This window comes from Pelophylax lessonae, assembly GCF_965119305.1.
Source record: "Pelophylax lessonae genome assembly, chromosome: 1".
In the NCBI taxonomy this organism is placed as follows: domain Eukaryota; kingdom Metazoa; phylum Chordata; class Amphibia; order Anura; family Ranidae; genus Pelophylax; species Pelophylax lessonae.
In genome coordinates, this window is record NC_138768.1 from 553291842 (window position 1) to 553436020 (window position 144179).

Below are 144179 nucleotides of genomic sequence, written 5' to 3' on the forward strand. Positions count from 1 at the left end.
CATGCAATGTCTGACGTCGACACAGTGTGAACTGGTAGTTAAAGTATCTGCATTCTGGATGAAGTAGTAAAGCAGACACCATTGGACAGCAGCATTGTCAGTCTGGAGTAGGATAGTGTTGGGCTAGCAGATTTAGATGGATTTGACTAACAAATTAAAGCTAAACTCCAACTAACACTTTTTAAGCAGTTACAGCAACAATTTTTTTCCCTTTTGGGTTTTACATAAATAAAAGCTGACCATTGTAGACACCCCTGTCAGTATTAGTCAATTGTCTCAACTGTCTAACTGCTACTTTGTCTGGACAGACTGGTTTGTTAAAGTAAGATCAACAATACCAGACTAACTGGCTGGATCAACAGGTAAAAAAAATAAAGGAAAAAAAAGCCTAAAAAAAAAAAAGAAAACAAATGCATTCACTGCATCTAAGATTTGATAAATTGCAATTTATTAAAATGTTTGCAGTTATTGCAGCTTTAAGCAAACAAGGGTATTATGGCTCCATCTAGTGGGCCTACAAGGTATAGCATGTATAAGCCTTCTATGACTTACACAGACAGGAGAGATATTGGATTACCAAAAGCAAATGGGCTGTGAACTTTGCAAGGTAATCTTCCTTTAGTTTGGAGAATGTCGTGACAATTCACTTTGCAAAGAATACCCAATCACATGCAAGGAAAATAAATAAAAGCAGTATTTTTTTTTTTGCATGTGATTGAAAGTTTCACCTCATTCTAAGCTAAGGAAAATGTCCTTGCAAAATGGCCATTTTGCCTATTTGCCTTTAACCACTTTACCTCCGGAGGATTTTCCTGCTTTACGTCCAGGCCACTTTTTGCAACTTGGCACTGCGCGACTTTAACTGACAATTGCGCGGTCATGCAACCCTGTACCCAAACGAAATTTACGTCCTTTTTTTCCCACAAACAGAGCTTCCTTTTGTTGGTATTTGATCACCTCTGTGCTTTTCATTTTTTGCGATATTAATAAAAAAAGAGCGAAAATTTTGCAAAAAATTGATATTTTCTACTTTGACAGTTAAAAAACATCCAATATATTAAATTTTTGTCATATATTTAGGCCAAAATGTATTTAGCTACATGTCTTTGACAAAAAAATTCTCAATGAGCGTATTTTTAACCGCTTTAAGATTTTACCCCATTCCTGACCAGGCCATATTTTGCGATTCGGCACTGCGTAACGGACAATTGCGTCGTGCGACGCTGTACCCAAATTAAATTTATGTCCTTTTTTTCCTCACAAATAGAGCTTTCTTTTGGTGGTATTTGATCACCTGTGCGATTTTTAATTTTTGAAAAAAAGAGCAACAATTTTGAAAAAAAAAAACAATATTTTTTACATTCTGATATATAACATTCCCAAAAAAAATTTAAAAATCCAAATTTTTTAACATTTTAGACCAATTTGTTTTCTGCTACATATTTTTGGTAAAAAAAATCACAATAAGCGTATTTTGATTGGTTTGCGCAAAAGTTATCGCGTTTACTAACTACGGGAAAGATTTGTAATTTTTATTGTTTATTTTTTTTTTACTAGTAATGGCGGCGATCTGCGATTTTTTTTGCGGGACTGCGACATTGTGGCGGACAGATCGGACCCCTAACTAACATTTTTGACACTTTTGGGGGTACCAGTGACATTACTACAGTAATCAGTGCTAAAAATATGCACTGTTACTGTAATAATGACACTGGCAGGGAAGGGGTTAACTTTATTGGTGATCAAGGGGTTAAATGTATGCCTCATGCTTACTGACGTGTGTGGGGGGAGGGGGTTGTGTGACACAGACACAGATCGCAGGTTCAGCTATGCTGAATCCTGTAATCTGTCACTGTCTGTCACAGAGGAGATCCGCCCGCTTTGTCTACACAAGTGGGCGGATTTCCTCACTCGATCCCCGACGATCGGGGAAGAGTGGCGGTGATCACCGTCTCTCCTCCCCTGGCCCGGCTCCCGTTGTGTCTGAATACAGCGGGCACGCCCCGCCAAGAGGGGGCTGGATCCAGCAATGTAGGTCTACGTCCCTGGACGATAACGAGCCACTTTGCCGCTGTACCAGCTCAGTGAGCGGTCGGCAAGTGGTTAATAAATCAACATAATAAGTCCATTCTGGTTGTACTGTATTTTGTGGATGGTTTCCCAGTAATGGGGGTGTTGTAGGTTAGGATTCCCCATGCATTACAAAATGCGGTGTGCATGGCTTTTTGTGCATAAACACCAGCACTTGCGATTACAAGCGCACGCATATACATGGTTGCCAACTGTCCTGATTTGGACAGTCACAAATTTTCAAAAGCTTTCCCAAACCAAGCTTGTCCAAATCTGTGTCCCAGAAACCACGGCTGATCATGGACAGTGACACCCCTGCGGGTGCCCACAGATAACAGTGTTCATCACATCAGGGCACACATACCAGGGGCAGGGATCCCTCCTCCTCCTCCTCACCCAGCAGCTAATCAGGTAGTGCTCAGGGAATCACACATTTCTTAGTGCTACACCCACTTGCTGCTCTTGGACTCAGCAGGAAGAGGAATTTAAATCATGTGACAGCACTGAAAACTGCAAAATAAAGGATTTTTTCAATTTTGACACATAACGGTGAACTCAGCTCACATTAAGGATTGCAGGGGTGAATTTATGGTTTTAGGCTGTACTTCCGCTTTAAGGGTCGAGGTGTGCATGCTTGAGTGGAGCAGGAATGAATTGCAGATTGAATTGAGTCTCGGGATTCTCATTTATAACCTGGGATGTTCATAGAAGCACACTTAAGATGGACGCATATGATGGGACAGAACTGGAAGATAGGGAGTAAAACTCAAGACAATATCCATTCCAAAACCAAGATTTTGGTACACATATTGCGGCGCAAAAAGTCTCTGATCCACCACAGATAGCTGAAAAAAAAACCAGAGATCAAAAGCTAGATGGCCAGCTTCTTGCACTAGGGTCCTGCTTTCAGTGAACCCCCAGAGATCACGCCCATATTAGGGGAATTCCCTGTCCCTAATCACACTTGTATAAAGTACTCAAAACCCATACTTGAGTAAAAGTACAAGTGCTCCATCAAAAAGTGACTTGAGTAGAAGTACTAAAGTATTCAACATTTTTTGTACTTAAGTATTGCAAGTAGTTTTTTTTTTTATTTTGCTACTCAAGTACTGAAAGTAAAAGTACCAGTAGTTTTTTAAAAAAAATGTGCTGCTCAAGCACTGAAAGTAAAAGTACAAGTACTGTGTTATGTAGTTATTAAAGAAAGAAGTCAAAAGTTTGAACATCATATTGTTTTTTTTTATTATTTCAAATGATTAACCTAAAGGACAATCACAATTCCTTTGGCTGTAACTTTTTGTAAACAAAAACAGATAAAGTATGTCCCTCCCTTCCCCCTTTAAAGCATCCCTCCTTCTCTTCCCTGCATGTTTTTTTTCTCCACAGCTTATTGGTGTGCAAAATCATGTATAAACCAATGTGATATACAACAATATATTCCAATAATGAAATAAAGGAAGAGTGTATGAAATCAAAGTCAATAAAAAGTCCATATATATAACGCCATAATGCCATAATACCATATATATGTGACAAAACAAGATGAATATATTTTCAAAGGTGCAGGAATCAAACAGCTGCTATTCCATATAATAGGTGCAGACTCCCACCACCTTGTGGGTTTCCCCCTTACCCGGCGGATGAAGGTAAGTGCAAAATAATATCCAAATAGACTCTTCCAGTGAAACAAAACTGCAAAACCTGTGCTCTCAACTTCCAGTGATAAAAGCAAAATCAGCCTCTTACCAGCAAAAAAGGTCTATGTACGCTTGTGACTCTCCTTGGTTGGGGGAGGTTCTCTTTCCCCTTAACAGCAGATATGTAGACCATTTTATTTATACATACAGTAGCATTTATTTTCGTATGCGCTGATTTACACATGACATTATACACATTGTTTTGAACTTCATGAAACCTGACATCTACTGTTCTGGCAGTGGTCATTTTTATAATAGTAACGAGTAACTATGCAGCACAAAAAAAAAATATCGGAGTAGAAGTATTGAAATCATCGAAAAAATGTAGTGAAGTAAAAGTGGAAGTAGGAGAAAAAAATTATACTCTAGGAAAGTACAGATACCGCCTTTCGGTACTTAAGTACAGTAGTGAAGTAGTTCTACTTAGTTACTATACATCTCTGCCCCTAATTAAAGTACATGCTCTGCATACAGTGGTTTCTGGAAGCACAGAAAAAAGGTGTCCCTTAACCGGTTCCCGACCGCCCGCCGCAGTTATACTGCGGCAGGGTGGCTCTCCTGCGCAAACTGACGTAGGTATACGTTGGTCGCTTGCCTACAGCTAAGGGACCCTGATGCACGGGGCAGGGGGTTCCGATTGCCGCCTGATACCCATGATCGCTCCCCGCTGAGAGAGAAGAACGGGCAGCTGTTGTAAACACAGCTGACTGTTCTTCTCCCTGGAATGATCACAGAGCACCTGTGATCCTTCTATATAGGATCACAGGTCTCTATGGTCATTCCACAAGCCCCACCCCATACAGTTAGAAACACGCCCCTAGGGACACATTTAACCCCTTGATCACCCACAGTGTTAACCCCTTCTCTGCCAGTGTCATTATTACAGTAACAGTGCATATTTTTTAGCATTGATTACTGTAGTTGTGTTACTGGTTCCCCCCCCCCCCCAAAGTGTCAAAAATGTCAGCTAGGGGTCCGATCTGTCTGCCACAATGACGCAGTCCCGCAATAAATCGCAGATCGCCGCCATTACTAGTAAAAAAAAGAAAAAAAAAACAATAAAAATGACATAAACCTTTCCCATAGTTAGTAGATGTGATAACTTTTGCGCAAACCAATCAATATACACTTATTGCGATTTTTTTTTTTTTACCAAAAATATGTAGCAGAAAACAAATTGGCCTAAAATGTTAAATCATTTTTTTTTTGGTAATGTTATATAGCAGAATGTGAAAATATTTTTTTTTTTCAGAATTGTTGCTCTTTTTTTGTTTACAGCGCAAAAACTTAAAATCACACAGATGATCAAATACCACCAAAAGAAAGCTCTATTTGTGGGGAAAAAAGGACATCAATTTTATTTAGGTACATCGTCGCATGACCGCCCAATTTTCCGTTAAAGTAACGCAGTGCCAAATCGCAAAATACGGCCTGGTCATTAAGGGGGCAAATCCTTCCGGTCCAGAAGTGGTTAATATAAAGGATATAAACATTTCTCTTACGTCCTCTGACAGTCGCTGCCCACTCATACAGTCTTCACCAATGGGTATTGACCTCTTATCCATAGGAGCAAGCTAGGCATAAGACTTGTTAAAAACAAAGTAATCTACATAGACACACCTAAGTGGTTAATGTAAAGGATATAAACATTTTGTTGTAAGGAATAAGTGGCTCCAACCAAAGGCCTGCCAAACATATCCCCACCGTCATAATTATAACAACTTCACAACCATTTTCCCCTATTTGGTTCAATTTACAAAGCTAACACAGCAGTATAAGGACATTTCTTTTTAAAATGTGACAGTTATTTTCAGTTTAGTCCAATGAGATGTAAAAATTAGTCACATGGCTAACAATAGATTGGCTTGGGTTTGTGTAAAGCTTTGTAAATGAGCCTATTGAAAAATATAAAAAACTAGCGCAAATTCTATTTAGACTCAATTCAAGCTCAAATAATTTATATATATATATAAATAAATATAAAAATAAAAAAATATAATTATATTTATTTATTTTTCAACATATATTTTTTTTTTGCTTTGTATATTTTAATGGTGGATTTGTTTCAAGTTTCATTGCACAAATAGCACGGGGTTATAATGACACTAACAGTTTTTTATAATCATTGAACATACTGTATTTGTATGAAATTACTTCATAGAAGCTTACAGGATAGTCACTTTCCATTTTGTCACACCACTGCCATCTAGTGGTTAGTTCATTTAATCAAGCACATTTTCCAGGATTTTTTAGTTACATCTTTGCTACATTTTGCACAACATAATTCAAACAACACAATCACTTTGTTACATTTTTTTCATTATATATGTAATTGATAGTTTATCAGCCTATTAATTTATATATTTTTAATACTCATTTTTGCACAGAAATATATGGTTTTTACACATATATATAATTTCCAGAGAGCAGGATTACTTTTATAAATTTGTTGATCTTATACAGTTTTACCTAACTAGGTTAATCAGTTGGGAATTGCAGTCTCTAGGTTTTTTATTTATACTGGCACCTTAAAAATTAATATAGTCTGATTAAATTAGTCCATCAAGAAAATGATAATAAATATAAATTATTTGAGCTTGAATTGGGTCTAAATAGAATTTGCGCTAGTTTTTTTTTTTTTATATTTTTCCGTCTTTATGTAGTTTATCTACAGGTAACCAGCAGCATCTTTTATAGACCCCACCCATATATCAATTGATCTTATATGTGTATAGTCCTTAATTTTATCCAAGGTTACATCCAAGGCGCTTGATCACATATTTTTTTATTCAGATGAATCTGATCAAAAGGATATTTTTTTTGGTGAAGTATTCTGAGAAACTCGGAGCCCAGTATCTCTGCCTTGCAGCACTGGGGTCCTTAGTCCTTATCTACTTGGAGTTTGCATGTTCTCCCGGTGCCTGTGTGGGTTTCCTCCGGGTACTCTGATTTCCTCCGACACTCCAAAGTCATGCTGTTAGGTTAATTGGCTCAACTGAGTGCACCCAAGATGGCTGGGCTTTGAGTCCACGGGAAAAAAGCACGATAAAAATACAAATTAAATCAGATTCTATTATTTGGATGAAGCAGAACATCATTAGTATGTGTAAAGCTAAAACTTTATTTTTTTTTTTTTTTTAGAGTGAACAAGTATCCCTTGTCAGGTTTTTAATTGTTGTCTGTGTCCTGCAGGGGAGATTTGCCTTCTGTATTTGTCTGGGTGTCCAGTGTCTCCATTACAGAAAGTTGGTGGGAATTCAGGAATTTTTCAGTTATCATAGAAACAGGTGGTCTTCCAATGGGATCATTTGTTCCACTATTTAAGAAGGGACTTCCCTTTGTTTACATGCAAACGTAGAGAAGGCAGAAAATTGTCAAAGTGGAACCTTTTAGTGACTAACTAAAATTCTGAAAAATACAAGTTTTCGAGTGCTCTAAAGCTTCTTTTTTAGGTATGTGTACAAGACCCCTTCCAATGGGAATTTTAGGGCATAAATCAAAGTCAGTTTAAAAAAAGTACACATTTTATTGCATATAACTTACACAAAGAGAACAATAGTAAACAAATAAAAACAATGCGGTTGTATATGAATAGTTGTAGTTGCCTAAGTGAGCTGTGAGTACCAGAGATAGACACCCAACGCGTTTTGAAAAGTCAACGTTTTTTTCTTCTTCAGGGGTACAAGGCTACATAGTGCATTAATTCAGTTAAAGCCGTACAACAATAGAAAATAATTGCATGGATAAAATTATATATAACTGGTTGTTTGACCGCAGCTTGCAGCTCAGAAGGCCACCCCAGAGGGAACCCAGGCAAGCTCTACACTGGGAAGGACCTTCATTTTCCAACACTTAGATTTATACTGCACTCTGATAGTGCTCCTCCCGGTATGGCTGCTCTGCGACTTTCTGGCTATGCCACGTCTCCTGTTCATCTCTATGTGTCACCTATACGAAATGAGGTGTACTCCTCTCACTGATGAGGGTCACTAAAGATCCATTTGTGTAATTGGGTCTCTTCTAAAGCACCCATTGTGATTCGGGGGAGTTCAGGGAACACGGGTTCCCTCTGGGGTGGCTATTGTTATCTTTGTGTAATTTATATACAATAAAATGTTTACTTTTTTTAAACTGACTTTGATCTATGCCCTAAAAAATTCCATTAGAGGGGGTCTTGTACACATATTTTAGACTCTAAGGATGTGGGCATCACTTCCACAATTCAGCAGTTGTCTATAACTTCTTCAGGTATTATCACAGATGAACTCAATGAAATTGTATATACTGCATATCTGTATATGTTGCTTTTTTCACCCTTGTTCATGCAGGCAGCGGGGGCAGTAAAAGCGGGTGGTTGCGACACATTTTTCTGCCCTGCAAAACACCAAACTTCAGCTGCTCAGGGCTGTATCTGTGTCTCAGCCATGATGGTTTGCTTCACTGCAAAAGTTAAACAGCAAGTGAATGGGGCCAAGCCACAACCGCTTGATATACATGCAGTGTATCAGGATTTGAGGGTTAAAGCAGCAGGTGAGGAAGTGATATATTGCCTCCTCACTGCCTGCCAAACATTCTCTGAAAAGCGATCCACTGGGGATTTATTTTCAGAAGGGCGGCAGTATAGCCACACATGTGAACAGTCCCTAAGGCTAGGTTCACATCTGTGAAGGTCGTTCCACTGCGAGACCTGCACAAATACCAGCAACCGCAACCACCCACACAGAGAAATGTGGGACCCGCGGGCAGGTGCTCATAATCCTAATGGAACGCTGTGATGCGATTTAAAAAAAGTGCAGGGACTTCTATCCTGTGTGTCGCGGGGCATGGCAGCCCATTCAAATGAATGGGCTCTCATGCCTGTGTAAACCATGGCCACATAGGTGTGAACCTAGCCTAAGGTATGACTGCCTGTGTTGTATATCCAAATGTTTCACCTGGATGTTTAGTGTAGCTGTCAGTACCAGGTGATCTTTTTTTAGCCGTCTTATTTAAGAAATTTCTACAGTCATAGAGGGGAATTTACTAAGACTGGAGCAGCTGTGCATGGCAACCAATCAGCTTTTAGATTTTGTTTTCAAAGCTTAACTGAACAAGCTCAAGAAAAAGCTGATTGGTTACTATGTACAGCTATGGATGATATGACGTCACCACAGCTCTCTACATTTCCAAGGACCATTCGCCACTGGAGAATATTGGGAGAAGACCCCAGTGTATTATGACGAGACCAGTCAGAAGGTAATGGAAAAAGATAAGCGTATAATTTATTACAATATTTTTCATTACTTATTTTTATTAATTATATTCTTCTCATGGAGCCCCGGTTTTAGGCTGGGTTCACATATATGCCAATTGGATGTGTTTTATGCCACATCAAATTTGCATGATACGTGAATGTGACTAGCTCTCAATAGAGCCAGTTCACAGGTCTGGGGCGGGCACGGTTTGGAAAAGGGTCCTGTGCATTTTGTGTCCGGTTCAGGTTGAATTCAGGCTGGGTTCACTTTGGTGCAAATTGGATGCGGATTTTCCCCGCATCCAATTTGCATGTCAGGAGCCTGTGACCGCCTCTCAATGAAGCTGGTTTACACAGCTCCGGGATGGCTGCGGAGCGGTTTGCAGGAAATCCGTGTGCATCTTCTGGTCTGTTTTAGGTCCGAATTCAGCCAAGAATTCTGGCCCTGAAATGGTGAACGGGACGCAACGGACCTCCTGCTACGAGCCGCTCTGCAATACAGTGTAATACCAGAATAAGGGAAAAATCCAGCCCTGAATTGCTCCTGAACCAGTGAACAGAAATGCACTGGACTTTGGACTGCAACCCACAGCTGGACACTTTTACCTTGATGTAAAAATGATTACCATTCGGTGAGAGGACAGGCATAAAAAGTGTTTGTAATCTGAACCCATCTCTTTTCTTCATTCTGCCAACATTAAGGCTCCTTTCACACTATTGGACTATTCAGATCCGCCTGTCAGTTTTTCAGGTGGATCTGAACGGATGCCCCATGCATCTCTATGGGGCATCGGATGTCAACGGAGACATGTCCACTGACATCCGATTTATCAAATCCAGACGGATGGAAACCCTATTTTCCATCCGTCCAGCGGATCAGATGGGATCGGATGAGAACGGACAGACGGTCCGTTCTCAACTGATTCCCCCATAGAGAACAGCGGGGGACCTGACAGCTCTGTCTCCGCACACAGCGCAGAGACAGAGCTGCCATCCGCCTGCTCAGTGGGGGATCGGCGGATCGATCCCCTGCTGAGAAAAAACGGAGTCCGCTGACAGACTGCCATGTGTGAAAGGGGCCTAAAACCTCCACTTCTACTTCCCCCTCACTATAACAAATCCTAGAAGAACCAGGTGCAATGAGCTGCTCCACCCAGTACGCTTCAGTGTTGCCTGAGCCCACGGTGCCAAATAAGGTGGCGATATGTCGCGCATGTGTGAAATTCAGCCGCTGCCCTGTCAGAATACCGCTACCCATCAGAAAATGTAACGGAAGTGACGTTCTTAACAAAAATTGCTTACTGCACATGCGCCATGCATTCCAACATGGCCACTATGCCTTCCAATAGGTTTCCTAATGTGACAGAACATGAGGTCTTGAATTTTACATTTATTTTAGCAGTAAACTCCCCTTATAGACTCAAATAGACTATTTCACCATGACCCAGTGAAATAGTCTATTTCACTATATAATCAGTTTGTCGCTAAGCAGTGCAGGGTGTACCAAGATGGCCGTCCCCACCTTCTACCTGCAGGTTTCTCACTATATATACTATATTACAATAATAATAGAAATGTAATACTGTTATTCAGTCTATAAGGTGAGTTTACTGCTAAAATTGAAGACTTGCATGGGTGTAAGAAGATGTCTGCCTCTGCTTTGTGTTCTGTCACATTAGAAAACCTATTGGAACGCATAGTGGCCATGTTGGAACGCATGGCACATGCACAGTAAAATGTTCTAGTCCTTGCCTCACCTCCGGTTGCAGAATCTGACATGTAGCGGTATTCTGATAGAACACGCTGTTCAATCAGATTCTGCAACCGGAAGTGATGTATGGACTAGAACTTACTGCGCATGCCCTAATGCGTTCAAACACGGCCGCTATGCATTCCAATAGGTTTCCTAATGTGACAGAACACAAAGCAGAGGCGGACATCTCCTGACACCCACGCAAGTCTTGAATTTTACTTTTATTTTAGCAGTAAACTCTCCTTATATAATGAATCGCAGTATTACATTTCTATTAATATTCTAAAATATTAAATATAGCGAGAAACCTGCAGGTAGAAGGTGGAAACGGCCATCTTGGTACACCCCGCACTGCTCAGCGACAAACTATATAGTGATTATATTGTGATTATATAGTGAAATAGACTATTTCACTCGGTCATGGTGAAATAGTCTATTTCAGTATATTAGGTGAGTTTACTGCTAAAATCATTGTGAAATTCGAGAGTTCCTTGGGTGTAACAACATGTCTGCTGCTTCGTGTTCTGTCACATTAGGAAACCTATTGGACTGCATAGCGGCCATGTTGGAATGTATGGCGCATGCGCAGTACGTTTTTCTCGTCCGAACGTCACTTGCAGAATCTGATAGGTATCGGTATTCTGAGAGAACAGCGCCCCATTCCTTCCTATATGATCTATTGCGCGTGCGTGCTTGCGTAACTGTACCGCCGCCATGTTGCTTTCATCACTACGCCAGTGTACGTAGGAGGACTGCGGCGCGTAGTAAAGTACGGAGCTTCCGGTTTTGTTCCTTCCTTCCGGTGTGGACGCCATCAGAGCTGAGAGGTATGAGAATGGAAGAGGCAACTGTAATCTGCTTTGTATCTTGTCCATCCGCAGTGTGGTCGGCTTAAATCACATCGGGTGGTGGAGGAGGGGACCTGGGCTGCCGGGATGTGTGATTATGAGTGCAGTGTGTTTATTACAGCTTAGGAATAATGGGGCAAATGTGTAGCAGAGCGGACAAGGCTGGGATGGTGGTGGCGGTGACAGTGAGCGGCTCCTGCAGGCATGGCCGGACACCAGGGTGCTCTCCTGAACATGCTGCCTGCCAGGCTAGGCCCGTGGCTTCACTAGTAGAATGGAGGGCAAACCTTCTCAATGCATTTCTCTGAGACCAAGAGAGCAGCATGTCAGGGGAGCGGTTTGTGTTATCCCAAATGGAGACGTATCCATTCTGAGTACAGGCTTCATTAGAGGAGCACAGCTGCGAATGTATTCTGTGATAGTGTGTCCACATGTACTTAAGTGGAGCTCCACCCAAATAGGGAAATTCTGCTTTAGGCACTCCTCTCCCCCAAATATGCCACATTTGGCATGTTGTTTTTTATTTTTTTTGGTGGGGGACAGGTATCTAGGCAGCAGGAATGGATGTTTTCCTCTCCCTCTTCCTCCTTGCAATCTTCAGGGACATGTTGGGTCCTAGAAGATTGGCCGACCAATGGAGAAGCACTGCGCTGCTCGTGCATGTGCACCCGGTCACATCCCCATGCCCATACTTGCAATGTCGGCACCGATGAGGGCGAGCGAAGTGTGGCTTCCAGCTAGGGTTTCCACCTCCATCCCTTTAAACCAGGACACATATTTTAAAGCGGTTGTATCCTCATAAAAACCAAACCCTGCAGGACAAAGGCATAACGTGCTAGTATGCATCTCCTACTTGGTCATTATGAAATACTTACCTTAGAACGAGGCCCTGAGGCAGCCAACCTCTTCTGGGTTCGGTGCTGTGAGTGGCCGGAGCCGCAATGACGTCACTCCCGCGCATGCGGGCGGGAGTTCAATTTCCGGCAAAGAGCCATGAAGGTCCGGTGGACCTTCAGAGCGCATGCGCTGCTGGTTTCAGCGGCTGCATGCAGGGCGAAGAACTCCTAAACCGTGCCGGTTTAGGAGATATTATTTTACCTACAGGTAAGACTTATCATAGGCTTACCTGTAGGTAAAGTTAAAAAGTGGAGTATACTACCATTTAATTACACAGGTTCTGGCTGATTAAGGTGGTAATTAACCTCACTCGGTGCCTTAAGTGCATTATATCAGCCTCCGAACCTGTGTAATTAAAGGGATGAGGTGGCAACCCTACTTCCAGCAGCCACATCGCTGGACTGTGGGACAGGTGAGTGTCTATCAAGTCAGCAGCTACACTTTTTGTAGCTGCTGACTTTTAATAAACACAAAAATAAGTGAAGCTTTTAAAGTGAGTTCCGGCCATCCTTTTTTTTTTTTTTTTTTTTCCCGGTCTTTATGCATCTTTCAGTACTTACACTGGACTCCAGTTTCAGCACATGGCCATCCTTAGTGTGGGCATCTGAAGCCTGCTTGGACTTTCTTCCGGGCTTAGATGCAGCTGACTACCCATCATGCACCTCCTGATCTCACGCATGTGCAGTGGGAACGAATCGTGGCCCGCTGTGTCTACCAGGTTGCCAAATCAAAAATGGCGCATAGCATCTCGTCATTTGCGGTTGTGAAATAACGCAATGCTAGCAGTGGGGGGGGTTCCCCGTTCACTCCTAGGATTAATGACACTGCAATCACAGGAGTCCATGGACAAGCAGAAATTGTGTACCTTACCACGACGAGGTTGGATGGCAGTGCAACCTCCCGACTCCAGAAAATGGTGAATAAAAGGATCCAAACACGAATGGGGGTGCAGTCATAAATAATTACAGGCAATGTTGTAATTCAGGCTGGAACTCCACAAAGTGGTTGTAAAGCCTTTTTTTTTATTTTTTTTTAACAAGCATGTTATATTTACCTGCTATGAAATGGTTTTGCAAAGAGCAGCCCCGATCCTCTTTCTGGAGTCCCCAGTTGGTGCTCCCATAGCAAACCACTTGCTAAGGGGGATACGTTTTACATGAATATAGGCTGATTATTGTAAGCTCCCCTGTTGGTTGTAAAGTACTAGTATTGTGCATGCTCAATAAAGTGGAAAAAAAACCCCACAAAAGTAAATCGTGCAACATGCTGGCACGTCACAACAATTCTGACCACTGGTGCACAGGAAACAACTGGGGGCTTGTGTTAGTAGGCCCCAAGGGTCCTTTCACACAGGCTATGTCCAGTCTGTTCAGCAGGGGATTTGTGAACAGGTTTCTGCTGAAATTAAGCAGAATAAGATGGGTGTCGCGGTGGAACAAGGTGAATTTCGATCAGTGTTCTGCTGTTGGGGGGAAAATGTTTTTCATCAGAGGCTGCAGCCACTCATCAGTGTACTCCGACAGTAGCAGAGGCAGCTGTCAGAATACAATGTCCTAACAGGGAGAAATTCCTCCATCCACATGAACCAGATAGATGAAGATTGTGTGTTTTTTTTTTTTTTTTTCTTGCTGAAAACAGAAAAAACGATGTGGTCAGCTTAACCTGTTTGTGCCGAGCACACGCAAATAAGCAGCCTCTCGGCGGCCAGGCCTTGGTGTCGAGGGGCCGCATATTTGCGTACAATTGAAATTGTGCACTCCTGCCACAATGTCCGGCAGCTAACAAAAATCTCCCAATCGCTGCTTGCGATCAGTTTTCCAATCGTGACAGCCAATCATGGCGGTCACATGGCCAAAAGCCTCCCTAAAGGGTTGGGGGAGCCAACGCCAAGCCTTTAGTAACAAATTGGTAATCACTGGACTTTATATGTGAGTGTTGGTGTCGTCAGTTTTTGACTTGTAGTGAAAGTCAGGGATTCTGTGTTTTTATATTGCTATATGTGAAAACTGAACAATGTTTCTTTATCTGCAGAATGGCTATCAGGTACCCAATGGCTGTAGGCCTTAATAAAGGCCATCCAGTGACCAAGAATGTATCCAAGCCCAGACACTCTCGCAGGAGAGGGGTGAGTATATAAATTGCAGTCTCTTGTTTTGAGTTTGGTTCCACTTTGCTTGGACAGTGGTAAAAGTTCCATGATTGTGCAAAACAAGCATTTTCACATGTTGGTGTAAGATGTACAACGATATCCTGCACATGCAGCCCAGGGAGGGATACAGCTTAGTTGGGCAGAAGTGTATCATTGTCTTCATTGCTGAAGCTGAATAGTGTTGTGGTAGAGGCCTATATAAGGTGATTGGTGGCTGTCATCTATGGGCTGACTTCAGGTGTAGATGCTTGGTGAGCAAATGTATTAGTCTGAACATGCAAATGATGAAATTGGCACAAAATGGGGGGGGGATTACCATGCCCATATAACCTATATTTTTTCCATTCAGTACATAATCGCTGGACTATTTAAAACCTAGCACTGCTAGCAAAGGTTTTGGTTGATATTTCGAATGATGTGCATTATAATATCTGTTGTACGATTGTGCTTTCCCATGGACATGTTAGACTACAGAAGAATCCAGGCACATAGTTGAAGCTTGAGTAAAACCCTGACCATCAGATGTGCTTTCCCCCTCCCCCAGTTTGATTTGGAACCAGAAAAGTTGGTCCAGCTGCACTCAAATGCTGGCGTGCTTTAGTAGGTTTCTTTTCCTCCAAACTGCTTCCTCTATGGTATATCTGCCAGTTTACATTACCTGTGAAATGTAGACTTGCATTAAAGCTATGTGTGTAGTGTTTTGTTTTTGAAGCCTAATTCTACCTTTTAGACCATGTTTCACAGTGCACCCATATTTAGAGGATTTTTACCCTAGAAAGAAAGTCACTACCCAAGACTTAATTATCCAGGGATTCATCGCTGTCACCTGGATCGGCTCTCCACCGATCCTCTGGTCCCCAGTGTTGCCATGTTTACTGTGGGAAGCTGGGTGCCAGCGATGTACTGCACATGTGTGAGCCGGGCTGCGCTTTGTGAATGGTCCCGCAGCCTTCTGAGACCTGTGACGTCTTTCCAAAAGGCTGTGAACAGAGAGGAGCGGGTACCTAATTAAAACTTAATACGTGATCCCAAAAACAATTTTAATATGCCAAATGTGATAGAGGAAGTGGGGGAACATAAGGCAGAGCTTTCCCTTTAGGGTGAAGTTCCACTTTAGGGTCTTGCATAAAGCACGGTCAGCATGTAAAGTTGACATCCCCAAATTTTATACTTTATTTTTACTCCTTCCAAAAAGAGTTACAAGTCACTGTGCCAGAATCCTTTATTTGGTGGAAAAAAACATATGATGTCCACTGAGTATCCAATGCCAAATATAGTCCAGGCAGATTGTGATTGACTAGAATCTATATCTGGAGAACATATTTGCTCAATAATATTGCTTATGATACCTGGCTGGTTTGGATGAGTGCACTGGCCTAATTGTGGAGTTGCATTTAAATGCATGTTCAGCCCGAAGCTCCTCTCTAAACTTCAGTCAGCTGTGGATCCCTTAATAAAATTGTCCTTTCAATTGTCAAACTTTCTGACAAATCCTGTGCTTTTTCCTATTGCCAATGGGTAACCACCTTACATTAGCAGTTTTGTAAATGCTGATTTTGATATTTGCTTTCAGGAAAATTATTATTCTGTCTATAATTTCTGCAATCATTTGTCTTCCAGCGCCTGACAAAGCACACCAAGTTTGTCCGTGACATGATCCGTGAAGTATGTGGCTTCGCCCCATATGAAAGACGTGCCATGGAGTTGCTCAAAGTGTCAAAGGACAAAAGAGCTCTTAAATTCATCAAAAAAAGGGTAAGAGTGATGTTAACCTGCACATTTCACACATCTAATGTTTTAAATGGTGAAGTAATCCCTGTATTGAAGAATAATACAGTTGTGAGAAGATTTGGATGGAAACTATTGTATGCTAGGAATGCATGCTTTTATCCAGAAGAGTAGAGAAAATCAGTTTTACTAAAATGCAACATCTTCCTTGAAATTATATGTAGCCCAGGAGATAGGATAGGGGCTTCATGCAGCTCGCACTGCATTACATTCTTTCCCGGCCCTGCTGAATCCTGGGAACTCAACAGGGCTCCGGAAGGGTTGTCATACACATTGCTTCTGGGTCAGGGACAAGTCTCTGCTCTCCTCCCCTCTACCCTGCGGCACCTGCTATGCCGGTCCGGGGCAATCTGAGCCTGGGATTCATAGCAGGGGGGGCACTTTTATGCAACGCAGCGGAAGGCATGTGGACTATTCCCAGTAGGACACAGGCCAAAGGCAGCATCACAGCCTGTCCATCACCTGGCCTCGGATGTGCGTGTAAAGCCTAGTACACACTGTCAGGTTTTTTTGAGTTGAACAAAAAAAATGAACAGCTCAGGTTGGAGCTGCTGTACTAACAATCTGATGTTAGTACATCGAACCGCCACTCCATAGAGGAGACTGGAGGGTTCCTATAAAGCAGCTGTCCTGATTACGATATCCTAAGCCTAGCTTTGGAGGCTGTACCTGGATTCTGCTGGATTGGACACACAAGCCTAGCCTGGAATGTAATCTTTGGGCACTGGCTTTGCATTGTGGTGCTTTCTAGACCTGAATCTACTGATCTAATTGCCACAGTCACTATTTGGGTCTAGAGCTGTGACACAGTCCCAGGTTTCACCCTGTCTCTGAAGAATCGCTTACTAAAGCGGTTTGTGCTTGAAGCATTGGAAATGACCTTAATGGCTGCACTGTTTGGCACCATTGCAAGTTTCCTTTTCACTGGGGTGTAATGTTTAACATTAAGGCCCCTTTCACACTTGTCATGCAACTTTGGAAATCAGAGTTTCAGGACATGTCGTTCCACATGTTTTCCAATGGTACACATTCTTGTATGCAAAACTTAAAAATAGTTCATGCACTACTTTGGTCTGACTTTCTTGCAACTTGAGGGCCATAGACTTCAATGTAAACCCCTCAGAAGTTGCATGAAAGTCATACCTGAATGTTATACAATGCAACAGTTGTCCATTAAAACCGGTCAAAGCCAAAGTCGTATCCAAGATGCACTCCAAAGTCTGCAACTTTGGAGTCGTACAAGTGTGAAAAGGGCCTAAGGGTTAACACTTCTCCACTGCTGGATGGGGTGTTGCACATGTGCTTTTTTCTCCCAGTCAGTGATAGCCACCATACTGCTGCAGCACTGGTAGAGGGAGTGCCTGTAAATTGGGACCCTGTACTCCCATTGTTTGAGTCTTCCTCAGCTCCAAGTGGGGCTGAGTTCTCAGCCCTGTCCTCTGGGACCTTTTTGTGACCCCCATTACTTTTTGACCACAAGGGCTTAACTCTTTACACACGATTGCAGTGATTGTCAATGTGCTCCAGCACATTACTTGATTGAAAAGGAGACCGGTCCCACTCCTTCATTGTACTGCTTATAATAAACTAAGGCACAATTGGTTGAGGAGAGGTTGACTGGAGCTAGCTTACAAATTTGTTTCATTGCCCTATCTTCCTGTAGGTGACAGTATAACCTGACTGTATCTGAATTCCTAGGTCCCTCAGTGGACTCTAAGAAAATAATTTTACAGAATGTACAAAAGTCCTATTTTCTCTTTTTTTTTTTTTTTTGTCTTGTCTGAGATTGCAGCTTTTTAAAAATGCCATTCATTGAAAATCTGATTATTAGTCTTTACAGCTTCGTACATTTTTTTTTTTTTTTTTTTTTCAGATTGGAACTCACATCCGGGCCAAGAGAAAGAGAGAAGAACTCAGCAATGTGTTGGCTGCCATGAGAAAGGCTGCAGCCAAGAAAGATTAAACTGTAAAGCGAAATCAGTAATTAAACATTTAAAAAAAAAATCTATCCCTATTTGGGTTGTGTTTTCATAATTAAAGACCATTTTGAAAAGTTTTATCGCAGCGGAGTGAACTTGTACAATTACCCTTAAATTTAATGTGCATGTTTAGGCTTACCAATAATACAAATGGCCAATTAACAATTCCCCGTTGATTTGCAATGGCACCCCAAACGCTGTGTGATGTTGCTGTGATTTCCTCCTGCTGAATCGCAGTAACATTGCGCAAACAGAATCGTGGGACGCATGACGCCCAAAAAAGGTACAAGAGCTTCTTTTGTGCGAGGAAATCGCGGCAACATCACACAGCGTTTGGGGTGCCATTGCAAATCATGGGCAGCTGTCCCAGGGGCTCATTGTAACCGTACCAGGAGAGGAAGAGGTCTCATGACTACCAACCTGTTTATGGTTCCAAATTCAAACGGATGTCTAACCTATTATGGACCTCAAGGGTCTCAAAGTTCCTGAAGGTGCAGAAATTCAGTGGATTTCAACAGGGTGGTGATTGCTTTGCTTTATCAGGGGGATTTCTTGGCATCAGTGCATGGATATTCCTTTGACTACTTACACATTCCAATTTTACATCTTCAAAGGTTTCTGGGGTTTGCTATGGAAGATCTGGTCTTGGGGCTTCATGGTCCACCCTCTCCATTGTGTACGTTCCAGGGGTGGAAAATTGGCAGGCAAACTTTCTCAGACATCAGCAGCTGAATCCAGTAGAATGAGATCTACACCCATGAGTTTAAGGTGGAGGGAATGCAGATTTTACAACAAACGGGCTGCTAAATATTTACACCGATTAGCCGCAACCACTTGATTAGCTCCTCCTTTTGCTGCCAAAACAGCCTGGAGGCATGGACTCTACTAGACAAAGCATCACATTTTCTGCTGACTTGCCACTTTCCATATTGCATCCTGCTGCCAATCTCTTCCTCAGGTAATTGACACACATGCACCTGGTGGTCATTAACATGATGTAAAAAAATAAATGTGGTCCAGTTCTGAAGCTCATGTGCCCATTGTAAGCACTTTGGGCTGTGAACATGGGTCAGCATGGGCATCCTAACTGGTCTGCGGCTACTCAGCTCCTTATACAACAAACTGCGATGCACTGTTTTGCCACCTTTCTATCAGAACCAGCATTAACTTTTTCAGCAGTCTACATGGCCAGCCTTTGCTCCCCACGTGCATCAATGAGCCTTGGCCATTCATGACCCTGTAACTGGTTTTCCTTCCTGAATGACTTTTCTTCCTGACCACTGCAGACTCGGACCATCCGACAAGTACTAGTTTTGGAGTTGCTCTGACCCAGTCATCTAGTCCTTACAAATTTTGTCCTTACCAAAGTTGCATAAATCCTCACGCTTGCCTATTCTGCTTTTAAAACCTCAACTTCAGGGACAACATGTTCACTTGCTGCCTAATATATCCCTTACGCCAGGGCTATCCAAACTATGGCCCTCCAGCTGTTGCAGAACTACACCTCCCAACTCTGACATTCACAGACATGACTAGGCATGATGAGAATTGTACTTCCTGAACAACTGGAGGTTCATAGTTTGGAGACCCCTGCTTTACACTTTCAGGTGCCATTGTCACAAGATAAGAAATGTTATTCACTTTACATGTGACCGGTCATGTTATGGCTGATTGGTGTATATAACTGATCCAGGTTGGTCCATGACAATATGCCAGAATTCTGGGTTCTAGTCCAGCTCTCAACTGCAGAATTTATGTAGGGAAATTGGATGATTGCACTCCAGTAAAAATCAATTTCTTTTAATGTAGAAAATCAATAAACTACATACAATGCAGCAGGAGAGGTGAGCACACTAGGGTTTCACACTGTCAATCGCTTTTACTCATAGCGTATCCACTACAGCATTCCATATGCTATTTAAACTACATCACCACAAAGGTGTTCAATCATTTCAGCTGGAAGTAAATTGTGGATACTAGGTCTCAAACCAAAATACACTCTATACATATAAAAACATCAAATTATCACGCAATAATGTATCTACTGGATTATCTTCACTATAAATTAAACCTAAAAAGAAACTTCAGGTGCATCTCAAAAAAATCAGAATGTCCTCAAAAAGGTAATTCATTTGAGTAATTCAATTTAAAAAGTAAAACGCATATATGTTATATAGATGTTACACACAGTGATATATTTCCAGCATTTCTTTCTTTTAATTTTGATGATTATGGCTTACAGCTAGTGAAAACCCAAAATTCAGTATCTCAGAGAATTAGAATATTACGTAAGACCAATAAAAAAAAGTATTTTGAATACAGAAATATTGGCTTACTGAAGTATATCCATGTATAGTATAGTATGCACTCAATACTTGGTTGGAGGTCCTTTTGCATGAATTACTGCATCAATGCGGCGTGGCATGGAGGTGATCAACCTGTGGAAATGCTGAGGTGTTATGGAAGCCCAGGTTGCTTTGATAGTAGCCTTCAGCTTGTCTGCATTGTTGGGTCTGGTGTCTCCTTCCTCTTGACAAAACCCCACAGATTCTCTGGAGTTTAGGTCAGGCGAGTTTGCTGGCCAATCAAGCAAAGTGATATCGTGATCATTAAACCAGGTATTGGTGCTTTTGGCAGTGTGGGCAGTTGCCAAGTCCTGCTGGAAAATGAAATCAGCATCTCCATAAAGCTGGTCAGCAGAGGGAAGCATGAAGTGCTCTAGAATTTCCTGGTAGAGGGCTGCACTGACTTTGGACTTGATAAAACACAGTGGACCAACACCAGCAGAGGACATGACTCTCCAAATCATCACTGACTGTGTAAACTTCACACTGGACCTCATGCAACTTGGATTCTGTGCCACTCCACTCTTCCTCTAGTCTAGACTCTGGGAACTTGAATTTCAAATGAAATGCAAAATTTACTTTCATTCAAAAAGAGGACTTTGGACCATTGAGCAACAGTCCAGTCCTTTTTCTCCTAAGCCCAGGTAAGATGCTTTTGACGTTATCTCTCGTTCAGGAGCGGTTTGACACAAGGAATGCAACAGTTGTAGCCCATGTTCTGGATGGGTGTGGTGGCTCTTGAAGCACTGACACCAGCCATAGTCTACTGCTTATGAATCCCTCAAATTCTTGAATGGGTTTTGCTTCACAATTCTCTTAAGGCTGCAGTTATTGTGCATTAGGTGTCCATTAAGGTGCTTGTGCTACTTTTTCCATCCACTCAATTTTCCATTACTATGCTTGGATACAGCACTCTGTGAACAGCCAGCTTCTTTAGGAATGACCTTTTGTGACTTACCCTCATTGTAAAGGGTGTAAATGACGGTCTTCTGGACAACTGTCAAGTCAGCAGTCTTCCCAAAGATTGTGCAACTTACTGAACCAGACTTAGGGTCCATTCCACTGACGGACTCTGTTCTGCTCAGCGGGGGATCAATCCGCCGATCCCCGCTGAGCAGGCAGATGACAGCTCCGTCTCCGCTCTGTGTCCTCTATGGGGGAATCGGATGAAAACGGACTGCCTGTCTGTTCTCATCCAATCCGATCCACCAGACGGATGGAAAATAGGGTTTCCATCTGTCCGGATTTGACGGACAGGATCGGATCGGATGGCAGCGGGTGTCAGCGGGGATACATGGAGCATCCGATCAGGTCCGCCTGAAAAACTGACAGACGGATCTGATCAGACCGTATGTGTGAAAGGGGCCTAAGAGACAATTTAACCACTTCAGCCCGGAAGATTTGGCTGCTCAAAGACCAGGCCCTATTTTTGCGATTCGGCACTGCGTGACTTTAACGGACAATTGCGTGGTCGTGCGCCACTGTACCCAAATGAAATTGACAACTTTTTTTTTTCACAAACAGAGCTTTCTTTTGGTGGTATTTGATCACCTGTGCAATTTTTATTTTTTGCGCTATAAACAAAAAAAGAGCGACAATTTTGGAAAAATATTTTTCACATTTTTTTTATATGAAATACTAAAAAAAATGTAAAAATCAAAATGTTTTAACATTTTAGGCCAATTTGTTTTCTGCTACATACTTTTGGTAAAAAAAAAAATCGCAATAAGTGTATTTTGATTGGTTTGTGCAAAAGTTATTGCATTTACTAACTACGGGAAAGATTTATGTCATTTTTATTGTTTTTTTTTTAACTAGTAATGGCGGCGATCTGCGTTTATTTTTTTTGCGGGACTGCGACATTGCGGCGAACAGATCGGACCCCTGACTGACATTTTTGACACTTTTGGGGGTAGCAGTGACATTACTACAGTAATCAGTGCTATAAATATGCACTGTTACTGTAATAATGACACTGGCAGGGAAGGGGTTAACTTTATTGGTGATTAAGGGGTTAAGTGTGTCCCTAGGGGTGTGATTCTAACTGTTAGGGGGCGTGGCTAGTGAAGTAACCACAGAGACATGCGATCCTATCTAGCAGGATCACACAGCCTCTGTGCCTACGTCAGTGAGAATGACAGACGGCTGTGTTTACATCAGCCGTCCGTCCTCCTCCCTCTGCTGTGGGAGATTGCGAGTGTCCGGCAGCCATCGGAGCCGCCGGTCACACGCGCTGGCTAGGCAGGGAACGATCGGGGGCGGGAGCGCGCCTCCGGCAGCGCACGCTTGCCCCCTACAGGCTGGCTCTTTGGCAAGCGACGTAGTACTACGTCACTTTGCCTGTAATCAGCTGCATGCCACAGTAAATATACAGGAGGTGGTTGGCCTCCTGTTAAAGACTCAGGAAACCTTTACAGGTGTTTTGAGTTAATTAGAGTGTGACACCGTGAGTCTACAATATTGAACTTTTTCACAATATTCACATTTTCTGAGGTACTGAATTTTGGGGTTTTACTAGCTGTAAGCCAGAAGCATCAAAATTGAAAGAAATGCTTGAAATGGAACACACTGTGTGTAATGAACCAATATAATATGAGTTCCACTTTTTGAATTGAATTACTGAAATAAATAACTTTTTGATGATATTCTAAATATTTGAGACGCACTTTTATATTAGCTGTTGCAAAAAAAAAAAAGGAGACAGTTCATTCAAAAAAGTGAGTTACTTCGCACTCAAAATTGTGACATTTGGGCATCTATTTGAATATCCAAAATACCCATATTTGCAGAGCAGCCAAAAATTATCACCCCTTCAAATTGGGGCTTTAACCTTTTCTATTCCCCAAATCACCACAACTGCGGTATCTCCAGCGTGATACTCATTGAAATGCTTGGCTATATTTGTAGCATTGTCCTTTTTAATAGCATATACCAATGATATCATATGATCGTACGAACCATCTCCAAGTCCCCTTGTTCTTCTCCTCACACATTTAATAGAGTAAATCTTACAAGTGATGAAATAAATGCGTATTGCAATTAATAAATTACATCATTTTAAACCTTCTGTCACGAACAGTAGATCTAAAAACCTTGGTCCTAAATATATGTACAACATGGGCACTTTCCAAAATGCCACATTTATAATTCCCTTTAACCACTCTACTACTAGAGAAATTTTGACATTTTTCACAAACATGCTAAAATCAGCATTTTTTTTATGATAAAAAAATAACTTATACTTCACTACCAAATATTACATATTTTTCCAATCTCTAAACAAGGTATTGGTGGCCTTCAGAAGCCCAGACTAGGATGGCACTGGCAGAGGCTACAGGCTGTTCTTTGAGTTTTCAATTTGCTTTTGGGATGACTTTGTACTAGTGGAAACCTTTGCTTTCTTGGAGTTTTGGGGTGTTTGCATATCACATCAATAAAAGCTGAGAGGGGCTTTTGCAGTTCGGGAATAGCAGAAGACAAGACCTCCTCAGATGTGGGTTCTTTTGTGAAGGACTTTAGAGACTCAGCAACAGATAAGCGTTCAGTCACTGAGTCTAAGGCCCGTACACACGATAAAAAAATTTGGAAGTAAAATTTCGATCTGCCGATTTTCAGATCGTTAGTATGGTGCTTTCGACAGCCAATTACAAATTTTTGTACGACAAAAACTGGATGTGCAGGCTATAAAATTTTTATCGTACGTGAACCCAATGTCTGATTTTTGTTTAATTAGTACAGTTTTTGCCCGAAAAAATTATAAGAGCAAGACTAGGCATGCTCGGAAACGAAAGACACATACAAAGCAATCCAACACATGACATCACTTCTGAAGTTGAATCCTGTCGTACGAGAATTTTCGTATGTTGAGTAACCTCTTCACTTTCCATATGAAACTAGCATGCAACAAAAGGACGAAAACGTGTCAGTTAATTTGATCGTGTGTACGAGACTTTAAAGACTTAATGCTACAGGCAGATCAGATAGAGATTCTGCAGGAAAAGGCGTGGTAGCCTGCTTATGGCCTCTGCAGTAAAAGTCACCAATCATTAGTACTATTTGGCCCATAAAGTACTGCATGACTGCAGTGAAATCCTTATTGGATTAAGCATGCCTGATGAATTTGAGGAAGACAGACTCCAGCAAAAGGGCAACATTCTAGGCTGTTAGTGCTAGGCATCTGGGGGCACACTGAATGCAGCACCAGAACACTTAGTGGAATGTGAGTTGGAGGCACCTGGTACAGTGGGACTGCTCCCTATTCGTCTACAATCAGACATGCTGAATCACAATTCGGAAGGCAACATAACTCATGAGTACAAGGCTAAGACCAAGTCATTGGAAGCATGCAGCAGGGATGAACAGAGTCCATAGGCATGCGCACGGGGTGTGCCTGGGCACATCCTAATCACCATGTGTATGTTAGTGTAGGGCCAGCTGTCTCCCGAGATCTCCATCTTTGGCACTGAGGGTAGTGAGATACTTGGTGGCAGGGCTGCCCCTAGAAATCCTGGGGCCCCATACAGCCTACCTGACAGGGCCCCCCCCCCTTCCACCGAAAATATCAAAATTATATTATCACCCCCTCCCCCAATCCCTCTTCCTAGCAGAAATCCCTCCCAATCACCCCTCACAGCGCAACCCCCCAAATCTCTCCGCAAATTCACAACCCCATCCTCATACAGAGTGCAGGGGTCAGGAATACGTTCAGGAGAATGCTAGATACAGAATGCAGGGTTCTGGAGTGCATTATGCACAGGGTTCAGGAGAGTGCTAGATAGGGAGTAGTGCCTTACTAAGCTGACCAAGATTTCCCATAGATGCAAATGTTAGACAGGGAGCAGTGCCATACCAAATTGACCAAGATTCTCCATTGAGTCCAATGTTAAAAAACGGGAGTAGTGCTATACCAAGGTGACCAAAAGTTCCCATTGAGGCCAATGTTAAAAATCGGGAGCAGTGCCATACCAAGCTGTACATAGTAACGAATGTACGTAAATGCCTCTGTACTGCACCTCTTCCCAGATGCTACAACCTCTGCAACACACACACCTTTCCTCTGCCCTCATCTTCCCCGAAGATCCCTCATCTTCCACATGATTACCTTTCCAAAATACCTTTCTGTTGCTGGTTGCCATATCTTCCTTCTCCTTCTTCCCTATGCACGTGTTGCTTGACACAGGAGGCGGGTCTGAGTAGCAGTCCCGCCCATTACCTACATCACAGCATGAATTTGACAGGTGCAGTCTCTCATTGTGGCTGCATAGTGCACACCCAGCTGGTTTGTTAGCCAATCCCTGGCTGTTCTAAATGTTCCCGCTGCTGCAGGTCCTTCTGAGCTAGAAGGTAACATTTATCACCAGAATTATGCCGGACAAAGCCTCTGTACAGCGGGACAGTCCTGCCCAGGTTGGGAGGTATGCTGTCATCCTACCGATCTTCCTGCTGTCCAGGCCCCCCTATGTGCCGGGGCCCCATACAGGAGTACTGGCTGTACCCCCCATGATGGCGGCCCTGCTTGGTGGAGAAGCGGCTGTGCTGTTGGCTCCAGCAGATAGTGAGGCTTGCCAGAGCCGCTCAGTGTGTGTGACGCTGTCAGGTAATGTTAATGCTTGCAGGGAGAAAGACAAGCTGTCAAAACTCAGCGGTGATGTTGGGGGTGGGCGGGACCGAACAGCTATCAAACAGCCAATGGGATGGGGTCTGGGCGGCCGCTTTGTTTATGTGGCTCTGCCCCTTTCTTAAGCAGCCCAATCATTGGCTGGTGTTTGACAGCTGCTTGATCCCGCCCACCCCCGACATCACCACTGAGTTTTGACAGCTGGTCTTTCTCCCTGCAAGCAGTAACATTACATGACAGCGTCACAAACTGAGCGGCTCTGGCAAGCCTCACTATCTGCTGAATGTGAACCTCCCCTTCTCCCCTGTTAGTGTCCATAAGTGGTTCCCAGTAGTGCCACCTATCAGTGCCCACCAGTGCTGCCTCATCAGTGCCGCCTCATCAGTGCCCAGTAGTGTCACCTATCAGTGCCCACCAGTGCCACCTAACAGTGCCTATCAGTGCTACCTATCAGTGTCCACCAGTGCCTATCAGTGCCCAGTAGTGCTGCCTATCAGTGCCCACCAATGCCGCCTATCAGTAGCCATCAGTGCTGCCTATTAGTGCCCAGAAGGGCTGCCAATCAGTGCCACCTATCAGTACACATCAGTGCTGCCAATAAGTGCCTCCTCTTAGCGCTGCCAATCAGTGTCCATCAGTGCAGCCTCATCAGTGTCAATCAGTGCTGCCTATCAGTCCCCATCAGTGCCTCACATGTAATACACATCAAAAGGAAAATAAGGCATACATCTTTTTCAAAACTTAGCAGGGATGGTGGAACCCCCCTACAGATATTTGCCATACAATTTAACTTAAGTGCAAAAACTTTTTAGTTGGAAGGTTTACACCAGTAGAGCACTTTATAATTTTTATTTTTTAGATTGTTACACTTCATTTTATATGTTTTAGTTACTATTCTAATGTAAATTATTGCACTTGAAGTTAATTTTCCACCACCCATGCTAAGTCCATGTCTTTATGGACCTTGGTTTGTGCACTGGTGGGCAGTCATGTTGGATCAGGAAGGGGCCATCCCCAAACTCCTCCCACAAAGTTGGGAGCATGAAATTGTCCAAAATGTCTTGGTATGCTGACACCCTAAGAGTCTAAGGGGCCAAACCCAACCCCTGAAAAACACCCCACACTATAATCCCCCCCTCCACCAAATGATTTGGACCAGTGCACAAAGCAAGGTCCATAGAGACATGGATGATGAGCGAGTTTAAGGTGGAAGAACTTGACTGGCGTGCACAGAGTCCTGACCTCAACCCAATAGAACACCTTTGGGATGAATTAGAACAAAGACTACGAGCCAGGCCTTCTCTCCACCATCAGTGCCTGACCCCACTAATTCACTTCTGGAAGAATGGTCAAACATTCCCATAGACACACTCCTAAACCTTGTGGACAGCCTTCGCAGAAGAGTTGATGCTGGCATAGCTGCAAAGGGTGGGCCAACTCAATATTAAACCCTATGGACTAAGACTGGGATGCCATTAAAGTTTGTGTGTGTGTAAAGGCAGGTGTCCCAATACTTTTGACAAGTGTGTATGTATATATACTGTAGTGTGTGTATATATATCGCACACACACACACACGCATGTGTTTGAGCTTTGGGGTGCACACCCTAATGCAATAGGCTGCGCACGCCTATGACAGAGTCCTGCACGTCTCTTGCAATCAAAAGTAGGAAGGTGTTTCCCCAATGCTCAGAATCATACAGAGCGCGCACACAACACTCGATCCAGTGGATAATGTCTGTGCTCAATCCCTCAAAATGAACTGCCTTTTCTACAGTGAGACTGGCAGAAAACAGGAAATTTTACACATTCAATGTAATGAGGTAGCTCCTGGTGTTCAACCGGCACATCCTACTAAAAATGGTTCTTCAGAAATAGGGTCAGTGCTGAGGCATGGCATGGCTCTGGACCTAGACAGCACTCTGTGGTTAATTTACCAGTACACGTCTGTAAGGCACCACATTGCAGAGCTCAGTGCCCAAAGGTCACATTCCAGGCTAGCCTCACAACCAATGTTAATTTTGATAAATTTCGATTTAGTTATAGTCTTTGCCATTTTAGTTTTAGTCATATGTTAATCTTTTGACTAAAATGCTATTTTAGGCATCTGAATAGTTTTAGTCAAAATTTTAGTCAACTTAAATCTCATACATTTTAGTCAACTACAAATGGAATAGATTTAGGTGAATTGTAATGCATGATTTAAACATTTCTCTAGAAATTCCAAGCTAATTATATACTCCTGGTAAAAAACTAATATGTTATTATTTATGGTATTAAGGTTTAAACACGCACTACAGACACAGATTTAGCCATTGTGATATATAACATCTTTATAAATAAAACCAAGTTTCATAAACAAACAGAAATATTGCTTTTTGACAAACAGAAGTAGTAAAAACCTTAAACTCTATTGGCTGTAATGTCATCGCACATATTACCTGAATATATTACCAGCTTTAAATATTAAGAAAAAATTTTAGTCTTATGACCAAAATGCCATTTTAGTTTTAGTCATATTTTAGTCATCTGAATTGTTTTAGTCAACTAAAATAGTGTTAAAATGGTTGTAAAATCAGGATGATAAAACACTGCTATCCCCTCTGTTTAATCAAGGTGTATAGCACTATGTGTCCGTTTTCTTAAATTCTAATTGCCTTATTTTACAGAAATGACTTGCTGTCAGTGACATTCCTCTGCTCGATCTTCCCTGTTGTCCTCTCTGGAAAGCAGAGGGGAGGGGCTGAGATAACCCTCGGACATCAGCTGGCCAGCAGAGGAAGGTCATATGACCGCTGTGAGATAAGACATTTACGATTAGAGTTTTAAAAAAAAAAAAAACAGACATCTAGTAGTTTAGATCCTGATAAAACACAGGGGATGCAATGAACACTGCTCACAACAATCTGGCTGCTTACTGTAATTAAACATTCTAATGTTTTTGTAAATCAGGCCCAAGTGTAATGACCCACAGCATCTAACCATGGTTCTGATATGAGTAACTAATTAGTTGTATATTTTTTACGCTTACCAGCGCATTTTTACATTTGTCTTAATAACTAATTAAGATTGTATGTTCAATTTTGAACTTCATTGCATTCCGATTGCCTTTATTTTAGTGTTCTGGTCTTTTTACATAGCTGTTGTCTCAACTATAGTTGAGACAGGTGACTGATCCTCTGCTGTTGTGATATTACCCCAAGTCACATGACTTCACTGTCCAGACCCAAGAGGTTGATTTACTAAAACTGGAGTGTGCAAAATCTGGTGCAGACGCGGATTGGCTACCATGCACAGCTGCACCAGATTTTTCACTCTTCAGTTTTAGTAAATCAACCCCATGGTGTCCAACCTGTGTCTCTTTGGCACTTTTTGTGAGGCCCTAGGGGCCCCTGCAGATACTAATCTGTTTCCCTATTGGCTTGTTATATAAATGATTTCTAGCAATCTGATGTAATGTGTCTTGAAGCATGTTCCCAGTCTCCAACAACTTCTATACCATTGTTCACAGTCTCTGACAGCCTCCTGCAGCATACCCCCAGTCTTGACCATCATTTGCATCATGTTCACAATTTCTGAACATCTCCTTTTTCATGTCTGCAGTCTCTTAATATCTTTTGCACCATGTCTGCAGTCTTTGGTCATCTCTTATATCACGTCTGCAGTCTGAGCATCTGCTGTACCAGGTCTACAGTCTCAGATCATCTCTTGTATCATGTCTGCAGTCTTTTTTTTTTTTCAAAACATTTTTATTAAAGGGTTTTGTATTTTTTACATAGATACAAACAACCAAACAAACAAAACATTTGGCATTTTAAAAGGGCACAAGCTGTGTCTGAAGATCTCCTGTGCCAGTTCCGCAGTTTGTGGCCATCTCCTGTATTATACCAGTATTTGACCATCTCATGTATCATGTCTTTAGTCTCCATCCATCTCCTCTAATTATGTGCAATGTCTCTCAACATCATCTTCTGTATCATATCTACAGTCTTTGTCCATCTCTTGTATCATGTCCGCAGACTCTGACCATCCCTTGTATCATGCCCATAGTCATTGACTATATCCTGTCTGCTGTCTCTGACACAGAATATTCACAGAATTTTATGTGAAGCCCTTTGGTGACGTTGAGGGCCTAACTTGAGGCTTCCCAGTTCAAGAAAGCTGACCACCACTGGTCTAGATCATTGCTTTAGGAGTCACTTTCATATACATACAGTATACAGGAATTTATCTACTGTGCTGATCATGGTTAGGGAATTCTCCCAGGGTCCATTAGCAATGGTAACAAAGAATCACTGGTTGTGTATAATACCAAAATTCCTCATCAGTTGGCAGTGCAGGTAAAGCCTGTGACTGCAACTATTGGCCTCAAGTCAAACACAATCCAGGGAAAGAGGGGGGGGGGGGGTGTCTCAACTTCCAGTAAACTAAACATTGTGGTGGTTAAATACTTTTTATCCAATTAACAGGTATTGCAGAAGAAATATTTAAACTTTAAACTAAAGGATTACCACAGTCTGAAACATGGCTAAACAAACATTTATTAAGATGCTGGTTCATAAATAGCACAATCTTGGTCCTGCTTTTACAAATTTACCACACAGTGATAGAGAGAGCGAGAGAGAAAACAGAAATCATCATTATTTCAGTACAAAGTTGTAGTTAAAATGTTTTAATAATTACTAAATTAATACCATATGTACTAAGGCAAAGAGTAAATTAAGCCATAATAAATGTGGGCTGCGCAGCAGCAAAATCGAGCACGTTATTCCAGTGGTTTACACCGAAATTAATAATTCTGGATAGGGATGGCATCAGGGAGCTGGAAACACAATGTCATAGATCTCTTTATAGTGCTCAACAAAATGCACTTCTAGTCCTTCAGTGATGAACTCGGCCAGGTCATAGTAATCTTTCTTATTTTCTGATGGTAGGATCATACAGGTGACACCTGCTCTTTTAGCCTGAAAAGAGATATATTTTGTTATAAACATTCTCTTCATTAAGGTAAAAACCATTAAAGACTGAAATCATAACCCATAACTCATTTCCCCTAGCCCTTCCCAATGAATTATGACATACTTAATGCCTGGAGAGCAATTATTCTCTCTGATTGGACCCAGCGCATGCACACGAAACGGAGAACAGTCTACGGGGAGTGGATGGAAAGTACTGGATTTGCTTTGTCACCTTTACAATCCTTAGCTTTTGTTGCCTTCTTTCTTTTTGTGCATGTAGTATTGGAATGTGGTGCCTTAGGATGCTATGCTGGATCTCTGTGATAAGTACTAGATATCGCCATTTAAAAAGGCTGACACTGCTGGGCAGCCAATTCATCTATATGTTTGCACCTGAATTCTGGCAATTTACTTTTTTGTTTGTTATGGTGCCCAAGGTCTGTGGTGAAGCCATTTATGAGATTTAATTGCCACTGCCAGATTTTTACATTACAAAGAATAACAGCAGAGGTAGAGAATTTTTTGCAATGGTTGGTAGACTCAGACCTGTGGTAGGAGATCATATAGAAGAAACCATCATGAATAATTCAGCCTACCAGCACATAGCCACAACTTAACCACTTTAAGACCAGGCCCATTTTTGACACTTTTTTTTTTACACGTTAAAAATCAGTATTTTATGCAAGAAAACTACTTAGAACCCCCAAACATTATATATATATATTTTTTAGCAAAGACTCTGGAGAATAAAATAGCAGTCATTGCAATATTTTTTGTCACGCTGTATTTGCGCAGCAGTCTTTCAAACGCCATTTTTTTGGAAAAATTAAGAAAAATCAAATTTTACTGCATTTAAAAAAAACTAAACAGTAAAGTTAGCCCATTTTGTTCTACATTGTGAAAGATGATGTCACGTCGAGTAAATAGATACCCAACATGTTACAGTTTAAAATTGCGCACACCCGCGGAATGGCGACAAATCTACGGTCAATAAAAAATCTCCATAGGCGACGCTTGAAATTTTTTTAACGGTTACCAGTTTAGAGTTAGAGTGTAGCTCTTTTTTTAAATTATTGCTCATGCTCTGGCGATCGAGGAGATACCTGACATGTGTGGTTTGAACACCGATTTCATTTGCGGCGTGACTTCCAAATACGTTTTCTTTCGTGCGCGAGCCAACGGCGACAGGGGCGGCTACATTTTTTTTCCCTATTTATTTTAGTTTTTTTTTTTTAATTTTAACACAGGTTTTTAAAAAAAAAAAAATCTGATCACTTTTATTGCTGTCACAAGCAATGTAAACATCCCTTGTGACAGCAATATGCAGTGACAGGTACTCTTTGTGGAGGGACTCTAGACCCCTCCACTACACTTCCATGTATTCAAAACGCCAAAAACTGCATTTTTGAATACATTCACTTTTTGAAATTGCGGCCTTTAGCAGCCAAGTAACCCGGACGTGATGTCATGGACGCCGCCTCCGGGTTACGTCATCTGAGACCCGATCGAAGCCGCTTCCGGCTTTGATCGGAACTCCATCCAGCCGGCGGTAAAAAACAGTACCGGGATGATGCCTCTAGCTAGAGGCATCTCCCCGGTATAACCACGCAAAGCCAGCCGACGTAGGTCTACGTCGCTGGTCGTAAAGTGGTTAAAGTGATTCTGAAGGTAAGATAAAAAAAAAACCAACATGTTATACTTACCTGCGCTGTGCAATGGCTTTGCATAGAGCAGCACTGATCCTCTTTTTTTGGGTCCCCCCCCCCCTGGCTCCACCCCCTACTGAGTGCCCCCAAAAGCAAGCCTGTTGCTCTGGGGGCACTTGAGCAGGCTTACTCCGGAGCCACGCTCTGGGAGTCCATTCACAACGGAGCGCAGCTCGGCTCCGCCACCCGCTCTCTCCTCATTGACAGCATTGTGTGAGCCAATGAGGACAATGAGGAGAGAGAACCAGCAGAGCCACTGCTCTCATGCACATCGCTGAACCAAAATGGGGCTCCGATAAGTATAAGGGGGGGGGGGGGGGGGGGAGCTGAACTCAGGTGGCTTTTTACCCTATTGCATGGAATGCATATAGTGGTTCTAAAGGCAGGAGGTTTTTTTTTATCTTAATGCAAAACTTTTTGTGTGCAGCAGCCCCCCTGATACTTACCTGAGCCCCACCCAGATCCAGTGATGTTGCAGGAGAGTTTTGGTTGTCCGGGACTCTCCCTCCTCATTGGCTGAGACAGCAGCAGGCGCCATTTACTCCCGCTGCTGTCAAAGTCAGTGAGCCAATGAGGAGAGTGAAGGGGGGGAGCTTGGCTTGGGTGCCCCCATAGAAAGTTACGTGCTCTGGGGGCACTTGGGAGGAGGGAGGGGCCAGAAGTGCCGGCAAGGGACCCGAAAAGGGGAGGATCTGGGCTGCTCTGTGCAAAAACCAACTGCACAGAGCAGGCAAGTATAACATGTTTGTTATTTTTAAACAAAAAAAAAAACAAGACTAATATTTTCAAGGGGATACCTGAGCCTTTAGAACCACTTTAAATACCAGCTTTAGGTAGAAAAACACTTTAAAACCAATATACAGCTTAATACAATATAAAAAGAACAAGTGTGTGTGTGTGTGTGTTTGACGTTTAACTATATATGGAACAAAGTCCTCATCTTTGACCTGGGTACTGTTGCTTGGCTGTTCTAACACTGCTGCATTCCCACTGTAAAATATATTTTCCTAGACACATAAAGGTTCACAAGACATTAGCTGATCTTCAGAATGGTTTCTACTGTCACAGTAATACAAGCAGAGAGTAAGCACGGAAATTTGAAGACTTGAGCTTCAAAGTACTTTATCTCATACTCACGGCTATAGTTTTTTCTTTGATACCGCCTACAGGTAGGATTTTTCCCGTCAAAGACACCTCTCCAGTCATTGCCACATTTTGGCGAGCAGAACGTCCCAAAGCTAAGGAAAGCAGAGCAGTAACAATAGTGCAGCCTGCACTAGGGCCATCCTTTGGTGTAGCACCCTAAGAAGAGAAATACTGTATATCACTTGTTGTAAATGCAGAAAAAACCCCCCAAAAAAAAAAAAACACAACAAACTTGTTTGTAGGGTTCATACTGTTAGGCTCCGTTCACATGTAGGCGTTTTGGGGCGTTTTTGGGGAGTTTTCCTGCTCTAGGATCAGCTCTCAAAACGCCCAACAAGACAAATCCTATTCATTTCAATGGCCCCTGTTCACATCTGAGCGTTTTTACGCTGTATACAAAACGCCCAACGCTCAAAAAAGTACACAAGCTTCTTTTTGGGCAGATTACAGGCGTTTTCCATTGATCTCTATTCAATCTAAAAACGCCTGCACAAAAATCGCGGTAAAAATCGCCCCAAAATCGCGGTAAAAAAAGCGCGAAAACGCTACGCTCAGGTGTGAATGTAGCCTTAAGAGTAAAATTATTTTGTGTAATATAGTAAAAAAAATCTTGGGTCTATCCAATTTCATAATGGTCACACTAATGTTATTTCTGGCATTCAAAAGGTCTCCATTTCTAAAGCAATTAAAAGCGATATAAAAGTAATCTAAAGTGAAATAATATATATATATATATATACATATACACATACACACACAATATATATATATATATATATATATATATATATATATATATATATATATATATACACACACACACACATATATACATGCATACAGTATCTCACAAAAGTGAGTACACCCCTCACATTTTTGTAAATATTATATTATATCTTTTCATGTGACAACACTGAAGAAAGGACACTTTGCTACAATGTAAAGTAGTGAGTGTACAGCTTGTATAACAGTGTACATTTGCTGTCCCCTCAAAATAACTCAACACACAGCTATTAATGTCTAAACCGCTGGCAACAAAAGTGAGTACACCCCTAAGTCAAAATGTCCAAATTGGGACCAATTAGCCATTTTCTCTCCCTGGTGTTATGTGACTCGTTAGTGTTACAAGGTCACTTTTGTGAGATACTGTATATACACTATATGTTATATACATGCAAAGTGCTGTGCTAATCAACTAAATCGAATATACCATATGTGTAAAACAAAATAGTCTCACTCAGTGCCGTATGCCAACACCACAAAACTGTGCATGAGATATACATGACAAAAATGCAATAAATTCATATATCTAAATGAGGATTTTAAACAGTTCATAAAAAATCCAGAACAAGTGCAAAAGTCCAGAAGAAAAATCTATGATAAAAATGGTGAAATTTATAAGCGTCCCTATAGTGAATTTAAAAAGAAAAAAAGGGGGATTTGTAGATGCATGCAGAAGGGAAAACCAGCTTCCCAAGACATCTCCATGGATCAACACCAATACATATGAATAATAATAATACAGTGCAAGCGCATTATTCATATAAAAGCGAAAAATCAAATTCCTATGTGACATATCAAATAAATGGATAAAAGAAGTAAATGCACTCAGTGATACAGCATCTTGTGGAACAAAGTGACTCCAAATGGCATGCAGAAGTGTATAATGGAAATCAGCCCATCCACCAAGGCAAACTGCCTCTCACCTCCAATATTCGACCCTCATAAGGATTACACAGCCAAACAATGCCAAGGAATCAAAAAGCATACTCCAGATAGGGAATCCTGAATGGAAAAGGGATCCTCGTATGGCTCCATAAATATAGAATATATACAAGTGCCACCAAAAAAGCTACGTTTGAATATTTTCCAAGTGAGGCTTTTGGAGAACTGAGAGCACCAAGTTCAAATCCCATGGTGGTATAGATCGTACCGGTGGAGTCATAATAAAAGTACGTACCAATGAATGCATGGCTAAGGGTCGCTGAACGAAGATTGCCAAGGCAGACACCTGGCCCTTGATGGTACCCAAGGCCAATTTCTTCTCAACATCTCATTGAAGGAAGGTCAAAATCTGAGCCACCGAAAAAGAACAAGGGTGAACTTTGATCGACTCACACCATGAAATGTACGCTTTCCACGTAGGATGGTAAATCTTCTAAGGAGGTAGACTTCTTAGTCTTCAGCACTGTCGGAATCACCAACCCAGGCAAACCTCTATCCTTCAGCACCTGGCTTTCAACAGCCAGGCTGTCAAAGCCAGTGACTGTAAAGAAGGATGGAAGATCGGCCCTTGGGACAGCAGGTCCTCCCTGAGAGGCATTCTCCAAGGAATGTCGGTGACCAAGCGCACCAGATCAGTGTACCAAGACCGGCGAGGCCAGTCTGGGGCCACCAGTATGACCAGAATCCCTTCAGCCTCGATCCTGCGCAGGAGCCGCAGAAAAAATCTTGAGGGGGGGAGGAGGAGGCGTAGATCAGACGATACTGGCCCTTTGGGCCACCAGAATGTCTGTGGCGGTCGCTAGAGGATCCCTTGACCTTGCTACAAGGCTCGGTACCTTTCTGTTGAACCGAGACGCCAACAGATCCACCTTGGGGGTGCCCCACCGCAGACATATCAGATGAAACACATCCGGATGAAGGGACCACTCCTCTTGGCCCACGCCTGCTGACTGAGATAGTCCCAATTTTCCACTCCTGGAATGTGTACAGTGGAGAGGGAACTAAGTGTACTGCCCACTGGAGAATGCTGGCTACTTCCAGAGCCGCCAACACACTTTTTGTTCTGCCCTGGTGATTGACATAAGCCACCGCCGTGGCAATGTTCGACTGGATCCATACCGGGAGCCCCCGGAACCGATCTGTCCAGTGAATCAGGCAAAGCCTGCTCGCCTGAAGTTTTTAGACATTGATCGGCAGTCTGGATTCCTGCAGCGTCCAAAAATCCTGAGCAGAGCTCAGTCCTAGGGCACCTCCCCACCGGGACAGACTGGCATTTGTTGTGACCACTGTCCAATACAACGGGAGAAAAGATTTGCCTGAGAGCGAAGCCACCAGACCAGGGAACCCCTGGTTTCCCGGCTCAGCCGAATCTGATTGTCCAGAGACTCTGACACTTGTACCATTTCTTCAGGATCTCCCTTTGGAGGGACCTCGTATGGAACTGTGCAAACGGAACTGCCTCAAAAGGTAGAAACCAACAGTCCCAGCATCCGCATTCAAGTCTGGAGGGAGGACCACCTGCTGGACAGCAATAAATGAATCGCAGCATGCAACTTCTGGAGTTTGTCCAGAGAAAGGAACATTCTGGCTAGAGCTGAATCCAGAGTCAGACCCAGATAATCCAATTTTCTAGGGGGAAGCAGGGCAGACTTCTGGTAGTTTAGAAGCCAACCAAACTCCTTCAGGGTCTGTATATTGATCTCAACGTTGTCCATAAAGGCAGAAGAGGACTCAGCTCACAAGAGGAACCTTTCCAGAGTGAAAGAATGAAACTATCTTGTAACTAGACCGAATAACTTCATGGACCCATTTGTCGTTTACCAAGGCGGTCCTTGAGCCTGGAAAACAACAAAGATGTCCCCCCAAGCATGGGTGAGGGCACACGTTCATGCTGAAAGAGCCATGTCTGTGGGTCTAGAGCAGTGTTTCTCAACTCCGGTCCTCAAGGCACACTAACAAGCCAGGTTTGCAAGAAAACTGAAATACATCACAGGTGATATAATTTGCTGCTCAGTGATTGCAGTATTCTAGTCTGCATCTCCCCAAGGTAATACATAAAATCTGGCCTGTTAGTGTGCCCTGAGGACCGGAGTTAAGAAACACTGGACTAGAGAATCCCGCTCTCAGCTTTCCAGACCAGGGCCACTTGGAACCTCCCGAGGAGGGCTTGAAAGGTTTTTAACACTTGTCAGTGGACCCTGAGGGACAAAAAAAACCAAAAAAAAAAACTGTGTGCCAAGAAAGAAGTGCCGCGTCTGTGACGAGGTTCTTCCCCCTCCCAGACTGTGGAAGCCAAACAGGCGATGGCCTTAAAGGGCAAATTAGCCAGAGCTTTTTTTTTTTTTTTTTTAAAAGTCTGGTCCACAGACCAACACTTGAGCCACAAAACACGCCTAAGCACCACTGCTGAAACAGATAGCTTAGAAATCAAGGGAGCTGGGTCCAGAGAGGCATCGCAGACAAATTGCAGCCCCTGGACCAACTGGTCCGCCAACTCGACAAAGGCAGGAGGAATCTGTCCAACCCCAGATCATGGCGCAAAAGTTCAGCCCACTCAGTTAGTGTTTCCAATACCAGGGCAATGGGCAGGATCGGCCTCAGCGCATAACCAGCAATAGGGAACATATTGCGGGCCACAGACTCCACCTTCCCGTCAGCCAGATCCCTAAAGGCCAGGGATTCCTCTACCGGAATCATGGTTGCCTTGTTCAGCCTGGAGACAGGAGGGTCCACCCTTGGTGGCACATTCCACTTCTTGAGGAGTGACTCTTCAAAGGTGTACCTCACCGCAAAGCGTTTAGGACCCACAAAGGGACATTTTGGCCGATCCCAATCTTTTTAGACAAAGTTGTCAAAATAGGAGGGATAAAGGAACACCTTTGCCATGCGACACAGCTTGTGGGTGCCAAAAGGGACAGCCACCTCCATCTTCAAAGTCTCCTGCATGGATGTAATCAGTGCATCAACCAGCGCTTTCTCATGCACAGCCACAGCTGTGGAGGAATCATCCTCACTACCTGAGAGATCAGGAAGCGTAGCTACAAACTCCGCAGGGTGGGCCACATCCGTGGCAGCAGAGCCAGATTCAGGATCTGATGAGAAAGATGAGGGCGCTTTCTGCTAGCCCGCCCAGAGATAGCCAATAGCCACGTGTGGCGTCCAGGGGAAAAGGAAACTCAGGAGTCAACACCAGGGGAAAAAGAGGAGCCCCCACAGCCCCCTATCACCGCACAGAGGTTCCAATGTCATGGCCGATGCCGTCAATGCACGCCGGACTACACAAACATGGCTGCTGGTTTGGAGAAAAACACAGGCCCCAAGGCTATGGCACCGACCATGGAAAAATAGTTGCTAAACGCTGCACCCACCAAGCTCCCAGGAGGGAACCCTGGAGCCCAGGCCACATACACAGCACAAGAGGGGACCTGGGCACAGGACTACAAAAAACTGTCAGTGCCCACCCCAGCAGGGAAGTCTGTCCCCCACCGGTACAGTGCTTCACACCAGTCCCATCTACTGGCCAACCCACTGCTCTACCTCAGAGGAGGGAGGGCTACAAAGATGGCATAGATGGAAGGGGGGCCTAGGGTGAAGGAGAGGAACCCACAGAGGTAGGGCTGTCCCAGGGGGGTGCCTGCATTTAACCCACACTGCATTTAGAGGGGGGGGGGGGGGACATCTTACTCACCATTCCATGGAACCAGGCAGGCACCATTTACAGACAGAACCCTTCACCATCGAAATGGGGGGCTGTCAGTCAGGAGGAACACTGAGACTCGGGCCAAGACCCGATCGTATGTAACCTCACACACAAGGCGTTTAACTCGCAGGCCAGCCCCCATCCAGTGGGGCTTTGTCAGGACCGATCCAGCGCGGAGCTCTCGTCTGTGCGTGCTCGATGGCCAGACTTGGGTGACCACTGGATCTAGCTATTCAGCCCATCACCTGGTCTGGCAGTTGATTGTAGATCTCAGAGGAAAAAAAATTGGAGAAAAAAAAAAGCCATTTAACCACTTCTGGACCAGAAGGATTTGCCCCCTAATGTCCAGGCCATTTTTTGCGATTCGGCACTGCGCTACTTTAACGGAAAAATGCGTGGTCCTGCGACACTATACTAAAAAAAAAAAAAAAATTGATGTCCTTTTTTTTCACAAAAATAGAGCTTTCTTTTGGTGGTATTTGATCATCTGTGCAATATTTTTTTTTTTTTTGCACTATACACAAAAAAAGAGCGACAATTCAGAAAAAAAATAAAATAAAAAACAATATTTTTCACATTCTGCTATCTAACATTCCCAAAAAAAAAAAATCAAATTTTTTTATTCTTTTAGGCCAATTTGTATTCTGCTACATATTTTTGGTAAAAAAAAAAGAAATTGATTGATTGGTTTGTGCAAAAGTTATTGCGTCTACAAACTAGGGATTTTTATTGATTTTTTTTTTTTTTACTAGTAATGGTGGCGATCTGCGATTTTTAGCGGGACAGACATTGCGGCGGACAGATCGGACCCCTATTTTTGACACTTTTGGGGGGACCAGTGACATTACTACAGTATTCAGTGCTATAAATATGCACTGTTACTGTAATAATGACATTGGCAGGGAAGGGGTTAACACAGTGGTGATCAAAGGGCTAAGTGTGAGCCTAGGGGAGTGTTTTCCAACTGTGGGGGGGATGGGCTTGTGAAATGATCACAGAGACCTGTGTTCCTATATATATATATATATATATATATATATATATATATATATATATATATATATATATATATATATATATATATATATATGTGTTTACAACAGCTGATCGTCCTTTCTTAGCTGGGAGCTATTGCGGGTGCCCGGCGGCAATTGCGCCTCTGGCCCTGTGGAATGGCATCCCCGCTGCCTAATGGGGGCGAGAGCCGCGCCCCCCCCCAGCACCACGCGTGCGACTGATGTAGGGCTACGTCGGTTCCTGCAGGAGACCCAGCCTGCCACAGTAAATGTGTGGCAGGCAGTCAGGAAGCTGTTAAAGGAAAAAATTTGCCAGGACCAAAGAACCTGGCTGGGAGGTAGGTCCTTACTCCTGACTAGGCAGGAAAAAAAAAAAAAAAAAAAAAAAAAAAAAACTGAAGGCCTATAGCAGAGGGGGGGGAGGGAGTAAACCATCTAGGACTATCCGTAGGGGTAGCCAAGTCTTTTTTCTGCCTAGTGTCCTACTCCTGAAGGGGGGGGATATAATGCTATGATTCTGAATATTGAGCGCTGTGTCCATCAATGAACGAAAGAAAAAAAACTTCTTTAAAGTAAGAGCTGTTAAAATTGGAAAAGGCTACCTCAGGAACAAGCTCTAGACGTATCTATTGTTTAAAAAAAATAGTAGGATGTATTGCTAAATGAGCTGCATAGAACACTGGATATTAACCTTCATAGGTGTTAACCATAATTTTTTGATTGCTTTAGGGGAACTGGTTGTGCCGCAGGGCTCTATTGATAATTGTTACTAGCTTTTTTTTTTTTTTGTTGCTGCAACATCAAAATATGGTTTATTAATGATAATTTTCACAGCTAATACTCGCACTTTTAAAAGTAAATCTTACCTCTGGGACATGCAAATGAATGTGTGAGGTAACCAAAATGTTATTATCAGGTTGTTTCTTCATCAGGAAGGCACGGGCAAATGTATATGCAATCTTGGCACTTTCCTTCATAACATCCCCAAGCTGTCCTGTTACTTCAAGGGAACCATCTTTATTTTCTTTGTCCAATGGACGTCGAAGAGAAGTCTCGATAAACAGGGTAGAACCACCTGAAATTAACAAATGACGAACAGTGTTATCTTAAAAATTGTATAAACCAAGCCCACGCTTAATATATGGCTTTAGATTATAATAGAAAATTTACGAAGATCGGGTTAATTCAGACCAAGCAGCCTTTTTTTTTCTGAAAAAGGAGCTTTATATTTCGTTTTCTATACCCCAAAAAAACAAAAAAAAAACAAACAGTAACTGGTCTTAGGTTGCATGCAAGTAGAATAAACTTGCAGGGCATACTGCAGGAAAGCTCTCATATCTGTAATGAGACCTTCATATTTCAACATTTTCTTTCTTCCTAAATGTTTTTTTTTTTTCTTTAATTGAAGAGATATGTGACTGCTGTGGCTAAAAAGCATATAATCCAAAATTAGATGAAACTTTTTTTTCTGCTGGTCTAATTAGGTAGTTTTCTTTAGGTCAATGAGAGCTGCCCAAGTTTTCTGTTGGTAGTGTATAAGACAAATCAATCAGTTTTCATTATTTTACGTTTTGGTACTATTCAAGTAATTCCATTAAAGATAATTTTTTTGGCAAATACATTACTAGCAGCACATCTTGGTTAACATGACCTCTTATAGTTCTATGTGCACACTGTAATTAATATACAGGTCCCTCTCAAAAAATTAGCATATTGTGATAAAGTTCATTATTTTCTGTAATGTACTGATAAACATTAGACTTTCATATATTTAAGATTCATTACACACAACTGAAGTAGTGCAAGCCTTTTATTGTTTTAATATTGATGATTTTGGCATACAGCTCATGAAAACTCAAAATTCCTATCACAAAAAATTTGCATATCATGAAAAGGTTCTCTAAACGAGCTATTAACCTAATCATCTGAATCAACTAATTAACTCTAAACACCTGCAAAAGATTCCTGAGGCTTTTAAAAACTCCCAGCCTGGTTCATTACTCAAAACCGCAATCATGGGTAAGACTGCCAACCTGACTGCTGTCCAGAAGGCCATCATTGACACCCTCAAGCAAGAGGGTAAGACACAGAAAGAAATTTCTGAACGAATAGGCTGTTCCCAGAGTGGTGTATCAAGGCACCTCAGTGGGAAGGAAAAAGCGTGGCAGAAAACACTGCACAACGAGAAGAGGTGACCGGACCCTGAGGAAGATTGTGGAGAAGGGCTGATTCCAGACCTTGGAGGACCTGCGGAAGCAGTGGACTGAGTCTGGAGGAAGACTGGGGAGAGGGAAATGCCAAAATGCCTGAAGTCCAGTGTCAAGTACCCACAGTCAGTGATGGTCTGGGGTGCCATGTCAGCTGCTGGTGTTGGTCCACTGTGTTTTATCAAGGGCAGGGTCAATGCAGCTAGCTATCAGGAGATTTTGGAGCACTTCATGCTTCCATCTGCTGAAAAGCTTTATGGAGATGAAGATTTCATTTTTCAGCACAACCTGGCACCTGCTCACAGTGCCAAAACCACTGGTAAATGGTTTACTGACCATGGTATTACTGTGCTCAATTGGCCTGCCAACTCTCCTGACCTGAACCCCATAGAGAATCTGTGGGATGTTGTGAAGAGAAAGTTGAGAGACGCAAGACCCAACACCCTGGATGAGCTCAAGGCCGCTATCGAAGCATCCTGGGCCTCCATAACACCTCAGCAGTGCCACAGGCTGATTGCCTCCATGCCACGCCGCATTGAAGCAGTCATTTCTGCAAAAGGATTCCCAACCAAGTATTGAGTGCATAACTGAACAATTATTTGAAGGTTGACTTTTTTGTAGTAAAAACACTTTTCTTTTATTGGTCGGATGAAATATGCTACTTTTTTTAGATAGGAATTTTGGGTTTTCATGAGCTGTATGCCAAAATCATCAATATTAAAACAATAAAAGGCTTGCACTACTTCAGTTGTGTGTAATGAATCTAAAATATATGAAAGTCTAATGTTTATCAGTACATAATGAACTTTATCACAATATGCTAATTTTTTTGAGAGGGACCTGTATGTGGTCTTTGAGGTGTCCACCATTAAAGTACATTCCCATGGGGGGAGTTTGGTAAATATGTATCCACCAACCTCCTCGCTTTGCTTGAATGGACATAGTGAGCGACACAGTGTTTACTCTGATTCGGTTTTCTGCATGAATAGAAGAAGTCTTCTATTCATTCATATGCATTGCAGCTGAGGCTACAGAGAAAGGGACTTCAATATCTTTATCTGTCTCAAAAACAAGAAACAACAAAAAGGACTTCCAGGGTTTGTTTAGACCTCGGATATCCCACCAAAAAAAAAAAAAAAAAAAATGAAGAAAAAAAAACAAAAAACATAGTAAGGTCTCGTTAACACAGGGTATACTACAGTGTATACCCCTGTGAGGCTGTGTTTACCTGCATGGTGATGCACAGGTGTTCAAGGCATCTCCATGCAGGCAGTCCTATTGAGGTCAGTTGGGATGTAGCAACTGCACAAACACATCCATTGCTCCCAATTGGACATCCGTCTAGGTCCGGGTGCATGTCACTGAGCTCACACTGTTTGCATTCGTGGTCGGGCACCCACACCAACACCAATGTCAGATTGGAATCAGCAGCTGTGCCCATGCAGCTGCTGAATCCCAATTGACATGATTAGGACTGCTTGCATGGAGATGCACAGAACATCTGGCTGGGTAAACACGGCACTCCACGGGCATACGCTTTAGTGTGCCCTAATAATGATTTTAGCCTCCGTTCACATTGGGCCGATTAGACATGCAATTTAACATGTCAAATTGGACCTATTGCCGGCAACGGCACTGTCTGAATCGGTGCGACGCTGCACCGATTCCCAAAAGTAGTTTCTGCACTACTTTGGGGATGATTTCAATAGACATCTGTGCAGGAACCCGCACAGATGTCTGTCAAATCACCCCCAAACTCACATAATTTCAAACCCGCCCTCAGGGTAAACCTAGGCGTTAGTGTATTTTTAGTGAAAATTGTGAGTTTATAAACATTTGCACAACTATTGCAAGGCCTAAATAATCAGTAGCACCTTTTTTTTTTTTTTTTCTCTACAGGTCATGTGCTTTTAGAATATGTATGATTTGGGGATCTTTTACAAATTCTAAAAGCTGCAAGTGAAAAATTATAACCTCCAGATTTTTAGAGTACATTTTTTGGCTTTTATTTCCAGTTTAGAGCACCTTCAGTTCTCACCATTTCACAAAATGGCACAATTTAAAATTTACAATTGTTTGTTATTTAATAACTCAATACAGGATAAGCTTTGATATTTAGTAGGCGTTTAGCAGGAATTTTGTAACTTTGCTGTGTTTGTATCTGCTAATAATGATTTTAGTGTATTTATAGCGAAAATATTGTTTGGATAAACATTTGTGCAAACAGCGCGAGACCTTAAAAATCAGTAGCATCTTCCTTTTATTCTACAGGTCATGTGCTTTAAGAAAATTAATAGTTTAGGGGGCACAGTATTTTACAAAATTTGAAGCTGTGAGTAAAAAAAAAAAGCAATGAAAAAATTGCAAAAATGGTCATGCCACCTGGGTATAAAAGTGGAGCGCAGGGGCTGGCAGCAAAAGGGTTAACCAGCTACCTTTTTCCCTCCTTCCTGGCAAACTACATTTTTACCAGATAGGTTTGCTAACTAGTGGTTGTTGATTTGGCGGTCATTAGCATTTGAAATAAACTTCAATTAATGTCAGATTCTTGCTTGTAATAAATATGTAGTCACACAAATGAACTGTGCAAACCATAGAGGTTTATGGATACAGGACAGAGAGGGCACAGTGAGCCAACTATGTTCCATTTGCTGGGTCTCATTGACTTTTGGTTAGCACTAAGGCAGTGTACCCCAGCATCCATGTACAAATGTTCTCTACGTTATCTCAATCCCAAAAGGACAGTGCTACACAGAGGCAGAAAGGTTTGAGCAGGTAAAACAATGGGTGTCAAAGTAACTGCTTGTGAAAATGAAGGCACTTGAAGTTTCACCACCCAAGGTTACAAAAACCTGAAAGGAACAACTAACACCACAAGAAGTACTGCAATGGCTTTTTGCTTCTCACCCATAGCAGTCCATGCTAGGCCCATCACAACCCCAGGTGGAGTGACCTCATACATTCTGTCTACAGTGAAGATCGGCTTTCCAACAAAATCCTGAAGGTTGGATGGTGTTACATCTACAGACTGAGCCTCCCCATTTACAATCTTATAGGCAACCTTCCGAAGGACCTAAGTAAGTAAAAAAGAGCCAATTATAAGAATGCTCATCTCCACTGTTCCTCTTTCACGTTAGCTCTACTTAAACCAACATAGCTTATATTAAAAAATTCAGTTAAAATTTCACCCACCTTTTCTACTTGTTTCTGTAAATTCCGTACTCCGCTCTCCCTGCAATACTGTCGGATCAATACAGTAAGTGCGTCAGATGTGATCTGAGTTTTCCCTTGATCCAGCCCACACATATTTAGTGCCTGTGGCACCAGATACCTCTGAAAATAAAACAGCAGTTCCTGGTTATGCAAATGGGACTTGATAATATACCCAGGATCTATGAACTAATAAATAATATCTAGAGTCAGATTAAAAATAAATGTATATATATATATATATATATATATATATATATATATATATATATATATATATATATATATATATATATATATAAAAAAAAAAAGTACAGACCAAAAGTTTGGACACACCCTCATTCTTAAAGCGGTTGTAAACCCTATTAAAAAAAAAAAAAAAAAAAAACCTGCAAGACAAAGGCATAATGAGCTAGTATGCATCGCATACTAGCCCATTATGTTTAACTTACCTTAAAACGAAGCCCCGACACGGACCCCCGGACATCGATGCGGGCGCTGCCATGATCCCTCGTCGTCTCTTCCGGGTTCGGCGGCTCCGGCGCGCTGATTGGCCGAAAGAGACGGCTCCAGCGCGCTGATTGGCCGGAGCCGCGATGACGTCACTCCCGAGCATGCGCGCGGGAGTGATTTTTCCGGCAAGCTCCCGGCAAGTTAATTGAAGGTCCCCCCGGACCTTCAGAGCGCATGCGCCGCTCGCGCGAGCGGCTGCATGCACTGTAAATATCTCCTAAACCGTGCCGGTTTAGGAGATATTATTTGTACCTACAGGTAAGCCTTATTATAGGCTTACCTGTAGGTAAAAGTGTCAAAAAGCGGGATACAACCGCTTTAAGAGTTTTCTTTATTTTCATGACTATGAAAATTGTAGAGTCACACTTCAAGAGGTAGTCACCTGAAATGGTTTTCTCTTCACAGGTGTGCCCTGTCAGGTTTAATAAGTGTGATTTCTTGCCTTATAAATAGGGTTGGGACCATCAGTTGTGTTGTGCAGAAGTCAGGTGGATACACAGCTGATAGTCCTACTGAATAAACTGTTCGAATTTGTATTATGGCAAGAAAAAAGCAGCTAAGTACAGGAAAACGAGTGGCCATCATTACTTTACGAAATGAAGGTCAGTCAGTCCGAAAAATTGGGGAAACTTTGAAAGTGTCCCCAAGTGCAGTCACAAAAACCCTCAAGCGCTACAAAGAAACTGGTTCACATGCGGACCGCCCCAGGAAAGGAAGACCAAGAGTCACCTCTGCTGCGGAGGATAAGTTCATCCGAGTCACCAGCCTCAGAAATCGCAGGTTAACAGCAGCTCAGATTAGAGACCAGGTCAATGGCACACGGAGTTCTAGCAGCAGACATATCTCTAGAACAACTGTTAAGAGGAGACTGTGTGAATCAGGCCTTCATGGTAGAATATATGCTAGGAAACCACTGCTAAAGAAAGGCAACAAGCAGAAGAGACTTGTTTGGGCTAAAGAACACAAGGAATGGACATTAGACCAGTGGAAATCTGTGCTTTGGTCTGATGAGTCCAAATTTGAGATCTTTGGTTCCAACCACCGTGTCTTTGTGCGACGCAGAAAAGGTGAACGGATGGACTCTACATGCCTGGTTCCCACCGTGAAGCATGGAGGAGGAGGAGGTGTGATGGTGTGGGGGTGCTTTGCTGTTGACACTGTTGGGGATTTATTCAAAATTTAAGGCATACTGAACCAGCATGGCTACCACAGCATCTTGCAGCGGCATGCTATTCCATCTGGTTTGCGTTTAGTTGGGCCATCATTTATTTTTCAACAGGACAATGACCCCAAACACACCTCCAGGCTGTGTAAGGGCTATTTGACCAAGGAGAGTGATGGGGTGCTGCGCCAGATGACCTGGCCTCCACAGTCACCGGACCTGAACCCAATCCAGATGGTTTGGGGTGAGCTGGACCGCAGAGTGAAGGCAAAAAGGACCAACAAGTGCTAAGCATCTCTGGGAACTCCTTCAAGACTGTTGGAAGACCATTTCAGGTGACTACACTATATATATATATAAATAAACGCACACACACCCACCACTGATGTTGGCCTTGGAGCAGTCTTGTCAAGGGTTCTTGTTAACTTGTTCTGGGTCCTGGAGCCCAGAGGAGGCTTTATGCAGCTTTGTGTGAAACAAAGCCTCCATTTCTATGTCCCTATGTCCACATCTTACCTGGCAGACAAAACTCATTCCTCTGAGATGTCAACAGATTTTTGTATATGAGAGCCGACTAAGGCCCCTTTCACACGGGCTTTACGATCAGGTCCGCCTGTCAGTTTTTTTCAGGCGGACCTGAACGGATGCTCCATGCAGCCCTATGGAGCAGCAGATAACACCCGCTGCTATCCGATCCAATCCTGTCCGTGAAATCCAGATGGACGGAAACCCTATTTTCCATCCATCTGGAGGATTGGATCAGATGAAAACGGACAGGCAGGCTGTTTTCACTCGATCTCCCATAGAGGAGAGCGGGGCTCTGACAGCTCTGTCTCTGCAAAGTAAGCGGAGGTGGATCGGTCATTCGCCTGCTCAGCGGGGATTGGCAGATTGATCCCCGCTGAGCAAAATGGAGTCCGTCGGGCGCACCGCTCGTGTGAAAGGACACTAATGCTGGTAGCTCAGACAGGCAGATTCCTCTCGCTTTTTTGCTTTGGATTTGCTGTAGCAGTTCTGCATTTAAGCTGTGTATTTGTTGTGTGTACACAGGCGCGCACCCACAGTACCTCAAAAAAGTGAGCACACCCCTCACATTTTTGTAAATATTTTATTATATCTTTTCATGTGACAATACTGAAGAAATGACACTTTGCTACAATGTAAAGTAGTGAGTGTACAGCTTGTATAACAGTGTAAATTTGCTGTCCCCTCAAAATAACTCAACACAGCCATTAACATTTAAACTGCTGGCAACAAAAGTGAGTTCACCCCTTAGTAAAAATGTCAAACCATTATGCCATTAAACCAATGCCACCATTATTTTCCAGCACTGCCTTACCCTCTCTTAGGTATGGAGTTCACTAGAGCTTCACAGGTTATCACAGGAGTCCTCTTCCACTCCTCCATGATGACATCACGGAGCTGGTGGATGTTAGAGACCTTGCGCTCCTCCACCTTCCGTTTGAGGATGCCCCACGGATGCTCATTATGGTTTAGGTCTGGAGACATGCTTGGCCAGTCCCATCACCTTTACCTTTTCCCTCAATAAGCTGTAGCTCTCCAGTGCCGGCACCACTTATGCAGCCCCAGACCATGACACTCCCACCACTAAGCTTGACTGTAGGCAAGACACACTTGTCTTTGTACTCCTCACCTGGTTGCCGCCACACACGCTTGAATCCATCTGAACCAAATAGGTTTATCTTGGTCTCATCAGACCACAGGACATGGTTCCAGTAATCCCTGTCCTTAGTCTGCTTGTCTTCAGCAAACTGTTTGCAGGCTTTCTTGTGAATCATCTTCAGAAGAGGCTTCCTTCTGGGATGACAGCCATGCAGACCAGTTTGATGCAATGTGCGGCGTATGGTCTGAGCACTGACAGGCTGACCCCCCACCGCTTCAACCTCTGCAGCAATGCTGGCAGCACTCATACGTCTATTTCCTAAAGACAACCTCTGGATATGAAGCTGAGCATGTGCACTGAACTTCTTTGGTCAGCCATGGCAAGGCCTGTTCTGAGTGGAACCTGTCCTGGTAAATCGTTGTATGGTCTTGGCCACTGTGCAGAGTTCTTTCCCATGAGGTGCCATGTTGAACTTCCAGTGACCAGTATGAGAAAGTAAGAGTGATAACACCAAATTTAACACTCCTGAGACCTTGTAACACTAACGAGTCACATGACACCAGGGAGGGAAAATGGCTAATTGGGCCCAATTTGGATATTTTCATTTAGGGGTATACTCACTTTTGTTTCCAGTGGTTTAGACATTAATGGCTGTATGTCGAGTTATTTTTTGGGGGGGGGGGCAGCAAATTTACACTGGTATACAAACTGTACACTCACTACTCTACAATGTAGCAAAGTGGAATTTCTTCACTGTTGTCACATGAAAAGATCTAAAAAAATATTTACAAAAATGTGAGGGGTGTACTCACTTTTGTGAAATATTATACATATTAAATACAGGGGTTAACTTACCTCCGCTATGGCCAATTTTTCCTGGGCAACATATCCAGATATATTGATCATCTCCATACGATCTCTCAGAGGCTCTGGAATAGTTTCTGTAACATTGGCTGTGCAGATGAAAAGGACCTGGGAAACATTCATATAGAACTCATTATTATGAGAGCATAACTTACTGCTTCCAATTCAAGTAAGACAAAAGGTCATCAACACCCTAAATATGGGAGATCTTATATAAAACAAGATGAAGCTAGAGTGTTAACTTTCAACAAATAAATTATATGGAAATTTGCATTTTGTAAATATTCTTAGAATTTTATTTATTAACCTAGCACATAACAAATGTAAGCTATATATTTATGTGCTTTCTTAAAAACTGTAGTCAAGTTACCTTAGACAAGTCAACAGGAACATCCAAGTAATGATCCAGAAAGTTTGCATTCTGCTCTGGATCCAAAAGTTCAAGGAGGGCAGAGGACGGATCACCTTGGTACCCACGGCCAAGTTTATCCACCTATGGAAGAAATAAAACATACAATTTTCTCTCAAGAGCTAAAAGTAAGACTTTCACAGGATGAAACACCTGAAGTCTCACCAAATGCTCTCCCCTTAGTTAAAAAAAGAAAGTGTTTAAAAGCATTATAAAAAAAATGGGTCATAGAAAGCGCTGTCTATAATGTTCTATCTATATATTACCAGCCAAAAATGTCATGTTTTCCTGGTCCTCTCTAAACATACCTGAGATAAACAAGAGGACCTTCATGAAGAGAGAACCTATAAGCCCTTTCTTCCATGAAGGAACTGACAGGAAAGCAAACCTATTTTGTAAGTAAGGTGATGACACTATCCGATCACAGCCCCATATCTGTGGAGTTGTGGCATGGCGTTTGGCCTCTCCACCCCAAGATTTGCCAAGAGTTCTACTACAGCCAGCTTTAAATTTGTTCTGAACAATTCCCTCATCTCTTGCCCTAATCTCCAGAAACATGTCGCATCTGAAATTGAAAACTATTTTTTATCAAATGCTGGCTCTTTGTCCAACCAAAGAATAAAGCTACACTTCTACGCGCACCACAACAAACCAAGACCTGGCCTTGCGGAGCAGCTTAAATACCTCCTAGTACACACCAAAATCTCTTACCTCACCTCCCCTAACCAGGCTCGCCCACTAACCCTAAAGACATAGCCAACCGATTCAGTCAGTTTTATGCCAACCTATACAACTTAACCGATACAGGTGAATCCCCCTCCCCACGCCTTCTGATATAATAGTTCCTAGAGCATCTACATCTACCATTACTATCCCCAGAACAATTGCATACCATTTCTAGTCCCTTCTCACTACCTGAGCTGGAAAGAGCTATTGCCTCCCTCCGACTACATAAAGCTCTGGGGCCTGACGGATTCAGTAATGAATACTATAAGTAATTCTCCAAGCTACTAGCCCCTAATCTTTGTCAATCCTTTAATCGTACACTCTCCACAGGTTCCATCCCCCCAGAAGTCCTTGAAGCAAACATCACCACGATCCTTAAACCTGGCAAACCAGCCGATGACCCAGCTAGCTACAGGTCCATCTCACTACTAAATACTGATACAAAAACTTTATGCCAAACTGCTAGCTACACGCATTTCCACTATTATCACACACCTAATACATCCAGATCAAGTGGGATTGGTAGCTGGCAGACAGGCATCCGATGATACATCGACCTATTACAATGGGTCGAACACCACCGAACGCCTTCCCTGATCATCTTCTTAGATGCAGAGAAGGCGTTTGACAGAGTGGACTGAAACTTCCTAAAAGTGGTTCTAATGAAATTTGGCTTTTCTGGACAATATTTAAAGCAATAATGGCACTATACTCCTCCCCCAGTACTAAAGTCAAAACTTCAGACACACTGTCAGACCCCTCTTGTATAACCTATGGAACACGTCAGGGCTGCCCCCTATCACCGCTAATCTTCACCCTTGTCATGGAGTCACTAGCACATTCCATTCGTACTAACCCAGCTATCTCTGGGCTGGACGCATAGCATTCACTAAATTGTACCTCTTACCCCATATAATACATGCATTTCAAACTCTGCCTGTTCCTTTCCTGCAATCGCACCTAAAATTACAAGCTATTTTGATTTCCTTCATATGGAATGGGAAGCACTAGAATTAGAAGGTCTACTCTATGCTCACCAACATCTGCATGTGGAATGGGAGCACCTAATATCTCAGCATACTTCAAAGCAATTATCTTAGACCAAGTACTGGTGGAAACCGGACCTACAACATTCCTGGCTACAAATTGAAACAACGGCAAATGGCAACTCACCCCAAACTGCTTTTTAGTGCATTACTCCTACAACACCATAAACAGAGATGCTATCTCAGCACTGTCAACGCTACTATCAGAATATGGCGTTCAATCTCCCAACAGAATGGAGGCATTCCTCATTGACTACTACAATATATACATTTAAACGTTACACAAGCGATTATACTTGATATCCCAATATTAAACTGGCTACATGCCCGTCTTAATACACTTGGAGATATTTATCACGAAACCTCGCTCCTCTCTTTCCAACATTTTTCAAATATCTCAGAATCCGCTCAGCTCTTTCACGTGTCTCATATTCAGAGAATCTCTTCTTTTGGCACCTCCTAAAATTTACACCACTGAGAAACCCCATCAGAATGGCGTCTCTCACATCTATAAACTTCTCACTAACCCTACATGTGAGACCAAGACCTCTACTATGCTGCACTAGGAGGACCTCTTACAGTGTAGATACACACCACAACAATGGATCAGTGCCCTCCAAAGACCACTGATAGTCTCCCGATGTAGAACACATTGTAAACCACACAACAAATCCTACATAATTGGTATCTCTCACCTTCCAAGTTAGCAAGGATTTATCTCTCCACATCGAATGCCTGCTGGAGGACCTGTGGACACTCTGGGTCACCCATAGACATATGGTTGACTTGTCCCAAACTGAAGCCTTTTTGGGTTCACCTCAAAAGATTTCTTTTGACCTCTATCTCCCTTTCCCCCCTAATGGTCCTCTTGGGTTTAGACTTTGACTCTTTGCCACCAAATGCCCATACTATCTTAGCCCATGTCCTATCGCCACTCATCGCTACTTAATCATTGCCTAATTGAATTCATGTATGCCAGGGCCCACTTGCAAGTTCCTGCATTCCTTAAAAAGGTGGAACCCCTGGCTGGTACATCCATAATGTTTGCTCTTGTCCTGATTTACTAATTGTACAACTTAAATCACAAATTCTCAATACCCAAAAGGACCACCTGCCTTATCCATTATTGTTCATATTATTCATATGCTATGTTACTCACTCACCTGCTGCTTAGTATAAGTTACTGCATAATTTCTTATTATACCGACCTGTACTGTATCTGTTACCAAATTGCCTGTATCCCTTGAAAGGAATATTGCTGTACTGTAAAAATGTTCTTTTGTTTTTCAATAAACATTCAAGTTAAAAAAATGAATAAATAGTCCGTGACACATAGTTTATATGAGACCAAGAGTGGCAAGGATTCTGTGGGAAGTCTCTGTGCTGGGGGAGTCCATGGTAGAGATGTAAGTTCCAGGAAAATAAGTTTGTTTTAGAGGAAAGTCCATGATTTATTTGAGTCATCATGAAACCAATCCAGAATGCAGATTAGGGAGGGCGCATTTAAATATAGCAACATATGAGGAAGTGTCACACCCCTCCTACACTTCGGTAACGACAAAGTAGTTGATGTAATCCAAGATTTTGTATGTTGCCATATGAAGTTATGAATAATGGTGTTGATACTACAGAGGAAGCCAGGTCGAGGAGGGACCAGGGAAGCAATTTTAATCTGTGCCCAACAGGCAATAACCCCAGAGGTGTACGATGTTCCTTAAAACAGATGTAAATGTAAATGTGTTTGTCAAGTCAGTGTTTTGCCGTAATCTACAAGTATGCACAGCATACTTGCAGATGGTGGCACACACCTACCTTTCTTCTGTGCGGCCTTCTTTTGACGATGGGTCCAAGAGTCACAAATACATACCAACAAAGTTTACACCCACATTACAAATCAGGCATATGACAGAAAGATTACATCACGTGTAGCTGAACAGGAATTTGTGCTTGTGTTTACAATTAAATTATTTTTTATGCAGCTTACCTCATCAATAAGAATAAGAGGATTTTCAGTCTTTGTCTTTTTCAGGCACTGTATGATTTTCCCTGGCATAGCCCCAACATAAGTTCTCCTGTGAGAGGGCATAAAAGTATGTTAATTTAATCTCCTAAGTCCTTGCACAAAAAATGGCAAGTTTTCCTTAAAGGATAAGTTCACGTTAAAAAAAAAAAAAAAAAAAAAAAAAAAAATTTATATATATATTATATATATATATATATATATATATATATATATATATATATATATATATATATATATATATATATATATATATATATATATTTACGTGCACATATATATTTTTTGCACGTAAAAACATGTGCATTTGATATCTTTTTTTGTAGGAGCCTGAAAAGCATTGTACCAGCAATTAGCAGATCATGGGTGACATGAAAGACTCCTACAGACTTTCAGTGTAAGCGGTCTTCCAATACCTCGTACAGGCAGGCAGTTTCACACAGAGGAAGAATCAAACTACCAGAAAGCTCAAAAGCACCGTGGTAGTTTGAGAACTACAAGCTGACATCCCCAAAGGCTGTCGATACCTGTAGTTCATTCATTCACTCTGTGAATGAATGACGTGGCTGTGTAGGCAGAGCCCTGCACCGCCACCCTTTTTTTAAAAAGTGACAGCTGGTACAGGAAACTTCTATCCGTACTACTTTCACACGGAGAGAGGGGATTGGCACGCGGCTGCAGCAGTGGGAACATGTTACATGTTCCGCCCTAAAAACAAGTGGAACATATAACATGTTCTAAGTTGAACTTTTAAACAGTTATGAGTTATTTGTATACATTTTAACTTAATTTAGAGTTAATAACAATATGGAAAAAGAGCTGGTGTCTACTGAAAAATCATGCACAGACCAGCCTTCCATAGGCAAGCCACTTTACATTTCTTTAACCTATCTGCTACCCAAGTGGCTGATAAATGTTGTGGCATCATTTGGATTTGTTAAACAAAGTGGTGCAAATAGAAAAAAAAATTGTGTCAAGTGAGGACCCAGATTTCAGCTTACTTGTGTCAGATTAGTGTAAAATGATTAGATGGATTGGGCTTATGCATTTTGCATAATGCTATGGGCCCTATGTGCATAGAAAACACAATTGAATACCAAGTTATGAGGGAGTATATATACACACACAGTGGGTACGGAAAGTATTCAGACCCCCTTTGCTAAAATCATTTAAGTTCATTCTTCTTCCTCATGAATGTACACATAGCACCCCATACTGACAGAAAAACACAGAATTGTTGACATTGTTGCAGATTTATTAAAAAAGAAAAACTGAAATATCACATGGTCCTAAGTATTCAGACCCTTTGTTCAGTATTTAGTAGAAGCCCCCTTTTGATCTAATACAGCCAGGAGTCTTTTTGGGAAAGATGCAACAAGTCTTTCACACCTGGATTTGGGGATCCTCTGCCATTCCTCCTTGCAGATCCTCTCCAGTTCTGTCAGGTTGGATGGTAAACGTTGGTGGACAGCCATTTTTAGGTCTCTCCAGAGATGCTCAATTGGGTTTAAGTCAGGGCTCTGGCTGGGCCATTCAAGAACAGTCACGGAGTTGTTGTGAAGCCACTCCTTCGTTATTTTAGCTGTGTGCTTAGGGTCATTGTCTTGTTGGAAGGTAAACCTTCGCCCCAGTCTGAGGTCCAGAGCACTCTGGAGAAGGTTTTTGTCCAGGATATCCCTGTACTTGGCCGCATTCATCTTTCCCTCGATTGCAACCAGTCGTCCTGTCCCTGCAGCTGAAAAACACCCCCTCAGCATGATGCTGCCACCACCATGCTTCACTGTTGGGACTGTATTGGACAGGTGATGAGCAGTGCCTGGTTTTCTCCACACATACCGCTTAGAATAAGGCCAAAAAGTTCTATTTTGGTCTCATCAGACCAGATAATCTTATTTCTCACCATCTTGGAGTCCTTCAGGTATTTTTTTAGCAAACTCCATGCGGGCTTTCATGTGTCTTACACTGAGGAGAGGCTTCAGTCGGGCCACTCTGCCATAAAGCCCCGACTGGTGGAGGGCTGCAGTGATGGTTGACTTTCTACAACATTCTCCCATCTCCTGACTGCATCTCTGGAGCTCAGCCACAGTGATCTTTGGGTTCTTCTTTACCTCTCTCACCAAGGCTCTTGTCCCCCGATAGCTCAGTTTGGCCGGACGGCCAGCTCTAAGAAGGGTTCTGGTCGTCCCAAACGTCTTCCATTTGAGGATTATGGAGGCCACTGTGCTCTTAGGAACCTTAAGTGCAGCAGAAATCTTTTTGTAACCTTGGCCAGATCTGTGCCTTGCCACAATTCTGTCTCTGAGCTCTTCAGGCAGTTCCTTTGACCTCATGATTCTCATTTGCTCTGACATGCATTGTGATCTGGAAGGTCTTATATAGACAGGTGTGTGGCTTTCCTAATCAAGTCCAATCAGTATAATCAAACACAGCTGGACTCAAATGAAGGTGTAGAACCATCTCAAGGATGATCAGAAGAAATGGAAAGCACCTGAGTTAAATATATAAGTCTGAATACTTAGGACCATGTGATATTTCAGTTTTTCTTTTTTAATAAATCTGCAACAATGTCAACAATTCTGTGTTTTTCTGTCAGTATGGGGTGCTATGTGTACATTCATGAGGAAGAAGAATGAACTTAAATTATTTTAGCAAATGGCTGCAATATAACAAAGAGTGAAAAATTTAAGGGGGTCTGAATACTTTCCGTACCCACTGTATACACACACACACACACTGTATATACATACACACACACACACACTGGATAAAATAAGTAGTAAACACATCACCATTTTTCTAGGTAAATATATTTCTAAAGGTGCTATTGACATTAAATGTTCACCACTAGTTAATAACAACCCATGCAATCCCTACATACAAAGAAGCCAAAACAAATACATTTAGAAATTAAGTTATATGTAATAAAATGGAACGACACAGGATAAAAGTATTGAACACATGAAGAAAGGGAGGCACGAGAGAAGGCATGGAAAGCCAAGACAGCAGCTGAAATCTATCAGTAATTAAAAAGCAATCCTGTCCCTTGTCAGTGCAAATTAATATCAGCTGGTTCAGTCTTAACTGACGGGCTATAAAAAGATGTCACATAAGAAACATCTCCTGATGGGTGAAAGCAAAGAGCTCTCTCAAGACCATCACAACCTTTATGTTGCAAAACATACTGATGGCATTGGTTACAGAAGGATTTCTAAACTTCTGAATGTTCCTATGAGCACTGTTGGGACCATAATCAAGAAATGGAAAGAACATCATTTCACCATAAACCAGCCACAACCAGGTGCTCCTCGCAAGATTTCTGACAGAGGAGTGAACATTATCAGAAGAGTTGTCCAAGAGCCAAGGACCACTTATAGAGAGCTTCAGAAAGACCTGGAATTAACAGGTACAATTGTTTCAAAGAAAACAATAAGTAATGCACTCAACCGCCATAGCCTATATGCATGCTCACCATGCAAGACTTCATTGCTGAATAAAAAGCACGTTGAAGCTTGTTTAAAGTTTTCTGCACAACATTTAGACAAGCCTGTGAAATACTGGAAGATTATTTTCTGGTCAGATGAGACCAAAATTGAACTATTTAGATGCCATAATACACACCATGCTTGGAGGTCAAATGGCACTGTACATCACCCCAAAAACACCATACCAACAGTGAAGTTTGGAGGTGGGATCATCATTGTGTGGGGCTGTTTTTCAGCATATGGTACTGGCAAACTTCATATCATTGAAGTAAGGATGAATGGAAAAATGTACCAAGAAATTCTTGATAAAAATCTGCTGCCATCTACCAGGATGATGAAGATGAAACGAGGGTGGACATTTCAGCAAGACAATGATCCCAAACACAAAGCCAAGGAAACTCTCAATTGGTTTCAAAGAAAGAAAATAAAGCTGCTAGAATAGCCCAGCCAATCACCTGACTTGAATCCAATAGAAAATCTATGGAAAGTACTAAAGATCAGAGTTCATAGAAGAAGACCACGGAACCTTCAGGATTTGAAGACTTTGAGTGGAAGAAAAGTGGGCCAAAATCACACCCGAGTAATGCATGTAACTAGTTTCTCCATACAGGAGGCATCTTGGAGCAGTCATTACCAATAAAAGGATTTTGTACGAAGTATTAAATACATTTCAGTTCGCGTGTTCAATACTACTTCCCTGTATCATTCCATTTTATTACACATAACTTCATTTCTGAACAGATTTGTTTTGGTTTCTTTGTATGTATGGATTGCATGGGTTGTTACCGACATGTGGACAGCAAAGCCACAACAGTTATCTGGCTTTTGTCAACTGCAGTAACTTAGGTAGCTTACTTCCCTGAGACTAGCCTAGGAATGGAAGATAAATGTGAATCAGAACACATAAGCTCACCGCTCTGGACTATTCTTCTATTAATATTCTCCAATTCATCTCATGTTGCATCCAGCACAAACTGCTCCTTGTGCTACCCATTCCAATCCCATTTCTACTGTATGGAGTGCAAGAAGCTAATACAAAGTCAAGTTCAGGTCCTTGCATGAACTGGATAATAAATATATAATTGCATAATTTGGTGTTTTTTTTTTATTTTTTTCTGCCTGGAGTACAAAAATAAAATCCACCCTTGCGCACTGGCCCCCCGCACTGCATGGGGTTAATTGCTTGTTTAGTCTAGGGAAAGATGATTAAGGCATAAATGCTTACCTTACTCCTTTTGCTCCAGCAGGCTCCCTTCAGTGCTGCAAATGATCCCCTGGAGCTGATCTGTAAGCTGCGACTGACTCAGATCACGCTTCAGTCTCCTCAGCATAAACATACAGGGTTAAAGTCCAAGATGGCCCAAAAACCTGGAGCTTTGGAAGCAGGAGGAGAGCACCAGAGCTGTCTGGAGCAGGTTGTATGGTAAGGGATGTCTTCAGCTTTCCCTTACCACAGAATGAGCATTCAACCCTTGCAGTGGGGGGGGGGGGGGGGGGGAGGGCCCACTACAAGGGAGGATTTTTTCATTTTCCTGGAGGATTTTAATGTTTGCTACAGTTGCACCAGCTGCATAAATGAGTTCTTTTACACTGTAGTAGAACTATTTTTCATAGGATATAGCATTATTCCTTAAGACATACAAGAATCTCTTACCTATGACCCTTAATCTCAGCTACGTCAGTCATTCCTCCAACACTGAAGCGAAAGTACTCCCTGTTCAATGCACGTGCAATGGAACGAGCAATGCTAGTTTTACCCACACCAGGTGGCCCATAAAAACAAAGAATCTTCCCTTGGGTACTTCCACGTAATTGACTTACAGCTATAAACTCCTGTAAAAATATAAAAACATAGAATGGTGATCACATCGTAGCTACATATTAAAATTATTGATTGTGTTCCAACTGACCATTGACTTAAAGCAGACCTAATGGGACTAGTCCCCCTTGATGCTGCTGAACTAAAAAAATTGTAGTTCGATGCCTCCAAAGCTTACTTCTGTGCTAAAAGGGCTTCTGAATGGCCACTGCCTCTTTACTACTTACAAAGATTCCTGCCCAGAAGCAGGAAAGGGATTTTTTTTTTTTGGGGAAAAGGGGGTAGGGGTGAGCCATCGGCCAACTGGCACTTCCACCAGCTGATTATAGGGCCGAACAAAGTCTGGATGGGCTTTGTTCGGCTCTGTGGTATAGTAACCTGGTAGCAATGGTGTCAAATTACTTCTGGTTTACCCAGATGTAAAAGGTGCCCTTTTTAAAAATGAAAAGCATTTGATTACACTTGCTTCACGATCTTAGTGTGATCAAATGCTTTTAAGGGCAGAGGAGGGAAACGGACCCCAGATCTCTCCATAAAGAGTACGTGTCACATGTCAATTGCTGTCACAAGGGATGTTTACATTCCTTCTGACAGCAGTAAATTGCTAGAAAAAGAAAAAAAAGTAAAACAGCAGTGTAAAAAAAAAAAAAAAAATTATATATATATTATATATAGTGCCCCCGTCCCCACACGCAAAGCGAAAGTCCCACACAGGTGAGGTATCACCGTGAACATCAGATCATGGGCCAGTAATTCTAACAACAGGTCTCCTGTGTAAATCTAAAGTGGTAACCTGTAAAGGCTTTTAAACCGTTGCCTATGGATAGTAAAACTTACATTGTTTGTCAACATTGCACGGCTGTGCGCAAATTTAAGGCATGATATGTTTGGTATCTATTTGCTCGGTATAACATCTTTTATATTTTACCAAAAACCGGTATATTATGTTTTTTTGCAATAAAATTGGAAAAAATAAATTGCTGTGCAAATACGGTTTCAAAACCCACCAATTTATCCTCTAGAGCAGGGGTGTCAAACTCAATTTCATTGCGGGCCGCATCAGCATTATTGCTGCCTTCAAAGGGCTGGTTATATCTGTAGGATTAGATGTCCAGAGCACCCCACACCCCCTTACACCCTACATGAGATGTAAAGAGCCCCCCCACCATCAGAAGTCAGGAATCACCCACCCTTCCTTACATCACAATGCACCCCCTTACCTAGTGCTGCTGCCAGGAAGAAGATGCGGGTGGATCTGGGAAGAAGTACAGGGTCTGGAGAACCAGAGGAGGGCTGGAGTCCGCTTCCAGAGTCTGCTGAATGCTGAGACCCGGGGAAGAAAAATACAAGATGGTGTTGCGACTGCACAGAGAGGTGCAGGATCTGTAGGAGGAGTTCTGCCCCCCTCTCTGCTGCGGACTGCTGAAAAGGGAGGGGGTGGGCAAAGACGAGCCTCTCTGCAGCTGCACAGGGGAGTGCAGGATCTGGCAAAGGAGTTCAGTCCTCTCTGCTGCCAACTACAGAGACAAGGTGGGGGCAGAGACAAGGGGGGTGCCGCAGCTTCAGGAGAGGTGTGAAGGCCACATGAAATTGCCTGGGGGGCTGCATTTGGCCCGCGGGCCTTGTGTTTGACACCTGTGCTCTAGAGCCTCTGCTTTAAAAATATATATTATTTGGGGGTTCTAAGAAATCTTCTAGCAAAAAATACTGATTGTTACATGTAAACAAAAAGTGCCAAGAAAAGGCCTGGGGGCCAAGGGGTTTAAGTGAAATTAAAAGGGGCTTAGTTACAATGATAGAAACATTTTTGTTCCTTGAATTTTGCCAAACCTACTTTTCATTTTGTTAATACCTGCCTACATTATACCCTATCATAAAAAGGAATAAAATATGGGGAGAAGCTGTAGCAGAATAAAGATTTTTACTTCCAATGATCTATAGTCTGCACACATCTAAGATCACTTTGACAGGAAAGCTAATCGCCAGCTGAAAATTTTGATATCAGGAACATGGCTGTACGTCCTGAAGGCTGGAAGTGGTTAAACATAAAGCTTTATCCCTAGCATACTCACTAAAATTCTCTTTTTGACATCTTCCATTCCATAGTGATCTTCCTCCAAAACTCCCTCTGCTCTTCGCAAATCCAAGTTCTCCGGACTGTACTTTCCCCAAGGAATGGAAGTTAGCCAGTCAAGGTAGTTTCTTGTGACACTGAATTTGTGAATGAATATTAGATGAAGCATTAGGTCACCAAATTAATGTAAACACAGATAATTGCTAAAGCAAATAGAGAAAGAAAAGTGGACCAAAACATTAACAATAATTTTTAAGTTAGGTGACCAGTTTCAGCACCCACCCATGATCCAATACAGCAACAGACCACTTGTAAAAAGGGGGTAACAAAATTGTAGTGACGTTTTCATTTTAGAGTTATTTACTTTTAGTCTACCCTGAAGTAGAAGACTGTATCGGTTTCTTACTTGAATTCAGAGGAATGGTTGTCAAGTAGTCCCAATTTGCTAAGCTCTTCATCAATGACCTCCATGACATGTTTAGGAACTGTAAGGTCTTTTAAACGCTCTCTAAACTTCTCCTCGATAGCATCTTTGTCTTCTTTTTCCAGGCCAAGCTCTTTCTTGATAATCTTTAGCTGTTCTTGTAGGAGATACTTTCTGTGTGTTTGTTTGATCTTTTCTTCAACCTGCAAGACACCAGAAACAGCAAGCTTGTCACCTGACTGGACTAAAATTTCTTCTAAACCAAGAAGAGTAAAGCCTGGTACACACTAGAAGGTTTTTTCTTTTTGTTTAAACCCAGTGGGCTGAAACAAAAAAAAAACAAAACTAAAAAACTGAAGAGCTCAGGAGGAGCAGCTGTACTAAAAATCGGATGTTAGTACAGCAATCTCTCCTTCTGAGCTATTGTGTTCTGACAGGGGGCCATCCCCTCTGCAAGAATATAAAGCGGTCAGCACTCTCAGCCACTGACTGAGATTGCTGATCGGATACCGATCGGCAGGCCTTTTTCAACTATGCCCCTTCGACAGAAGCTCCTGCTGGACCGGCTGCCGTACACATGGGCCGAATGTTGGCTGGTTTCTTTTGAACCGGTCGATGCTGCCCGATGTTCGGCCCATGTATACAGGGCTTAAGTTATGTTCCCTGTGCTGATTGCCATGTTTGTAATTTAGGCTAGACACAGGCTTTAAAAAACAAAAACAGACACAAGTTACAAGGCCAAGCTTGGTGTTTATAGGAGAATTCAAGCTTACTTTTAGCTGCCTTATGTCTGGAACCACCAAATGTTTTTATACATATCCTAGTTTTTTCATAAGCTCACAGTATAATGCATAAATTATATCATTCTACAATGTGAGTAGCTTATTAAAATTACAAAATATTTGGTATTGCTTGTAATGTGGTATTGCACTGTAATATAAACGGGTTACTTGTTGTACCACTATGTGGTATTGCACTGTAATATAAACGGGTTACTTGTTGGACCCATTTAGGCCATCAGCAAGGCTATACTTTCTAACCCATATGTTTCTACTACTAAATTTATCCTACACAAAAGTTAGTGTCACCTGCTTTAACATTTTTTGGTGATATGCTTTTTTTGTAATTTTTATGTATGTCTATGTGTTTATGAAAAAAAAATCTAAAATAAAATCTGTAAAAAACAAAAAAACAAGCTAAAGAATCTAAGCAATATACAGCTTTTGAAGTGACATTTGCTGGCTATCACAAAAATATCAGGATTATTATACAATTTAAGAGCCCGTTCACACTGGGGCAACCTGTCAGGCGACCTGGTCGCCTGACAGATCGCCGTAGGTCGCCTTCCATAGAGAAGCTGTGGACCCGTTCTAATAGGAGCGACATAAGTCGCTCCGACTTAGATATAGGGTCCGGAGCTTCTTTGGGGCGACCCGGAGTGACCTGCATAGACTTCAATGATATGAAGTCCGTGCCGGCCGCTCCGAGGTCGCGGTGCGAGCAGCGCACTGCGACTTCACAGGTCGCCCCGGGAAGTAGCGTCGCCCCAGTGTGAACGGGGTCTAAATGTTAAGATAGGCAATGTATGGGAGAAAAAAAATAAATAGAAAACAAGTGTTCCTTTTATTTTATTACTTTTTTTTTTTTTTTATTACCTCTCGGCCCAGACGCTGTTGTAGCTTGCTTAGTTCAAATTCTTTCTTTAACAATGAAAGAGATTTGTACAGGCGTTTTGGGATCTGTAGAAGAAAAAAGTCCACAAACTTTAAGGATTACTTATATAATAAAAATACCCAAACAAGTGTCATGCAAGGATTAAACAACAGTCTTAATTTCTGTTTACCTATACAAAAATGCTTTTTAAGTTATTTCTGCATGTATATAATAAAGGTTTCATCATCTCTACTTACATTTGTCTCTTCTAACACATCCTGCAATTCATGGGAATCGGCCCCAGTCAGTGCTGCACCCATGTCACTTAAGTAAATAGGATTGTCCACCACTCTCTGTCCAGCTTGCATCATCTGCATTACAGATTCCCTTAGATGGATAACAGGATAGAAACAGCTCATTACAAGAATGCATATCATACCATATCATGTGGTTTAGCTGTAGTAGGATTGTGCTCCAAACATGAACTTGAACTGTGTGATTGAAAGCAAAGATCACAGACTGACCTCAGGAATTGAAGCTTGCAACAACTGTGAGCATCTCTCATGAGTGTCACAGTCTGTATTGTAAAAGTAAAGCAAAATAACAGCAATTGTAAATGAAAATCCAAAAACCACCAACCTTGATATATTGAATTCACAACAATTACTAAAAAAAAAATACACTGTTTTTAAAAGCCTGTAAGACAAAGGCATAATGAGCTAGTATGCATCTCATACTAGCTCATTATGTAATACTTACCTTAGAACGAAGCCCTTCCATCGGCGCCCGCACACCGCTGAGACGGCTGACATGTTCACCCGTTTTCCTTCTGGGATTGTGTCCTCCAGCCGTCTTATTGGCCAGAACCGCAATGACGTCACTACCGTGCATATGGGTGGGAGCCGCCATTCATGGCACAGGGCTCTGAAGGAACGGCATGGGTGGCTGTTCCTTCAGAGCGCATGCCCCAGTGATGTCACTGGCTGCATGTAAAGTAAATATCTCCTAAACGGTGCAGATTTAGGAGATATTTACAGTATTTATAGGTAAGCCTTATCATAGGCTTACCTATTGGTAAAAGTTACAGAGGGAAGTTTACTTCCTCTTTGAAGTAATAATTGTCATAAATAGTGTCTGGGAAGGTTTACTGCAATCATTTATTAAATTTTTTTTAATTTGACTTTATTTATGCCCCATTGGAAGATTTTCCCCTATTACTTTACTGTTTGGAACTCAAATTTTGGATTTACCCTCACTTCAGTCCTGAGGACCTTGGTCATGAGGACAGTTCTAGAGTGAATCTCACTAATGGAGATAGCTATATATATTTGACAGTAGTTCGAACCCCTCACTAATCTATCCAAATCTTAAAAAAAACAAAAAAAAAAAAAAAAAAAAGTTTTTCTTTTAGTTATACTTTAATGGTGCCCACATACATAAGAAAATGTATGTCTGCAGAAAAAAAAATTAGTACTGTATATCTAAAAGGGAGTAATCCCAGGCTACTACATACAATGTCTGCACAGTACTCCCACTTCCTCTGCCATAGCACAAATTTGCACAAATACTTGACAAAAACAAAAATGTTCTTGCAATATTCTAAGAAAGATTATTCAGCATGGTCTGCGTTTAGAGTCTGTAGACTCCTTTAAGAAGAAATATCACAATTTTTTTTTCATTATTTATCTCCTGATATGAAAATACACTAAGTACTTTGTCCCATCTTCTTAGGTGCATCGCATACTAGCTCATTATGAAATACTTACCTTAGAATGAAGCCCCGACACGGTCGCCCGGACAACGCTGAGGCAGCTGACATCTTTGCTCGGTGTCTCTTCTGGGTTCGGCAGCTCCAGCGCTGTGAGGGGGGACCTTCAGAGCGCATGCGCCGCTGGTGTCAGCGGCTGCATGCAGGGTGAATATATCCTAAACCGTGCAGGTTTAGGAGATATTAATTTTACCTACAGGTAAGCCTTATTATAGGCTTACCTGTAGGTAAAAGTTAAAAAGCGGAGTATACTACCGTTTTAAAGACTAAGCTTTTCTCTGACAATTGCTGCTTACAAGTTAAAATCAGTATTTTTTGCTAGAAAACTACTTAGAACTCCCAAACATTATATATATATATATATATATATATATATATATATATATATTTAGCAGAGACCCTAGAGAATAAAATGGCGATCGTTGCAATCTTTTATGTCACACTGTATTTGCGTAGAAGTTCTTCAAACTCAGTTTTTTGGGGGAAAAAATACACTTTAATGAATTTTAAAAAAATTAAACAGTAAAGTTTGCCCAATGTTTTTGTATTATGTAAAAGAAGATGTTACACCGTGAATCGTGATCTTTATTCTAAGCAAACAAATTGTGATTCTCATTTTAGCCAGAATCGTGTAGCGCAAGTAATCGTTATAGTGACAATGGCCAAATAGGAGATATGCCCATCACTTTCTGTCGCCTCTGACAGTTTCATATTAAATAAGGTAACCGTTATACACAGCATATTGTCCTATTCATACCTGTATAGTGGATTCAAAGCAATAATATCACGGATAGTTTTCACGATTTCAGCAGTGAGAGCCTAATAAGGACAAAAGGGCATTAAATACATGAAATTAATTTTTGTTCTGTAAATCAAAGATAACTTTCACTTAAAACTAAAAAAACTTCCAAATCTCTATGAAAAGTCTATGAAATAATAATTTATATATTCACTGTCTGGCCTGTGCAGGATTGTATAGTACTTACCAATGCCTGTATTTTCCCAGACTGAAAATCATGTGCACCCCTGGGGCCAAGAACAGCTCTAGCCATACTGAATAATGGCCAATTTTCCCAGTCCCCCATCTTCCAGTTAGCATATGTTCCAAACAAATGCAATTATTCTCTACGTCTGGAACCTTACCAGCCATGTGTGCCAGATTCTCTAGGCCGATATGAGTGGTACAGGTTGAGAACGCTGTGCTTTTAGTGTGCAGTAAATAGGTTAATTGGTAAAGAACAGAGGTATTCTATGGTGAGGACTGAGAAAAATTAAGATTTGTGTAGAAAAAAGTGCATTTATCCCTTAACCTTGGGTTTAAAGTGTCTGTCAATTTACAGTTTCTCAGCTACTGTATTGTATGAGGAAGATCTGCCCAAGAGCCAACACAAGATACCTACAAGCGATAGTGATATTAGCCAACAAAGCTTTACCTGTGCCCCTCTAGGATTTTGTTTCACTTTGTTATATGGGCCTGCGGTTTCCTGACTTCTTGGCTATGCTTTATTATACCTGCATTCCAATGTGGAATGAGAATATCCTTACTGGCTAATGATGTTTGGCAGTAAAAAGGCAGCAGGAAGAACTTCTTTAAAGCGGTTGTAAACCACTGGGTGCCTTTTTTTTCTCTGACCTGCAAGTTAAAGCCATAATGTGCTAGTATGCATCACATACTAGCACATTATGTGAAACTTGAATGAAAACGAAGCATTCCAGCAATGCCATCGCTGGAGGCCACTTCCATCTTCACCCGTCTTCCTTCTGGGTTCGCGGACACCGGCTCTGTGACGTCACTACTGCGCATGTCATTTACGACACAGGAGTCTGAAGGAACGCCACGGGTAGCCATTCCTTCAGAGCACATGCACCGATGATTTTACTGGCTGCATATATAGTAAATATCTCCTAAACGGTGCACGTTTAGGAGATATTTAAAGTACCTATTGGGGAGGCCTTATTTTAGAGTTACCTATAGGTACATGTATAAGATAGACGTATACAACCACTTTAAGTCAGGTTCCAGTTACAAAGCTAAACAAAATAAGAGGGCAACAAATTAGACTTTTCTTGGTAACCACAGTGTGTTTGTTCAGACTTTTACTTTTAGAAATTAGAAAAAAAAAAATGGGACTCATTTTAAAATGAACATCTCCCTTTTCCAATTCAGGGCAAAGTAAAAGGTCCTTTTTATAACCTATTTATCCTCTGCTATAGATATGCACCATTTCTATTGCTGCTATGTACCTGTCAAAGGATCATTCACACTATGGTTTGGGACCGATAGTTGTGGAGACAAAACAGATAAGGGTTTCTGATGGAGAAAGAAATATTTTCTTCTATTGGCTCACGATATCTGAGAATTAATTTTAAAGAGGAAGTAAACCCTCCTCTGACACTTTTACCTATTGGTAAGTCTATATTAAGGCTTACCTATAGGTACTGTAAATATCTCCTAAACATGTACCGTTTAGGAGATATTTACCTTACATGCAGACAGTGACGTCACTGGTGCATGCGCTCTGAAGGAACGGCCGCTGGTGCCATTTCTTCAGAGCCCCGTGCCGTGACTGTCGGCTCCCGGGAGTGACGTCCCGTGCGGGAGTGACGTCACCGCGGCTCCGGCATGCCCAGAAGCTGTTTAGCAGGGGAATGCGGCGTCGCCCGGAAATGAAGAGCGGGGCCGGTGCCGTCGCATTGATTCATGGGAGCTGTGACGTTCAGCTCCTAGGAATCATAGCGAGGCAGGAAGTGACGGGGTGAGCCGCGGCTCCGAGGGAGGAAGTACTCTGAGGTGAGTATCTTCGATCTTCAATTGCAAGGTAAGTAAACAAAAAAAAATAACTATCCAATTCCTTTTCAGGTGAGGCATACCTAGCGGAGGGGCACAAAAAAAAATATCGTTTTTGTGCCCGGAACTCCGCTTTAAGCCTGGTTAAATTAGCTGACTTCATACCAAAGGAATGTCATTACCAACTGACCAAGTATTTAAAAAGGTAATGTTGCCTTCAAGGGGGTTTGGTCAGAAGTCATGAACTGGTCCTATATATACCACAACCAAAACTTAGAATAGTTAGTTTTGTCCCAGGCTGCTTAAATGCACATGCTTTTTTTGATCATCTGTGCCAAGCTGTAAGGAGGGGGAACCTTGGCGAAAAGGCATCTATAAATATTCTTGTTACATTTTCCAGTATTATTACATTTGTTTTCTGTATCTGTCATGTTGGCTGTCAACAGCTATCTTAGGACTACTATATATGCAATAAAAAAACAATGCAAGAGATCATGTTCTTACTTTTACTTCTTCGGTGATCTGGAATTCCTCATGTGTCACATTGTCTACCTCAACCATAAGGACTCCTGGCGGGGAGTTTGGATCCACAACCACTTGCTCTCTCTTGTCAACCTCATTGGTGTTCCTGGTTGCTGAACTTCTTCGTTTTTTTTTCCCATCTGCTTTCTCCTCAGGCTTTGGATCATCAGCTTCAATTTCTAGCTGCTTATTGATGCGGATCCTGCATATTAGAATTAATAATTCAATTCATATTAGACTTTTTATTTCATTTCAAATAATCTGAAGATTTTGGTTTTATTACAAATATACTAAAGTCTCCAGCAGCCTCAGCTAGTTGAAGGTCTAATGTAAAAACTGAAATTCTTTAAACTGAATCTTATCTCTTTCATCGTCCTGTAACAAGGGGATTCATGGACACTATACTGTATGATCACTTACAGTAACCCTAAGTGGTCTTGCCTTCAGCATGCAACTTGAATAGCTGCTCATATTAGGACCTGTGTCGATGGGCTTTTGGCTTGTGTCAATGGCATCAGTTTGACATCCATATGAGACGCATCTGAGTTCATTCAGAAGTAAAAAGGTGCATTTGACCTGCTCCAGGAAGGCTTTTTATTCTCATAGACCTATAATATGGGGATCAAAAACCTGCTCGATGTATACAAAAGCCCATTGGCACAGTCCCCTAGAGGCTGAAAGCCAGCTTGCTTTGTCAAAGATTCTGATCCAAAACTTTCTGATACATAGCCAAATCCTTACAGGTGATGCCAGGAGCAAATAGCTCGGAAAGAAGGAATAGTCACAATACATGGCTAGATTTAGCTATGTAGGGTCCAATTGCAATAAAATATTAGTTGGACATTTACCAATTATTTTTAAATCAGGCTGCTTCTAACTTAGCAAGGTGTAACTTTTTCTGTGTATTTATCACCCCTTGCATCTGGAATCCCGGGCGGCCTAATGAGACAGATTGGCATGAAAAAAGTTGGAAAAAAGAAAAATAATGCTTCCTACAAAGGTTTTATAATGGTTCATAACGTGCTTCTTCTAGAAGGATGAATTTCTTTGTGGATAATAACAGTAGTGAATACCAATACCTGGATCAAAACACATACCTCCTATGACCCATGACAATCATTCGTAGCTTGTCTTCCATGTCCTGCATCTCATGGATCTGAACAAATGTACCAGTGTGGTAGATTTCATCCAGGCTTCCAACCAAATCTGACTCATTACTATTATTCACAAAAAAAAAAAAAAAAAAAAAGGAGAAAAAGTTTTACTGACTGAGAAAAAAAAAAAAAAAAACCCACACACAATATATATATATATATATTATTATTAATATCATGTTGTTACTATGTTGCCTTGAGAAATAAGTATGTGGAACGTTCATGTGTATTTATTTGGATTGCCCCTGAGGAAGCACTAGTCTCAAAACCCTGCATGTGGACATAATTTAACTTGCTGCAAAAATTATATGTGCCTTTTTTGATTGAGGGTTATTTAGAATCTATTGCTTATGTCATACAGTTTTGCATAGATCTGTGATCTTACTCAAGACAACATACATACAAACAATTTTAGGCCTGTATCTAGGTTTTAACTTTGTAATAGTAACGTTTTGTATTTTTTATTTGTATCTCTGCCACCCACTTGATTTTTTCCTGTACCTCCTGGCCATTATAGCTAAATACCAACGACCTCTGACTACGTCAATTGAGTGCAATTAATGATACCACTGAAACATCTCACTCAGACAAAGCCTTAGGCTCGATTCACATTTAGCCCCGGTTCACACTTGTGCGTGTGCGGGGTTCGCATGTAATGTCGGAGCGCACTGCTCCGACATTACATGCGATCGGCTGTGCGGTGCGAGTTTAGCCATACAAACTGTATGGCTAAATTCGCATCGCACCCGCAGCAAACACGCACAGGAGGCATTTTTGCAGCCGCATCAGGATCGGATCGCACAGCAGTTTACACTTGTGCGATCCGCTCCTGTGCGAACTGCACGATCGCACTGCGATATGCGATCAAACTGGGGGTGTCGTTAAGATTACATTGACACCCCCAGCGGATCGCATATGGCAGTGTGAACTGCCGGGGGTGCGTGTGCGATGCGGGAACAGGCTGCGAATTCGCAGCCTTCCCGCATCGCATAAATGTGAACCGAGCCTTTTAGTGTTTAGCTATTTCTACCACAATTTATACAGCAGTAAGGTATCCTACTAGGAAAATGCCTTAATATTCCTACACTAATAATTTGCCCACTCTTTCAGCACATTCTAAACTGGACTCTCCTATTCCTCTAAAAGAGCTAAAAAAAGGCTCAGTTTGGCTCACCTAATAAGGCTCCCAGAACTGTTGGCTGTATTTAATGAAGCTAATGACCTCAAACTCTTCCTTCTTTTTATGAATGAAGCGATTATAGTTGTTCTCTTGAAGCCTGACAAAAAATCCCCTTAAACCAGAATCATAAACACCAATTTCCCTTTTAACATCCAATATTAAGCGTCTTGAAAAAGTGCTTGCTAACCATTCATCTAAGTTTATCGGCGATATAATCCATCCTGACCAGGAGGGCGTCGTACCAACTAGATCCACAGCTCAAAGTATTAGAAGATTATTTCTCAATCTACAAGTCCTTCCAACTAATACGGGCAATATGGCCATTCTTTCAATAGACACAGCCAAAGCCTTTGATAGCATAGAGTGGAATTTGTACTTTGGCCCCTGTTTCATTCCACGGATAAAAATTATTTTTTCGACACCTAAGGCCCGTATACAAGTAAATTTAGTGTTATCAGACCCCATTCTCTCTCCCGTGTTACCAGACAGGAGTGTCCTTAGTCTCCTCCCTCTTTGCTCTGGCATTAGAGCCACCTTCTGCTGCTATGCGGCCATCCACAGACAACCCTGTTTTTTGTAGATCTACTGGAGAGGGCAGGATCACGCTTCATGCAGATGACACTTTTTTGTTCCTTGGGGAAACAACAAAAACTTTGGTGACTGTTAGGTCTCCGATTTCTTCATATGGGTCCTTTTCTGGAATCAATTTTAATTGGGATAAATCGGTCCTCTTACTGCTAGATCCCATTCTGTATCCACTTACACCTACAGATAGCCAAACAGCTTTGGTCTCATCTTTTAATTATCTAGGGGTTGTTTCCGCTACAATATCTGAATATGTTACTCTGAATATTGATCCACTCTTAACTAAATGGAAAAATAATTGTGCAGCTTGTTATAAAATGCCTGTTTTTCGTAGACAGGATCAATCTGTTTAAAATGTTGTGGCTGCCACAAGGAGTGTAGCTTCTTCATAATGCTGCTATATAGATATCCAGAGAAGTGTTTAGAAAAATTAATTCCTAGGTTTAGAGGATATGGCCTAGAATTAAGCTGAAGGCACTCCAGCTTCCAAAAGGATGGTGGAGGACGGGCAGTTCCCAACCTCAAATTATATTTTCTGGCCTCCCAGGTTATCAACAAATCCCTAGGTGGAGAAAACTGGCATTCCAAGACCCCGTTGAAAGGGTGTTTGTCCCAAATGTCTCAGGACCCCCTGGTCTCTTCATTAGAGGCCAACCGCTTCTACACTATGCAGAAATATCCCACCTTTTTGCTAATTCACTAAAATTGGAAATCTACACAAACAATAGTAGACCACTCAGGCTACTCCCAATATATGCCCATATGGGATAATCCTGGTTATCCGGAAGAAGGCAGGTATAATTTACCTATGTCAGCATTTTACTAATAATGTGCTGCTACCCGTTCAGTCACTGGTAGACCAATACCAACTCAAGACATTCTTTAGGTACTAGCAACGTCGCCATATATATTCTGTTCTCACACTTGCTGTAGCTTCTAAAATGCAATTGCAATGTGGAGAGGGATGGAGACAGGACAACATTGATGAAGATCATTGGACAGCTGCACTAGAGCCAGTACCAACTGTATCTACTTCTCCTTCCCAGAAATTCAAGCAGCTATTCAAACTGCACAGGGTCTACTGCGCCCCTCAAAAACTACATTCCAGGGGGGGAAGAACCGACTCACCTTGATGCCCAAGATGCTCAAACTCTGATAGCTCCTTAATCTTAATTCACATGCTTTGGAGCTGCCCTAAACTTTTAAGATACTGGACTAGCATTTTTCAAGCGGCTCAAGATATATGTTCAATTTCTTTATCCCTAGATCCTAAGGTAGCGATCTTGAGCATTCTACTGGAGGACATTGTTTCATCATCCTCTAAGTTAAAGTAGAGTAGGAATAGATTAGAATACCTGTCAATTTTTTATTTTTTGCGGTCTGTGCCCCGTTATAGAGATTCACACTATTTGTCCTGTTTACTATTAACATTGAAAGTGAAATTAAAAGAAAACTGCAAAATTTTGGGTTGTCCCCAGAAAAGTAATAAATGTTCCAATGGGGACACTAGTTCTGGTGACCTGGGGGTCCACAAGGAACTCCCCAAATTTTCCGGGATTTCCTCTTACTTCCTGTTTGGCTATGAGACCGGAAGTAAAGGAAAAACACAGCAATGGGACAGAGATGGCGAAAAAAAAATAATCAGACAGGGGTTACAACCCTCCCTTACTCTATCCATAATGGAAAAAATAAAATTGTAACATATAGTTCTAATTTAATGTTGAAACACTTATTTTTCCTTGCCCATAAACTTATAGACCAAAATTGGTTGTCTCTTTGCCTTCCCACAAATGCTCAATGTTGAGTAAAACGCCGTAAGCGCTATATTCGAAAGATAACCAACTCCTTGGTTATCGTAGTCCCTGCTGCACTACTCTTTCATCCTTCCTTTATAATTCATTATTTGACCTGCAGTTTATGTTACTATATTTGCTTATGCAGAAAATGAAGGCCAATCAGTATTGTTTGCTCATACTTGCCCACCATGAGTTATACTTTGTTATTGTTTGAAAATGGATTTTGAAACAGCCTTTACACAAAAAATAAAAAACGTAGGCCTCTTTCACACGGCCATTCAGTTTTTTTGTTCCGCTCCGGTGCTTTTTTTTTTTTTTCACGGAGCGGATGACACTTGTGTCATCCGCTCCGTATGTCCGCATATCATCCCATCCGTTTGCGGATGATATACGGACATAATGTATGTCTATGGGCATTGCGGATGTCAGCGGATGACACCGCTGACATCCGATTTTGCATCCGTTCCATTTTTTTAACAGAACAAAAAAACAGGGTTCTGTTCCGTTCCAAAAAAACGGAACAGAACTGAAAGGATGAAAATCGGATGTCAGCGGATGGTCATCCGCAATGCCATTGACATACATTATGTCCGTATATCATCCGCAAAAAAATAGGATATACGGACATGCGGAACGCCCGTGTGAAAGGGCCCGTACTACCTGATTAAAAATCAACTAAACATATAAAAAGAATACAGAGGCAATGTATTTGTTTATATACTTTTGGGCAAAAAAGGAAATCACTGGAAAAATTCCATCACTGTTAAAGAGGTTGTAAACTCTTTTTTTATTTTCTTTTTTCTTACTTACCCTGCAAGAGAAACACATAATGAGCTAGTATGCGATGCATACTAGCTCATTATGAAATACTTACCTTAGAACGAGCCCCCGCCGTGCCGTCCGCTTAGCTGGATGACGGGCGACATGTCTAGTCGCCCGTCTTCCGGGATCGCGGCATCCGGCCATCTGATTGGCCGGAGGCGCGGTGACGTCACTCCCGCGCACGCGCGCGGGAGCCGACAGTCACGGCACGGAGTTCTGAATGAACGGCACGAGCGGCCGTTCCTTCAGTGCGCCTGCGCCAGTGACGTCACTGGATGCTTCTAAGGTAAATATCTCCTAAACGGTACATGTTTAGGAGATATTTACAGTACCTATAGGTAAGCCTTATTATAGGCTTACCTATAGGTACAAGTTGTAGAGGAGGGTTTACTTCCTCTTTAAAGCTAATTTTTTCCCCCTAAAATAAAGAAGTTTATACTTACCTACTCTATGCCAAGGATATTGCAGAATGGTCCCTTACCTCCTCTTCTGGGGTCCTCCACTGGCACTCTTCACCCTGCCTCTTCTGCATGTGCCATCATAGCAAGCCACTTTCTATGGGGGCACATGTGCAGGTGTGCTCCAGGGACGGTCTGTGTGCTTCCATAGAGTCAGGCAGTGCACCTCAGCCCATCCCCCTACTTCTAGGAAAAGAATGACAGTAGCGGGAGCAAATGTCCTGTGAGATCAAGAAGAGAAACCAGCACTGCTGCAGTCAGGCACAGCCCTGGATCAAAAAAGGACTTCGGCAAGTATTCTGATAGGTGGGTGGGGAGAACAGCAAGCGGAAGATATTTTTACCTTAAAGCGGAGTTCCACCCAAAAGTGAAACTTCAGCTCATTTGCTTCCTCTGCCCCTGGGGTTACACATTTGGCACCTTTCAGGGGGGGAGGGGGAAACGAGTACCTGTTTTTGACAGGTACCCTTCCCCACTTCCGGGAGACGGTGCCGCTATCCCTTGGAAGTTTGGGCCCCTCCTGCTCCTTCCCCCGCCGCCGAGCCAATCCGAATGCGCAGCGTGCTTTGTGCATGCACATTAGGGACCCGCTCGTGATGCCGCAAGGCTTCACTGCTGGACTCCCTTACCGGCAATGGCAGCTGGTACCTAACTAATGTGGATCTTTTCTATTGATTTTAAATTAGATAAATGTAATGGCTGGCTTCTGAATTTGATCTAGATTTGCCCACCCCTGCTTTACAAAGCTTATTCATACTTACTTGTCATCTCTCTTGAGAAAAACTCCAGCATATGGTTGGGCAAGCCTTACTTTACGCCTCAGAAGAGCCATAAGATTTTGGTTTTTGACCTTTAGTTGAGAATAAAAATACATTAGTATATATAAAAAAAAAAAAAAGAATTTATAAATAATTTAGCTCTGATAATCTACATATATAATTGTCAAGCAGTCTTAGTATATACACTGCATTCATTCTGAAACTGAATCTGTGTTTGCACATACAAAAGGCCTGGAAGCTGGAAATTACATTTTTGTTTTTCTTGAAAGCGATGGGGGTAGTCCTTTTAATCCATCTTACAATCATTTGTCTGTGATTTATTGAGTTGGTCCATAAGCCCTACCTTATAAAAGTCATGGTTTACATACGCTGCCTTGACGGCCAACTAGCCTGAAACTGCTGCATGCAGTTTGGAAAGAATGGCTGTATCTGTACTTTAATCCAGCAACTCTGGATGTACAGTGGACGATTAAATTATTGTGTATTTGCTGCAAGTGACATTTCAACAGACTGCGGTTAAAATCACAAGGCCATCACACCAAGGCTGTACATGTCAAAAAGTGATGCATGCAAGGTCAGTTAACTAAAAAGCATTTTCAAATAATAAAAAAAAAAAAAAAAAACACAGTGGTGGTTTAGAAACCCTTTTGTCCTTAAAATTGCAATTGTCTAGGCATTCGTGGCAAGAGTTCCTAGGGCGCAAACTTCATCTGAAGGAGACCATCAATGGGCAGATATCTTGCCTGAGAAGGATGGTCTTGAAATTTAAAAACTTGCAGCAATTTTTTTTTTTTAACAGTGAGAGGGCACAAATGTAGTTATTCACAGCACCCACGATCCATGTTCAACCAATCTTATGTCTAAAAAAATAGTTTAATAACACATTTTATCCATCGCTCCTGCCAGCACCAGCTTTTTTTTTATTTTATATATATATATATATATATATTACTATATAAAAGTACAAGTGTCTCAGCGTCCAGTCCCCATGTCTGTGGGATTGCTCTACTGCGCATGTGCCCCACGGACAGCCGTTGGGACTTGGAGCGCAGAGACTTCGGCCGGCCGGGCAAAAATGTTAAAGCGGCGGGCACCTTCGCCCCACCCTACTTCAGTCTGTTAGGGCATGAGCGGAGCCCCGCCTCCCCCATAATGCCCTGCCCAGTCTGCCCGCGCTGCTCTCTGGGAGATGTAGTCCCGGCGCCTCGCTCCCCGGGGAGAAGCTGGAGGTGTCGGGAACTACAACTCCCAGAGTTCCCCCCGCGGGGCCGCTCGGCCAGTCTGTGTGTGTGCATGTGTGTGTGTGTGTGTGAGAGAGTGTTGAGGTGGGGGGTGGAAGGTGGGCGGTGCTGAGTGTCAACATGGCGGCCGGGAGACAAAGACGAGTCAGGCGGCTGGGATATCACCACCCGGAGAGGGCCTGCCGCCGCCCGGATACAGGGCTGTACACTGCTACTGTACAGGTGAGCGACATCCCCTTCCCCTTCCTCCTGTCATATCATCACACAGGTGAGCGGCCCGACACAACTTCACCTCACCGTCACCATGGAAACCCCCTCTCCCCCCATTGTAATCTTACTATATAAAGTACAAGTGTCTCTGCGTCCAGTCCCTGTGTCCGTGGGATTGCGCTACTGTGCATGTTCCCCACGGACAGCCGTTGGGACTTGGAGCACAGAGACTTCAGGCCTGGCGAAAATGTTGAAGCAGCCGGTGTGCGCGGGCACGCGGTGGGTGCGCGCTCGCACGCGAGAGCCGCTCGGTCAGTTCTGCGCGTGTTCCCGATGTTGCTAGGGCAACAGGGACGCTACATATGTTCTAGCGCCCGTTAATTTAACGGGCTTAATGTCTAGTAATATATATATATATATATATATATATATATATATATATACACACACACATACATACATACATACATACACCCACATATACATACATATATACACATACATACACACATACATACATACACACAGTATCTCACAAAAGTGAGTACACCCCTCACATTTTTGTAAACATTTTATTCTATCTTTTCACGTGTCAACACTGAAGAAGTGACACTTTGCTACAATGTAAAGTAGTGAGTGTATAGCTTGTATAACAGTGTACATTTGCTGTCCCCTCAAAATAACTCAATACACAGCCATTCATGTCCAAACTACTGGCAACAAAGTGAGTACACCCCTAAGTCAAAATGTCAATTTTACCTCCCCAATGTCATGTAACTCGTTACAAGGTCTGAGGTGTGAATGGGGAGCAGGGGTGGTAAATTTGGTGTTATCGCTCTCATTTTCTCATACTGGTCACTGGAAGTTCGACATGGCACCCCATGGCAAAGAACTCTCTGAGGATCTGAGAAAAAGAATTGCTAATCTACATAAAGATGGCCTAGGCTATAAGAAGATTGCCAGGACCCTAAAACTGAGCTGCAGCACAGTGCCCAAGACCATACAGCGGTTTAACAGGACAGTTTCCACTCAGAACAGGCCTCGCCATGGTCGACCAAGGAGGTTGAGTGCACATGCTCCGTGTCATATCCAGAGGTTGTCTTTGGGAAATAGACGTATGAGTGCTGCCAGCTTTGCTGCAGAGGTTGAAGGGGTGGGGAGTCAGCCTGTCAGTGCTCAGACCATACGCCGCACATTGCATCAAATTGGTCTGCATGGCGGAAGGAAGAAAATAAAGAAATCACACATTTGAGAAGTATACACACTATACAGTCAGCTAAAGAAACTCACTGTGTTCTTTACTGTTCACTCACCAGCAGGACTCTGCTGCCAAGGATTCTCTGTCTCCACTTTCCAGGCACAAACCCTGCCTCAGTGGTGTCTCCAGTTCAGGCTCAAAGTCCTCCAGGCTCCAGCTGACACACACACGACCTCCAGCCAGGTAATGACCCCGCGCCACTGATCGGAATGTCACGTCACGCGACTCTGCAGATGGGGAGGGAAGAAGGGCAGAGCAGAGCTCATCATGGGATTGATGGCACTGATGGGAGGGACCAGCCAGGGATGGACGAATCAGACGATCACCACTTCCAAAGCTGCACTGGCACCAGAGAGTTTCTGAGTTAGAGACACAAACAGGTCACATACTGTGACCTGTCCTGTCACTGATCATAGAGGCGCGGACCGCCTGTTCTGTCACTGCCTGGAGACTGTCAGGACTCGGAAGACTGTGACATCAGGTCTGTTCCTCAGTGCGTCCACGGTGCCTACACTTAGTGTTGGTCCAGGGCGGCTGCACAGCACAGGCGGCGGGACTTAGGAGAGGGGGACTGAGTAGGGAAACCAGTGGCAGTGCGCCCTAGGCGGCTGCCTAATTTGCCTTACTGGTAGCGCTGGCCCTGGTCCTCTTCCACTCCTTCATGATGACATCACTGAGCTGGTGGATGTTAAAGACCTTGCACTCCTCCACCTTTCATTTGAGGATGCCCCACAGATGCTCAATAGGGTTTAGGTCTGGACACATGCTTGGCCAGTCCATCACCTTTACCCTCAGCTTCTTTAGCAAGGCAGTGGTCATTTTTGAGGGGTGTTTTGGGTCGCTATGTTGGAATACTGCCCTGCAGCCCAGTCTCCGAAAGGAGGGGATCATGCCCTGCTTCAGTATGTCACAGTATATGTTGGCATTTATGGTTCCCTCAATGAACTGTAGCTCCCCAGTGCCGGCAGCACTCAAGCAGCCCCAGATCATGACACTCCACCACCATGCTTGACTGTAGACAAGACACGCTTGTCTTTGTACTCCTCACCTGGTTGCCGCCACACACGCTTGACACCATCTGAACCAAAAAAGTTTATCTTGGTCTCGTCAGACCACAGGACATGGTTCCAGTAATCCGTGTCCTTAGTCTGCTTATCTTCAGGAAACGGTTTGGGGGCTTTCTTGTTCATCATCTTTAGAAGAGGCTTCCTTCTGGGACGACAACCATGCAGACCAATTTGATGCAGTGTGCGGAGTATGGTCTGAGCACTGACGAGCCGACCCCCCACCCCTTCAACCTCTGCAGCAATGCTGGCAGCACTCATATGTCTATTTCCCAAAGACAACCTCTGAATAGGACGCTGGGCTCGTGCAATCAACTTCTTTAGTAGACCATGGCTAGGCCTGTTCCGAGTGGAAACTCTCCTGTTTAACCGCTGTATGGTCTTGGGCACCATGCTGCAGCTCAGTTTCAGGGTCTTGACAATCTTATTGCCTAGGCCATCTTTATGTGTAGAGCAACAATTATTTTTTTCAGATCCTCAGAGAGTTCTTTGCCACGAGGCGCCATGTTGAACTTCCAGTGACCAGTATGAGAAAGTGAGAGCGATAACACCAAATTTAACACATCTGCTCCCCATTCACACCCGAGACCTTGTAACACTAACGAGTCACATGACATCAGGGAGGGAAAATGGCTAATTGGGCCCAATTTGGAAATTTTAACGTAGGGGTGTACTCACTTTTGTTGCCAACGGTTTAGACAATAATGGCTATGTTGAGTTATTTTGAGGGGACAGCAAATTGACACTGTTATACAAGCTGTACACTCACTACTTTACATTGTATCAAAGTGTCATTTCTTCAGTGTTATCACATGAAAAGATATAAAATATTTACAAAAATGTGAGGGGTGTACTCAGGTTTGTGAGGTACTGTATATATCTGGATCCTATAGAGTTTGCACAGGCAGTTACTCTAGGAGAGCTTGACAGGGCTAAAGAAGGTCCTTAACCCATTAGCAGGACCGGTATCTGCTCCTTTGTGCAAGGAGGAACAGGATGAGCACTGCCAGAGCCCTACAAAATGACCTCCAGCAGGCCACTGGTGTGAATGTCTCTGACCAAACATTTAGAAACAGACTTCATGAGGGTGGCCTGAGGGCCCAACTTCCTCTAGTGGGGCCTGTACTCACTGCCCAGTACCGTGCAGCTCGATTGCCATTTGCCATTAAACACCAGAATTGGCAGGTCCACCACGGGTGCCCTGTGCTTTTCACAGATGAGAGCAGGTTCACCCTGAGCATGTGATTTTTTCGAGGTGTGTGTGTGTGTGTGTGTGTGTGTGTGTGTGTGTGTGTGTGTGTGTGTGTGTGTGTGTGTGTGTGTGTGTGTGTGTGTGTGTGTGTGTGTGTGTGTGTGTGTGTGTGTGTGTGTATATATATATATATATATATATATATATATATATATATATATATATATATATATATATATATATATATATATATATATATATATATATATATATATATATTAAAAAAGTCAGCCAAACCCTTGTAGTTTTGCTTGCCAGCCAATGAGGGCTAAACTGCATGCCATTGTAAGGACCCAATGACTGACGTAAAAACCAATGTGACAGACAGTGTCAGCTGGGGGCATATTAGGGCATTAGGTTACATTCAAACAAGTAAAACATTTTTTTCTCCTTACAGTTTTTACACAAGTTTTTATTTTTCCAGTTTTACGTGTTGTACTTTACAAGGTATTGTAAACGTTTTATGATATAAGCCACTCGACAAACATTTGTCTTTCTGCTAAAGTGGTCAGAAGTAGCAGATTACGCTGCCATTGTACCCATTCTTTTTTACTTTGAAAAGGTACAGGAAAGCTAAACATTCTCCAATCTGTACAGGCTCCTTCTTTTGGAAAAGGCAAAGGAAAAGGCATTTGTTCGGTGATGGGATTCACTTATAGTGAATAAAGGGGTTTTTATACAAAGTAAGCAGCTTATTTTTCTATTTGCAGTGCATATTCTCTGGAAATATAAAATCAAGCTTTGTGCATGGCCCAACTTCTTTTGAATTTTTGATCACAGATATACATCCTAACTTTTTTTTGGCAGAATTTCCCAATAGATCTTAGAGTTCACTGAATCCTCAATGATTAAAAGTTGTACATGTCCTTTCCCTTCCATATGCGTTTGATATAGTAGTTCAACAGCCGGTAAACTGCAACTCCAGGAATAAACCTTATTGTAAACACACATTGGTTCAGCTTGGTGATGTAATTATCCATATCTTTATTTCTGAAAAGCAGTTGGGGAGGCTGAAAACCTCTGTAGGCTACCATATTTAAGCCATGGACTTAGTCATGGCCTCCAGGCTCTGAGGAAGAGGCACGGCCTCGAAACGCGTCAGCCCTCCGCTTCCATGAGATATTGGACTCCTGTAAAGATGCTGCTTTATGGAATTGAAATGCTTGACTTTCACGCATGTTTCTGAGTAGCTGATTTTTATCCTTTTATTATCAATAAACTTGCTGAGGATAATGCGCTAGGCTGGTGCGCCCTTTCTTTGCTTTGTATTTACAGTGTTTGGTCGACCGCCCCGGTCGTAGAGGGCAGCAAAGCCTAGCCATAGTGGGTGCCAAGAATGAGAACAAGTTCCAAGATTGAGGCAGCCTGAGGACCAGGTTCTGAGCGCAGGAGTAGGGTGCTGAGCAGCACTAATCTTTTTCTGAAAACCTCTGTAGTAGCCTGTGCTACATACGATGCCAACTACGATCTTCCAGGTTCTACTTAGGCGGCTTTCCCTCTGCATACTCAACGCAGGGGTTTGCTTGCTCTGCACTGCCACCATTCAGAGGACACCTAGTTTTTTTCAATAAATCCAAGGTGCTCTCTGATCAGGTTGGATCGTGATCTCATCCTCCCTTCCTTTCCACTTCGTCCAATTAGAGAATGCCTTGTGTTCATTATAAAAAAAATACATGGTGGTGTTGAGCAAGTGTGCTCAGTGTGCAGAGGGATTGCCACTCGAACAGAACCTGGAAGATCACGCTTATAACTGTATGAAACATGGGTTATTACAGTGGTTTTCAGCACTCCTACTGGCTCTACAGATATAAGATATGGATAATTATACCATGCTGAACTGGACTAATTGTAAATTGGCAATAAAGATAATTCCTGGAATTCCGCTTTAAGAAGGGAGGGATGGTACTGGGCCACTGACAGCTATCACTAAGGTTAATTTACAAAGCTCCTTATTTATCAAAACAGAATATAGAAGAGAAAGCATGCAAAACTCTACAAGTCTCATAAAAGTTGCATTACCACAAACACTGCAATATTGACTCATAACGTATATTAACTGAAAACACAGAGTGAATAAAAATTGATAAAAAAAATTGGTTTTTTTTTTTATTATTTAAATCTGATTTTTTGATTGTTATCAAAACTTATTAAAAAAAAATGCTTTTGGAGTAAAAAAAAAAAAAAAAAAACATTCTATCCAAAGACAGTTTTCTATTTAAGGTATATTAACAATTTAGTTTATTCAGCATGAAATGGAGCTTAGTTATGTAGCATGAGGCTGTATATTCTGCAATATTTACATTTTTTGGTCATTCAATAAATCCAAGCTCTGCAAGCTGAGATAACATGCACTGTATTGCTGCATTCACACAATTTCACAGTACCATGAGATTGAACAAAGTTCAGGAATACTCCTTTATCCAATTGTTTTTCAAATCTATGTACAATGCAAACTGTAGGATTGCTTGAAGAGGAATGCAACTGTGCTAGGCTCTAAGTGTGAGGAGGAGGGGCAAGCAGTAAAAAATAAAGTGAAACCTTCAAGCTATGTGCAGAAAGATCACAAGGTTTATAAGCTGCTTAGAAGTGCTTTATTCCTCCCTTGAGGAGCAAAATGGCAGCAAGCCGTAAAAGAGACCCAGTTTGGGAATATTTTAATGAAGTGCCTGGTGGCCCAAATGAAACATCATGAGAAGACGTGCTGCGACGAATAGACCGTGTTTGAAGTTTTTTTTTATGTGGACCCAGCTGATATATATTTAGTTTAAGTTCTTTTGTTTTTTTAAGATATTTTGTTTATGTACTTCAGTTATTAAACCTTGATATTTAAGCAAATACAAGAATATGAAATATAAACGTTATTATTTTAACTGAATAAAAGAATTTAAGTAGTTCAACTATGTGTGATTAACCTAAAATTGGTTCTGATATTGCGGTTTTACTAACCTGACAGCTTATTATTCTAAGGGTCCATTCACACTAGCGCGACTTGTCAGGCAACTTGGTCGCCTGACAAGTCGCGGTCGGTTGCTCGCCATTGAATAGTGGCTTAGAAAAAGGGTCCTGTACTACTCTGGGGCGACCTGGAGGCGACTTGCATTCAATTATATGAAGTCCGTGCAAGTCGCGCCGAGGTCGCGGTGCATGCTGTGCACCGTGACTTCACAGGTCGCCCCTCAAAATCATGTCGCGGCAGTGTGAATGGGCTGTAAATAGGAAACCTTAATTTTGTTTGCAAATATTAAAGATTCTAACTACCAGCAAGAATGAGTCCTTACATTTAAAGAGCACCTGTCATTTCAGATCCATCATGGTAGCCCCTGTTAGCGGGCATCCACTCACCTGTTGTCGCCACGTCCCTCACCTTGTTGTCATTGCCGTATCACCAGCTGTACCATTAAAGTGAATGGGACTGTTGGCGAGTCAACAGCGGGTCAGAGATGACAGTTGCCCTTTAAAAATGATGATTTAAATTGAGTTTATTTAAATGAAGCCTTTTTACTAGTGATTTAAATCATGCATTTAAATCGACTTGATTTAAATCACTATCCACCCTGAATATAACACACTGGTATTCATTACAGACTCATCACACAATAGTTCAGCTGAACACATTGTTTGGGCAAGTGTACCAGGTCTTCAGAAATGAAAACAGGGGAAGTGTAACCTGGTCATTAAACTGAGGGGACATAGGGAAACCGAGTGCAAACCACATTCCATTAGGCTGCATTCACACTTGAGCGTAGCGTTTTTTACCGCAATTTTTTCAGGCATTTTTTCATTGACATCTATCAAAAACGCTGGTAATCAGCCCAAAAACAAGTTCATGTACTTTTTTTCAGCTACAGGCGTTTTGCAAAACGCTCAGATGTGAACAGGGGCCATTTAAATGAATGGGGTTTTACTTGATGGGGCGTTTTGGAAGCGTTTCTTTTGAGCGTTTTTGGAGCTGAAAACGCCCAGGTGTGAATGGAGCCTTAGGAGAAGAGACAATATGCAAGCTTATCTTAGGCCATGAAGAAAGGCAGAAGAGGTAGAACAGCTAAGCATGGAATAGATTAGGAATTCATCCAAAAGGTGAATATAAATGAATGCGCTTCTTGTCTGGGTTTAACATTTTCAATGACTACCATCTTTTTGATGAATCAGGAACTATCAATGGGAACTAACCCTTCCAGAGAACATTAAAGGCTAACTCCACCTTTTAGACCACAAAACATGTTACACCCATATTTGGGGTGTAACATATAACATGGTTGCAATTTGAATTCACCCTGATTGGTTGCAATCAGACTTTCCCTGCGGACAGCATGTGGGGGGGTTCTTCTCCCTGTCACCTTTAGTTTTGTACTATTTTGGGGGGCTCTACTGGTATCATTCACAGAGATGTGTGAATGAATGAACTACAGGTCCCGTCTGCCATCACAGCAAATTACCTTGTAAGTTATCAATGTAATACAAGTGCCCTAATCACCATACTCGCAGTCCGATGACACTTCCTCCAGCTCTCGAACTGAGTCACTTGTTCCTGCCTGTAAATCACTCTATTTGCTATAAGCTGGTTACCTGCGGATGTCTAAGTGTTTTTGACCACTTTGGCTTGTTTTTATATATCAGTGCGTTGCTGGAGATAAAGCCATCTTAATCCAGAAGTATATGGATACAGCCTGATTGATCGTCCCTCACAATTGGACTTCTTTCTTCCATGAGTATCCTATGGTCTGTTTGACCCATTTAGTAAAGGGTACCTGGGGCCATACTTTCTGGCGAGTGCATATACCTTCAATGTTGGTGTTGGGTTCTTTCCTACTGACAACCTTTGATATCTGAACACTTCAGCTTTCCAGTTTTCTTCAAATTATTGTATGAACTGTGGACTCACTTAGGGTTTTATGAAAGTACTTTTATGGCATACAATTTTTAAATTCATATGTATAAAATTCACTGGATGCACATTTATTGAGCGCCGCACGTTTTCTTTTTTAATATTCTATGGACAATTTTATATGTCAATTGTAGTGCTGGCAGCTTCTATTGGATAGATAGCGCAGTTTATTTCCATATTATTTATGGTCCGTTCGGTTCAGCCTGTCTGTTTTTGATTGAAAGACACGGGAGCCAATGGCGCCACCGCTGTGTCTCAGCCAATCGGAAGGGAGAGTCTCGAACAGCTGAAGCAGTCGCAGACATCGTTGGACAGACATGGACTCAGGTAAGTATTAGGGGGCGCTGGGGAGGCTGCTACACACAGAAGGCTTTTTATCTTAATGCATTAAGATAAAAAAAAACCTTCTGACTTTACAACTCCTTTAAGATCAATCTGAAGGACATTTTACTGACCGATGCATATGGAGACATTAAAGAGGAAGTAAACCCTCCTCAGGAAGTTGTACTATGTTGTCTATGATAAGGCTTACCTATAGGTACTGTAAATATCTCCTAAACATGTACGGTTTAGGAGATATTTACCTTTAATGCAGCCAGTGACGTCAATGGCGCATGCGCTCTGAAGGAACGGCTGATCGTGCCGTTCCTTCAGAGCCCCGTGCCGTAACCGTCGGCTCCCGCGCGCGTGCGCAGGAGTGACGTCACCGCCGCTCCGGCCAATCAGATGGCCGGATGCCGCGATCCCGGAAGACGGGCGACTGAACATGTCGCTCGTCATACAGGTAAGAGAGCGGCACGGCGGGGGCTCGTTCTAAGGTAAGTATTTCATAATGAGCTAGTATGCGATGCATACTAGCTCATTATGTCTGTCTTTCTCTTGCAGGTTGCAAAAGAAAAAAAAAAAAAAACTTTTAACGAGTTTACAACCTCTTTAAAGGGAAACTCAAGGTCAAAAATTAAAATCTTTTCTATTAATAGTATGTTAAATATCTTTATCTTTGATAGCAGCTAGCTGTTTGTGTAGCTTAGAAAGTCTTATCTAACCCGGACAAACAGCTTCTTCCTGTTCTTCACTGACAACACTATCTCCCTTTATCTGAATTTGCTAAGCTGTCTTTCACTTCCTGAAAAGGTTGTCGGTCTTTCTTAGACAGGCATGACTAGACCTGCCCAGCCCCAACCCCAACCCCAACCCTCCTATCCTTCACATGATCTACTGTCTTCATTGCCTTGTTTGGGGGGGGGGGGGGGGAAGAGTGTGAGAGAGCGAGACGCAATATATGAAAGAAATAAGGTACAAAGGAACCTGTTTTGAAAGAGTAGAAGGATACAGATCCATTTCTATTGCTCATTACAGGTGAGTAATGAGTTTTAGCCTCCATTTCCACTAGTGCGACTTATCATGCGACTTTGGACACACAGTCGCAAGACAAGTCACAGCCCATTGATTTCAATGGCACCTGTTCCCAGTTATGCCACATTGAAAACGTGCCTACACTACTTTGATGCGACTGATCCACAGCGTGCAAAGTTGGATCACAACTGCACTCAGTCGCACACTAAATCGCACAACTTAAGAATCGCACTAGTGGAAACGTAGCCAATAGGGTAGAGTGTGACTTTGGAGTGCAACTTTGATCCAAATTTACACTATCTGGATCAGTCACATCAAAAGTTGCATCAAAAGTAGTGCAGGTACTTTTTCAAAGTCGAATAGATGGGAATGGGTGCCACTGATTAGATGCACTAGTGGAAAGGTAGACTAAAGCCTAGTACACACGCAACAATTATTGGCCGACCGATCGTCCGTCTTTTGTCCAGAGTTGTGTTTTGTTGGTTGGAATGTGCCTAGACTGCACACAAATTTTCTCGGCCAACAAAATTCTACTTCAGAAGTGATGTCATGTGTTGGTTTGCTTTCTTTGTGTTCTTTCTTCTCTGAGCATGCCCAGTCTTGCTTATCAGATTTTTCCCTGTCGAAATCTGCATTGACTGCACGAAAATTGGCCGTTATGTTGACGGCCAACAAAAATTTTATAGTCTGCACACCAGATTTTTTTCGGCCGAAAAGTCGGAGTCGGTTGTCGAAAGCATCATACTAACAAGCCGAAAATCGGCAGATCGGACGTTGGACGAAAATTCCCTGCCAATTTTCGGCGCGTGTGTACGGGGCTTAAGTGTGATTGGCTGTACTATGATGACTGTAGACTGTGAGCTGAGACCCCCAGACCACTTCCAGCTACACTGACAGTCCCTACCCCCGTGTCCAGCTTCCTTCTCCTATGGTAGTCTTCATTCATAGCCCAGCACAGCTATACTGTAAATGTGCCCCTCTCCCCCGTGTGAATCATTTCTTCATTTTCTCATGAATTAGGATGTACAATGCATCCTCACTGATGAGGGAACAATGGGCGGGAACCTATGATCAGCTCCTCCCATTCTGTATACGCCCCTGGCTACACAGGAACAGCACCCCTCCCTGGAAGTGATGTCACTGGCTTTCAGTAACCACACCCACTTGCTGCTCTTGGACTCAGCAGGAAGAGGATTTGAAGTCATGTGATAGCACTGAATACCGCAAAATAAAAAGGGAGAAAAAAACTGGGATTTTTTTTCATTTTGACACATAAGGCTGAACTCCGCTCACATTAATGATTGCAGGGGAGAATTAAAAAGGTATTAGCCTGGGCTTCCGCTTTAACATATCCTAAAAGCTCTGAGAGTAAATTTTTGTGGAATGCCGTTTCATGTGCCTTATATACATTTATTTGGGATGCATTTTGGAGCCAGAGTATTTGAGGTAAGCATTTTATATTAGAGCTGCACAATTCTGGATAAAATGAGAATCACGATTTTTTTTTCAAAAAATTGGGGTACCTTTACTGTTTTGTTTTTTTTTAAATTTATTGAAGCGTATTTTTTCCCAAAAAACTGCGTTTGCAAGACTTCTGCGCAAATACAGTGTGACATAAAAGATTGCAACAATTGCCATTTTATTCTCTAGTGTCTCTGCTAAATATATATATATATATATATATATATATATATATATATATATATATATAGTGTTTGGGGGTTTAAGTAGTTTTCTAGCAAAAAATACAGATTTTTACCTTGTAAGCAACAAATGTCAGAAAAAGGTTCAGTCTTTAAGGAGGTTAAACTGTCCTCACTTAGGGTCCTTTTACACTGTCCGCTCCATTGGCGGAATCCATTTTGCTCAGTGGGCGGATTGATCCGCCGATCCCTGCTGAGCAGGCGGATGACAGCTACGTCTCCGCTCTGTGTGCTTAGACAGAGCTGTCAGGTCCCCGCTGTCCTCTACGAGGGAATCACAGGCGGTCCGTTCTCCTCCGATCCCATCCAATCCGCTGGACGGATGGAAAATAGGATTTCCATCCGTAAGGATTTCACGGACAGGATCGGATCAAATAGCAACGGGTGTCAGCGGACATGTCACCGCTGACATCCGCTGCTCCATAGGGAGGCATGGAGGATCCAATCAGGTCCGCGTGAAAAACTGACAGGCGGATCTGATCGGATCGTTCGTGTGAAAGGGGCCTTACAGACAGAAGGTTCATTCCTTTGATCTAAGGCCCGAACACACGCACCGATTGTTGGCCGTAAATTTTCGGCCAACGTCCGATTGGCCGATTGTCAGCTTGTTAGTATGATGCTTCCGACAACCAACTGCGAATTTTCGGCCGAAAAAAATCTGGTGTGCATTAGGGCTGAACGATAGTCGATGTGATATTGACTATCGTTCTGCGGGCGTGGGCGATATTCATATCGCCGAAGACACGATATTTAGCATTAGCATTAGGCAGGGAGAAGTCGGGACTCGGGGGGAGGACTCACAGTGCTGGTAGCCGATCGGAACTCCGCCCCTCCAGCCTGATGCAATCCAGCCCTCCCAGCTCTGCCTCTAGTCTCCAGCCAACCATTACTCCGCCCTGCTCCGCCCATTGTCTCTCCATTGACTATTTACAACACATTACAGCCTGATCCCGCCCCCGTGCATGCCCCCGATGCAGCCAGGAGAGACAATGGGCGGAGAAGGGTGGAGTAATGGTCGGCTGGAGACTAGAGGCAGAGCTGGGAGGGCTGGAGGGGCGGAGTTCCAATCACAGCCGAAAGCATGGGGAAACCGATATCGACACAACACCGCACACGGCGGAACAATAACACAAGCCGCAAATTGTTGTGCACGTGCGGACAGCCCGGATCATGGAAGACACTGGACTGGGGGGCCCCCAACCCTACCGCACACGTTACCCAGGTGACCGCTGTTTACATGGCAAAGAGGAGGAGCCGCACATAACATGCAGATACTCAGTGGGCGTCATACCTTGTGCCTGCTTCGGGCCCACAGCTCCTCCGTCTCCGCAAGTGAGGATCAAAGGAGGTCACCGGCGGATACTCCTACCACCACTGAGAGTCCCAACTGCACTGTCAGTGTCTTCTGCATTCCACCCAGTTCCATATCGCGATATATATCGTTGAAAACCATATATCGCAATTTACTTTTTTTCTCAATATCGTACAGCCCTAGTGTGCATGCTATAAAATTTTTGTTGGCCAACAACAGAACGGCCGATTGTTCTTCAGTCAGTACAGATTTCGGCAGACAAAAATATGATGAGCAAGACTGGGCATGCTCAGAGAAGAAAAAAACCACGGAAAGTAAACCAGAACATGACATCACTTCTGAAGTTGGTTTCTGTCGGCCAACAAAAGTCCAGTGCAAGTCTAGAGCACATTTCAACCAACACAACACTGGACAAAAGACGGCCTATCGGTCGGCCAACAATCGGTGCGTGTGTATGAGGCTTAAAAGAAGGAAAAGATACATTGTAAGGCCACGTTCACACTGGGGCGACGCTACTTTGCCGTGCAACCTCATAGGTCGCGGCGCGCTGCTCGCACCGCGACCTCGGAGCGGCCGGCACGGACTTCATAACATTGAAGTCTATGCAGGTCGCTCCGGGTCGCCCCAAAGAAGCTCCGGACCCTTTGTCTTGTGTCGCTCCTATTAGAACGGGTCTGCAGCTTCTCTATGGAAGGCGACCTACGGCGACCTGTCAGGCGACCAGGTCGCCCCAGTGTGAACGGGGGCTAAAGCATTGTGTTTATAGTTATCTAGCAGCCTTAACAATGTTGATAAACATTTAGGCTTTCTTTTGACAGCTGAGTGAGCGAGCAGAGAACGGCTCTGTAAGAAGCGAGGACATGCAGTTTTAAGATCGTGAGGGGGAAGTGAATCGAGAGCGCAATTCTTTAACGATTAATCATGCAGCTCTATTTTATATGTAGTAAAAAATTTAAGAACTTGTTTATAGCAGCCAGTCGCTGCAGAAGGACTTCATTACTGTGATGCGACATCCCAGATGCTGCAACAATATTGTTGATATGCCTTTTTGTTATCTTCATTTGGGAGAATATATCTTAACTCACTGTAATAAAGATGTTTTATCGGAGGTAATGCGCGAGGTCGGTGCGGCCTCTGTCTTTGCTTCCAGTTCTATGCACAATATAGAACTGACAATATTCTGGACTGACTCGTGGGAATTTAGGCCCAAATACAATACTCTTGGGGTCAGTTTAGATTTTTTTCAATCATGTATATTGTTTTTTTCTGTGGAATTTCAAATGGCCTTACAATTCTGCAGCCTTCTGGAATAGCCAATTTTAGAGTGTCTGGTATTTTTTGGGCATTTTCTACCATAGTATTTTGTTTGTGTACGGTTCTTGAGAAAGAAAGTTTCATAGTTTATTTTGGACAGCATTATACATGATTTGCACTGCATAAAGTCTGTGGTAGTCTGTAAAATGTTTATTTCTGTCAATGTAAGGCCCTTTTATTTATTTTTGCCCAGAGCAGCCGTGACCCTCTCCTTCTGGGGTTCACCGCCGATGCTCCTGGCTCCTGTTCTTCTCGGTGTGCCACCACAGGTGCACCTGAGGGCTCGATCCTGAGCCATTATGTCTGCATCCATTCAGACAGACAGTGCGGTTGGGCCCTGCCTCCTACTCCAGCGCAGGAACCAATGGCTCCCACTGCTATCGATCTGCCCTGTGAGGAGGGAGAAAGCCACTGCTGCTCTCAGGCACAGTGCTGGATTGAGAACAGGCTCAGGTAAGTATAATAGGGGGCTGCACGCAGAAGTTTTTTTTACCTTAATGCATAGCATATACTAAGGTAAAAAACCTTCTACCTTCCCAACCACTTTGACATGGGTGCCCTCCCTTCAGCATCTTAGCAGGGGATCAAAGACTAATTGGATCAGAATGCAAACAGATATCAGATGTGGAACATATGCGTCTGTTCCAATTTTTCTTGTGATGGAGGAAAAAAAGACCCATGTAGTCACTATGGGGGGTGGATGTAAGCTATTTTAAATCGACTAAAGCTAAAACAATTCAGATGACTAAAATAAGACTAAAACTGCATTTTAATCAAAAGGGCTTTAACACTCACACAACGCACATATGTGTCTGGATAAAATCATTATAATGTGGGGGGGGGGGGCTAACAGTTTTAAAAATAGATATTGGTAACCTTTCTTCCACTCTAACCTAGTCTCTACCTAGATTCTTCTATGCCAGTGGTCTCCAAACAGTGGTGCGGGTGTGGCCCTTGGTTTGCTATTTTATTCACGGACACCATTGAAGGGCACAATTCCTCCCAATATCAACAACAAATGGGGCACAATTCCTCCCACTGACACCAATGATGGGCGATTGTCTACTCCCACTGATGCTGAGACATTTTTGTACTCCCGATAGCCTCAGTACAGCCCTCTGTGTTATGCGGATGGCAACAGCTTAAAGTGGAAGAAAACCCTGACTACATCTATGCTTAAAAATGTTCTTTCTTCCTCCTCCTACCTATCCTATATAAAAATAAAAAAGATCTGTGTACGTATCTAATTTTAAATCTGAGAACACTTTGGTCACGTGATCCTGCAGCTCTAAGGGGGCGCTTGACAACAGCTGTGAATTCCAGGAGCTGTGATATCACTCACAGCCCAGCCATTGTCGGCACTACCTCCTCTCCCCTACAGCAGCCACTCACTGTCACCGGGGAGCTGGCACTTCAGGATCACGTGATCGGCGAGTAAGGTAGGATAGTAGAGCTGCATGATTAGTTGTTAAAAGACCGCGACCTCAATTCAACCCCCCACACAATCTTAATCCAGCATTTCCACAATTCATGTAGAAAGTGCAGAGCAGTTCCTCTGCTCACAGCTGTAAAAAAAAAAAAAAAAAGCAGCCAGTAATGTTTATCAACAACATTGTAGTGCTGAAAAAGAGATAAAAATAAACATTGTATCTTCTTATCTGTCCTTTTGTTTATTCATTTACAGAATAAAGGATGAACTTTGGTCTGCAAACAGTCAGTTTGAGGCTGGGTTCCCACTATTGCGGTTTTCTCCACATCTAATTCGCATGTCAGGCGATTGTGACCGGCTCTCTATGGAACCGGTTTACATATCTTCGAAGCAGCTCCGATGCGAATTGCACAGGAGTCCAATGCATCTTCTGGTCCGTTTCAGGTCTGAATTCAGCCAAATATTTAGACTGAAATCTGACCTGAAAGGGTGAACAGGAACGCACCAGACCCCTGCCGTGAGCCAAGCCTAAGGCTCCTTTCAAACATGCTGTCCGTTTGTCTGTTTTTCATCCATCCGTTGACGGATGAAAAACGGACATCAATGTATCTCTATGTAAAAACGGATGATCATCAGTTAACATCCGTTTTTTTTGAACGGATGAATGCCCTATTTTTCATCTATCAAAAAAACGGATCGGACAAAAAACAGATGAAAAACGGACGACAACTGACGAAAAACGGATACATTTTGACGTGACTGAACTGATGAACTGAACGGACCGTATGTGTGAAAGGGGCCTAAATCAACCCTGTCAAGTAAAAAAATATATATATTTTTTGGTTTTTATTAAGTTGCTTCTCTGTTTAACCCAGTATTAACCCTTATTTTACTCTAATCAAGCCTTATGAACTCCTTATTTTCCTTCCCCATTTAATTATTTTCCTGATTTTTTTTCCAATTCTATTTTACAAAACTATTAATAATTAAAACTTTTTTTTGCTTTGTTCATGAATATTTTAACACCTTTAACATATATTTACATGTTTCGCATTAAAAAAAAAATCACAAAATTCAAATAAATTTATTCCATTTGTAAAATAACTTTTCAATGCTTTAAATAGTTAGTCAGGTTGAAAAAAAGACACAAGTCCATCTGGCTCAACCAATACAAAAAAAACAAAAAAAAAAACAGTAAAGAAAACACAACCATACAATCCTATATACACAATCCTGTACCCGCTTTGTACCACTGCTGACAGCTCAAGTGTAAACAAAACAGTTGCAGTAGGTATCTGTAATTAGTATCGGCAAGTACTTAAAAAAAAAAGACGCCAATATAAAAAAACAATGGTATTTCTTTACACATTACATTATTTTTCATTACATTTCTTCAAATTTGATTTTGAAATTCAAAGACCAGGCCTATTTCTGACATTTGTTGCTTACAAGGTAAAATCAGAATTTTTTGCTACAAAATTACTTAGAACCTCCAAACATTATAAATAGTTTTTTTTTTTACGGAGACCCTGGAGAATAAAATGGCGGTCGTTGCGATATTTTACGTCACACTGTATTTGCGCAGCGGTCTTTCAAATGCTTTTTTTGGGAAAAAAATACATTTTAATAAATTTAACCGGTTGCCGACCGCCGCACGACTATATACTGCGGCGGTCAGCCCCGGCCAGGCAGAGTGACGTATCGGTATGTCACTCGCCTGTCACTGACTTGCGAGCCTTTTGCGGGCAGGCGCGCGCCCGCCGCGGCTCGTTCACAGACAAGTCAGTGCGTGTGACCGGCGGACTCGATGTCCGCCAGTCACACTACGATCGCTCCTGTGAAGGGATAAAGACAGAGCGGCTTGTGTAAACAAGCTGCCTGTCAGTTCTCCCTGTGTAAAAGTAAAGATCTGTCCGTTCTACTATGTAGAACGGTTGATCTTTGCTTTTACACCAATAGGAATGTCCCTGCACAGTTAGAATCACGCCCCTAGGACACACTTAACCCCTCCCTGTCCAATAAAGTTAACCCCTTCCCTGCCAGTGTCATCTTTGCAGTAACAGTGCATATGTATAGCACTGATTACTGCAGTAATGTCACTGGTACCCCCAAAAGTGTCAAAAATGTCAGTCAAGGGTCCGATCTGTCCGCCGCAATGTCGCAGTACCGAAAATAAAAATCGCAGATCGCCGCCATTACGCGTTAAAAAAAAAAAACACCAAAAATGACAAAAATCTTTCCCTTTGTTAGTAAACGCGATAACTTTTGCGCAAACCAATCAAAATACGCTTTTTGCGATTTTTTTTACCAAACAGGTAGCATAAAACAAATTGGCCGAAAAATGTTAAAAAATTTTGATTTTTACATTTTTTTTGGGAAATTTCATATAAAAAAAATGTGAAAAATATTGTTATTTTTGCAAAATTTACGCTCTTTTTTTGTTTATAGCGCGTAATCAAAAAATCGCACAGGTGATCAAATACCACCAAAAGGAAGCTCTGTTTGTGGGAAAAAAAGAACGTCAAATTCGTTTAGGTACAGCGTCGCACGACCGCGCAATTGTCCGTTAAATCACACAGTAAAAAAATCGCAAAAAAACCCCTGGTCCTTTAGCAGCCAAATCCTCCGGGGCTTAAGTGGTTAAAAAAAGCTAAACAGTAAAGTTAGCCCAATTTTTTGTATACTAAGAAAGATGATTTTACGCCAAGTAAATAGATACCTAACATATAACACTTTAAAATTACATGCACTCGTGGAATGGCAACAAACTACGGTACTTAAAAACCTCCAAAGATGATGATTTAAAAAAAAAAAACAATTCACAGTTACAGAGGAGGTATTTTGCCAGAATTATTGCTCTCACTCTAACGATCGCAGTGATAGCTCATGTGTGATTTGAACACCATTTACGTTTGCGGGTGCGTCTTACGTATGGGTTTTCTTTGGCGCGCGAGCACAGGGGGCACTTTAAAAAACTTTTTTTTTTCCTTAATTTTTTTATTTTTACGCTTTCCCCTTTAAAAAAAAAATAAATAAAAATCTGATCACTTTAATTGCTGTCACAAGAAATGTAAACATCCCTTGTGACAGTAATAGAAATGGTACTCTTAATGGAGGGATCTGGGGTCTAAAAGACTTCAAAGTATTCAAAACGCCAAGGTCAGCAGTTTTAAATACTTGGGATCTTTTTAAATTGTCGCCGTTGGCTATCGAGTAAACCGGAAGTGACCGCTTCCAGGTTACTACATCGGAGACTCAGCGGACATGCATGCTGGAAGCTTAGGTCTCCCAATGGGAAGGGGGACTCGGGCAATGCGGCGGAAGAGAGGGGTTGGGGGGGGGGGGGGATGTCCCCTTCTGCTGCTTGTGATAATGGCCGAGCGGCTGCTTAGCCGCATCAGCTTTTATCACATAAAAGCCGACTGTCCGCTCATCACACGGGGTACAACCACTTCCTCAAAATGATGTACGGGTATGCGATTTTGCGGGAAGTGGTTAACCAATTCTGGACTGGAAGATTTTCCCCCTTAATGACCAGGCCATTTTCTTCACGATTTGGCACTGCGTTACTTTAACTGACAATTGCGCAGTTGTGCGACGCTGTACCCAAATAAAATTGATGTCTTTTTTTTTCCACAAATAGAGCTTTATTTTGGTGGTTTTTGATCAACTGTGCGATTTTTATTTTTTGCGCTATAAACACAAAATAGCGACAATTCAGAAAAAAAAAAAAAAAAAAAAAAAAATATATATATATATATATATATATATATATATATTTTTTTTTTTTTCACTTTCTGCTATATAACATTCCCAGAAAAAAAAGTTTTCATCATTTTAGGCCAATTTGTATTCTGCTAAATATTTTTGGTAAAAAAAATCCCAATACGCGTATTTTGATTGGTTTGCACAAAAATTATTGTGTCTACAAACTAGGGGAAAGATGTCATTTTTTTTTTTACTAGTAATGGCGACGATCAGTGTTTTTTTAGCGAGACTGCGACGGACAGATCGGACCCCTGACACTACTAGGGATGCACCGATCCAATATTCGGATCGGAAATCGGCCCCGATCCAGACAAAATAGCTGGATCGGAGATCGGTAAAGTTCAGCCGTCCCACGGGCCAATCCGGTTTTTGCCGAGTAACGGCTCAGCCATCCCTTACTTGGTGCAGTAGTAGTATGGGATGGGAGCCGCTACTTCCTGTATTGGTCCGGCTCACAGGTGGAGTGATATCAGATGCACTCCGCCTGTGAATGGAGGAGCCACACACATGAAGCAGCAGCTTGCTTTGTGTGCATCTCCGGATCGGTTCCGTATCGGTATCCGCAATTTCACCTCGCCAGATATCGGTATCGGCTCCAAAAAAGCCGGATCGGTGCATCCCTAATTACTACAGTAATCAGTGCTAAAAATATGCACTGTTACTGTAATATTGACACTGGCAGGGAAGGGGGGTTAACCCAGGGATGATCAAAGGGTTAAATGTGAACCTAGGGGAGTGTTTTCTAACTGTGAGGTGGATGGGCTTGTGACATCAACACAGAGACCTGTGTTCCTAAATAGGAGGATCACAGGAGCTTTTTATCGATTCCTGAAAGAACAGCAGACCGCCGTTCTCTCTCCAGGGGAGCGATCGCAGGTGCCCAGCGGCAAACACAGCCGTCGGTCCCATGGATCAGCTTCCCTGCTGGCGAATGGGGTCGCGTGAACCCCTGTACGTAAATCTGCGGCGGCTGGTCGGCAAGTAGTTAAAATAAAAAAAAGTTCTTCAGAATCGTGATCTTTATTCTAAGCAAAAAAATTGTGATTCTCATTTTATCCAGAATCGTGCAGCTCTAACGGATGGGTAGGGAAAGGATGGGTAGGGAATGGGGGGGGGGTTAGGGGGCATTTTTGAGAATACTTCTAGTTCGGCTTTTCTTCCACCTAAACCTGTTCTCTCCTTAGATCCCTCCAGTGTGAATGTCAGCCCTTACCTCAATGATCTTGACGAACCTGGGGAAGACGGGGTTTCTGGACACTGCGATGACAGGCACATTGGGGAACACTTCGGGAACAATGAGAGGGGTGAGAGCAGTCACTATGGGGGCGCTGTAAGCGACTCCTTCTGCCCCTCCACCATCCTCCCCACTGCTGCCCTCATCTCCTCCTTCCCCGGACTGTGCCCCGTCCTCTCCAGAGAAAGCACCGCTGCCCCTATTCCCGAAGTCATGCACAGATCGGCAGTGCACTCTATGCAGCTGAGGAACATGAGAAGAAAAGGCAGCGCTGACACAGCGGCTCAGTGGAGTCCTGCTTGATGCAACCTGAGTGTAATAGGAAGAGCTGACAGCAGAGTACAGCCTGCCTCTTATGTGCGGGTTCCAGGCAGTCTCCGGTGCCGCTCCCATTATTCCGACCCTGCATTGTCCCAGCCACCGGCTGCAGCTCCATAGCCGCTGATAACCAGTCATGCTGTCAGCTTCTCTCCGACCCGGTGACAAACACGCTGCTTCCGGCGCACAACAGTGACGTCAGAGCCTACCCACCAATGCTCAGGCAGCTACAGACACACACTATGCTGATGAATCCTCATTGACCATGCTTGGTGGGGGCATGTTATGCAATAGCTGTATGTGACCTTGAGCAGTGACACAAACGTTTTAGGGTCCTTTCACACATGCATATGCAGTAACAGGCATTTGTGTACGCTTTATGGGCTTTGCATTGCGTTTGTAAGCCCTAAGGGCCCATTCACACCAGAAACGGAACATAACTGCTCGTTTTTTACTGCATGTTTACATTAGGGTTGCCACCTCATCCCTTTAGCCATGGTTCACACTAAGGTAGGGTGACCAGACTTCCCCGGTTTCCAGGGACAGTTCCCGGATTGAGGACACTCTCCCCGTTCCAAGTCTGTCCCTGGATTCAGGGCCGAATTAATGTAGACAAGGCATCCCATGCTGGCTGAGAAACAGCCTGGTGGCTCTGAAGCCGACGCCCCCTGCTGGACAATCTCACTGCCGCTCCTGCTGCTGTTCAGTGGAGAAGAGGCAGAGTCAAAAATTGACTGTGTGGATGCCTGAGAATGGGAGATGAACAGATTGGGGGGGGGGGGGGGGTAGTCCTGTGCCCAGCGCTCTGTATTATGTAGTCCTGTGCCCAGCGCTCTGTATTATGTAGTCCTGTGCCCAGTGCTCTGTGTATTATGCAGTCCTGTGCTCAGCGCTCTGTGTATTATGCAGTCCTGTGCCCAGCGCTCTGTGTATTATGCAGTCCTGTGCCCAGCACTCTGTGTATTATGCAGTCCTGTGCTCAGTGCTCTGTGTATTATGTAGTCCTGTGCCCAGCACTCTGTGTATTATGCAGTCCTGTGCTCAGTGCTCTGTGTATTATGTAGTCCTGTGCCCAGCGCTCTGTGTATTATGCAGTCCTGTGCCCAGTGCTCTGTGTATTATGCAGTCCTGTGCCCAGCACTCTGTGTATTATGCAGTCCTGTGCTCAGTGCTCTGTGTATTATGTAGTCCTGTGCCCAGCACTCTGTGTATTATGCAGTCCTGTGCTCAGTGCTCTGTGTATTATGTAGTCCTGTGCCCAGCGCTCTGTGTATTATGCAGTCCTGTGCCCAGTGCTCTGTGTATTATGCAGTCCTGTGCTCAGTGCTCTGTGTATTATGTAGTCCTGTGCCCAGCGCTCTGTGTGTTATGTAGTCCTGTGCTTAGCTCTGTGTATTATACAGTCCTGTGCTCAGTGCTCTGTGTATTATGCAGTCATGTGCCCAGCTCTCTATGTATTATGTAGTCCTGCCCCAGTGCTCTATGTACTATGCAGTCCTGGGCTCAGCGCTCTGTGTATTATGCAGTCCTGTGCCCATCGCTCTGTGTATTATGTAGTCCTGTGCCCAGCGCTCTGTGTATTATGCAGTCCTGTGCTCAGTGCTCTGTGTATTATATAGTCCTGTGCCCAGCGCTCTGTGTATTATGCAGTCCTGTGCTCAGTGCTCTGTGTATTATGTAGCCCTGTGCTCAGTGCTCTGTGTATTATGTAGCCCTGTGCTCAGCGCTCTGTGTATTATGTAGTCCTGTGCCCAGTGCTCTGTGCATTATGCAGTCCTGTGCCCAGTGCTCTGTGTATTATGCAGTCCTGTGCTCGGCGCTCTGTGTATTATGTAGTCCTGTGCAGATCGCTCTGTGTAATATGTAGTCCTGTGCCCAACGCTCTGTGTATTATGCAGTCCTGTGCTCAGTGCTCTGTGTATTATGTAGTCCTGTGCTCAGCGCTCTGTGTATTATGCAGTCCTGAGCTCATTGTATTATGTAGTCCTGTGCTCAGTGCTCTGTGTATTATGTAGTCCTGTGCCCAGCGCTCTGTGTATTATGCAGGCCTGTACCTAGCACTCTGTGTATTATGCAGTCCTGTGCTAAGCGCTCTGTATATTATGCAGTCCTGTGCCATTTGCCAATAGAAAAAAAAAGTATACACATGTCCCCGGATTTCATTTTAACAATCTGGTCACCTTACACTAAGGGCGGGTTTGAAACCATGCAAGTTCTGCTGAACTTATGCAATTTCAAACCCGCATGCCATTGCGAGTTTGGGGGCAATTTGACAGACAGATGTCTATTGAAATCGCCCCTGAAGGCGCCAAAAGTAGAGCAGGAACTACTTTTGGGATATTAGCAACAGGGGTTATGGTCTGGTCCCATCAGTAACACACCTCCATCCCAATACATAGAAAAGGGAAAATTGGCCCGGGGGACTTTAAATGAGGTAAGTACATATGGCTGGAAATAAAAAACAAAAATAAATAGATGAAAAAAAGTTACTTTTATTGCAATAAATTGAGGTAGATAAAAAATAGTGACATCATGCGCTGTCACAGAAATAACCATAATTACATATTATCATAATAAATTAGTATAATGCATCTTGATCTGACGCATTTTGTGAGCTGTGCGTTCGCTTCTTCAAGAGTAAACGCACAAGAAATAGGTCTAAAAAGAAAAAAAAAATATTGTAGTAACAACTGAAAAAAAATGAAGAAAATGAGAAAATTCTGTAAATAGAGGGGACTCCTTGGAGTGCCCAATGCTCACAAGCCAGCGAGGCTGGAGTCAGAGAATGGGCCTTGTGTGGTGGCGGTGGAATAAGTCTGACCCAGGAGCCGAAGGGTCCAACTTGACTAAGCCGGCAAAGGGGCCCATGGTGGATAGATGATAAGTGTGTAAAGTAGAGAAGTAAATCTTCCAAATCTGTCATAAAATTGTAGCTAAAGTAGTATAAGTATAAATTATGTTATAACATATATCAAAGTAATGGGGTATTAGGTTAGATATAGGAAGGGCTGTTGAGATGACGAGCCGGTCCACCTATACATCGGCGCCATGCCGCACCTTGCGCGGGGTGCGCCGGCGCATTTGCTGTTGTCGCCATGCTGATGCGTGCCGCTACATCTACGGGAGGCTGGGGGAGGGTCGCGGTCCGCGTCCTTTCCCCCCACGAGGTCATGGATGCCTACGGTCTCTGTTTGACCATACCTTGCGCACAGGAGCCGCCGTTCACAGCACAGGGCTCTGAAGAAACTCCATGGGCGGTCGTTCCTTCAGATCGCATGTGCCAGTGATGTCATTGGCTGCATGTAAAGTAAATGTCTCCTAAACAGTGCATGTTTAGGAGATATTTACAATACCTACAGATAAGCCTTATCATAGGCTTACCTATAGGTACAAGTTACAGAGGATGCTTTACTTCCTCTTTAAAAGGAAACTCATATTAATTACACAGGTTCTCTGGCTGATTAAGGTGGTAATTAAACTCACTGAGTGCCCTATGTGCATTATATTTGCCTCAGAACCTGTGTAATGAACCACTTCAGCTCCAGAAGGTTTACTCCCCTTTATGACCAGGCCATTTTTTGCGATACGGCACTGCGTTACTTTAACTGACAATTGCGCGATTGTGCGGCGCTGTACCCAAATACAATTGATGTCCTTTTTTTCCCGCACAAATAGAGCTTTCTTTTGGTGGTAGTTTATCACCCCTGCGGTTTTTATATTTTGCACTATAAATATAAAAAGACCGACAATTTTGAAAAAAAAAAAAAAAACAATATTTTTTACTTTCTGCTATAAAACACATCCCATAAAAAATGTCAAAAATCGAATTTGTTTAGGCAAATATGTATTCTGCTACATGTTTTTTGGTAAAAAAAAATCCCAATAAGCGTATATTGATTGGTTTGTGCAAAAACTATAGCGTCTACAAACAATGGGATATTTTTGTAGCAGGTTTTCCAGGCCTGTGGCCTGATGCGGGTCTGCCATTGTTACCGGTTACCGTTCCAGCCCATGTGAGCTGCGACCCTGGGTGTGAAGACTGAGACATTAACCACTCCTGCATCTTTGTTTTGTTGTTTTATTGTAGATAAAGGGGATGGGAGAACGGAATGAGTGGGATACTCCTTTAGGCTTCAACTATATACACTTGGGACTTTGTTCCTGAAAAATGCCTGTTGGCGCTTCCTTGACGCCAGCGGGCATCAGCCAACGCTCACTATCTTTGAGAACACTCTGTAACTTAAAGCGGTAGTATCCCGCTTTTTGACACTTTAACCTACAGGTAAGCCTATAATAAGGCTTACCTGTAGGTACAAATAATATCTCCTAAACCGGCATGGTTTAGGAGATATTTACAGTGCATGCAGCCGCTCGCGCGAGCGGCGAATGCGCTCTGAAGGTCCGGGGGACCTTCAATTTATTTGCCGGGAGCTTGCCGGAAAATCACTCCTGCGCGCATGCGCGGGAGTGACGTCATCGCGGTTCCAGCCAATCATCGCGCCGGAGCCGCCGAACCCGGAAGAGACGGCGAGGGCTTCGTTCTAAGGTAAGTTACACATAATGGGCTAGTATGCGATGCATACTAGCTCATTATGCCTTTGTCTTGCAGGTTTTTTTTTAATTTTTTTTATTTTTTAGGGTTTACAACCGCTTTAAGAGAAGTGCTGAGTGTCGGTTCACATATGTGCGGCTGCGGCGATCGCATATAATATCGGAGCGCACTGCTCCTTCATTATATGCGATCGGGTGTGCGGTGCGAATTCAGCCATACACTCTGTATGGCTAAATTCGCACTGCACCCGCAGTAAAGTCGCACATGACCCTTTTTTTGAGCCGCATCAGGATCGGATCGCACAGTGGTTCACACTTGTGCGATCCGATCCTGTGCGAACTGTCAGATCGCACTGCGATATGTGATCAAACTGGGGGTGTCGTTAAGATTACATTGACACCCCCAGCGTATCGCATATGGCAGTGTGAACTGCCAAGGGTGCGTTTGCGATGCGGTAACAGGCTGCGAATTCGCAGCCTTCCCGCATCGCATAAGTGTGAACCGAGCCTGAATCCTCGACTTGTAATCCAGAAGATCCAGGACTGTGAAATTATAGAACCAACGACACTGTTATGCTGCAACAAGTCACTGAATACTTCCCTCGTGCCTTGCTCTGGCTTGAGGTAGTATGTTGTAGAATTCTGTCAAACTGTAAATCCCAACTGGCACACTCTGTACAATTCAGGGCCCATTAGTAGGTGCCCCCTTTAGCCTTGAACTCACTATGCACCCCCCTCTGTAACTTCAGGGTCCTCAACCTAGGTACCCCCTTTCAGCTAGCTGGCACTGGATCCCAGAACCTCTTCCGGAGTGGTCCCTTCTGACTCTGGCAGACCCCCAGGGGCAATCCGCAGTACTCACAACCTGTGTAGGCTTTCCTGGGACTGGACCCCTCTCGCTCTCCGCAGGTTCTCGGCACACCGGATCCCCTCAGTTCAACTCAGCACTCTCTGGATTCTCAGGTGACCCCCCGAGACATCCACTCCCTCAGATAGGAGGAGAGACAGCCGTTCTCTCCCTCCTGGGACTCTGCTCCCGCCAAGGACCTCGTGTCATGCGCCAACCCCAAACTTATACCCACTCCCAGAATCTTTTTCAGCATAATCTGCCTTCTGGGGTAGTTACAAGCCTGGATGTGTCCCCTGATAGGGTTTCCTCCACTGCCCTACGAGAAGCCTCTCACAGAAGCCAGTGGGGAGACTCCCCCTTCAGCAGGCACATCTGGAAGCCATGACACCCTGACTAATAAATCACAGCCCTGCTGTTAGGCAGACAAGGCCCACTATACATTTTCCTAGCACCTACCTGTAAGATGCTACAATTTTATGGAATTTTAATTTATTTTTTAATTTTTTACTAGTAATGGCGACGATCAGCTACCTATAGCAGGACTGCAACATTGTGGCAGACAAATAGGACACTAAGTGAAACTTTTTGGGGACCAATGACACCAATACACTGATCAGTGCTAAAAAATATGCACTGTACTAATGACACTGGCAGGGTAGGGGTTAACATCAGGGTAGATCAAGGGGTAAACGTGTCCCTAGGGAGTGCTTTCTAACTGTGTGTGTGTGTGTGGGGGGGGGGGGTTTGTACTGTGGGAACACAGAGATCTGTGTTCCTGCTTAGCAGAAACACAGGATCTCTCTTCCCTTCTCAGAGAATGGCAATCTGCCTTGTCTACATAGGCAGACCCCCGTTCTGCCTCTGTCGGGAACGATCACTGAGTCCCGATGAACATTGGGTCCACCGAACCTGCTGATTGGGTCCCGCCAGAAGTGGGGAAGACGTACAGGTACTGGATTTCGCATGTAGGAGCTGCCGCCCCGCAGTTGGCGACTAGATAATATGTGTTTTAGGTTTAAAGGGATGAGGTGGCAACCTAGATTACATGCATTTAAAACACTTGACGTGCGCTTGAGTGTGTTTTGCATACGTTTTGCACTGTGCTTGTAGAGCATTTTTCTATACAGTTTTTAGGCTTGACTTTCTTGGCTTGAGGGTGCATGGTGCAGTGCATTTGAAGCACGTTTGTAGCGCATTTCCTGCATTTGCAGTACAGAAAAATGAAGAACCCCACTTTTTTTTAACTGTGCTGAACTGCACTGCAATGATGAGAACTGTGCTCATAGGATTACCTTGATTTTGGGCTGACTTTGCAGTTGGAGTGTAGTTCAAAATGCATCCAACTGCAGCCAACTGCGTTTGGTGTGAAAGGGCCCTAATGTGTGTTGCAGTGTGCACAAGGCACATGGAAAGCCATTTTTTTATATTTGTCCTTGTAGTGCATGTATACAGTGCAGAAAAATTCAGGTCACCTGGACATGGTATGAAGGAGCACTTATTAAAAAAAAAGGTGACAGAATGGGTTTATGGACTCGGACTCAGTAGAAAAGTTACTCAAGGATAATGCACATGTAGTACCCTCCACTGTGCTACTAGTGGTAGTGTAGGGAAAATATAGTTTGGCTCAGGACTAAGCCTGAGCCATGGGGTTCATTAAAGGTCAGGGCTGGAAGACTCATCCAGGCATCTCTCTGGTGCCTCCCCCTGGTTCTAGAATGTTTGAGAATGTTCTAGAAATAAGTGGGTGGATGCTAGGAAGGGGTTGCTCTGGATATTTAGAGGCCCTCAGTCTATCTCCAGGAAGTAGGCTTGGCAGGGGACTAAGTAAGCCCTCAAATATTGGTTGAGTCATGTTGGCAGGGGAGTCAGGTGGAAGATGGATATGCAGCGCCGAGGGAGACTGTGGGTGGCCCTTAAAAGACCTCTGCCAAGGAGGGGCTCTACCTCAGGCTGGGGCTTAGGTGGCTGGCCTGAAAGGATCCTACCACAGAAGAGGTTTGAGGAGGCTTTCCTGAGAGGCAGTGGGAGCAAGAAAGGGTAGTGTGAGTAGATCAGCATGGTGCATGAACAGACAAGGGGAGAGACTGACACATGTAGAAGGTCTCTCTTGAAGACAGCAGTGTGCTTAAGTCTTCAGCCTTGCCCTGGGAGATCTCCAGAGTGTCGGTTGGGTAGACTGGGAAGAAGAAGCAGCAGCCAGGTGGGCTAGCATATCTAGCAGGAGTAGAGCTGAAACCAGTGTCTACAGGGGAGTGGAGGTGCTCCAAGATGCAGTTTACAAATACATGTGCTACTTTCCTGAGGGACTGAGATTTCCTAGCCTGTAAGGGGCTGTTGCTAAGCTAACAAAAGTATGTTAGCTCCTAAAATAAAATCAATCAGAGCTGTACAGTGGATGAAGCAAGTTGTGCAGGAGGATCAAGAGGAGCTGTAAATAGGGAGGAAGTTGTCCCTGGTTCTTTTTGTCACAGTCAAGTTGGGCATCCTATAATTCCTATCCCCATCTAAGTTATTATTCTCTAATAAAACAAAAAAACAAAGCTCAAGGACTGTTTTCTGTGTCTGGATGCAAGTTGGAAATGCTATGTGATTGGCTGTGCAGCAGTGGGAGGAGGCCCCTTCATCACTGGCTTTGACCCCTTGATCACCACACTAGCGTGCTGCAATGCACCTGGTTACAAAGCACTTGCAGAGCGGCCTCATGTACTTAAATAGGTCGTTATTGGTGGCTGCTACACCTGCTGAAAACAACCGTTGGCATAAAGCATGGGGGGCGTGGTTTACCTCTGAAGCTAAAGGAAATAGCACTTGGGGCCCAGAAGCCTGGCTCTACCACAGGGTTTTACATCCGACTCAATGGCTAATGTTAACTCGCCTAAACGTGCATTTAACAAGAAAATTTATTGTATAACACTCTTACATCCCCCTACTTCAATCTCCCTGTCTGGAGATTTAGGGTTTCTCTCTCTAATATTTGGCTATAACAATCAAATATTGATGATTTTGAATAAGACACAGTCCCTCCTCCCAATTATATGCCTATGTGCATACAGGAGAATTCACATTTGATGGAATAGAACATGTCTGTAATTGTTAAAGCAGAAGTAAACCCATTACATACCTCCTTTTGAAATGATGAAGAGGGACACTGTAACATACCTGGTGGTTGAGCCTGATGTGTAGAAGTAGGCTTCCGTTATACCTCTGACTCAGGAGCACTGGTAAGATAACAGGAAGTGTCAGAGCACAGAGTGGCACGAGTGCCTGACAGGTCTTTTGCTGACAGATGCCGATGAATAGATTGTGTGTCCAGGGTAAGCAGGGGTGGCAGGCTGGATGCTCACCGGCAGATGAATTAGACACAGCTCAGCAGGCTCAGGTACAGGAAGAAAGCCCGTAAGCAGGGTCAGGCAGTCCAGGTTAGTAACCAGCTGGCAGATTAGGTACAAACGGTAAGCAGAAGAGTAGTCATGCCAGTATTGGTAACAACAAGGCAGATGAGCAGAAGGAGCCGGCAGAAGCGTAATCAAGACATTAACCAGGGGTTGGTTCAGGCAGTGTTAAGCAGAGTCAGGAACAGATCAGGTCAGCAGCAGATAGCAGATTCACAGAAAAAGTAGTAGACCAAATAGCAATGACCCAGGGCACTAGTGCAGCATAAATAGCCGACCGAGCACCTGGCAAGGTTGCCAACAATTAGTAAATTTACTGTCAGCTTGTAAAAATCAGTGGCTTTTACAACTGTCTGTAAATATCAGGGGCTGATAATTTGTAACGCTTTGTTGACTTTTGTAAGGGTAAACCATGCAAATGTAGCACCCTCCTAGGTAGGTGCTAGTAGAGAGAATATTGTTTTTGGATCTTTTCTGCTTACCAGAGACATTGCCAGGAAAATTTACCAGAGAGCAGGATCTGTTAATGAGATCTGCTCATGGTGCTCAGGTGCATCTCAGCTTGTGTGAAGTGGTCAGGAGACATATTGGACAGTGGGTGGAAACCTGACAAATAGGTGCACAGGCATTTAGTACAGCCTTGGTAATTGGCAGAGGAAAGTGCCTCGGTGAATGCTGGGACGCCCGATGCATTCTGGACAAGTGGGGTCCCAGAGGGAGGGGGTGGCTGCCCCTCCTCTGTAGAAGCTGCCATGCAGCCTCAGGTGGTCAACCTGAGGGCCAAAGAGTCAGAGAGAAGCTGAACCCAGACGTCCTGCAGAACTGACTAGAAGAGAGACACTGGAAAGGATCTGATTCTGCCTACAGTGAGTACAGATCTGTGTTGTGGGGCCTGTTCTGAGAGGGCCACCCATTCTGCTAGAAGAATCAGTGGACGGGTGTCAGTCAAGGGGATGCTAGAGAGTGTCCTGAAGATAATATAGTTGCATCAAGTCTGCTGCTAGATAGAGCAAGAGGACTTAATTCTTCCATACAAGTGGCAGTATGGTTAAAGCAGTGTGTCTGCTTCCACAAATAACCTGGTGAGGCCAAGTGAGAGTTGTCCTTATCTACTGTGAATAGTTCAGTTGGAGTATCCCACTATTCCCTTCTCCCATCCAAGTTCCTTAATAAATACCAAAAAAAAAAAAAACCCCTGGACTGTTTATTGAGCAACGAGCAACTGGGAGTAAGGATGGATGAGTGAACTGTCCCTTGGTGACTGTCTGCAGGTAATCAGAGGAGGCCCAAGAAGTCATCACACAGCACATTGGCCACAAACAGATTTAAATTAAGCTCTGCGCTTGCAGATATGTGTGCACCTTTCCTGACTTTGCCCCTTTCCTACGGGCAGCCTCCTTCCCAGGGTGCCTTTGAAAAAATGCTTGAATTAGTTCCTTGGCATGTATGTTGGAATCCGGTTGCCAAGAGTTCTCTTCTGCCTCATACCCTATCCATTTGATCAGGTATTGCAGCTGGTTTCTATTTCTTCTGCAATCCAGAATGGCCTCCATCACGTATTCTTCCTCACCATCGATAATTACTGGTTTCGGAAGACCTGGGTTACAATCTGGAAAGGGATCAGGGATTATGGGCTTCAGTAGTGACATGTAAATAAATGGATGGAAATGAAAAGAATCTGGTATTGTCAGTTTATAAGACACTTTGTTAATTCTCTTTTTTACAAGAAAAGGTCTCACAAATCTTGGACCCAATTTCTTTATGAGACATGCTAATCTCAAGTTAGCTGTGGATAACCACACCTGCTCACCAGGCTTCAAAATTAGTTCACTCCTTTGTTTCCTGTCAAAAACTTGTCCTCTCAACATTGGAATAAGCTGCTTTCTCAATGCAGGTGTTTGGAAGCATGCAGCATTTCTTGGCTCTGAGGAAGGGGGTTCGCCCTCGAAAACGCGTTGGCCAGCCTAAGCTACAGAAGCTCTGTGCGGTTCTGCCGCACGCCGTCCAGCACCACGCAGTGCCTGGCCTTCTTGGAGATGTCTTTACTTATACATTGAATTGTTGATATGTGTGTATTATCACACTCTGTTTGTGAGTATATTTTATGCTTTTTACCATTTTAATAAATGTTTTTAGTGGTAATGCACTAGGTCGGTGCGCCCCTCTTTTTGTTATCTTTTTCTTCAGTTTGTATCGGATACCCTTGGTCCTGAGGGGGCAGCAAGACCTTCAGTCCTACCCATTTATATTTGTTGTAAACTCACCTCTTCCTTCCCATTATTGCACTAGAGCGCAGAAGAATTGAACTACAGTTTTCTAGCTATCCTGGGAACACAGTGTACTCTCCTCCAATGATCAGAGTTGTCCTGACACGCCCCCACTACCCAGCCATTTACTAGCAAGCTCAGCGTACAGCTGCTTCTCCTTTCCTCCAGCTCTTATTCATCTGAGAACAGAGGGAATGTGGTCATTTATAAAAAAAAAAAAAATGGAAAAAAGGATTTCTATTTTTTTCTATACAAAAATGTTTTGCCTTTCATTTCTACTATAAATTGAACGTGTTGTTTTACAGTGTGGTCATTTACAATCACTTTAAAGCAGAGTTCCACCCTGGGAATTTTTTTTTTTTAATAAAAATACCCCCGGGACAGCCAGGGCTAGTGCATTCCATAATGGCTAGCCTCTGATCTGTCCCGGGTTGCACTTACCTGCAAGAAGAAATACTTACCTTGAAAATTTATTGTCCAGCGCTGCCATCTCAGGTGTGGGCAGCTTGAAGCCAGCGCGATCCTCTTCTGTGTCCTCTTCCTTCTTCTTCGGTCCCACGATGCACTGCACCGACCCCGCCGTCACTTCCGGGGATGCAGCGTCATCCCTGCACAGCTTCTGGGCATGCCCAGAAGCTGTTTAGCAAGGTATGACGGCGCCCGCACCGGAACTGACGTTGGGGCCGGTGCAGGCGCATTGATTCCTGGGAGCGATGGCGTTCAGCTCCCAGGAATCATTGCAAGCCAGGAAGTGACGAATTGCCGTGGCCGCCGAGGGGAGGAAGAGGAAGTAAGGTAAGTATATTTTCTTCTAAACCAGGTAAGTAAAAAAAAAAAAAAAAAAATTGCGATTATCCATTTGTTTTTCAGGTGACCCGGAGTGAGAAGATGGAGGTAAATATCATTTTAGGGTGGAACTCCGCTTTAAGCTCTCACCTCCAAACAAATCAGCGATGACAATTCTCATATTATTTTACTAAGAAAAGCCCTATGTTTATTTTGTAGATGTAAGGAAACACTAGATGGCAGCAAAGCATGTGTCCGAATTTCTTTCACTAATTGGTATTGCACCGAGAAAGCCACATATGGGCATGTTTACACAGGTCAAATGAGTTCTGAAACTGAGAAGCGACAGGATCTCAAAACACATAATTATTGCATGGATTTCTTTTGATCTAGGCTAGTTTCACAAAAGTTACTTTTGGGCGTTTTTTTTTAAGTTTAATAAAAGCAGAAGTTTACATTACAATAAAATTTAGCGTATTTTAAACAGCACAAATTACTACTTTAGTTAGTCTGCAATAGTTATTTACAACGAGAATCTACTGCTTAAAATCAGAAGCAATATTGGAAGTTACATAGTAAGAATTAATACCACATGGTTGCACAGTATGTACAAGGGGCAAAAATAAGTGCTAAAACATTGGAAACAGCAAAGTGTGCATAGAAACTGTATCATTTTCTATAAATGAGCAGAACATTTCCCAAACATCTGTAAAAGGAAAACAGCTTTTGTTACAGAGGCAGACTATTGTCCATGGTTCAGGGCAGCTAAACAAGTGATTACAGATAAGTGAACTTATACAAATCAGATTTTCTGACAATAAGCCTAATTTGCCTCTATAAAAATTTGAGAAAAGGAGAATGGTTCCACTTTTATTATTTTTATGCATTGAAATACTTTTTATTTTTCATGGAAAAGTAAAGATCCTGGGTTCCTGCTCATTTACCCCTTTGGCCTGAACACCAAAAATCAATGCATTATACAATTTTTGTAATTTTTGTTTGTTTTGTTTTTTTTGCATGGAGCAAAGGCGAAGCAAAAATATACTTTAAACTTTCTAAAGGCTTTAAAAAGTGTCACCTGTAGACAATTTTTAGTACTAAAGTTTAGAAATACACAGTGAGATCTCAAATAGAGATAATCAAGTAGTTTAAGAGAGGGGTACCATCATCCTGTTATAAATATAAATTCATAAATATAAATCTGTCATAATAAATAAATATAAATCTGTTATGCTATAAATATGCACTGTTACTGTAAAAATGACAGTGGCAGGGAAGGGGTTAACTTTATTGGTGATCAAGGGGTTAAGTGTATCCCCAGGGGCGTGATTCTAACTGTTAGGGAAGTGGCTAGTGAAGTAATCACAGAGACATACGATCCTACATAGCAGGATCGCATAGCCTCTGTCATTACTTCAGGGAGAATGACAGACGGCTGTGTTTACATCAGCCGTCTGTCTTTCTCTCTCTCCTGAGGGAGATCGCGAGTGGCCGGCGGACATCGGCGATGCCGGTCACACGCGCTGGCTAGGCAGCGAAGGGGCGGGAGCGCGCCGCCGCCGGCGCACTCTCGCCCCCTACAGGCACTTTGGCAAACGACGTAGTACTACGTCACTTTGCCTGCAAGTGGCTGTGTGCCGCAGTAAATATACAGGAGGTGGTCGGCAAGTGGTTAAAGTGATTGTAAACGATCATCTTGTAAAACAGCCAATTCACTTTAAAATAAAAATTATAAAGCAAAAATGTTGTGTATAGATATAAAAAAAAACATTATAAATGTTTTTTTCCCCTTTTTTATAATTGATCACATTCCCTCTGTTCTCAGCTGCAGGAGAAGCAGCAGTACACTGAGCTTGCCAGTAAATGGCTGTGCGGGGGGGGGGGGGGGTCGGCGGGCTAGTCAGGACAACTCTGATCGTTGGTGGAGAGTACACTGAGTTCCCAGCATAGCTAGAAATCTGACCATGGTGTGCTCTCCTGTTTAGTGTGGTCAGGTTATAATAGGAAAACAGAGGGACTGGCAGGAACACCAGGGATTTCACATAACGGAAGTAATACAAAGAGAGCAGGATACTTTCTCATACAAGTACAGTAGGCACATATCAGGAATATGAAGTATTGGGGTAACAAAACCTTTAAGGCACGTATTGCACATAACAGCAATGAGAATTGGCACTTAATAGGGAACGTTGCTTTTCATCTATGCTTTCCATATACACCAATATTTGTATTTTCTACTGCCTACAGCATGCAGTGGCTGTCAGATATGCATAGGGTAATATAGCAGTAATTAGTGTATCCACAAAATAGTCTATTTAAATTTAATACTAAAGTCTTGTTTTTTTGTTTAAAAATAACAAACATGTTAAGTGCCGGTTCACACTGCCGCGACCACTAAAGTCGCGTCGCTTCCAGTGCGACTTTGGCGCGACTTCAGCGCGAGGCAACTTTTTATTTGGCCAATCACAATATGATGTTTTGAAAAAAAAAAAAAGAACAAAGACAGCTGGAAAGACACTGCATTAGTTTTCTACTAAAAATTATAAGAAAATGCTGTTTTTAGGGGTTCTGGACATGCTACAGAGCTGAAACTTGACAGGTACACTTTTTAGATCCCCCAGACACTAAATACAAAAAATGACATGCCTGCCTAAAAAAAATGCCCGATAAATGCCTGCAAGAAAAAAAGCCAGCCGCAGAGAAGCCGTATTACTGAAATTATAAGAAAAATGCTGTTTTTAGGGGTTCTGGACATGCTACAGAGCTGAAACTTGACAGGTACATTTTTTTAGACCCCCCAGACACGAAATACAAAAAATGACATGCCTGCCTAAAAAAAATGCCCGATAAATGCCTGCAAGAAAAAAAGCCAGCCGCAGAGAAGCCGTATTACTGAAATTATAAGAAAAATGCTGTTTTTAGGGGTTCTGGACATGCTACAGAGCTGAAACTTGACAGGTACATTTTTTTAGACCCCCCAGACACTAAATACAAAAAATGACATGCCTGCCTAAAAAAATGCCCGATAAATGCGTGCAAGAAAAAAAGCCAGCCGCAGAGAAGCCGTATTACTGAAATTATAAGAAAAATGCTGTTTTTTAGGGGTTCTGGACATGCTACAGAGCTGAAACTTGACAGGTACACTTTTTAGACCCCCCAGACACTAAATACAAAAAAAGACATGCCTGCCTAAAAAAATGCCTGATAAATGCCTGCAAGAAAAAAAGACAGCTGGAAAGACACTGCATTAGTTTTCTACTAAAGATTATAAGAAAAATGCTGTTTTTTAGGGGTTCTGGACATGCTACAGAGCTGAAACTTGACAGGTACATTTTTTAGACCCCCCAGACACTAAATACAAAAAATGACATGCCTGCCTAAAAAAATGCCCGATAAATGCCTGCAAGAATAAAAGCCAGCCGCAGAGAAGCCGTATTACTGAAATTATAAGAAAAATGCTGTTTTTAGGGGTTCTGGACATGCTACAGAGCTGAAACTTGACAGGTACATTTTTTTAGACCCCCCAGACACGAAATACAAAAAATGACATGCCTGCCTAAAAAAAATGCCCGATAAATGCCTGCAAGAAAAAAAGCCAGCCGCAGAGAAGCCGTATTACTGAAATTATAAGAAAAATGCTGTTTTTAGGGGTTCTGGACATGCTACAGAGCTGAAACTTGACAGGTACATTTTTTTAGACCCCCCAGACACTAAATACAAAAAATGACATGCCTGCCTAAAAAAATGCCCGATAAATGCCTGCAAGAAAAAAAGCCAGCCGCAGAGAAGCCGTATTACTGAAATTATAAGAAAAATGCTGTTTTTTAGGGGTTCTGGACATGCTACAGAGCTGAAACTTGACAGGTACACTTTTTAGACCCCCCAGACACTAAATACAAAAAAAGACATGCCTGCCTAAAAAAATGCCTGATAAATGCCTGCAAGAAAAAAAGACAGCTGGAAAGACACTGCATTAGTTTTCTACTAAAAATTATAAGAAAAATGCTGTTTTTTAGGGGTTCTGGACATGCTACAGAGCTGAAACTTGACAGGTACATTTTTTAGACCCCCCAGACACTAAATACAAAAAATGACATGCCTGCCTAAAAAAATGCCCGATAAATGCCTGCAAGAATAAAAGCCAGCCGCAGAGAAGCCGTATTACTGAAATTATAAGAAAAATGCTGTTTTTAGGGGTTCTGGACATGCTACAGAGCTGAAACTTGACAGGTACATTTTTTAGACCCCCCAGACACGAAATACAAAAAATGACATGCCTGCCTAAAAAAAATGCCCGATAAATGCCTGCAAGAAAAAAAGCCAGCCGCAGAGAAGCCGTATTACTGAAATTATAAGAAAAATGCTGTTTTTAGGGGTTCTGGACATGCTACAGAGCTGAAACTTGACAGGTACATTTTTTTAGACCCCCCAGACACTAAATACAAAAAATGACATGCCTGCCTAAAAAAATGCCCGATAAATGCCTGCAAGAAAAAAAGCCAGCCGCAGAGAAGCCGTATTACTGAAATTATAAGAAAAATGCTGTTTTTTAGGGGTTCTGGACATGCTACAGAGCTGAAACTTGACAGGTACACTTTTTAGACCCCCCCAGACACTAAATACAAAAAAATACATGCCTGCCTAAAAAAATGCCTGATAAATGCCTGCAAGAAAAAAAGACAGCTGGAAAGACACTGCATTAGTTTTCTACTAAAAATTATAAGAAAAATGCTGTTTTTTAGGGGTTCTGGACATGCTACAGAGCTGAAACTTGACAGGTACATTTTTTAGACCCCCCAGACACTAAATACAAAAAATGACATGCCTGCCTAAAAAAATGCCCGATAAATGCCTGCAAGAATAAAAGCCAGCCGCAGAGAAGCCGTATTACTGAAATTATACGAAAAATGCTGTTTTTAGGGGTTCTGGACATGCTACAGAGCTGAAACTTGACAGGTACACTTTTTAGACCCCCCAGACACTAAATACAAAAAAGACATGCCTGCCTAAAAAAAATGCCTGCAAGAAAAAAAGACAGCTGGAAAGACACTGCATTAGTTTTCTACTAAAAATTATAAGAAAAATGCTGTTTTTTAGGGGTTCTGGACATGCTACAGAGCTTAAACTTGACAGGTACATTTTTTAGACCCCCCAGACACTAAATACAAAAAAGGACATGCCTGCCTGAAAAAAATGCCGATAAATGCCTGCAAGAAAAAAAGCCAGCCGCAGAGAAGCCGCATTACTGAAATTATAAGAAAAATGCTGTTTTTTAGGGGTTCTGGGCATGCTACAGAGCTGAAACTTGACAGGTACATTTTTTAGACCCCCCAGACACTAAATACAAAAAAAGACATGCCTGACTAAAAAAATGCCCGATAAATGCCTGCAAGAAAAACGGCCAGGTTGACAGAAGACATATTCATGTTTTAATAAAAATGATGCTCTTTTCTTGTTCAATACCATTTTTTTGCAAAGTCGGATGACAAGTCGGATCACAAGTCGCTTCAATTAAGATAAGGAGGCGACTCCCATTGAAGTATATGGGACAGGTCGGATCATTGGTCGCCTCAAAGTAGTACCGGACCCTTTTCTTAAGTCAGGGCGACTTCAGTAGTGGCAATTAAGACGGCACTGATTGAATTACATTGCTTTGGTTATGTCAAGCGACCTGGGGCGACACAAGTCGCCTCGTGAGTCGCCCTGGTGTGAATGGGCACTAAACTTACCTGCTCTGTGCAGTGGTTTTGCACCAAGCAGCCCAGATCCTCCACTTCTCGAGTCCCTCGCCGGCTCTCCTGGCCCCTCCATTTTGCTATGGGGGCACCCGAGCCAAGCCGCTGCTCTGTGTGTCCATTCAGACATGGAGCCACGGCTCTACCTCACCCCCCTTTCTCCTAAACGGCTCACTGACTTTGATTGACAGCAGCAGGAGCCAATAGCACCCACTGTGTGTCTCAGCCAATCAGGAGGGAGAGTTTCTTTTGCAATATTATTGGATCGAGATGGGGCTTTAGGTATATATTACAGGAGCTGAGGGGCTGCTGCACACAGAAGATTTTTTTTTTATCTCAATGCATTTAGAGAAAAAAAACTTCTGCCTTTAGAACCACTTATGTAATGCAATTTCTGAGAACGATCAGCAAACAATTTAGAAACATGCTGATGTGATGATGATGATGATGCAAATGAGAATGAACTTGGTTCTCTGTGTGGTCGATGTGCTGATTTAGGCCACAAATATGTATGATAGAAAAACGATTGTTCCTATGTCTGGCTGTGCTTTAGCTGTTGCCTACACAAATGCATGAGTCAGCGATTGGTTTTGTCATTTGTGGAAAAGAATGCCCGTGCTGGAGCTGCTGGCACACCAACCACGACGACTGACACTCCCTATCCTACAGCTAAAACAGTCTAAGAGCAAGAGGCAAAAGGAGCACCGTTAGTGATCCAAAGTTCCTTTGCTTTGAATAAAGTGGAATTTTGTTAATGCATTGTTTCAGGTCAGCTTCTATTTTTCTTGCTCCCCTTTGACATCACCAAGACTTTTATGAACAGGTTCTTACTCCTTGGACAACAGAGTGGCCGTGGATACTTGGAATTTCCAAAAGCATTTGACACAGTTCCCCATACACAGCTGCTGTGCAAGTTGATGTCTACAGGTTTAGGAAATTCAGCTTGTAAATTGATAGAAAACTGGCTAATGACCCATATTCAGTGAGTAGTGATTAATGATTCAATCTCTGAATGGTCTAAGGTTGTTAGTGGTGTCCCCCAAGGTTTAGGGCTGGGAACCTTACATTTTAACCTATGTATAATGATATACTGTAGATTTGGGATTAAACGTTTATTTCAGTGTTTGAAGATGACACCAATCTATGTAGAAGAATAATGTCCTTACAGGATGTCTCCAGCATACAAGCTGACCTCAAAGTAAAATTTAATTGGGCAACTATGTGGCAAATTAGATTTATTGTTGATAAATGTAAAGTTATGCCCGTGATGGCTAAAATCTTGCCTTGATCATACACACTAGGAGAACAGCTGGGGTGCCAATGGTTCAGAAGAATCTGGGTGTCCTGGTAGATCATAGACTTATTAATATCATGCAAAGCCAAGCTGCAGTTTCTGAAGCTAGAAAAATACTTTCTTATATTAAAATAGGTAAAGACTCCAGAGAGAGAGAGACATAATTTTGCCCCTGTACAAATTATTAGCAAGGCCTCATCTGGATTATGCAGCTCAGTTTTAGGCATCAGCTCACAAAAAGAATATCAAACTGGAGAAAGTGCAGAGAAGGGCAACTAAGCTGATAAGAGGCATGGAGGAGCTCAGATATGAGGAAAGATTAGCTGAACTGAATTTATTCTCTCTTGAGAAGAAGTAATTAAGATGGATATAATCAACATGTATGAATACATAATTGGTCCATATAGTGAACTCGGTGTAGAGTTATTCAATTTATTCAAAAGTCATTACAGAGGACAGTGGGGCACTCTTTAAACCTGGAGGAAAAGAGATTAAACCTTCACATATGGAAAGGTTTCTTCACAGCAAGTGCTGTGAAAATGTGGAATAGAATCCATCAAGAACTAGTTCTGTCCAGCTCAGTAGATTGTTTAAAAAAAGAGCTGGTCTGTCCACGCCGGCGCTAAATTGACAGGCCACATCTGCACATGAGGTAGACTCCTATTGCCAGGCTCAGGCACTGAAACATGTGAGTGCAATATATATATTTTTTATGCTTGCTTTTAAACATCAGATAAACATACTACACTATACTAGACCCCCCTGCTGTGAGCCGCTCCAAATTCAGTGTGAACCCAGCCTTAATGCCCCTTCCGTAGCACCACTTACTCTCCTTTCTATTTCTTCTCTTTTGCTCCATTCAGCTGTCAGAAGTGCAAACAATAATGGATGGTACTTTTGGATATAGAGAAGCATGAGACTCACTACTCTTCTTACATAGTTACATAGTTAGTAAGGTTGAAAAAAGACATCAGTCCATCCAGTTCAACCTATGATGCGTGTGTGTGTTTGCTTTTAACCGTACATTGTATACCCCTATATGTTGTGGTCTTTAAGGTGTCCATCTAATAGTTTTTTGAAACTATCGATGCTCCCTGCTGATACGACTGCTTGTGGAAGAGAATTCCACATCCTTACTGCTCTTACAGTGAAGAACCCCTTACGCACTTTAAGGTTAAACCGCCTTTCCTCTAGTTTTAGTGAGTGGCCACGTGTCTTATTGTATCTCCTTTCTCTGAATAGTTTGTTCCTTATGCTCGGGTCACCAGTACAGTATTTGTACATTGATATCATATCCCCCCTCAATCGTCTTTTCTCCAGAGAGAAAAGGTTCAGTGCTTGTAGTCTTTCCTCATAGCTGATGTCCTCCATTCCCCTAATTATTTTTGTTGCCCTTCTCTGGACTTTCTCCAATTCCAGCACATCCTTCCTGAGGACCGGTGCCCAGAACTGGACAGCATACTCCAGATGTGGCCGGACCAGAGTCTTGTAGAGTGGGAGAATAATCTCTTTATTTCTGGAGTGAATCCCCTTTTTTATACATCCCAGTATTCTGTTGGCTTTGCTTGCGGCGGCTTGGCATTGCATGCCACTGCCAAGCTTGTTGTCTACCAGTACCCCCAAGTCCTTTTCCATCCTAGACTCACCCAGAGGTTCCCCCCCCAGTGAGTAGCTTGCTTTCTGGTTTCTGGCCCCCAAGTGCATTACTTTACATTTATCAACATTAAACCTCATCTGCCATGTAGTTGCCCACCCCGTTATTTTGTTCAGGTCTGCTTGCAAGGTTTCCACATCCTGCATAGAAGATATTGGCATGCCTAGTTTAGTATCATCTGCAAATACTGAGATTGTACTCGATATCCCCTCCTCTAGATCATTTATGAACAAATTAAACAGGATTGGTCCGAGGACAGAACCCTGGGGGACCCCACTTTCCACACCCGCCCAATCCGAGTACTCCCCATTAATCACCACCCTCTGTACTCTCCCCTGGAGCCAGTTCTCTATCCAGGTACTCACCTTATGGTCCATACCTACCTTCCTTAGTTTGTACAGTAATCGTTTGTGGGGAACGGTGTCAAAGGCCTTTGCAAAGTCCAGATACACCACATCCACAGGCTTACCTTTATCTAGGTGGCTGCTCACTTCATCGTAGAAGGTTAATAGATTGGTTTGGCAAGAACGATTTTTCATGAATCCATGCTGATTACTACTTATAATACCGTTTTTATTACTAAAGTCTTGTATGTGGTCCCTTAACATCCCCTCCAAAATTTTGCAGACTACAGATGTTAGGCTGACCGGCCTATAGTTACCCGGGATATATCTCGGCCCCTTCTTAAATATTGGTACCACGTTGGCTTTTTTCCAATCAGCTGGCACCATACCCGTCTGTAAACTATCCTTAAAGATCAAGAATAATGGTCTGGCAATCACCTGGCTGAGCTCATTAAGAACCCTCGGGTGCAAGCCATCCGGTCCCGGGGATTTATTTATGTTAAGTTTCTCTAGTTTAGCTCTAAGTCTATCTTCTGTTAACCATGGCGGCGCTTCCTGAGGTGTATTATTTAGTTCGGCCTTACAAGCTGGGTTCGTGTAGCCCCCCGATTCTTTTGTGTAGACTGAAGAGAAGAAATTATTTAACACTTCCGCCTTTTCTCTGTCCTCAGTGGCCATATTTCCTTTATCATCTTTTATGGGGCGGCCAATGTGTTCTGGCCTCGCTTTCTTACTGTTTATATACTTAAAGAACTTCTTGGGGTTCTTTTTACTCTCCTCCGCTATATGTCTCTCGTGTTCTATTTTAGCCGTCCTGATTTCATCTTTACATTTCTTATTACACTCTTTGTAATGCTTAAATGCTGCCAATGACCCCTCAGTCTTGTATTTTTTGAAGGCCTTTTCTTTAGCACTAATATACATTTTTATGTTGGAGTTTAGCCATCCAGGGTTTATTTTTGCTCTTTTAAATTTATTTCCCTTTGGAATGCACTGGCCAATCCCCCTGTTTAGTATGCTCTTGAAGCACTCCCATTTTTCCTCCGTGTTCTTTGTTTCCAGGGTTCTATCCCAATTGATATTTTCTAGCAGCGAGCGCAGTTTAGGGAAATTGGCTCTTTTGAAATTCAGTGTCCTTATATTACCCCTCTGCTTCCTATTACTGTAATTAATACTGAAACTTATTGACCTATGGTCACTGTTTCCTAAGTTGTCCCGTATTTCTATATCCGTGATCAGCTCTGTATTGTTGGTAATCAGTAGGTCAAGTACCGCATTGTTTCTTGTCGGTCACCATCTGACCCATAAAATTGTCCTGCAAAACATTTAGGAACTGCCTAGCCTTGGCTGAATGCGCGGTTCCTTCTGCCCAGTCTATATCTGGATAATTAAAGTCCCCCATTATAATGACATTTCCCATCCTTGCTGCCAATCCTATCTGTAAAAGGAGGGCCGCCTCACCCTCCTCCCTCTGGTTGGGGGGCCTATAGCATACGCCCAATATTACCTTCCCCACCGTGCCTTCCCTTTGAAGCTCTACCCATAGGGATTCTGCCTCATCCATAGCTCCATTATTAATATCATCCCTCATATTTACCTGTATGCTGTTCTTAATATACAGACATACCCCTCCCCCTTTTTTACCCTCTCTATCTCTGCGATAAAGGGAATACCCCTGAATGGTCGCCATCCAATCATGAGAGCTGTCAAACCAAGTCTCAGTTATCCCCACAAAATCTAAGTCCTCCTCAAACATCAGCAGCTCCAGTTCTCCCATCTTGTTGGCCAGGCTTCTGGCATTGGTATACAAACCTCTTAATTTTGATCGGTTACATTTATCCTCATTTGATGATTTTAGGCTGCTCTCTTGATTTTTCCCCATACCCACCCTGGGTATAGGAGCTCCGAACACCCTACCGCTAATGCCCCCATTTCTGCCCTCTGAAACTTGCTTTCCACTGGCTAATTCTACATCTGTACCCTCCCCCCCATTCCCTAGTTTAAAAGCCCCTCTAACTTTTTGGCCATCCTCTCACCCAGTACGGCTGCACCCACCCCATTTAGGTGCAATCCTCCCTACCAAAGAGCCGGTGACCGACTGAGAAGTCAGCCCAGTTCTCCAGGAACCCGAAACCCTCCTTACTACACCAGCTCCTCAGCCACTCGTTAACTTCCCTAATCTCCCGCTGCCTCTCTGGTGTGGCTCGAGGTACAGGTAGTATTTCGGAAAATACTACCTTGGAGGTCCTAGTCCTCAACTTAGCGCCTAAGTCCCTGAAATCGTTTAGGACTCTCCATCCTCCTCTGCCTATGTCATTTGTACCCACGTGTACCATGACAGCTGGGTCTTCCCCAGCCCCACCCAATAATCTGTCCATCCGATCCGCAATGTGCCGAACCCGAGCGCCCGGCAAACAACAGACTGTTCGGCGCACACGGTCTTTGTCACAGATTACACTATCTGTCCTTCTAATAATTGAGTCCCCTACCACCAGCACCTGTCTTTCCTTTACCTTTCTCCCAGCCTCACTGGAGGAGTTCTTCCCCTGGCAGCTAGGGGCGTCCCTCTGCTCCAGCAATGCTGGTCCCTGACTGGTTTCCCCAACATCACACAACGGGGCGTATCTATTGGGGTGCTCCAGCCCAGGATCAGCCTCCTTGCCTTGTCCCCTTCTACCCCTCCTAACTGTCACCCCTCTACTCTGCTCTGATGCCTGCACCTCCAATACTCCGCCCACCTCTGTGCAGACCCCTGCCTGCACCTGACTGGTACGATCCTGGCTCTCCTCCGGTATGGACATTCGTCTCAGTGTTGCCAGCTGCTTCCCTAGATTCAGGACCTGAGCTTCCAGGGAAGCAAGGTGCTTACATTTTGCGCATTTGTATTCGCCCTCGATCACATGTCTGAGGAACGCATACATATTACAAGATGTACACCGAGTCGCATCTCCACACCCGCCGGGCATTGTACCTACTATCTAAGTTATCTTCAGTAATTTAAGTCTATCCTATGTGGCTATTTCCTGGCTTCCTAACGCTACCTTCTCACCCTCTGGTGTTCCGCTACACTCACTTGACACTCAGTTGCACAACACTCACAATCTCACAGCCCGGTCAGTCTCACGACACTCCCAGTCGCCCCACCCGGTCAGTCGCACAACACTCCTGTCGCACACACTCACAGTCTCACAGCCCGATTTAGTTGCACCACACTCACAATCGCACAGCCGGTCAGTCGCACATCACTCTCAGTTGCCCAACACTCAGTTGCACAGCCCAGTCAGTCGCACCACACTCATAGTCGCAAGGACACTCACCAGTCGCATGGACACTCACCAGTTGCACGGACACTCACCAGTCGCAAGGACACTCACCAGTCGCAAGGACGCTCACCAGTCGCAAGATGCTCACCAGTCGCAAGGACGCTCACCAGTCGCAAGGACGCTCACCAGACGCAAGGACACTCACCAGACACGAGGACACTCACCAGACGCAAGGACACTCACCAGTCGCAAGGACACTCACCAGTCGCAAAGACACTCACCAGTCGCAAGGACACTCACCAGTCGCAAGATGCTCACCAGTCGCAAGGACACTCACCAGTCGCAAGGACACTCACCAGTCGCAAGGACACTCACCAGTCGCAAAGACACTCACCAGTCGCAAGGAAACTCACCAGTCGCAGGGACACTCACCAGTCGCAAGGATGCTCACCAGTCGCAGGGATACTCACCAGTGGTAAGATGCTCACCAGTCGCTAGATACTCACCAGTCGCAAGGATGCTCACCAGTCGCAGGGATGCTTACCAGTGGTAAGATACTCACCAGTCGCAAGGACACTCCCAGTCGCAAGGATACTCACCAGGTACTCACTGAGCCTCAGTGTTCAACCTCAGTCACCAGTCCTGTGTGTGTGTGTGTCCCTTTAAGCCTGACACTTGCTTAGGCTCCTGCCTCCCTCCTCTGTCACTTGCCGATCAGTCTCCCCTCAGCTCCTCTCCCTGCCAATGGCCAGGTCAGGTATTTTGCGTCTCCTCTGCCCCCCTGCCCTCTCTCTGTCTGCCCGCCCTTGCAGGGGGGGGGTTACCTCACCTCTCGCTGCCCGCACACCACGCTCTTACCTCTGGGGGAGGGGGGGCTCTCGCACCGCTCTTCTCAGGAGGGGGGGGGGGTTCTCGCACCGCTCTTCTCAGGAGAGGGGGGTTCTCGCACCGCTCGCCGCCGCTCAGGAGGGGGGGGGGTTTGCACCGCTCGCCGCCGCCGCTCTTCTTAGGAGGGGAGGGGGGTGATCACACACACTCACTCGCTCACACACGCTCTCCTCTCACACGTCCGCCTCTGCTCCCGCGCTGCTCAGCCTCTGCTCCCGCACTGCACCAGTCCGCAGCACAGCACCACCTGCCGGTGGAATTGTAAAGGGGTCTTTTTATGTGACAGCACTGGCGATTGTTGATTGGCCCATTGCTGTCACAGGGGAACAGGGACAGATTAGAACTGTGTAAGCTTACACTAGAGACTTGAGCCGGATACACACTATACAACTTTTGTTGTTCAATTTGCTTTGGATTTACCTTCAACTATGTAGTGCAAGGACCTGCCTGATTGCATACAAATTGAAAGTGTTTAGGTTTGACCTCATATTATATGGTTTTGGTAAATCTAATGGAAAAAAACTAAAGACAATTGTATAGCGTGTATCCAGCTTTAGAGCTTAGAGAAGGATTTCTTTTCTATTTCCTGGCAGCTGAAAAGAGTTTCAGATGTGCAAAGGAGAGGTGAGTTTGTGCTACTAATCAGGGGCACATTCAACCAAACTTGTTGATTTGCTCTGCTTGAGGAAAGCACAACTTGGATTTAAAACACACTTTACACATTCCCACCTATATACAGTGCCTTGCGAAAGTATTCGGCCCCCATGAACTTTGCGACCTTTTGCCACATTTCAGGCTTCAAACATAAAGATATAAAACTGTAATTTTTTGTGAAGAATCAACAACAAGTGGGACACAATCATGAAGTGGAACAAAATTTATTGGATATTTCAAACTTTGTTAACAAATAAAAAACTGAAAAATTAGGCGTGCAAAATTATTCAGCCCCTTTACTTTCAGTGCAGCAAACTCTCTCCAGAAGTTTAGTGAGGATCTCTGAATGATCCAATGTTGACCTAAATGACTAATGATGATAAATAGAATCCACCTGTGTGTAATCAAGTCTCTGTATAAATGCACCTGCACTTTCATAGTCTCAGAGGTCCGTTTAAAGCGCAGAGAGCATCATGAAGAACAAGGAACACACCAGGCAGGTCTGAGATACTGTTGTGGAGAAATTTAAAGCCGGATTTGGATACAAAAAGATTTCCCAAGCTTTAAACATCCCAAGGAGCACTGTGCAAGCGATAATATTGAAATGGAAGGAGTATCAGACCACTGCAAATCTACGAAGACCTGGCCGTCCCTCTAAACTTTCAGCTCATACAAGGAGAAGACTGATCAGAGATGCAGCCAAGAGGCCCATGATCACTCTGGATGAACTGCAGAGATCTACAGCTGAGGTGGGAGACTCTGACCATAGGACAACAATCAGTCGTATACTGCACAAATCTGGCCTTTATGGAAGAGTGGCAAGAAGAAAGCCATTTCTTAAAGATATCCATAAAAAGTGTTGTTTAAAGTTTGCCACAAGCCACCTGGGAGACACACCAAACATGTGGAAGAAGGTGCTCTGGTCAGATGAAACCAAAATCAAACTTTTTGGCAACAATGCAAAACGTTATGTTTGGCATAAAAGCAACACAGCTCATCACCCTGAACACACCATCCCCACTGTCAAACATGGTGGTGGCAGCATCATGGTTTGGGCCTGCTTTTCTTCAGCAGGGACAGGGAAGATGGTTAAAATTGATGGGAAGATGGATGGAGCCAAATACAGGACCATTCTGGAAGAAAACCTGATGGAGTCTGCAAAAGACCTGAGACTGGGACGGAGATTTGTCTTCCAACAAGACAATGATCTAAAACATAAAGCAAAATCTACAATGGAATGGTTCAGAAATAAACATATCCAGGTGTTAGAATGGCCAAGTCAAAGTCCAGACCTGAATCCAATCGAGAATCTGTAGAAAGAACTGAAAACTGCTGTTCACAAACACTCTCCATCCAACCTCACTGAGCTCGAGCTGTTTTGCAAGGAGGAATGGGCAAAAAATTTCAGTCTCTCGATGTGCAAAACTGATACAGACATACCCCAATCGACTTACAGCTGTAATCGCAGCAAAAGGTGGCGCTACAAAGTATTAACTTAAGGGGGCTGAATAATTTTGCACGCCCAATTTTTCAGTTTTTTATTTGTTAAAAAAGTTTGAAATATCCAATAAATTTCGTTCCACTTCATGATTGTGTCCCACTTGTTGATTCTTCACAAAAAATTACAGTTTTATATCTTTATGTTTGAAGCCTGAAATGTGTGAAAAAGTTGCAAAGTTCAAGGGGGCCGAATACTTTCGCAAGGCACTGTATTTGCCATAGGTGCTTCCATCTAGCACAATAATTCTTGGCAACAATTACATTTTAAAATGTCTTATATTACCAAACAAAGATGCAAACTGTACAATTTAGGAAGTATTTGCAGGAGAAAGAATTTGTTCCCAAGAATAGGTGAACACTAGGGATGAAGTTCTCATTCATGGTCACACCAAAGTTTTCATGTTCAGGATTTGCAAGAAGGCAAACTAAATAGCCAGAGCTACAAGTCCCCAGCACCACTTTTGTGCCCCAATCTCTTCCTGACCAATTAAAAAACACATGGCCCCAGGCTTCATTATTTTGAATAGCCAGGAGGAGAAGGGAGTGGAGACAGGACTGCAGAGCTGGGGGTAATGAGACCTTCTGGACAGCAATATCCGGGTAACTGATAATCACAGCATGTAAAAAAAAAACTGATTTGCATGACATAAATGTAGGTCTGTTTGACAAGGATTAACTTCTAAAATGTTTTATTGCTGTAAAGTTTTTTTTTTTTTTTTGCTTCTATCTGCTGTTGGGGAGTACTCCTGGCAATAGAACAAATAGATACAATCATTTTGTGTTATGAATATTTATGCCTCCCTGGCCAACCACCATAAGGTTTTCTTGCCAGTGATGCATGTTGGGGGAGGATATAAATATTTGCAGTGTCCTTCCTGTTTCCTCCTAGGATGTTGACAGGAATGGAATAATGTCCTTGGGCTAACCATGCTTTCTCAGTAGTTCCAAGAAAGAAAGATGCACATCTCAATATGAAATAATTCCAATCTACCCAACCATTCTGATTTTTTATACAGAACGTGTAAACTTTGTGTGAAAAGGCCAACATAGTCAAAACATACAGTATCTCACAAAAGTGAGTACACCCCTCACATTTTTGTAAATATTTTATTATATCTTTTCATGGAACAAAACTGAAGAAATGGCACTTTGCTACAATGTAAAGTAGTAAGGGTACAGCTTGTATAATAGTGTAAATTTGCTGTCCCCTCAAAATAACTCAACACACAGCCATTAATGACTAAACCGCTGGCAACAAAAGTTAGTACACACCTAAGTGAAAATGTCCAAATTGGGCCCAATTAGCTAATTTTCCCTCCCCGGTGTCATGTGACTCGTTAGTGTTACAAGGTCTCAGGTGTGAATGGGGAGCAGGTGTGTTAAATTTGGTGTTATTGCTCTCACTCTCTCATACTGGTCACTGGAAGTTCAGCATGGCACCTCGTGGCAAGGAACTCTCTGAGGATCTGAAAAAAAGAATTGTTGCTATACATAAAGATGGCCTAGGCTATAAGAAGATTGCCAAGACTCTGAAACTGAGCTGCAGCACAGTGGCTAAGACCTTATAGTGGTTTACACAGGACAGGTTCCACTCAGAACAGGTCTCACCATGGTCGACCAAAGAAGTTGAGTGCACATGCTCAGCATCATTTCCAGAGGTTTTCTTTGGGAAATAGACGTATGAGTGCTGCCAGCATTGCTGCAGAGGTTGAAGGGTTGGGGGGTCAGCCTGTCAGTGCTCAGACCATACGCCGCACACTGCATCAAATTGGTCTGCATGGCTGTTGTCCCAGAAGGAAGCCTGGGATGATGCACAAGAAAGCCCGCAAACAGTTTGCTGAAGACAAACAAAGGACATGGATTACTGGAACCATGTCCTGTGGTCTGATGAGACCAAGATTAACTTGTTTAGATCAGATGTTGTCAAGCGTGTGTGGCGGCAACCAAGAGAGGAGTACAAAGACAAGTGTGTCTTGCCTACAGTCAAGCATAGTGGTTGCAGTATCATGGTCTGAGGCTGCATGAGTGTTGCCGGCACTGGGAAGCTACAGTTCATTGAGGGAACCATGAATGCCAACATGTGCTGTGATATACTAAGGCAGAGCATGATCCTCTCCCTTCAAAGACTGGGCTGCAGGGCAGTATTACAACATAATATCAACCCCAAACACACCTCCAAGCCAACCACTGGCTTGCTAAAGAAGCTGAGGGTAAAGATGATGGACTGGCCAAGCATGTCTCCAGACCTAAACCCTATTGAGCATCTGTGGGGCATCCTCAAACAGAAGGTGGAGGAGCAAAAGGTCTCTAACATCCACCAGCACGGTGATGTCGTCATGGAGGGTGGAAGAGGACTCCAGTGGCAACCTGTGAAGCTCTGGTGAACTCCATGCCCAAGAGGGTTAAGGCAGTGCTGGAAAATAATGGTGGCAACACAAAATATTGACACTTTGGGCCCAATTTGGACATTTTCACTTAGGGGTGTATTCACTTTTGTTGCCAGCAGTTTAGACATTAATAGCTGTGTGCTGAGTTATTTTGAGGGGACAGCAAATGTACACTTACTACTTTACATTGTAGCAAAGTGTCATTTCTTCAGTGCCAAAATTTTGCCACGCCAAAATTTAAAAAAAACATGACGTAGGGTGCCCCCCAAAATCCATACCAGACCCTTATCTGAGCATGCAGCCTGGCAGATCAGGAAAGGGGGGGGGGATGAGCGAGCAACCCCCCATTAACCTATTGACTGTGCGTTTGGCGATAAGTGTGTTAGGCGAGTACCTGAATGGGTGATGTTTAGGCTAAACTTATGCTCAGCCCAAACTGTTCACCTATCCCTAGTGGTGCCTGAACACTGTAAACACTCTCATGGTTACTCTTGCTGGGTGCAGGAACTGGCCCTGCTGTTAAAAATTAGAAAAAAAACAGGTGCAGAAAAATTAGGCCTTGGTTGTTGGTGGTGCCTGAACACTGTAGCCCCTCACAGTTGCTCTTGCTGGGCACAGGAATGGGCCCTGCCATACAAATTTAGAAAAAAAAAAAATTAAATTGCATACACCTTTCAAACAGGGGCAGAAGAATTGGGCCTTGGATGTTGGTGGCGCCTGAACACTGTAACCCAGGGGTGGGGAACCTCCGGCCCGCGGGTCGCATGCGGCCCGCACGATCGTTCTGTCTGCCCCTGTGCCACTGTGTCAGAAGGAGCCGATGGCTCCGTTCTGACACTGTGAATCTCTGAAAAGGGTGGACCCGAGGCGCAGAGCAGTGTGCCTCGAGCCCGCCCATTTGTGTGACAATAGCGAATAAAAATTCGCTACTGTCTCCCGGATCCTCCTCCTCCTTGGCCAATGCCACTGGCCGAGGAGGAGGTAGGACGCGGGAGGACTCAAAGAAACGCGGAGACTGAAGAGAGGAAGCCGCTGCTACAACAGGTAAGTCAAGTGCACTGGGGCTTGGCACACTGAAATTGGGCATGCTGTGGTCACTCCGCATTGAAAGGGGGCACGCTGTGGTCACTCCGCATTGAAAGGGGGCATGCCGTGGTCACTCCGCATTGAAAGGGGGCACCCTGTGGTCACTCCGCTTTGAAAGGGGGCACGCTGTGGTCACTCTGCATTGAAAGGGGGCATGCTGTGGTCCCTCTGCATTGAAAGGGGGCACGCTGTGGTCCCTCTGCATTGAAAGGGGGCACGCTGTGGTCCCTCTGCATTGAAAAGGGGCACGCTGTGGTCACTCCGCATTGAAAGGAGGCACGCTGTGGTCACTCTGCATTGAAAGAGGGCACGCTGTGGTCACTCTGCATTGAAAGGGGGCACGCTGTGGTCACTCTGCATTGAAAGGGGGCACGCTGTGGTCCCTCTGCATTGAAAGGGGGCACGCTGTGGTCACTCCGCAATGAAAGGGGGCACGCTGTGGTCACTCTGCATTGAAAGGGAGCACGCTGTGGTCACTCTGCATTTAAAGTGGGGAACGCTGTGGTCACTCTGCATTGAAAGGGGGCACCCTGTGGTCAGTCTGCATTGAAAGGGGGCACCCTGTGGTCAGTCTGCATTGATGGGGGCACACTATACCTTGATTACTTTCACACTTTTGTGACCTCAAAGTCACGCAATTTTTTACAGCTTTTTTTGTCGCAAAGCAATGCCTATTACATTTATGCATACATTTTGTACGGCCACCGAATGATGTTACAAAAATCCAAATGGCCCTTGGCAGAAAAAAGGTTCCCCACCCCTGCTGTAACCCCTCACAGTTACTCTTGCTGGGTGCAGGAACGAGCCCTGCTGTATAAAATTAGAAAAAAAAAATTAAATTACATGCACCTGTCAAACAGATGCAGAAAATTTGTCCCCTGGGTGTTGGTGATGCCCTAAACCAAAAACATTGTTGGAAGCCAGCATAATCAAGATTCAGGAATAGGATAGGTAGCATAGGCAGTCTTCAAGGGATCCCAGATCCCTAGCAAATTCAATCAGTTACAGTACATCAGCATCAGGGGCTTGATAGCTGCTGTTGATCGAGGATGGATTAATTTTGATAAATGTCAGACAGTGGACAGATGCACTCTTTTATCCATCACAAAACCTCCAGCAGCACTGAATGTCCATTCGGAAAAGGCACTGGAAGCAGGACAGGCCATTGCATATTGAGCAAGTTCTGGCCAGTGGTCCATCTTCAAGACCCAGTAACCCAGTTGATGCTCAGTTGGAAAGGTCCCCAAGTCTGCTCTTGCCCCTAGATGATCCTGCACCATATGACGCAGACGCTGCCGATGGTTGCTTAAACAGCCCTGGGCGCTGAGGACTAAAGAATTGTATAAAGGCATCGTTAAGCCGGCCGCCTTCTCCACCGCTCCTCCTTTCGATCTCAACGAAGCCTCAGAAACACGTTGTCCAGGAAATGGTAACCTCCCAGTGTCTGGAAAGGCACCCTCAAGATGTTTCATCCTCTGCTCCTTCTGCGAAGGCAGGATGAGCTCTGCAACTTTACTCTTGTAATGTGGATCAAGAAGGGTTGCCAACTAGTAATAATCCCTCTCCTTAATACCACAAATCCTAGGGTCCTTTTGCAGGCTTTGCTGAATCAGGAAGCCTATGCAGCGTAAGTTTAAGGAGGCATGAGATTCTGAGTGCTTTGGGACACTAAGGATGACATTGTCAGGAGCAACCTCTCCCAGGCCACATACTGCTCCTGGGGTTTCTGGGGTATGGAAACCATCCCTTGAAGACTGCTGTATGTTATCCTCTACATCCATGCTGCCGCAATGCTCCTCCTCTTCCTCTTCCGCCTGTGTGTTTTGTGTCCCTGCAGGCATGATATCTGCATAAAGGGGGCCTTGTGAGGAAAGGAAGTCCTCCTCTTCCTCCTGTTGTTCTGCCTCAAGTGCCCTGTCCATGATTCTACGAAGTGTGTGCTAAAGCAGGTAGACTAGAGGGATAGTGTCACTGATGCATGCATCGTCCCGGCTCACCATCCTTGTGGCCTCCTCATATGGTGACAGGACGGCATGCATCTTTTAGCAAAAGCCACTGGCGTGGCGAAAAAAAGCCAAGCTCCCCTGATCCTGTCCTTGTGCCATACTCACACAGATACTCATTGATGGCCCTCTGCTGCATGTGAAGCCCCTGCAGCATTGCCAATGTTGAGTACCACCTGGTGGGCATGTCACAAATGAGGTTGAATTCCCGTTGAATGTCAGATAGCCGAGCACTGGCATTGTATGAACGCCGGAAATGGCCACAGACTTTTCTGGCTTGCCTCAGGAGATCTTGTAAGCCTGGGTATCTGTTCAAGAAACACTGCACCACCAAATTCAGGACATGTGCCAAGCATGGAACATGTGTCAAGTGTCCCTGTCAGAGGGCGGAGAGAAGGTTGGTGCCATTTTCGCATACTACCATTCCTGGCTCAAGCTGCCGTGGCGTCAACCACCTCTGAGCCTGCCCGTGCAGAGCTGACAGAATCTCTGGCCCAGTGTGGCTCCTGTCCCCTAGATAGACCAGCTGAAGCACTGCATTTCATCTTTTAGCCTGACTGCTTGCGAAGCCCCTTGAACGCTTAAGGAGCACTGCTGGTTCAGGAGGACAATTCAGCAGAAGAGGCCATAAAGGAAGAAGAAAAGAAGGGGATGGAACAGACAGATGTGGCAGAATCACCACCAGCTTTTTGGAGGCGTGGTGGCAGAACAAGCTCCAGCACTGAACCCTGTCCTGCATCCTTTCCAGCTGCCAGCAGAGTTACCCAGTGCACCATGAAGGAAATGTAACATCTTTGACCATGCCTGCTGAACCAAGAGTCAGCAGTATTGTGAACCTTCCTGTTGACCACTCTGTCCAATGAGGCCAAAACATTGCCTTCCACGTGATGGTACAGAGCTGGAATGGCCTTACGTGAAAAGCAATTTCTTTTTGGAACTTGCCACTGTGGTACAGCACATTCTGAAAATTCACAAAAGGGGGCAGAGTCTACCAGATGAAAAAGCAGCAATTGTAGTGCTAGCAATTTGGTCAAGCTAGCATTTAGACGCTGAGCAAGTTGATGGCTGGAAACAGTATTTTTGTTTGTGGTTCAGCAACTAGGGTAACAAAATTTGCCTGGTGATGAAATCAACAGGTGGTGTACTGCTAGCAGATTGGGTGCAAGTACCTGTGGCACCCATTGCTAAACCATCATCCCTCTCAGTGCAGGTTTTTGAGAAGACTTGAGGTATAGTAGGGGTAGGAATCCCAGATGAGGAGCAAGGAGAAGTCTGCATTTTTTTATGATGTGGGTCTTTCAGGTGCTATTGCCAACGGACTGCATGGCAGGTCGTCAAATGTCTTGTCAAGCATGTGGTGCCCAAACAGCTGGTGTTCTGGCCACGCATGATCCACTTCAGACAGAGATTTCAAACAGCAACGCTGCGGTCTGCTGCACATGTGTTGAAAAAAGCCCACACCAATGAACTTTTGGAAGTCAACAGGGAGTTAGCAGCGCTCTGCACCTGTGGAGCTCTGTGGTGTGATGCAATAGCATGGCTGCCCTTAAGCAGGCCCCTGGAGGACATCCTGCCTTGTAGGAATTGTGCCTTCTCCTCCTCCTCACTTTCCTCCTCTATTCTCTCAGGCACCCAAGTACAGTCAGTGTTCTCATTATCCCCTCCCTCCTCGTCACTGGGGCAAACTTGGCAGTATGCTGCAGCTGGTGGAACATGACTGCTTGTTTCTTGTCCGTCATTGTCACCCCATCTCTCTAGGCTCACATTATTTCCTTCCTCAACCTGGGAACCAACATCAGATGTGTTGGTCGGCATTCAGCTGGCGTCAAGACAGCGCTAACAGGCATTTTTCTATAAAGTGTCCCAGTTAAACCTAGTTGAGCCGGAGGAATATCCCACTCATTCCCTTCTCCCATCCCCATTACAAAATAAACAAAACAACCAAAGATGGTCATTGTCTCTAATCTCACACTTGGGTATTCAACTTAAATGTGTTGGAAGTGTTACCGGTAACAATGGCAGACCCATATCAGGCTCCAGGGCCGGCCTTTGGGGTGTGCGAGCTGTGCGGTGGCACAGGGCGCCATGGGCAACAGGGGCGCTGTGCGGCCATCACAGCTCGCAGATGATCAGGCCGCACAGCGGGAGGTAAGCGGCGACCGCGGCCTGGAGGTTCAGTGTGGGGGTCTCTGATGTAAGGGGGGCTCTGTGTGGGGGGGTCTCTGATGTAAGGGGGGCTCTGTGTGGGGATTCTCTGATGTAAGGGGGGGCTCTGTGGGGGTCTCTAATGTAAGGGGGTCTTTGATGTAAGGGGGGGGGCTCTGTGGGGATCTCTAATGTAAAGGGGTATTTGATGTAAGGGGGGGGGCTCTGTGAGGGGTCTCTAATGTAAGGGGGGCTACGTTATTAGTGATCATAAAAAAGTAAAGTCAAATAAAGTGCAAAAAAGCTCAAGAAAATGTGCGGGGGGGCGCCACAGGTTTAGCTCGCACAGGGTGCCTGAACACCTAAGGCCGGCCCTGTCAGGCTCAATGCCTGGAAGCATTGCTATATATATATATATATATATATATATATATATATATATAAAATATATATATATCAATGAAAAAAAAATGGATCAGTGGGGTGACACAGACATGTTGTATACACCAACCCTTCAGTGGCACAACTACACTGTGTTACACAAGAGTCAGCACATCACTACACTGACAGCACTACACTGACTGCACTACACTGACTACACTGCACTGTGTTACACAAGAATCAGCATAGCACTACACGGTGTTACACAAGAATCAGCCCTACACTACACTGCACTGACTGCATTAAACTGACTGAAAGCACAATCCACTAACTACCTGCCTAATCTCCAATCCTAACACACTACACAGGGCTGCCGTGAAAGCAGCCTTATATAGTGTGGGGCGTGGACTTAGCCCTTAAGTAATGATTGGCTAAAGGTATCCTGTCTTTGACCAGTCATGGTTCTGGCAGGACATTGTGCTGTGATTGGCCAAAGCATACACTTCAGGGGCATGCTTTGGCCAATTACAAGCACCTAATGCATTGCAATCACGCAGTGTATCATGGGGCGCTCATCAGCAGGCAAACTTCCCGCTGAGCGCCCTGGGTGAGTGCCTGATGTTTGAGTCAAACATATGTTCGACTCGAACATAAAGCCCATCACTATTGTTCGGCATCCTGTTCATTCACAAACTGAAGCATAATAAACACAGTTTACAATGCTTCAGTCATGAATGGACACAGTGAGCAAGTGTGTTCATTGTGTTATTTTAAAAAAGGAAGGTGCTGGTGACTTACATATTTACTAGCCCCTTTCCCACTCTCCATCCTGAAACATTCCCCGCAGCAACTGGGGGGGAAAGGAGGGAAGCCAGCAGTACTTTGGGGCGAGGAGGGGGGCAATACGGGGAAGCCCGGGCAGTAGGGGGAATTAGCACTGCACTTAGTGATTAAGGTGTGCCCAGGCACGCCTATGGCAGGGACTGATGTGAATGTACAGTTGTGCTCAAAACGTTTACATACCATGGCCAGTTGGCCATTTTTCCGAGAATATGAATGATAACAAAAAAACTTTTCTTTCACTCGTGGTTAGTGTTTGGCTGAAGCCATTTATTATCAATCAACGGTGTTTACTCTTTTTAAATCATAATGAAAACAGAAACTACCCAAATGACCCTGATCAAAAGTTTACATACCCCAGTTCCTAATACCGTGTATTGTCCCCTTTAACATCAATGACAGCTTGAAGTTTTTTGTGGTATTTGTGGATGAGGCTCTTTATCTTCTGAGATGGTAATGCTACCCATTCTTCCTGGCAAAAAGCCTCCAGTTCCTGTAAATTCTTGGGCTGTTTTGCATGAACTGTGATCTCCCCATAGTGGCTCAATGATATTGAGGTCAGGAGATTGAGATGGCCACTCTAGAACCTTCACTTTATTCTGCTGTAGCCAATGACAGGTCAACTTGGTCTTGTGTTTAGGATCATTGTCATGTTGGAATGTCCAAGTACGTCCCATGTGCAGCTTCCGAGCTGATGAATGCAAATTTTCCTCCAGAATTTTTTGATAATATACTGCATTCATCTTGCCATCAATTCTGACATAATTTCCTGTGCCTTTGTAGCTCACACATCCCCAAAACATCAGCGATCCCCCTCCGTGTTTCACAGTAGGAATGGTGTACCTTTCATCATAGGCCTTGTTGACTCTTCTGCAAATGTAGTTTTTATGGTTGTGGCCAGAAAGTTCCATTTTGGTCTCATCACTCCAAATGATTTTGTGCCAGAAGGTTTGAGGCTTGTCTCTGTGCTGTTTGGCGTATTGTAAGTGGGATACTTTGTGGCATTTGCATAGTAATGGCTTTCTTCTGGCGACTCGACCATAAAGCCCATCTTTCTTCAAGTGCCTCCTTTTTGTGCATCTTCAAACAGCCACACCACATGTTGTCAGAGATTCCTATATTTCCCCTGAAGTTATTTGTGGGTTTTTCTTTGTATCCAGAACAATTTTCCTGGCAGTTGTGGATTACATTTTAGTTGTTCTACCTGAACGTGGTTTGGTTTCAACAGATCCCCTCCTTTTCCACTTCTTGATTAGAGTTTGAACACTGCTGATTGGCATTCTCAATTCCTTGGATATCTTTTTACATCCCTTTCCTGTTTTACACAATTCAACTACCTTTTCCCACAGATCCTTTGACAATTCCTTTGCTTTCTCCATTACTCAGAATCCAGAATCCTCAGTGCAGCACTGGATGAAAGATGCAAGGATCTGTCAGGAGTCCAGAAACTCATTGACCTTTTATACACACACACTAATTACAAGCAAACAGGTCACAGGTGAGAATGGTTACCTTTAATAGCCATTCAAACCCCTTTGTGTCAACTTGTGTGCATGTTATCAGGACAAAATCCCCAGGGTATGTAAACTTTTGATCAGGGTAATTTGGGTAATCATGTTGTCATTATGATTTAAAAAGAGTAAACACAGTTGATTGATAATAAATGGCTTCAGCCAAACACTAACCATGAGTGAAAGAAAAGTTTTTGTGTAATCATTCATATTCTCTGAAAAATGGCCAAGAAATCATAAATTCTGCCAGGGTGTGTAAACTGATGAACACAACTGTATATTATATGTAAAGAGCTGAATAAATTGACGGCACTATATAAGTACCTGAAAAAAGTAAGTGTTTGATTTGAATAGTCATAGGCCCATTCCTGACTGGGATTCAAGGTTAGGTGTTTCTTTTAACATGTTTGTGGACTATGCAGACTTTATGTGGTGAATGTTTGCTGATTGCTGACATGCAAAATGTTATGAATTTTGACTTTGAATAGAGAGAGCACTGTAAATAAATAGGCTACCTATGCCAGTAAGAAAGCATTATTTGTCATGCAAATACAGCAGCAAATAAGCATATATTTCCCTGTAGATGGTCTCTTTTCAAGATAAACTTTAAATGGTATGTTTTTCAGGTCACAAGATCATTGTACCACACAATGGAACTGCCAACTCTGCCCCGGTCCGGCTCTCAAATTCTGACCCCCTAGGCCATGGGTGTCCAACCTTTTGGCTTCTCTGGGCCACATTGAGTGTGGAGAAATTTTCTCGGGCCGCATATAAAATATATACTATAGTTAAGGTATATAAGTAATAAAATTTTGCCGCACCCTTCCCACGCCGCCACGCCCCCCACACTAATTTAGCACAACTAGAGGATGATCAAATGAAATGGAATCCGTATACAGAGGTTTACTTCTTCTGAGAGATAATAAACCACCACGACCACTTCAGTGATTTGAAGTGGTCATGGTGGTAGGAGCACATTCTCGCTTCCCCCCCTTCGAGGCAGCCTCTGCCTACCGTTAGTTGGAAGCTGCTGTGGCCATGCCCCCGACCCGACTTCATTCCTCCCCAGCAAAAAAAAAAATTGTCAGGGGGCAGTGGGCCGCATTGCCTGCGGTACTGGGCCGCATGCGGCCCCCTGGCCGCAGGTTGGACATGCCTGCCCTAGGCCTTTGATTCTAGCTCCATGATAGACCCTATAAAATCATTGGATAAGTTGACATTGGGGAACCTACATTTCTACAACATCTACAAAGTACTTCTAAATGGCGATTAATAGTACAGACTACATGGCAAAGGTATCACATTTCATGCCTGCAATGTTAGATGCATTTATCTAAAAACTGTTTCAATGAAACGTAAAGTGTGCTACTGTAGCACACCACATGGAGGAGCTGCAGATGAACAGGAATCCCCCACTCCTGCACAGTTAGGCCCCCCCAAATTTTCACAGGCAGGCAGTGTTAGAAAAAAGTCCAGAGATTTGTTTTTTTTGTTGTTCATTAGGGGTTTACAATTTGGATAGGGATAGGAGCAGGGCCATCTTTCTGAATGGGCACACTGGGCAGTTGCAATTGTCCCACCTGCCCAGGGACCCAGCCCCAGCCAAGCATTAGTCCCGATTCCCGTGTGCATCCCGCTTCCAAACTTAGCAGGTGGCAAGCGCCTGTCGACCCTGCACTGCTGTCAGTCCACTTGGGCCGTGGAGGGGTAGCCTACAACTGCAGGAATGCCTCTCTGCCTTCATGGGAACAGGCAAACACAGGACAGTCGAGTCTGACTCACGTCTGTGTGTGTGTGTTCACCCGACCCAGCCACGGTACTTGGAAGCTGTCATTAGCCTGGCACTGAAATATATATAAATAAATATCGCCTTATCGATAATTTGCATTTTTTATTCTCATGGGATTATGTAGGCAGGGCCCCAGTGCACTGCATTGCCCGGGGCCCTTTAATGCTCTTAAGATGGCACTGGATAGGAGATTATGAGATGCCCACTTGACAGCAACAATAACTTCTGGGACCTCTTCCTATGTACAACTTTAGGTGCTTCAGGCAATGCTAGCCCTCTTTGCTGCCACTGCCTCTTTCACCAGCCCTCCTGGCTATTTCTTCACCAGCCCACCCGGCTGACTCTCTATACAAGGCCACCCAGCTGACTCTTCATCAGCCCACTCAGCTAACTTGCTGGATATTTCTAAGGGAAAGGTAGAAGACTTAAGCCCACAGCTGTCTTCAAATAAGACTGGCTACATCCTTCACTATCCCCCCTTTGTTAGTCCCCAACAGTGTTTAATTACTCACTCTGTCCTTTATTTGCTCCTGTGCCACCAGGAAAGCCTCCTCCTTTTTTTCTATGGCAGGATCTTTCCAGCACCTGAACCCCGGCAGAACGCCCCCCCCCCATACTAGGGGGTACCCTCAGGGCCACTGGCAGCCTCCTCAACACTGCATCTTCAACTTCCACCTGACTCTCCTTGCTGGCATGGCCCATGTCTATTTATGGGGTTGTGCCCACCCCCTGCCAGCCCACCACTGGGGATTGAGGCCCCACAAATATTCATGGCAGCTTCTCCTAGCCCCACCCTCTAATTCTAGATAGTTCTCCAACCTTCCAGACATCGGGGTGAGGCACCAGAGAGCTGCAAGGATGAGTCACCAAGCCCTGAGCTCTAGTAAACCCTGACCCATTAGGACTCACTGTCTGTAACAGGTAAATTTTCTTTCTCTGCCACTACTAGTAGCACACACTAGAGGGTGCTATAGGGTGCTATATTATATATTACCTACTGCCACAAATGTAGCACCCAATGACATATCAGCACCTGATCTGCTTTTGGTGCAGGAGAAGCATGGCCTAGAAAAAGATCCCGCAAGGCTGGTAAGTCATATGAATCTTGCTCATTGATGTATGCTGGGGTGGTGAGTACTAGCCATTAAAAATCAGGAATTTTCTGAGAATGGTGCAGAGAGGAAAGAGACCAGGAAGCAGGGCTTCCTAGTCATATCCTGTGTACTGTATATTTACATTCACAACCACAAAAATACTCAACAGGTACTGACAGGCATCAGATCCAGGGCACTCCACATGACCTAGTGGCATAGCATAGTGACTATATTGTTCTTTTACATGTACATTTAAGAAATATTAAAATACTATAGTTCCTCTTGAAATGCAACAAATGACATAGGTATGTCAGCACAAAGAAGAACAAACAGACTAGTCCTTACCTGAAAAATGTGGGCATTACATGAATACACAAAACTGCTGTTTTGAGTACAGCTGGGTGATAGCCGCACCTGGAGCCACATAGATGATTTATGTTTGAACCAAAGTAAATCTTGATAACCCACTGTACTTGTGCAGTAAGCATAACAATGACATGTTCATAAATAGGTGCTGAAAACACATGCATTACAGTTTACAGATGCAAGTTTAGGTCTGTCCAATCAACTTTCAAATGAATTTGGCGCTGACAGATCAATCAGCCATATTAGATTTTTTTTTATTGTTTCTGATCAGTTGGACAAATATCTACCTTTGTAATACATGATTGTTTTTTTTCTTTTTTTTTTTAGATAATTTCTAATAGATCATATTTTCCATTAATGCTGTATGTCTTGCATTGTTAGGTATTTTATCTGTTGATCTCCAAACTGTGGCCCAGGGGCTGGATGTGGCCCTTTGCTTGCTTTTATCTTGCCCTTGGTGTACTATTCCTCCAATGGATGATGGGGCACCATTCCTCCCATTGACATCATCAATGGGGCTGTATTTCTCCCACTGACACCAATGAAGGGGCACCATTCCTCCCACTGACACTAATGAAGGGGCACCATTCCTCCCATTGACATCATCAATGGGGCTGTATTCCTCCCACTGACACCAATGAAGGGAAACTATTCCTCCCACTGACACCAATGATGGGGCACTATTCTTTCCACTGTCAACAATGATGGGGTACTATTCCTCCCTCTAAAATAAATGATGGGACTTTATTTACTGACACTGAGGCCGGGATGTGTCTACTTCCAGTGACCATAACAAGCCCCCCAAAGGCCTGAAGGACAGTAATCTGACCCTTTTTTTTTTTTTAGAAAGTTTAGAGACCCCTGATCTAGTACATCAAATGATCACAAATCTACACATGTATGGTCAGCTTTTAAAGCCTAAGTTCATGTAAAGATATTTTTTTCATTATATCAGCACAAGGGGTACTTACATTTAATGAGAAGTATTCCTTGTCCTGGTCCTGGCTTTCCTTTTCCTTTGCCCCCCCCCATACCCCTGCAGCCACAATCTTCCAGGAGTGCTTAATACAAGCGCTCGTTCTGTCACAGGCACTTGTCAAGAGTGTCAACTATGCCTGCCCCCTCCTCCATTCATAGAAGCTGTACTATAACTTCCGTGAATGAAAAGCCACCTGTGAACGGAGGACGGGCAGATAAATAAAAGGTCCACCTCCTACATTCATAGAGTGCTTTTCATTTATGGAATAAAAAAGTATAAATCCATGACCATTTTTTGGCCTCACCCACTTTGTACTTTAACTGGATACTATATTTAGGTCTGTACCGTGTAGGGACTTTACTTAGGAATTAATGAAGATCATAGGGCATTTGTATGGGTATACAGTAGAAGAAGTCTCAGACTGGGAGAATTTTGGTGGGGCGGAATTAGGCTGCATAGTAAAGCTATGGGAATTGGGGATATGTAAAAGTGGCAGGCATGAAGGCATTGGGGCTGGGTACGATGACCTTTACAGGTCTTCACCTCTTCTTCCATCAGCAGTGAGTGAATTTCAAATCCTACAGTGAGAAAAGACTATGTTCTATGAAATTTCTATGTACATTGTTTCTAAATTTCTATGTTCATTCTATGTTCACAGGTCTTTTTCATTTTTATACCGTTTTTTTTCATTTTATACTGTTTTTTTTGTGTTTTAATTTTTATACTATCTTTTTCCTTTTTGTTACTGTTTTTTTTCTTTTCTTTTCATTTTTATACAGTTTTTTTATTTTTTTTTTCATTTTTATACTGGGTTTGAATTTTTTTTAGTTTTTTTCATTTTTTTTTAATTTCTATACTTTTTTTATTTTCATTTTTATCCTGGGTTTTTAATTTTTTACTGTTTTTTTTTCATTTTTTTCATTTTTATACTGTTTTTTTTTCATTATTTCATTTTTATACAGTTTTTTTCATTTTTATACTGTTTTTTCTCTCTTTTTAACTTTTTTAAATTTTTATACTGTTTTTTTTATTTTTATACTTGGTTTTTCTTTTTTTTCATTTTTATAATTTGTTTTATTTTTTAATTTTTCATTTATACTGGGTTTGTCATTTTTATACTGTTTTTTCATTTTTTTCATTGTTATACTGTTTTTTCTTACAATTTTTTTCATTTTTTTATCCTTTTTACACAGTTTTCTTCATTTCCATTTTTTTCATTTTTATACTGTTTGTTTCATTTTTTACCATTTTTTTTATGTTTCAATGTTTTTATTGAAGTTTTTTTTGGTAAAGAAAAGTGTGAACAGTGCACTAGGAGCCAACGTGGCTCAATTATTTCTTACGTATACAGTAAATATCTCAGAAAACAAGACATACATTGGTGCCAATGCAAAAAAAGAAAAAAAAAAAAAAACACACAGAAGCAAAATGGGCAGTCAATAAGAAAGACTGCAACCTAAAACGTAAACTTAAGTTAGGCATCCAACCAACAGTGTGAAAGCACATCGACACATAGACAGACAGACAGCGCCCCCGCTATTACATCCTACAGGACCGACGGTCCGGGCCCGACCCCCCAATGGCGCCCCTACGGGAACTCACTGCGCCCTTCCAGAGGGGACGAACCCCAACCCCGACCCCTGTATCAAATCCTCCACTAGTGGGGGGCACAGCCTGTCGTCCGTGCACTGCCAAAAAAAAAAAAAAAAAAATACCAGAAATTAAGAGAAAAAAGAAAAGATAGATAGAGGGAAAGGGACCAGACTGGGGGAAAAGGAGGAAACCGCAGAGGAGAGCAGCAGGAATGGAAGAGTGAAAGAGAAGAAAGAAAGAGACATCGGCGGCTATGGGGAAAATAGAAAGTCGAGGGTCGACATCCAGGCCCCTCCCGCCCCACCGGGGGAAATTCCCCCCGCAACAACTCATCCAAGGCTACCAAGGCACCCAAGCACCCCTATGAGGGGCCCGCCAGGTACCTTATCCAGGGGTCCCAAATCTTGTCAAACATGCGCATCCTATCATTAAATATTGCCACCATCCGTTCATTTAACATGATCCAGGTCAGTTTGGCTTTCAAGAGCTCTTTTACCATTTTTTTTATTTTTATACTGCCTTTGTTTTCATTTTCTTTTACTGCTTTTTTAATTTTTTAACTGTTTTTTTGTCAATTTTTTTCATTTTTATACTGGGTTTGTCATTTTCTTATACTGCTTTTTAAATGTTTTTTTACTGTTTTTTTCGATTTTTTTCATTTTTATACAGGTTTTTAATTTTTTTTAATTTTTCATTTTATACTGGGTGTGTCATTTTTTACTGTTTTTTTCATATTTATACTGTTTTGTCATTGTTTTTACTGTTTTTTTTTCATTTTCTTTTTTTATACTGGTTTTTATTTTTATACTGTTTTTTTTTTCATTTTTATACTGGTTTTGTCATTGTTATACTGGTCTTTAATTTTTTTACTGGTCATTTTTTTTACTGTTTTTTTTCATATTTATACTGTTTTTTTAATTTTTTAACTGTTTTATTTTCATTTTTATACTGGGTTCGTCATTTTTTTTCATTTTTCATTTTTATACTGGGTTTGTCATTTTTTTACTGTTTTTTTTAATTTTTTTAATTTTTATACTGGTTTTTTATTTTTATACTGTTTATTTCATTTTATACTGGTTTTTAATTTTTTTACTGTTTTTTTATTGTTTTCATTTTTATACTGGTTTTGTAATTTTTATACTGTTTTTTTATATTTTTATACTGTTTTTTTTATTTTTTTACAGATTTTTTTATTGTTTTCATTTTTATACTGGTTTTTTTATTTTTATACTGGGTTTGTCATTTTTTTACTGTTTTTTTTATTTTTTACTGGTTTTTTATTTTTTTACTGGTTTTTTTATTTTTATATTGTTTTTTTATTTTTATACTGGGTTTGTCATTTTTCTACTGGTTTTTTATTTTTTACTGTTTTTTTATTTTTTACTGTTTTTTTCATTTTTATACTGGTTTTTTATTTTTTTACTGTTTTTTTTATTTTTTAGTGTATTTTTCATTTTTATAATGGTTTTTTCATTTTATACTGTTTTTTTATTGTTTTCATTTTTATACTGGTTTTGTCATTTTTATAACGGAAAATTTATATCAAATACTTACCGTAATTTTCCTTTCCTGATGGACTCCATGGCAGCATACGTTTGGGTAGTCCCGCCTCCACTCCTACCCTATAGGACCCCACTCCCATAAATCTTTGCTCCCTTTCAGCATCCGTGTTCTGTAACTAGCCTACTCAGGAACTGGGAGGGGACTCCTGCTGCCATGGAGTCCATCAGGAAAGGAAAATTACGGTAAGTATTTGATATAAATTTTCCGTTTTCCTGACAGACTCCATGGCAGCATACGTTTGGGAAATAACTCGCCAAAACACAATTGGGTGGGCAGATGCTGACAATTTTAATTAACACCTGCAACAGATAACACTTGAGTACCAAAACCAACAGAAGAAAGAGCCGCCGGCTCAACACAATAATGTGACATAAATGTGTGAATGGACGACCAAGACGCTGCTCTGCAGACCACATCCGGAGCGACGTGTCTTGAAGCTGCCCATGAAGTAGCGACACCACGCGTAGAATGTGCAGTCACCGCTTTTGGAGGAACCAAGCCCTTCTCTCTATAAGCCCACTGAATCGCCTCTACTATCCAGGAGGCAACTGATCTTGAAGAGGCACGCATACCTTTGTTCTTCCCAGACAATAGGATAAAGAGATAATCTGTCTTCCGGAAAGAGGCTGTAGCTTCCAAGTACTGTCTGAGCGTGTTGCCCACATCCAGAGGATGGACTTCCGGAGGTTCGGCCGATGAATTGAAAGTCGGGAGAACAATTTCTTGGTTCTCATGGAAAACCGACGTGACTTTAGGCCTTGCTCCCAGCATTGGAATGAGGACAACTCTGTCCGGGAAAAAAGTCAGAAAGGGTTCTTTACTTCCCAGACTTTGGATCTCTGACACCCTTTTTGCAGATGTGATGGCCACCAGAAAGACCGTCTTGAGGGTGAGATGTTTTATAGATATAGGATCTTCAAGACTTGAGCCAACTGAGGATAAGAAATCCAGGACCAAAGGCATGTCCCACTTGGGGAATCTCAACTTTTTCTGTGGCCTTAGCCTTACTGCCCCTTTGAAGAATTGCCTGATCAAAGGATGTGTAGCCCAGGAAATGCCTGTGAAAGCGGATATGGCTGAGACTTGGACTCGTAAGGCGCTCACTGAAAGAGGTAATTCCAAACCTGACTGGAGAAAAGATAGAATATTCTGCACGGAAGGAGATGACCAGGACTTTCCTTTGGACTCTAGGAAAGAAGTAAACCTAG

The 144179-nt window shown here is 43.1% G+C and overlaps 2 protein-coding genes across 2 annotated transcripts; one reads left to right on the forward strand and one right to left on the reverse strand.

The window, feature by feature from the left end:
* Positions 1–11517: 11517 nt before the first annotated feature.
* RPL36 (ribosomal protein L36) lies at positions 11518–18491 on the forward strand. Its single transcript, XM_082261117.1, has 4 exons — positions 11518–11580; positions 14530–14623; positions 16268–16402; positions 18309–18491. The coding sequence occupies exons 2-4, from the start codon at positions 14531–14533 to the stop codon at positions 18396–18398; spliced, it is 318 nt and encodes a 105-aa protein (XP_082117243.1). The 5' UTR covers positions 11518–11580; position 14530; the 3' UTR covers positions 18399–18491.
* Positions 18492–30993: 12502 nt separating this feature from the next.
* LONP1 (lon peptidase 1, mitochondrial) lies at positions 30994–98214 on the reverse strand. The gene is made up of 18 exons (XM_082255404.1): positions 97718–98214; positions 75695–75783; positions 70036–70155; positions 68921–69140; positions 66386–66447; positions 64118–64247; positions 63863–63946; positions 62190–62410; positions 61782–61920; positions 59545–59723; positions 54373–54460; positions 50578–50700; positions 50199–50315; positions 46027–46167; positions 45742–45907; positions 41494–41702; positions 34178–34342; positions 30994–31340 (listed from the first exon to the last, which is right to left on the reverse strand). Exons 1-18 carry the CDS (start codon positions 98192–98194, stop codon positions 31191–31193), a joined length of 2880 nt encoding a protein of 959 aa, XP_082111530.1. The 5' UTR covers positions 98195–98214; the 3' UTR covers positions 30994–31190.
* Between the last annotated feature and the right edge of the window lie 45965 nt (positions 98215–144179).

Coding starts and splice junctions, on each gene's coding strand:
- LONP1 (XM_082255404.1), bottom strand. CDS start 98,194: ATGACTGGTTATCAGCGGCTATGGAGCTGCAGCCGGTGGCTGGGACAA. Junction 75,784..97,717: donor GGTTCGTCAAGATCATTGAG/GTAAGGGCTGAC, acceptor TCTCAACTAAAG/GTCAAAAACCAAAATCTTAT. Junction 46,168..50,198: donor AAAAATTGGCCATAGCGGAG/GTAAGTTAACCC, acceptor TTTTATTTTCAG/AGGTATCTGGTGCCACAGGC.
- RPL36 (XM_082261117.1), top strand. CDS start 14,531: ATGGCTATCAGGTACCCAATGGCTGTAGGCCTTAATAAAGGCCATCCA. Junction 14,624..16,267: donor GACACTCTCGCAGGAGAGGG/GTGAGTATATAA, acceptor TTTGTCTTCCAG/CGCCTGACAAAGCACACCAA. Junction 16,403..18,308: donor TTAAATTCATCAAAAAAAGG/GTAAGAGTGATG, acceptor TTTTTTTTTCAG/ATTGGAACTCACATCCGGGC.